Source organism: Hesperophylax consimilis, chromosome 13 (assembly GCF_061612785.1).
Source record: "Hesperophylax consimilis isolate HC1 chromosome 13, BYU_Hcon_1.0, whole genome shotgun sequence".
NCBI lineage: Eukaryota > Metazoa > Arthropoda > Insecta > Trichoptera > Limnephilidae > Hesperophylax > Hesperophylax consimilis.
The window spans coordinates 10,070,912-10,215,090 of NC_142848.1; the positions used below are offsets into that span (position 1 = coordinate 10,070,912).

The following is a 144,179-nucleotide window of genomic DNA, read 5'->3' on the forward strand; positions in this document are numbered from 1 at the left end:
TGTATTGCCTGAAATTATATATTTCCATCTCATTTGAATTTCGTAATCATGGTGAAACACAGTTTTGTAAGGAAAAAAATAATGATGTATCATAATTTATTTCTCGGTTGTGTGCAAGAAACTAAATTTAATGTTCATAAATAATTAATTCATGTATAAATGCTTTAAAAATAGTAAATCTATTTATTTCTGGTAGCTGCAGGGTTAATAATGTTATCCAAGGCCTCCAGTATCCTTTGTCGATTCAAATACGCTCCTAGCTATGACAGATCGTTCGAGCAAAATAGTATTAGAAACCTCATCGAAATGTTACCAGCATAACCAGCTCACAAACCAAACAGCAAGCCGAGAGTGAACGATTTCGACAAGGTTGCGAAAATTACTTGGCAGATTACTCCACAAACGTGCCAACCAAAAGTGCCAGGCTTCACTTTACCTCTTCTACAATCGCGTCATCACTTTGTACGTTAGACGTTTTCTTATCATTACCATTTGAACAGCGGGAAGGATTGACACTCCATTTTGCGCCAGATTAAGGAAGATTTTGCCCAGATAGCGAATAGGGTAGCAAGTATTGTGGAACCATGACCATACACTACCCCACACATGGACATGGGGTAGGCAGTAATCATATTGTGGCCTCCTTTGCTTTGTAAGCAGTGCTTTTGTAAGCCCAATGAATTCGTTTCTAGGAACGCGATGGATATCAAATGATTTGATGAACGATGATAGTAAAATAAGGACCTTCAAAAACATTTAGATGAAGTTATTATGTTAATCTTAAGTTTATATCTATATTATTTAAGTTAGAAGTAATCAACTGTTTGCCAGGACCTAAAAAATATGAAAATATTTTTTATTTTTTTTAATTTTATTTAGGAAGCAAACAGTCGTCCAGTAAAAAATTATAACAATAAACATTCATATGTTCTAGACCAATTAAGTTCCATTGAGTTAAATGTTGATTTAGAATTTTTTACCTACACAACATATTAAATGGCAAAAAAATAAACATTATAAAGAAATACATAAAATTAAAAACAAATAGAAAAAATACAACTTTTTGCATAGCTTTACTATTCACTACGGGTAAGGTAATGTTACAAATTGTCACCATTAGGAAAGGAATAGAACCAATTGAGCATTATTATGCAGAAATTAGCCTGTCACAAAAAGTACTTTTGTTTAAAGATTATATAATCAATTCTACACAACACATAGAATGTTTTCTACTTCAAAAGTTGTAAATAATATATACATTCCTATTTCTCACAACTTTTAAATCGATTTAAATGTAGATTTTTAGAGATATTGGTGTTTTTTTAGGCCTGGCTGTTTTCTGTAGAATACATTTTAGAGAATGTAAGCTCTGTAATCAACCGCATGACCTTACTATGTGGAATATACGTTCTACAGAAAATAGCCAGATCTACCAAAACACTAAAGATATATATATATATCAGAGATGTGCTTTATTTCAAATAAATCCATTTCAAATGGAAATGCAAAATGCAAAATGGGTATTTTCCATTTTGCATTTTAAATGCTTTTCTAAAAACCATTTTGCATTTTGCATTTTAAATGCTTTTCTCAATGCATTTTCCATTTTAAATGCTTTTTTGCAACATTCTTCCTACTTTCTCCACTCATCTTTTTTGCATAAGCCCCAAATATGAGTCGGTCCTTAACCTCGCTATGAGAGATAATTTACATTTGTCAAGTTGCTCCCTGGTAGAAGCCCTGACAATTGAGTGATACCATTACAAAAAATAGTGATTCAAAAACTGAACATGGGGCCATGACGCTGTAATATTAAATGTTAGATAGCAGTTTCTATGTTTTTACGTTGGCAACATTAGTCCCGCGCAAATTTTTTGTGGTTTCATAATCTGTAGTCGTGGTGTTTTTGGATTTACCATCTTGTAATATGTTTGTTCTACATTGATGTCCATTATTAAATGACAAAATTGTTTAAAAATTCTGAGAAACCTGAGAAACCATTTTGCATTTTCAATGCATTTTGAAAATAGGTATTTTGCATTTTGCATTTGAAATGCTTTTCTAAAAACCATTTTGCATTTTGCATTTTCAAATGGAAAAGTTTTGACCCATTTCCATTTTGCATTTCAAATGGTTTTGGGTACCCATTTTGCACATCTCTGATATATATATATATATATATATTTTTTTTTTAAAAGAAAGACAAACATTCCCGGGTTACGAATAACCTGACAATATTTGAAAATCTCCTACTACCACCACAGAAAGCTGAAAATGTTGCTTGTGTTGTGATGGAGGACTTAGCCGGCCGAGGAATTGAACACGCTACGCCTGAGTAGAACCCAATCGCGATGTCAACTCGGCCACCGACCGGTTATTACAATTGTCGCGAACTTTTTCTGCTGTCATTGTTTGAATATTTGGTATTTTTTTTTAAATTGACCAGTTGGCTGTTTACTCGTAAATATGTGAGAAATAGCCATATTCAAAGAATTTTGAGTGCCGTGGTCGCTTTCTGAACAGTTTTAAATGGGGTTTTTCGGGATCAAATAATATTTTGGATTAAAAAATGAAAGTGGTCTCGCTGCTTTTAGTGGATTAATTAACCTTATTCTGTTGATGGCAACAATATCATTTTCTTTTTAAAAATAAAGACTGGCTGCTTTATGCAAAGCAGCATTCAATTATTTAATCGAGTATTTTTCTTCCGCGTAAATAGCACAAGTGTCCTGCTACCAGGTGGCAATGAGCCTGAGCAAACAATAAAATATTACATATAAAAATAAAAAAAATAAATGTTCAAAGTTCTTCACCAATCGCTTTGAAATTTTGACACAATGTTGCATTCGAATACGCGTGTGTTTTATACATACATTATATAGATGTCACCTGTGACCTGGGCGTAAAAGCAACACGCGCTATTGTTTGTCTATCTGCACACACAGACTGAGCCACAGCAACGCGTGTCGGGGTACAGCTAGTGATAAATAAATAAGCATTGGCACAAAATGAGAACATGCAAAATGACATAGATAATTCAGATCTAGTCACTAAATGTAGAAAATGTCATTTATGGAACCGAATCATTCCGAACCGTTATTCTTAATCAAAAGTGAAATTGAGAGTGTGAACAAACATATTTTTAACAACATCATAGGAAGGAAAGCAAATTTTGAGCAGTGTGTCCAGGAATGAGTGATTTATGAATCTATCCTTCTGCTGCGGTGCAAGGCAATGTATTAAGAGATACCAGTTGGAGAGGTCAAAGGGTCTCCCAAAGCCAACCTTTCCCGATCTGGAACGCCACGTATATTGTCAGTAGGCGTACCCTGAACACTCTTCACCTGATGAACCCGGGCACCACTGCTAAATCACCAAACGTAGCGAACCATGGTTCCGGGTTTCCGGGCGGCGGTACCCAAAACAACTTGCAAAAATCGCATGCAAAATTGCTTGAATGTTTACATGTGCTCGCCGGATTTTGAAACTTTGATGTTAGGATTAATATTACAGTGAAGATTGTCTGTTACGAACCGACAAAAAATAAATACATTTCTGTAAGCGGAAGTTCTGAAGATATAAAAATGTTTGTACCAAAAATATCAGACAAAAAATGGTCATTAATATTTTTCATGTCCTTTAATCCTGATATAAGTGTCCTTTGGCGAGGATCGCAAGGAGCAACGTTTCCACTGCGTTAGTATGGCTGCTATCCGCTACCCTGCGCACCCGGCAATTCCGACGTCGCACACATCAATAAGTCGTCGTAGAGGCGCTTTTTCGGGTGTTTCCGCTGGCGCTCGGCTATCTCCGTCGATCCGCTAGAGACGGCACAATTCGGACGCCCAGTTCGTTCGTGGCTACAGCTCGTAGCGTTTCGCGTAGGGCGCCTACGACAAAACTAAGCCGCTACTATTTATGAGTGGCCATTAGTTTTATCAGTAAGTAGACGTCTAGAAACATTGACAGTGATGGCTTTCCAGTGAATCGTGATTATTTTGCGCAATTCACCAACATATTAAATCATTGCTGCAAATTATAAATCGAGGAAACATAACAATTTTCAAAGAGGTTATGTCGTCCTCAAAAATGATTAAGAACATTTTGCTTATAAATTAAGTATGATAATGTGACGGTCTTTAATTCTGAAAACGGTTTAATTGTTCTATAAAGCTTAAGATATGCCTAAGTTGTATAGATAGTGACATAAAGGTAATTTAATCGCTGTTTATCTAATAATCGCAGTGTTCTTCATAAGAGAAAAACAAAGAAAGTAATTTCATTACTTTAAAACTTGTAACATTATAAAATTCGTTGAAATAGCATAAATAATAGCTAAATCAGCGAAAATATAAAAATAAGTGACATGTTTATCGAGTGCCACTTTGTTGTTGAATCAAAATGTTTCACAATATAATAAGACCAATTGCAGGATACCCACAGCATACGAAATAAGGTAAGAAATATATGAAAAACTTAATTATTATTAAACCCCAAATGTGTAAAGTGAACCTCGGATCACCATTTTAAATGCCAAAATTTGTTTCTTAATTATGTTGTTAAGGTTGAAAATAACGCTCACTCGAAGATACTACAAATTTGACTAATCGACAAATAACACGCAGTAAGCCGTTAATTGCTTTTTAAATTTTGTTCTACTCGCAGTGGGACCTTTGGCTCCCCTCCAAAACATGACACAAGCATTTATTGAGATTTTGAGATGCTGAGGCGTGAGCTTGATTGAAATATATGATTACGGTTGCTAACTAATAGTTATAAATTTGAAAATAATATTAAAAATTAAAACATGTAGAAATTCCTTACCATTATTCGTCAATAATTGCACAAAATATATATACACTTTCCGTCTTAAATTCTTTAACATATAAGTTTCAAGCCAAAATAAGATTTACTGGTATAGCCACTTAGAGCATATCAGCCAAATATTAAAGCAATGTGTGCTCAGCGTCTACGCAAATTGGACGTCTTTATGCTGACTCTAATGATAAACCCTCGCTTCATTTCTCAGTATTTGAATAGTTCCTGGAAATGCGATGGTATTGTTGCGCTACAATACCGTGCTTACTGTTTTATTATTTATGAAATGCTCTCGGAAAACGGATGAAGGTTGTTACAAAGCTAAAGTAAATTCCTCCAACTCTTCAAAGAAAACATACTTATTGACAATTACAATGACAGTTACAGCCATCAAATTAATTTATAGAAAAGACAGATAATATTTTAACCGGTAGATAGAGATATTCCATCGGAGAAACGAATGAATAAAGAAGCAAATAAGGACTAAGACTTTTTTTATATTAGATTCATGTTTCTAAACGATTTCTAGTACCGTTATTGACCTTCAGGATCACTAAGAGTGGAGAAATTTATAATTCACCATGGAAAAGGGTGTCACGATTTCCAACAAATGAGGCAATGACTAAAGAAGAAAAATTTGAAAGAATTTTTGAGACCTCGAGACATATTCGGTACTTCAACCCGCCCTGGTATTGGGTACCGCCACCCCGGGAGCCAATTATTGGATAAAATAAATTAAGTGGTTCTCTACGTTTGGTGATTAATTAGGGGTGCCCGGGTTCATCGAGTGAGATGTGTTCGGGATCCACCTGCCCAGCAGCTGCGTGCATGATCGAGAAAGGCGTGTTTGAATAGACCCTTTGGGCTTTGACCTCTCCAACTGATCCCTCGAATCGTCACCTTGCGCCGCAGCGGGGGGATATATTCATTCGTCTGTCACTCCTGGACACACTGATCCCTAGATTCCTACCTACCCCTTACACTCTTTTTCTTCCCAAAACATCCTCTTCTTCCTTTCCTCAAAAAGACCCCCACCCAGCATCCCCAAAGATGATATGCCCGGAGGGAAATTATTTTCTCAGCCTCCGTGGTCAGGAGTAAGGCTCTCGAATCACAAGCCGGAGGACGCAGGTTTAAATCCCGGCGTGGCAAGTCAATTTTATTTGATTAAATTGGGTCATTTCCCAATTTACTCATATATATTATATTTGCAGCACGTTCCAGAGTGGAAGATACTCTGTATCGCCCTGGTGTAAGACCAAAATTCAAAATTGAATCGTTGATCTAAAGAGCCAGGTACTTCCCAACCTTCATATTACCTATCTTCTTCAAATTCCAATAACCTTCAACCTCACAACATAGCCCATTGCATTGGGGATGCAACAGTCTCACTAGCTCCTAAACGATTGGAAGCAGTTGGGACTAACTTGTGCGGTTAAATCAAATGAGGAAGATCCTTGCTTTTCAGACCTGATATCCGAATACGGCTAAAGCCATTTCAAGCAACGTTTTGATTTTGAATAATAGTGATAAACGTACTATTTTTAAGCCAATGTGTTGCACCATTATAATTTATAAATATAAGTTAATAGACTAGCTCCTCAAGTAGATCCGAGAATATTTCTCTAATAATTGTATAATTAAGGCCTCAACTCTCAGTGCTACTAGGCAATATTAGTTTGGTTTCCACAAAAGTTGGTTTTCTTGAAGGTGAATTGAATGCCTACAGGAACATTTCACCTAATCATTCCAAAAATGTATCAACTACCAACATCGAAACGGAACAACTAACAGGAATTTGCGAAACTTTGAATGAAATGGACGAGAGAAAATCGCGATCTAAAAATGTAATAATGTTCAATGTTCCTGAAAGCTCGGGTAATTCTCAAACTGCAACAATGAGTGAAGATCTGAATAATGTCAAGAATATTCTTAACAATGTTGATAATGTAGATACCTCGCTAATTAAAGTGTATCGATTGGGTAAGAAGGACACTAATAAAACACGCCCCATCAAGGTCGAACTGTCCGATAAATATCAAGCCAGAACTGTTCTACAGAAAAAAGGAATACCGTATGGAAATGTAATTATCAAGACCAAGAACGACTTAACAATGCTTCAACGGCAAGAAGTACAAAACTTGTGGAAGGAGCTGGAAGATCGAAAAAGCAAGGGAGAAAATAATTTAATTATCAAATATATCAACAATAGACCCAAAATTATAATAAATATACCAAAAAACTTATAACCGCGCCACGTTACATCTTCTACCAGAACGTCAGGGGACTTCGGACTAAACTCAGTGACTTTAGAAATAATGCACCCACCATCACACAGGACATCATCTTACTCTCTGAGACCTGGCTGGAACCATCGATATACTCAGCGGAGCTCGGTCTACCTAACCACAGTATCTACCGAGTTGACCGAAATCGGAACACCAGCTCCAAATCAAGAGGAGGAGGCGTCCTGATAGCAGTAAATAAAAAAATTTCATCGAAATTATTAAAAAACAAAAACAATGATGTTGAGCAAATTTTTGTAATGTTAAACGATAAATCCAAAAAAACTATCATCGGATGTGTATATATTCCACCAAATTCTAATATAATAATGTATAAAAATCACTGTGAAGATGTCGAGCTACTCAAATCTAACCACCCTAATCACAATATTATAATTTGCGGTGATTATAACCTACCTAATTGTAAATTTAATGATTTGGATTACTTACCATTAACGGCGTGCGAGAGAGAAATCTTAGACATGTCGAACTATTTAGGTCTATTTCAATGTAACAATGTGCTGAATTGTAGTAATCGGACACTTGATTTAATTTTTTCTACTGATGAGGGTATAAAAGTCTATGAGTCAGCCGAATCCTTTGACCCAATTGATAGTCACCACCCTCCACTTACAATACTAGTACCTATTACAATAGAGTGTGACCCTCTAATTAAAAATTGTAGTCGTAATTTCATTAATGCTAATTACCAGGACATTAATCATGCACTTAACAAAGTAAATTGGTCTGTTCTCAAGGAAGGTGATCTCAACTATAGCGTAGAACTATTTTACTCTCAACTGAATAGTATCATTTCCGACACAATTCCTCTAATTCATCATAAAGTACGAAAGTATCCGATATGGTTCAGCAAAGAATTAATTCAGTTAATTGTTATTAAAAAAGAAACACATAAAAAATATAAAGAACACAGAACAATTCCCAACTATACGGCATTCAACAATATTAGAAGAGATTGCAAAAAAATGACAAAAAGATGTTATAAAAATTACATTAATTCGGTTGAGAACACGATACTTCATGATGTAAAATACTTTTGGAAATACACAAAATCAATGAAAAACAATGATGCTGGTATTTCTGGTAATATACGTTACAGACAAAATAGCTCCAGTAAAATTTATGTAATTGTTAACATGTTTGCTGATTACTTTAAGGACGTGTATGAACCTGATATTCCAGATGACTTAATTCCTTACTTCAATTCGGATATAAATTTACACTTATCGCAAATACACATTGATATTGAAGACATTATAGTCTGTATTAAATCACTTGAACCCAAAACGAGCTCGGGACCTGATAAGATTCCTTCCATCTTACTTAAGAATTGTGTCCAAAGTTTATCTGTTCCGCTTAATATACTGTTCAACAAGTCACTCTCCACAGGACACTTTCCACAAATATGGAAACTTAGCTACCTAACTCCTGTATTTAAAAGTGGTGATAAATCCTTTGTTGAAAATTATCGACCTATCTGTATTCAATCGTTTATACCTAAACTTTTTGAGAAATTGATTCTTAAGAAAATCAGCTTCTTTGTAAACTCTTGTATCGCAACTTGTCAACACGGCTTTATCTCCGGCAGATCAACTTTGACTAACCTAACATTATATGAAAATTTTATTTCCAATGCACTTGCCAACAAACAACAAGTTGATTCTTTATATACCGACTTCAGTAAGGCGTTTGATAAGGTCTGTCATAAAATCCTCATTAATAAACTTTTGAAACTCGGCATTAATGGAAACCTTTTATCTTGGTTTAAGAGTTACCTACTTAGGCGTCAGTTAACTGTCTGTATTAATGATCACTTATCCTACATGTTCGAAGCTACCAGTGGCGTACCCCAGGGTTCGCATCTTGGTCCTTTACTTTTTAATTTATTCATTAACGACGTAACAAACATATTCACCCGTGTTCTCATTCTAATGTTCGCTGATGATATGAAGATATATAGAATTATTGACAATATCGAGGACTGTCTAACACTTCAATCTAATATTAATAGCTTTTACGATTGGTGTCTTAAAAACAAATTAACTCTTAATGTAAAAAAATGTCAACTTATGAGATTCCACAGAAAAAAAAACCCATTTTTGTTCACCTACTTTCTCAATAATCACACCTTATTATCTGTGGATGAAATAAGAGACCTTGGTATAACATTTGACACTAAATTAACATTCATTAAACACATTAATAATATAACCAGTAAAGCAATGCAAATGTTAGGATTTGTCTTACGGATTTCAAAGGATTTTAAAAATTTAAAAACTGTCAAATTACTTTACACTTCACTTGTTAGAAGCCAACTAGAATTTAACACCACCATTTGGAGTCCTTACTACAGTGTACATGAGAATTCCCTTGAGCGAGTCCAACATAAATTTTTACGTTATATTAATTTTAAATTGGGAATATTCGTCGAAAACATTAATTACCCCTCTCTGTTACAATTATTGGGACTCGATACATTAAAAGAAAGAAGAATTTGTTTTGACCTATTTTATTTATTTAAAATCGTTACCAACCTGTTGAACTCCCCTGAACTTCTTTCGTTAATATGTTTCCATGTACCTAGTCGATCAGTTCGTTTCAAATTACCCTATCATTGCAACAATACAGGATCTAACGCTGAACTCAATTCCATAATAAATCGCCTACATGTACTTGGTAATAAATATGTTTTGGATGAATCTATAAACATTACTAGCTTAACCTCATACAAACACTATTTAATTAAAACTGTATGTCAGCGCTTCTCAGATTGATTATAATCAAATATAGTTTTAAAGTATTAATTTATCCGGGATTTATTGTATATGAATTGTTTATATATTTATATATATATATATAAATATATAAACAATTGTTGTATTGTATTTATAATAACTATTTCTATTGTTCTCTTTTATGTATTTTATATTTATATTTTTTTATCTATGTATATTCTGTATTAATATGTAAAACAAATGTTATTTTTTTGTAAAAGCCGCTATAATCGGCGTTAATAAATAATAAATAAATAAATAATAAATAAATAAATAAATAATTAAATTATTTAATGTATAATGTTATGTAACACAATACTAATTGATATATTTTCTTTATAATTTCAATAAAAAAAGTATTTGATACCGAACCATAAGAAGTAGAGGCATCTTAAAGAGGCCTCATTTCAGCCTTAACCACTGGAGTGATCGGTGACTTATTTACACATATTATATTATTTAATTAATACCATTTCTCAAAATATAAATACCAAAACATATGCAACTACGTCCTTCGGTTTAAAGCCAATGGAGATTCTAGATTTCGAGAGCCTCCTAGATTTCGCCGCTTATTTTATATTTTTAGAATATACAAATATGGCACAACATGACGTTTTTGCAAAATGGTAAAATATGCCAAAAAATCAATCCAGTAATTTTAAATAGTCAGAATCAAATGCTAATAAAGAATTGAGGTGTGCTAAAGCAAAAAAAAAATTACCGCAAAGTTTTTCTCCGTCCAACAGACAAAGGGCAGCTTTATTTTTATAAAGTTGCGATATTCATTTCATTAGGACTTGAAAAAATATTGCGGAAAATCGAGGAAACCTTTATTCATTTGCTTGCTTTACCTAACATCGTAAATTAAAATTCCGCATTGTTCAATGAACAAAAAAAACATAATTAGTAATTCCTTAAAACTGTGCTACTCAAACTCCACGAACCCCCACGGCTCCAACACAGGAATGAGAATTATAAAAATAAACGCTTTAACTTTAAAAACGTTCAAAAAGGTTATTTCATCGGAACGCGAAAAGATTTGTTTAGTTTGATTAATTAATTTAGCAAATTAATTATTAAATAATAATTTTTTTTTGAATAATAGGAAGAAATGATTTGTTTTAGAAATGGAATTTGGTTTGAACTGAACGCAATAGTGAACATTTTTTAAAGTTACATTTCGTAATTTATTATTGTCTAACCAATCGCGTCTCCTTGCGATTACCTAAAAACGTAATCTTGGACAAATCCTGCAAATCGATATTTTTACTGTAAAGGGGTAAACTCTCTCCATCTTTTTTTATATAATCGTAAGCCTTCCTTATAGAGCAATAACAATTCTTTATAAAAAAGAACTTTTAATTTTAGTACGTATCTGCGAAGGTTAGCTAAAGCACAATAATAATTTTGCTTTTCGAATAAGCTGAGAAAATTGTATGATTTTTTTTCAATTGAATGTTGACCCTGAGTGCTAAATTTCCCACTAGATGGCGTCGAGACATATTATATCTACATTTGTTGGTGAAATATTTTGAATCCTTTATGCTATGCGTAAAAACCCTGTCTTGAAAAACGTTACTTTATCATTAAAAAAAGAATAATATTTGACAAGTCAAAATATTTCACCAACAAATGTAGATATAATATGTCTCGACGCCATCTAGTGGGAAATTTAGCACTAACAAAGCCTTTCCTACAAAAATAAAGTTGGTTGTTCAGATGAAAAAAATATAATAAGCGGTAATTGTTGATAGAGGTATTAATACATATTGAATTATTTGGCGTGTTGGAAATAAACCGACATAGCTCAGTGGTTCAGAACACCTGACCGGATATCAGAAGGTACTGTTCAATTCCCGTTGGCGGCATGTATTTTTACTCAGGAGATATTTTCAATTTGTATTGATATTTTCAGGCGACTAATTATTGCTCATAATTATTTTTATTTCAATTTGTATTTTATTTCATGCGATTAATTGTTTGCTTATAATTACTGTTTTTTGTAATTTTTTTACTTATATTGTTGTCTTTTACTGAATCGAGAAAATATCTCAGAAATTATAAAATTATTTTGTGCATAAAGCTCAGGAATAGGTTTTTTTACTGTTTACACAACTAACTACGACAATAAATAACGAAGACTATTTGTGTCAATTAAAACCTTCGAAAAATCAAAACGCCTAACAGAATAATTGTTTTACGATGGAAATGTATCCTATGTATTATTTTCTAATGTATACCGACAAATGCTAAGTAAGAATGTTTCGGATTGTGATTTAAATATGACGGGAACAGAAGCTTATCATTTTGTGTTGGATAACACATTTTACAAGTTTATAGCCCGATAATCTGGAAACAAGATGCTTTTAATTGTTTTGGGTAAAATGAGGCTTTGAAATGTAGTGGGTACCTTTTATATACAATTATTTTTATTCAATTTGTTATTGCTACTTATCGTTAATATCAATTTGGGAGGCGATTATGGGTTCTGTCGCTTTGTAAACAGTTTTTTGGATAACAAATATCTTTTCCGTAGGTCACTCCAAGTGGATTGCTACCTTTGGTGACTTTGGTAACAGAGGTGTCCGAGTTCATTAGGTGATGTTTGTCTAGGTTTTATCAGTGGATGCGGATACGTACGTCCACCTACTGCGTGGTCACCCGTATTGAACGGTGGTGACCCGGAGAAACTAGTTGCGAGAGACCTTTTGACCTCTTCAGCAGGACTCTCTCAAACCAACGCCTTTCACTACAGTGGGAGAGATGGATTCATATGTACGAAAAACAATGACCCCCAGACCCTACCCACCCCTCTTAGCTTTTTCGTGCCTAAAACCACATCTCATTTCTTTATTTCGGCAGACCCTCCTCACATCATCTCCAAAGATGACACAGGCAAATAATTTCTCCCCGGGCCACCTCTGTGGAGCTAAATTTAAAAAAAATAGATGTTTACATCGTTTACGCCTTTAAATCGCTTTTATTAATGGTATTCGGGATTTTACTGATGGCAATTAATTATTCCATGGTCCCTTCCCCCTCTCTCCACTTCCTCCCCCGGAGCGACAGTTCACAATCAGTCATCGTGGAGTACAGTTAATATATTATTCATCTGTAAACCGCATTTAATTACAAAGCATTAAATTATTAGATGTTAACATTTTTGACGCCTTTAAAGGCGAATCGCTTTTACTATCGGGATTCGGGATTTTTCTGATGGCAATGAATTATTCCATGGTTCCTTCCCTCTCTCTCTACTTCCTCCCCCGGAGCGACATGTGACAGTTCACAATCAGTCACCGTGGAGTACAGTTAATGTATTATTCATCTTTAAACCGTATTTGTTTACGTAACATTAAATTATTTCTGATTGGAATCAATTAAAAACATACTGACCGTAGGAGGAATCACACACCATTTCACCTTTACGCACTGTTAGTACTTCACCTCTCACAGATAATTTTTTGCCGATAGCGATCTCGATAAAACACAGAATACAACACTCATATAGATTTCAATCATTTTATCATTTACTGAACCTTCATATGTAATTAATGTGTAAAATTCTCTATAATCATATAATGTGTTGGTGTTTAACTTCTCCTTGGAAACTATGAATAATAAAATATTAAACTTTTTTTTTTGCAATATATTAGGATTTATTATAACTTACTTATTTTTTTATTTTTTTTATTTAAAGAAAGCAAGACAAAAATATATATTACAGTAAATAATAAAATAAAATACAGAAAAAAACAGAAAAGTTTCAATAAACTACTTTTCAGTAGTTTGTCGATGGCAACTTTTCACATAAAAAATATTTAAAAAAGATAAAACTTATTTTACTTAATGACAACAATGATAACAATAAAAAATAACAATTTTTTTTAAATATAAAAACAATCACACAACAGTGATAGTATCTACCTATAGTTTGTATTAGACTCTAATACAAACTATTTCTTTCAGCGAGCCAATTTTTCAACATAATATTTGTTTTTACATTTGTACATTTTTTTATTTCAGCAGGTAACATATTTTAGCAACTAGGTATCATGTAGTCCAGTGTTCTTTGTCCATATTTGTTTAAATGCTTAGGTACAATTAGTCCTTCATTTATCGTAAAACGAGTATTGTAAGTGTGGTCCAGTCTATTTATGTATATAGGGCTATTCATAGCTGAAATATAATTTTATACCACAGAATTGATCTTACTGAGAAAATTTTAAAATTCTGATAAAGGTATGGAACATTATGTCTTTGTTTGTATAAACTTTTATGAGCTAATAATTTAACTAGTGAATTTTGAACTAATTGAACATGGTTTATATTTGTTTTACATGAAAGTCCCCAAGCTGTGATTCCATACCTTATAATAGATTCAGCTAGTGATAAATAAAATATTCTAAGTGTACGTATTGGAACATAGAATTTTAATTGATATAATCTATTAACAATAGATCTCAGACGTTCACAGACTTTATTTATTTGTAAGTCCTATTTATCAAGAATATATATCGTTTGAAGAATAAGCTAGTACTAATAAATCCGAATAACACATTATACAGAACAAGACACAGAACATAAAAAAAGGTAACGGTCGCAACTGGGAATCGAACCCAGGATTTCTGTCGAGGCAACGAAGAAATTTATGTAAAGAAAAATATAAATGTTTGTTTATTCAAAATCTTAAATCTCCAAAAGTTCTTCATCAATTGCTTTGAAATTTTGACACAACATTTCATTGGAATACGCATGTATTTTAATATACCATTATTATATAGATGACACTTGTGTCAAGTAAAAACATGATTTTTCTTTATACAGCGCCATCTGTTGGACGTAAAAACAAACACGCGCTATTGTTTCTCTATCTGCACAGACAGACTTTTTTTATTTTTATATTAACTCTACACAGGAGGCCCTGAAGAAAATAATTTCCCTCAGGGCCTATGTCAACTTCGGGGATGCTGTGTGGAGGGTCTTTTTGTGGAGAGGAAGGAGTGAACATGGGTCTTGAAGAGTCCCATGTTGTAGGAGGGAGGAAACACAGAGGCCGGCAGTTCGTTCCAAAGCCGAGCTGTTGAACTTAAGAATGAATCGTAAAAGCGACCCGTTCTCATGTGACAAATGTCAAACGTGTACAAATGTTGGGCGCGCGTTTGTCGTGTATCCCGACTACGCACCGGTGCGGAAGGGATCAATGACGCTAGTTCCTCAGGGCATCTTCCATTGTAATACCGATAGAACAAGGACAGCATACCTACCTGACGCCTGTGCTCTAAAGATTGCAGTCCGTTTGTTAAGATTGGGGAATCTATCAGAGGACCGCCCGTTTCTGCACAGAGTCAAGGGTTTTTTTTCAGGTATTTTGGGGCTCCGGACCAGAGATGGCTGCCAAATTCGACAGTAGGGCGCACTTGCGATTTGTACAGGATCAGCAGTTGTGTATTATTAAAGTATCTGCGGGCCCTGTACAGTACGCCCAGCTTCTGAGAGGCCAACTTTACTCTGGCTTCGATGGAGGCCCCGTACCTGAGCTGGTCACTTATAGTTATACCAAGCATATCAATGGAAGGCCTGTTCGGAAGATTGCTTCCGTTGAAGGAGACTAGATTATCATTTGGATCCCTTTAAGACGTAATCAGACAGGATTGGGTCTTTGAAACATTAAATTCGACTAGATTATTTTTACCCCAGGAGGAAATACTCTCGAGATAACCGTCCATTCTCTGCTTCAAAGCTCTCCGAGCCGTTGGGGTTTGTGTGCCCTTTGGGGGCTTTGCAAACAAAAAGCTATCATGAACTGTACTGTCTAATGAATCGGTGCACATGTCAAAAGGTCATTGATGTGCAACAAAAACAAATTCGGAGACAGAACCGATCTCTGTTGGACGCCAGCATTTATAGAGTGCGAGGAAGAAGTGAAACCGTCAGCAACCGCCTGAATCGACCTATCGCTTAAAAAGTCAGCAATCCACGTACACAGGGATGCGGGAAGTCCGTAAGAAGGCAATTTGTTGACAAGTCCTCGGTGCCAGACCCGGTCAAAGGCCTTGGATATGTCTAGTGCCACCGTTTGGGTCTCACCGTGACGTTCCAGGCACCGCCCCCAAACATGCGTCACATACGCGAGAAGATCACCGCGCGAGTGGTTCCGCCGGAATCCGTATTGACAGTCGTTGATAATTTTGTTCTTCTCGAAGTATGTGAGCAGTTTGTCGTTGATCACATGTTCCATCACTTTGGACAGAATTGATGTTATCGTTAGTTGGCCGGGTTGGAGCGGTCACATTTCTTGGGAATAGGGTGAATGACCGCTTTTTTCCAACCAGAGGGCCCAGTGCCACACTTCAGGGACATTTTGAAGAGCTTTGTCAAAACTGGAACTATTTCCGCAGCACATCTCTGCAATACCAGGGCAGGTATTCCATCAGGTTCACTAGCTTTGTTAACATCGAGCCCCCGTATAACGTGGAGTACATCCCGATGCCGGATCCTCAGCTTTTTCATATAGAAGCCGCAGTGAGGAACCGACGGCGGAACAGCACCCCCGTCATCGAGGGTCGAGTTTTCCGCAAATATTTTCCCTAATAGGTTAGCCTTTTCGGTGGCGGTGTTTGCTAGTGAGCCGTCAGGTCTGGTAAGAGGTGGCAAACTGGGTTTGCAAAAATTCCAACCTATTGAGCCCGCAAGCGACCAGAATGCTCTTCTGCCATGCGGGCAGGCAGCCAGTTTTTTGTTGATCTGCAGGTCGTGTTCAAATTTTGACCTATTAATGATTTTCTTACATTCCTTTTCCGATTAGTGGTATGCTGATCTGCTTTCGGGCGTTCGAGATGTGTTGAAGGCTCGGTAAGCCGCGTTTTTTCGTCGAACTGTTTCGGAGCATTGTCGACTGAACCACGGCTTTGAGCCCACACCAGTTTATTTAGTTGTCGATTGTATGAAGCCATCCATCAGCAACATAAATAATAAGACACAGCAATATAAATAATAAATTACATCTCTCTGATTATATCAACCTTTATTAAAATACCTAGAAGAACAGGAAAACTTTCTATCTACGTGAGAGTGGTGACTGCATTCATGTTAGCAAAGCATTTTTATGATACGGATGTCGAAATAATTTAGAGAATTCAATTAATTGCATTCCTGAAATTAAATTATGAATTTTTAAATTATGAACAAGGTTTTTTTTAGCTTTCACATTTGCAAACATACTACCGGTGATGTATTTAGGCCTGTCAAAATAAAACTCCCATATTCTGTCGTTTATCATCTAGGGACAAAAACGACAAAAATATGACGTAATAGTTTGTAACTCAATTCAAAACGTGCTGGCGTGGTTTTAATATGTTTGCCTTGGAGACTAGTGAATATGTCCACAATAAATACACAGAGTTTGTTACAATTTTACAGCAGAAATCATATTACATAAACAGAAGCTGGCGCCTAAAAATCACTGGCAAAAAATGATAAAAAAAAACCTTGCAATCTGAGCTCAAGTAGGATTATTTCTATATTATAATAAAACAAATAAAAAACAAAAAAAAATAAAAACTCTTTTTCGCATCAAACAATTTCATTGCGGCTACACCTCAGGTAGGGTGTACGGTACATTGGCCTTTTAAAAAATTTCTAACAACCAACTAGGGGTAGGTACTCGGTTGTCATGTTGACGTTCCGGGACCATCTTAATACGTTCTCAGCTTTTTTCCGCCTGGAAATGGTTTTATTTTTTTCAGTTACTTTAAATAATTCCTTCGTAACCAAGCATATCACAAGAATTTTTTTTTGTAGTGTAGATCATACATAATTTAGATTTGATGAATAATTAAGCAACCATCTTAAGACATTTGAACGTTGCAACTGCATAAAAACAAAATGACGCTGAATGGCTATTTGATGACAAAGTTATATTTGAATTTCTGCTAAACAAAACTGGGCCTCAGTATTTTATTCGGGATTCAAACTTTGAACCTCAATCAAGCTTAGTTTCACACCAACGGTAGATATAATGTTGCTGTTCCGAGGGAACGTTCACATTGATGGAAAAATGATAGATGAATCTACGCAGTCGCCAAGTTTTATTTATAATTACACGATGATGCAGTTCATTTTCTTTTGACTATCACACTAGGCTAACACCCGTGTTGTGATTGTGATGTAAGCCAAAAGATAGTAGCTATAACTTTTATGACGACAAAAATTTCTCAATTATATTAGTTTCTCAGAGATTTGGCGTTTGAGCTACGCTTGTAATTATTACGTTTAGAAAAAGTGACTAAGTCACAGTACAGTAATAAAATAACAGTTTCATCGCTGTCCTTTTTTAATATCCCTTCCAATCGCTGGTTTTATTTAATGTTTTTTAAGTCTAAATGAAGTTCTAAAATTAATTAAGAACGTAAATTAAGGTTGCTTCTATTTCGACATGCCTATTTTAAATACGACCTTATTGTATAAACGGGGCTTTTCATCTCGCGTTCGAGTTTTAAAGCAATAACAATAATAAATAGGTCGCTATTTCGTGTTGCTCAAATATTCACACAAGCGTGGCACGAATGGCCGGACTAGAATTTATATCTTAATACCTCGCACCTTATTGCCATGCGTGACGGGGCGATACTTACTTTTGACCTTTAGGTATAATATGTGTTTGAATGTATTTATTATATCATAATATTATTCCTAACGACGAAACATTATTATTACGTAAATCATTCTAACGAGGGCTGCGTTAACATATAAACATCATGGTATCTTCACTGAAGAAATTGAATGGTATAGTGCGAAATGTGGTATTAGCATTTTACGAAAATTGTAGGAAATCAAAATAATATGCTAATATTATGTACGTTGACTGGTACTTGATGCGGAATATAGAATTACATATTTTAGAAGACATGTCTTTATTTTGTTCTCGTCAATCGCGGAGGTAGGATTCTAAAATTAATTTGATTAATTTATTAATCAATCATTGATCATTAATTCCTACGCCGATGTATTTTTCTTAATATATAATCTATAAAAACCAACTACGAAAACCGTGGGTTTCTATGCCTCATATCCAGTTTTCTCGGTAAGTGACTTCTTGGAACTATTATTTCCAAAATTTCGCCCACATTTCTACGAGGTGTTAGGTTTATTACAGAGTAAACTAAAACAAGTTTCATGTTACTTACATACATTAAATCACGTAAGTAAAAATAAACATTTTTGATTTGACATTTTTCCGACACATTGATTGAATCGAATAATGATTTGTTTTGAAATAAATGTTATGTGTGACATATGTCTGTCATGTTGACAAGTCTGTCGGCACTTTAAAAGACACAGATAATTGTTTCTTTCGCTTTCATAATATTATTTGTATTTCTTCGTGGTATTATATATTTTATGTTGCTTCGTTTCAATATGTTTTTATTTATTCATTGTAAAATATTTGAACCTTTAAAGAAATATAACTTTTTTCGAAAGCTTATTCAAAATACAATAACCATTAATTATTGTATAAAATATAATATGGATAAGCACCAGGGGTAAATGTATTATTCAAATTAAATAATGTGTACAATAAATTAATTTGGTTTAAGATATTAGGGTGATACTGTGAGCTACTACAGCTGGGCGCAATTAATAAAGTGTCTCCTATGTTTTATTTTTATAAAATAATGTATGTGTGATGTAACCAACATGAATTATTTTAAAATAAAATGTAATATTTTTATGATGGGAGCTTTTGTCTGACAACCCTAAATATATTTACCACAGACGTTCACTCAGCGCGCACATGTTTGTTATTGCGGTGGGTATAAAATTAAATACTGTAAACTAAATAGTTTAATAGTTTTGCAAAAAAGTAAGCGCAACTTTTTCGCAGAATTCTGAATTTCCAATAACGTTTACTAATGCAACTGGCGATTCGCGTGCCATTGTAAAATAGACTAGTTATTCGTAAACAGAATTTATTTTCGAAGTCTTAAGAGTGATAGTACAATGCGAGTTACCTGTAAGCTGTCGGATTCATTTATTGATCAGTTTTTCAAAGCGCGACGCCCTTGCCGCCTCTCCTCTCCTTGCAACTTAGTTTGTTACCCTCACCTTTATCGGCATGTCTACGGAAAGTATGAAATTATTGGTAGGTACTATTTTAAAATTACGAATTTAAAATTCAAAATAAAACCGAGTTCTATTCAGTTCAATGAACCTGAGCTACAGATACAACCAAAATTAGTATTTTTAACTAGACCCATGAAAAAAACACGAGATAGTCAGAATTCTTGAAAAAATAATTTTCTTTTAATATTATTAGTAGGTGCTTACATAATTACCTACTTCATTGCTAGTCTAAATATTACACAAAACCGATTCCAATTTTTAAAATTACACATAATCGAAGCAAATTTTAATTCATTTAACTATATTTCATGCTGTACTATTATTTAGGGATATTAGTACAACATGAAATATAGTTAAATGTAGTTAAATTAAATTTTAGTTCATTTAACTATATTTCATGCTGTACTAATATTTAGTATTTTGATGATAATAGTATAATAATAAGGTCATTATAATAATAGCTATTACAAAAACTAGTACCTGTTCAATATGTTAACTTTATTTTATCATTCTCTGAATTATTTATTAAAGAATTCTTACCTGCTCGTTAAAAATGAAGGAAAAGTAATTCAGTTTTCAATTTTACTCACGTTAAAAAACCAGACAGACGTAAAATAATCAAATTACGAATTTAAAATAAGTGTTATTTTTTTCTTTTAACCATCGTTATTCTACTTAAAATACAATATCCAACCACAAAAAATATTCTTTTGTACCTTTAAAAGTAATGAATATTCATCCACACGTATGGAGCAGAGTTTCTGCATCGAGGTCCATAAAAATTGAAAATAAATTGAATATCCGCGAGCGCAATATTTTTTCATAGCCAGTGAAATAGGGAAGCAAGCGGTAAAGTGAAACATTTACCAGAGGATTGATTTTGTCAGAAATTTGGTAAAATGCATAGCTTACAGTTTAAGGGGCATTTTTTACAAGAAGTGTAAAAGCATTAAACGTACGTTAGAAATGTATGGCTAGCGAACCACGATGAAGTTATGATTCGATATCTGACTGATAAATACCAACCCTAAAATAGTATTATAAAAGGAAATGAATTTTAAATTAGTCGTTCTTATAAAGAAACAGGTAACTATATGTATTTTTTATGTCAACTGTCTTGAGAAAGGAGAACTATGGCATCTCCAATAGCGGTATGTTGTGATGCTTAAAATTGAGGGGAGTGGGAGGAGATGGGAAAAGGGGAGGTGGAAGAGTACTTGGCTCTTCAGATCTTGTCACCAAATACGGTTAAAGCCATTTCAAGCAACGTTTCAATTCTGAATGGTGGTTTTACACCACGGCGATAAGTAAATTGTGAAACAGCACAAATTCATCTAATATAATTTAATGGCGCACGCCCAGATTTGTACCCGTGACCGTCAGCCTGCTAGTCGAGAGTCTTTTTCATCGACTAAGGAGACTGTCAATTTATCGAGTGCGAAGGATATTATGATTTTGAACTCAATAGTAAATGAACGAAGGTGATAGTAAATGAATATTATATGATGTGCAAATGAATATGGACAGATTTAAAAAAAGTTGGGGATGCTCACTATGCATTAGGGTGGATCGATTTTTTGTTTTTATGTTTTTCTTAGCAGCGGGGTGTGGAATGGATGCTCTATGGGGATACCTTTAAAAGTCATTATGACAGCATTAAGATATTTCGAGTGCAAGTACTGCCCCAAGTCGATTCAAATTTTTAAAAAATAGCGTGAAACTAGAAAAAGAAGGGTTTAATCTTTGCTCAATAAAAGTAGTTAAAATATAAAAAAAATTAACTTTTCATTTACTAATAATATTATCTACTAATCAAGAATCAATAAAAGTACCATTGCTACACAAAAAAATCACAAACACTGTTTAAAAATATAGTCAAAAATCATAAAAGTTATTGTATTTTATAGTCCTTCTTTGAATTCAATACTGGCATTATACGAAAAGATTCTATACTTATTTTGTATACACCCTTCACGTCTTTCAGGGCCGCAAACAGCAGAACATGATGCCGTTACCACTTTGATGCATCTTTCCGTGGCTTGCGTGTGACAGGGCATCAATCGGAACTTACACAAAATGTTGGATTCGATAATTTCGTGGTCTGCAATGGCATCAATTATTGTCTCGCTAGATATCATTTTTGTAAGAGGTGCTTCTGATGTTTTTTCCCAGTAGATCAAGTCAATATAGTCTTCTGCGTTGAAATTAAAAGTGGGTAGCTTAAATACTCTTATTGGAGAGAACCCCAACGTTCTTGGATACTTAGAATCCATCTGAGAGCCAACTTTCTAATGTCTGTCTTCGTTCGTCGTTTAACATACTAATAAATATATTTTCGATTGGCCAAAATACCCTTTGCGTTGAATTATGGGATCTACCACCTTTTTCAAATGCTCTGGAAGGTAACGAGACAATTTTATGGTTTCGTGGAGGTGTCTCGCCGGTTGAAGTCTGCTCTTGGTTGTCTTAAAGGCTGTGTTTTTATTTTAAACCACATCGGAGCATACACTCTTAGCACAAATTCAGTCAATATCACCTGATTTCTGTTGGATTCTTGGTTGATGTGTAAAGTCGGAGAATAGTATTGGCTGTTGTTAACCAACGCGAATGACAGATTTTACCCGGATTTCTTTTCGTTAAGTTTTCATTACATTGTCCTTCGGCGATTGCTCGGCACATTTCCAATAAATAAAGCTGGTCTGTGCTAAGGTCGTCACGGGATTTTGTAATTTCATAAGTAAGGTTCATAGGTAAGTTGCATTCTATTGCTTGAAATTCTATCACAGGAAGATGTTCACAGTTCTTGAGTAACTTTCCTAGTTGGCCGCTAAAGCTTCTAGGACCTGTTGTCGTTCCATCAAGGTATTCGAAAAGGTGCCTCAAACTTAACTCATTAGTATGTAACTGACAGACCAACCACTAAAGTGGACGATGGAGTTTTCCTTCAACAAGTCGAATAATGCCAGACTTAGTTCCATTATTAACTGCTGTTCCGTCACATCCGATAGCCACGATGCACGCTAAATCAATGGATTTTGCCACAAAATATGCAAACAATTTGTGAGCTATTGTTTTAGCATCACCGAACTTAACGCCCATGTGGCCAATGTATTGTGAGCTAGGTTCTTTCAAAGACTGATATGTTCTTCTATCACAACTTTTCTGCGTCCATCCTCCATGATTAATGTTTTATCTTTTGGCCGTCAAACGATATGCAAATGCACAAATCAAAATGGGGCTGGTTGATGGCAGTCAGTGTGGTCCTAGTTTTGGCACGAGCACTTCGAATCTTATTACGATCGATCACGTTTGTTAGATTATCTGTTCACTAATCACTAATCCAATATTTTGCAATGTAGCGCAGACGATGGCAGCACCTGCCTGATCAGAAATACTGTATCGATCCAATGTTCTGGATACAACAGATAGTCCACTGTCTGTGGGATTTATAACATAAGAAGAAGGAGTAGATGAAGCAAAGTAATGTTGGTCAGTTGGAAGATCAACGTTAGTAAAATTTGAAACTGTACTGCGAGATATGGAAGGTTGATCTAAAGATGCGCGGTGCGCGAGCGAGGCGCGAGAAAGTGGACTCGGCAATTTGTCAAATTTTCGCGGAAAACTAAATATTATCACATTTTTTTAATATTATTAAATAAGGCGCGGCAATTTTTATTCATTATGAAATGTAAAAGTAAAAATTAAAGTATTAATGTTGACACAAAACTGTTTTATAAAGGGACAATTTTTTACCAGATTTTAAATAATTCAACTGCTTTGGGGCAGTACTTGCTATCAAAATTTTAAATTGATATTTTGTATGCTTAATTGTATGTACCTAGAGCATCTATTCCGCACCCCGCGAAAACTAATTTATAAAAAATAAAAAATTCCATACAATGGCGATCCACCCTACTATGCATGCCAAGCCAAACAAATTGAACTATCGAATCGGGTTATGTTACAAATTTGAATGAAAAATGAATAAGTAGAAGAAGTGAGTACTAGGAGATAATTGTATGTATGATGTTTAAGCCGCTTTACAAGTTATAGGTTTTCCATACTCCTGCCGTGTTTGGTACGTGTTTAGAAACAACACGAACATTTACAGATTTGTTTAAAGCGGTAGGTAAGTTTTTAACACTTAACTTCGTACTCTAAACATGAAACAGCAATAAATTACACTGTCGTGTTTCATTTACGATATAAAGACGTATCAAATTTTGAAACTTCGGCAAGTGATTTCCCGGTTGAATAAACTACAATCAGATCTTTGATAGGCCGCTTAGATGTTAGAAAATCGTTCCGGTCGAAGTAGTAAAGTTCACGTCTTTCCTGCTGCCGAAGTTGTTATTTTTATTCCGTCGAACAAATAAGCGATTTCCACTTGAAATTCAATTACATTTAGACGCCCGAAGGCTGAGGCTTTACATCGCACGGTTGGCTTATAAGGCTTCGATTGTAAGACAGGGTGAAACACGCCGTGTCGGGATCATCTTAATCCCTTCTCTTCTACTGAACCAGGACCTACCCCCGATTGTAGCCTTAGAGTAAGCCAGCTTAATGCGGCAATAGCCCATGTGTGGAAGGCAGAACTAACTACTGAAGCAAATCTGCCTCTCTATGCTCAGTGCTCACCTTCTGATAATTATTTCAGGTGGGTTTGTTGTGTTAGGCAGAGCACTTTGTAGATTAGTCATTGCGTAACAAACTATTTCAAAGCCGTGAGGTGAGAGGTGAGAGTTTAAGGACAAATCTATGAGGCGAAGAACCTAAGAGTCAAACATCTAATAATTTATTGAAAGCTGAGGAATGTACGTTGTACAGACAGAAATGAGTACATCCCTTCCTACGAAAGACTAACAGCTTAGGAAGGAACACAAATAAGGATGTCTACGTACCTATTATTCCAATCGGTATATATGTCTTCTTCAAATAACTTATTACTTAGCGCTTCTGTTGATGAAGAATCCTGCGTTTTTTCTATATTATTTATATAGGAAATGAAGGAATGTTTTGAATCGGAAAGTTTTCACTTAATAACCGTCATTGATTTGTCCAATATCATTGTACGAGCTTATCATTTGAATAATACGGTGCGAAAGGGGGATGGGGATGGAGTGTTGTTTTTCGAAATCTAATGTAGGCAGTGATTTTCCTCTTGTTTTGAATGTCAACTGTGCGAAATCGTTAAATACAAAATAAATCTGTAGATTTATCCAGCAACAAAAAAAACACAGACAATATAAGGAAATATTTGTTAATTTCTTCTTAAAATGTGTATGAATGTGAATGAAACGAAGAGTGTGTTTCCAGGACAGAGTTGTGTGGCGGACTACCCTCTCAAATAAGGGAATCTATTTGAAAGGGTCTATTCTGACTATAATAAACCTTGATTTTCACTTCGTTCGCCAGGGTACATGTTTCCAATTATTTTCCGTATTATAAACTTTTACATAATATGAATGTTTCACAAAAATATAGGTATTACCTACGTATTTAATGAAGATTTTTACTTGGTTGGCTTCAAATATTGCAAATGTAAGAACTCAGGCGTAAATAAGTAAAAACACAATTTTATTTAATTTATTAATAGAATTTTATGGAGAAGAAAATATCATAAATCAGTTTGGTAAATCAGAAATCAGAGACATTTTCCCCTCCGACAGATTGTTCAAAATTGGTCGGTCCATATAAATTGGAAATTATTCTATTTTCTACCGAGACGTCTGTATTACATGTCTCTTCATGTATCGATTCCTTTGTGAAGTCTGTTGACTCGAGTTCACCTCCAGATGTATTTAGGTACCCACCGTTGCCCGGATAAAAAAAAAATCGTCGTAAACAAGTGAAGGGTCCTGACTGAACTCATCAGTGAAATATTCATGTCTGGGCGAATTTCAGGGCACAATTTATGGGCGCCACTCAACTTTTCCCAAAATGATATATTTTCCGTATCACGTGCCGTTATGTTTAGCGTATGCGCAACCATACAGGGTGATACAAAAAAGCCTTTGTGCCACCCTATACCGGGTAGACGTAAAATTCCGCACACTCCGTGGCCAGGCCGGGGGCGCAATGCGAAGCGGTGGATTTATCACTTTTATTTTACCCCGAAATGAACCAATGAAATTGTAAAAAAGCTCCGAGTGATGAAAATTTGTTTTGTGTAAATTTGTATTACATTAGTGGGAACAAATTATATCACATATTTTCTCATAAGGCAGTGTTGTTTGGTGTATATTCAAACAACAATGTGTAGGTAGTCTTGAAATAGTACAACTTTATTACGTAAATATTTTGTGACTCAGGAAAGAGGTTTCTATTGAATATAATATTTTTATTCACACAAGAATATTTTATCCTTAAGGCAAAGCACTACGTATTAATGCAAAATCGGGTATTTTTAATTTGAAAATTGGGTCACTTAGAAATATACTAGATAGTTTAATTAATTACTGCGAGTAGAACACATCTTGGTCTATGTATAAAATATAACTCGATTATTTATTAGCCTAAAAAACTAAGGTATCCGTCTTATAAAAAATGATTTGAAGTTTCTCCTAATTCAAACCCATTTGCTCTTATGGTTTTGTGGTATATTTTGGAAAATTAAATTGTTTAGAAAATGACTGTTCAACATTGAAATATTTGTGCATGAACTTCAAAATAAATAGAATAATTTTGGCCATTTTTTAAAATCAAAACAAGTTGCTAGTGTTTTAGTGTAATTAAAACCTTATAGCCATCTAGATAAGATGTGTTATTGGTAGCGGCTCTATTTCAATTGTTAAGCGACGTGGTGCATCGCCTAAACAAAAATATTTACGACGATGGAAACTTTATTTTTTTAATCTTAGTTATATATATTTTTAAATTTAAGCCTTTTTTCGGAAATCAATTAGTATCGCCTAAGGCATTTAATGGTGAGATGAAGACAAGAAAAAACATATATACAGACGTTTGCATAGCTCAAGGGATTTTTCTTATATTCTTCACGCCAAATTTAGAAGTCGTTAATCGAAAATCTGTTACGTTACAGTAATCGTACAGCACTACTATATAATAAGAAACTCCGCCGTGGAGATTAAACAAATAGTGGCCTCTTTTGAAAGAAGATATGCATTATTTTCTTAAGCTGTCATGAAACGTCTAAGGATTATTTGGAAAGCATTAGCCGCAAATAAACGATGCTATAATAGACGATTTTTTTTTTAAGAGTTAAGTATCGAGAATAATGTGGTAAATAATAGAGTAAGTACTCTCTATCCATCGCCTTGTAGCGCGGTGGGAGGAGTGAATTCATACGTTTTTCCTTCCCAGAACTTTCTCTCTCTGGAAAAACTCTCCGCACAGCATCTTCAAAGATGATACGGGCCCCACGGGAAATTATTTTTCTCTAGGACTCCTGTATGGAGATAGTGTAAAAAAATCGTTGGTTGAAGTTTTCTTGTGATAAAGTGATAGCACATAAAGTTAGTGTAAATCTTTTTCATCTAACAACAGTTAAAAAAAACCATTTGAAAATATGTGTTGTTATTTTCCACGACTTAAGTGTATCTTCATAGGTAGAAGGTATATACGACTGGGAGGGTTAATTTGTAAAAACTTACTCCTTTGAAAAGTTTCGGATGTGGACGTGAGCAAAGTGTAAATCGGTTTTTAAGTTTTTTTACCCCAATTTTTGTTACATTCGTAATGTTCCGCAAAAGTTTCAAACTTTCCTCATTCCGATGCCGAAATGGAAGCCTTTTGATGTAAGGAAGGGAAAGAAGGTATCTCTCAGTTCCTTTAAAAAATATTTTTTTGAGTTGACTTCATTCCGAAATAAAGTTAATTCTCAAATTATTTGAAGGTTCATGGTAGACGAGAATTTAATTTTTATATCAGATAAAACTTAATTGGTGTACTTACGTTATTTATCCTATTTTCTGTTGATAAAATTAAATAACAACCAAAATTTAATGTAATACAATATAATATTCCAAATTGTACGGAACGGAAGTAATTGCAATCAAGAATGTTTCAACATAAGGTCCAACTTTCAAAATTGAATATCTTGGTAACAGGGCGTCCGAGAGTAAAGTTAACTAACTTTGGGAAGAGATTCTATATGATGGTAGGAGAAAAAAACCTTTTTACAATACCTACTAAAATTCCTTAGTATAAGATACAAACTTACCCGATAAATTGCGGAAAACAAGAGTGGCAAGGTTGTAAATGGCCCGTATCCATTGAAACCGCAGGAAAACAATAACAGACCGAGAATTTGACGTTTAAAATATGTTACAATATCGTATGTTGAAAACCAAACCCAATAAAATAACTGCACTTTAATTAAAAAAAATTAGTTACACTTTTTGCGATAGTATTATTTAACTATTTATCCTTAACTAACGACATTGCTTTTGACTATTTAAAAAAAATTCAAAATAAATGATAATATTTTAAATACTAAAAAAGATTTTCGATTAAATTAAAATCATGAAAAAAGATCTACACTTTCTTTTTAAGCCCCATCTAGAATATTTATTTTTTTATTTTTTTTATTACCTTGTTTTTTCACTATTTTCCAAGAATCTGTTTTATTTCGGACTTTTACACGAGGACGCGTTGATTTGATGTCATCTGCAGTACGAAACCGTTCATTGTTAAAAAATATTATAATGAAAATAACTTTTTGCTAAATATATTTTTTTGATTATTTTCATGCATTTTACGCTCGTAATATGTATCTTCAAACAAACCCATCATTTATGGTAAGGCAAATACTACGATTTGACCCTAAGTGTGAATATAAAATATCGAATCATAAATTAGGAGATCTTCATTAGAATATTATTGAGAATTATTGAGAATTTAATATCTTCATTAATATCTAAATATTCCATAATATTTTAAATAACATTCGTACCTAGTTTAGTAGGGGTAGATTTTTAAAACTAAAAAAATACATGCATCATTTACAGACCATTCTGTGCAACAAACTAGTTACGCTGTAATCGCCAATCGTCAGTCAAGATTCAGAATCGAGGAGTTTTGCCCGTTATTGGCCCGAATTCCCTAATTTCTATTGAAAAAGTCGCATTATTGTCGAAATTTATTAGAAATCAATGACTTTATTTATGAAATTGTTTAGATTATGACTACTGAAACATGATGAATCCCCCCTGAATATTACTAAAACAAATTACATAAGATTATATCATACATACAAATATCCTTTAATAATCAAAACAAATTGGGGGACCCTACTGACCCCTTTCGGATCTTTCGTGATTTTTTTCTTTTCGGGACGAAAAGGTTAAAATAAAGATAAACATCCCCGGGTTACGATTAACCTGAAAATATTTTAAAATCTCCTACTATCTACAAGGTAAGCGGAAATATTGCTTGTGTTGTGATGGAAGACTTCGCCAGCCAAGGAATTGAACACACTATGTCTGAATGGGACCCAAACGCGATGCCAACTCAGCTACCGACCGGTGTGATTGAATGAATGTGATTACCTACATTTGTGCTATTGGAGATGATTAAAAATAGTAAAAGCAAACTTTGTTCCCTTGATATAACTCGTACAATCAAATAAAATTATTTTGCACGACATCATCGGAAATTTTATCAAATAAACTCACGCACGCTTTTCAGAACTTTACATTTCTTTGCAATATATTTCTGAAAATAGCTTAACTCAGCGAAAATAAGGAATAAAAAACGCATTTTCAGTACTAAATAAATAAATTATCTAAAGCGTCATGTAAAAAAAACTTCACATGTGTGTTTAGTTTATTCCGAGAACGGATTAAAATATCTTTTAAATGGAGTATGAGGTTGGCACGTTTATAAAATATTTCTAAATGTGTGCTTATATGTATTATAACGCAGAGAATTCATAGAATGCAAGATGTCAAAGTGGAAATTTTAGAATGGTGTGAGTTAAATATTAATTATTGTTGTAAAGAGTGTTAAGGTTCGTACTTGACTTACTACAACTAATGATTCCTGACATTATTTGAAGTAAAATATGCAAATGAAATTTTGGTCTCCTTTGATATTTTTGATATAAATGATTTTCTTAAACAAAAACATAGAAAATTATTAGGAATTGGACAGATAGGGTAAATGCAAAGGGTTTTGCGTTACTCGGCTGAGTGGCCAGCGACGACATGTGGAAGAATTTTTAAAAACTGCTTTTGAATTTATTTTTTTAAATATTTTGAAAATTATCAAAAAAGTCAACGGAGACCAAAATTTAATGAACATTGTTTACTCCATATAACGTCAGAAATCACTGGTTAAATTAAAGCAAGTAGATACGTCACTAACTTAATACCCAGTATATTACCATTATGATATTGTGATAATGATACAATATCAAAACATGGAAATGATCATGATATTTCTTATGGAAAATTTACAAAATTGTTTGGCATTGCAGTAATCACACGTTTGCTTTTATCACATCGGTGATGAAAATACTGTTTGTTTTAGCTGCGTTAAATTTCACGTAGAAAGTATTTAGTTTTTTCGTGGATAGCACTCAATTATCACATCCGTAGGTACCTAGCTAACTAAAGTCGGTGAGTCATATGGCATCTAAATTGTGGTACATAGTGATGATGAAAGGAGTAAGGTTGGGATGAATAAGATGCAGAGGAAGGTTGGGAAGTACTTGACTGTTCAGATGTAGTCACCAAATATGGCTAAAGTCATTTCAAGCAACTTTTCGATTCTGAATGGCGCTCTTTCAAAAGATTATATACCACTCAAACAAAGAGTGAATTTAATATACTTCAGATATGTTGATTAAAACAAAAATTCAAATGATTTTTTTTTAAATTAGTGTAAAACTTTTTTTATTAATTTTATTTTGGACGGTAGCTTACAAGAGCTAGCCGCACTTCTATGAGTTTATCAAATCAGAAAATTCAACTGCACTGAATTCCTTATGCTAAAAGGGTAATTATTCTACTGTACCTACACCTACATCGTTAGTCGTTTAAGCACACATTGTTCGCCGAATAATTACTGCCATTGTACTCACATTATAAATACATAGCGGTAGCTTACAGGTTTCACTCGAGTCGTACATCGTAAAGATATTTATAATTGAGTTTTAGCCAGGGTAGCAATGTGTAGACAAGTACCTCCTGTGATGAACTAAAAAAGGTTTTCACGGCGGCAACAAAAACAGTAAATTTCATTAAAATAAACTTTTCATTCGTACCTAATTGAAATCACTGGTGCCTCGTTAGTAAACTAAATATATTTTATCAGAAGAATAAGTTTCGGTATAATTACCATGTTCTGGAGATAAAGTTATTAATAAGTACCTAATTATAGTCGAGAGTTCGGCAGGTAGAATGCTAAACTATCAATCGGTTAAGTGGCGCTCGATTCGCACAACGGGTTAGGTTCAATTAAAATGCGAGTTAGGCTTAATTAAAAGTCCAGAACATAAAGATATTGAAAAGCAATCTGTAGCGAATTCAAAGAAAACTGTTGTTGTCGATTTATGTAACACTTTTCAACGGCTAGGCCTCAGATCGGCCAATGAGATTATCTGTTGAATAAAGAATTTCAAGAAAGAAAATAAATTTGACATTAAAACACACTAAGCTTTTCTGTGGTTTGTAGGTTATTTTTACGGTATCCTTTCAAAAATAAAAAAAGTATTTTAAACAGATTTAGCTACGCGCCACTTGAATATTACGAGCCATTTGCAGCGCAACCTAGAACATTAAAAAAATGCAGTACTGGTCACACGGAACTGGAAGCATCGCAACTTGCAAGCGGCTCTAACCACCCGATTGCTTTTGGTAATATAAATGCGCCAATTTAAATGCCTCCGATTGCTTTATTGAAAAAATTTTTAAATTATCTCGTGATCTCAAAGCCTGCAAACAAACGAAACAAACGGTAAAATACAGGTTAACCTATTGGCTATATAGCATCATAACAAGTTTGTATGACTCCATGTAAAAATTCTATGTTATGTTTTTTTAATGTCGGCGAAAAATTTAAAAAAATTATCGTCTGGATATCTCGAGCAATCGAGGCAAAATTATTTATCGCGTGGTCGCTCCGGTGGCTAAAAGGCACCGCTCTGCTGCCGAGATCCACTCGCAACTCAGGCCTTTGGTCCAGCCTCCACCTAAACTGTGTTGAGGACACGAAGAAACTACACTGTGTACATAATAACGACACGGTGATCCATCATAACCTCTTTCATTGTCAGTACCTGCAATTACCCACATAGGTATTCCACCATTACACAAAAGATGTAAATAAAAGAAATAACTCTTTGATTAAAATTGTTAAGCTTTAAATTCGATTGTTCTAAATTCTTGCAACCAAGCAATCTGTACCAACCTAAACAAACGAACATCTCTTTCCAATTATTTTGCATTTCTCAATACAATCTTTATACAGCCTTTGCGGAATTTTGACAATTATTTTAACTTGTCAAACTTCAAACCTCTGATGTGCGAACTAATTCCACCTTGTCGTTTATAAATTAATTTTTTTATTATTAACCTTGACTTGGTGGATATTGGCAGATCTATAATTTTCACTATAATTTCTCTAAAACATATGTTCTGCGTAGGATGTAAAAGTCCTTATGTGTTTAAATACGACAAATACATTTAGCAATTCAACTTATTGACGTTCTACCATTGCTTAAATGATATAACTCTTGCCGGGATGCCATACATACAAAACAAAGCTCCCCGTATGGTAATTATCTATTTGAAGCACTTTATTTACTTATACTTCAAAATCCAGCAACGTTCCCATATACAAACATACACATTAAATAAGAGGCATTGTTCTAATATACCAACATACAAATTAAACTCAGAACATTCATCGTCACGTTCTAACGGGGATGATTTCCTTTGGCTGATTACGCTGGATGTTTGGCTAAGATAAGTAGGGAGTAGGCAGTACGTACCTACCCACAATACCTACCACCCACAGCCGTAAACGGGATGTTTTAGCGACGACGGAAATATCATATCCAGGAAGCTAGTCTGGAAAAATCATGAATTTTAGCTTTGGGTTTATCTGCGAGATATGCCATGTTATAATTATATTACACTCTTATGATTGCGAAGTGAATGTTTCATCGAATATACAAAATCGTATATTTTATATGCTAAGATACTACTGTTCAAACCTTGACTTCAAAGACAACTATAGTATACATGGTATCTAGCAGGGTAGATCGAAAAAACCCAATATAAAAATGATATTGACGAAAATCGTCATTTATACAAAACATTTTGTCTTGCACAATACTTAACCAAAATACTATTATGTACAAAATTGTTGTGAACAAATCTCATGGGTGCTGCTTGCTGCTTGCTACTCAGGCAGCAAGTAAATTCCCGAAACTTGCAGCTCTTCCTCTCTAGCACCACTAGTACGTTTTGTATTAATCTAAGAAAGATGACGAAAGGTCCTATAGGTGCGTTATGAATATCAGCACCTATGGGACTTTCCGTCATGTTTGGGATTCATTTCGGACTCGCTCTTGGGCAGTACGAGTATAATCCGGACGGATGGATATTTTTAGCAAGGAATTTAAATAGCACATTGTTAATTTAGTAAAATTTGTCTTATGTTCATATTTTTCATGGGAGATTACTGCACAAACGCACTTTAGAAAAAAAAACGCTACTGTTCCGAGGTCAGAAACTGCGTAATCTTAAAGCGTCAATTAAAACACTTTTTTTAATTTACACTATTTTATATCGATGCAAATAGAATAGGCGCTTCATATTTTCGATATATTATATGGAGTAGTTTGGGCGATGACAGTTTGATGGCGCCCCACCCCCTTTTTATGGAAATACCGCACAAAAGTCCCAACTGATCCCAACTATCTGTAGCCAATGAGATATAACATCCCCAATTATGGTGTATTGTGAGGATGAAGGTAGCGGGGAGGGGAATGAGATGGGGTAGTACTTGGATATTCAGATGTGATCACCATACACAAGTCTTACACTAGGGCAATACTGAGAGTATCTTCTACTCTGGAACGTGTCGAAAGTATACTAAATATTATTTTTAATGGATAGTGTGTGAAATAAAGAAAATTCTCAAATAATTTTTTTTTCGCACAACGGGATTGGAACCCGCGACCTTCGAATTGCAAGTTGAGGGCCTTACCCTTTGACCACAGAAGCCGTCATGTTAACAATCTACTGATACCAGCTAATGTTTAGATATTTAAATATCTTATGGTAAGGAACATCCTGTATCCGAGCCCACGCCATATTCAAAGTCAAAGAGACAGGCTGTCATCGTTTCCCCTTTCGAAATCATATACGCTTGCGTGACTCATTAGGCGGAGATGAGATTGATGACAATGCAAGATCATGCTAAACAGCCTCATTCCATTCTGTCCTCCGCACCCCTGGAGATGACAGGTGAGATGGGGCACTCTCACCTCTCTGCCCTCTATATCTACTCTCTACTTGGCTCTTTCTGCTCTACTTGTCATTTTAACCTTCTCCAGGGGAGCAAAACTTATTGAACGTTCACAAATAAGAGAAATCTTGTTGCTTACTTGTGAAATTAAACCCTGGGTTACAAACCTTCGTCGATTTGACTCGTTAAAAAATGTTGACAAATACAAACGACGCAACAGTTATTACAGAAAAAACTTTTATATTCTAATTTGTTTTTTAATCAAAATAATTACAAAATAATAAAACTGTTCAACAGTAAGTACCCTACAGGAAAAATAATAATTATTGTTACCAAATATAACGGTCGTCCGAAATAAACATTAAGAAGGAATAAAAATAAAATAATTGATAAAAAATACATTTGTTATAATATCGGTATATAAATAAATGTAAGATTTTCTGCAGTTCATGTTTTGCATTATTGCTCCGAATTTGTCAATCTGCCACTGCGTGAAAAAGTGCGCCAAACTATAATTCAAGGACGTCCGGGTAGTGGCAATATGTTGTATATCCAAAACGTTAGTTTTGAAACTTAAAACTTTTGCTAAACATTCGGTTGCTTACCTCGTAAACTAAGAGTATTAACAATTTCAATTTTGATGAAAGGTTAAACTGACCTTTCATATTAAATGCTGTTAAGAATGTACAAAGATGTTATATTTAACGTCATTATTCATGATGTATTTGTTTACATTTTTTATCATTAAAAATTAGTTCTAAAACAAATCTTTAAACAAATTTTACATTGCTTGCGAAGAAAATAACAAAATTTCCAAAAAGCTTCTAGTTCATTTATCTCACAACTAGTTTTTATACTTCTCGACACATCACGTGACGCGCGCTTGGCGCAGATAGTTCCCGATATGAGAGGTCAAATAATACGTGGTAGGCCAAATACATTGCGTTGTAATGGCAAAATGGCTTATTTGTGGGGATATCCTGGCAGAATGCTATTTTTTAAGTAGCAAAGTTCTGTCATTACAGAATTGTTCTTTTTTTGTAGTATTATTTTGAATTTAATTTTTGGAATAAATTAATGATAATTAATGTTGTAAAGATAGCAGCCAAAAAAATATGCGTTTAGAAAAAAAGATAATATTCGTAGTTCTTATTCGAAGTATAATATAGTCAAATATGACCATAAGAAATAGGGTCGGATTAGCTCAGCTGGTAGAGCAGCGCCCCGGAAAGGCGAAGGTCCTAGGCTCAAGTCCTATAAGCGACGGTATCTTTTTCAATTTTTTCTGTTTCAAATGTTCGTTTGAGAATCGCTTATATTGTCTACATAAATTAAATAAAAGTTTGTAAGATGTAACATGACAAATGGAATTGATTGAGCGCTGTGCTGTCAAAATGATGTATCTAAAAAAACGGCATTGTCATAACCCGGACGAGATGCCAAAACACAGAAAAACAAAAATTTAAAAAAAAAATCTGTAATAAACATAAAAATGGAAATACATAATTACAATAATAAGAAAAAATAACTTTGTTTTTAATAACACTTTATACACCTAATCAGGAAAAGAAAAAGATCACTCTCTAAAAAAATCCTCGGGTAAACTCGTAGTTGTGCTGCACATAAATAGGATAGGTTTACGTTTGAACAATCTAGAAGCTCTGGAAATAAATAAATCCCTAAAAATAAATAAAACTAAAAAAAAATATTTTTTAAATACCCCAATTTTAAACATATTTCCCTTCCCTCCACCTACTTTTACCCCTTTCTCCCCTTCGCCAACCCCAATTAATTATAAATTAGGAATTCGAAAATCTTAATTATACCTTTTTAATGGACTTACTAAACTTGACCGACTTATCATCAAGGCGCAAAATGCCTGATTTACTTTGTCGTTTCAAAATAGCAAATGGCAGATTAGATGACATGGATTTAACGAACCTTATTACTTTTCGCTTACCCACGCGTAAGACAAGACAGAATGCTGTCTACAATGTTTCAAAGTCTGCTTATAATTATTTGGAAAATTCGCCCATTCAGAGGCAACACAGACTAGACAATAATTATAGATCAATCGATGTTTACCGGAACCACTCACTGACCTAACTAAAAAAACAATATATTAAAACATTTGTAACTGATCCATAAAAATTCTTTGTTCTTACACGCCCACTTTCTCTTTATATAGTTTTTTTATGATGCATAAAACCCCCAATCGGGCGTAATAGATTACAATTTTGCTTTACAACAAACTGTTATTGTTTATTCCTGTTCTTAATGTTAAGCTGTTCTTAATGTTCTATATTATACCCAATCTGGCATTATAAAGGTTTGCTAAATACTTAAATACTTGACAATTAATATTTTAAATTTATTTGGCTGGTATCAAAATTGTTAATAAATACGGTTCCGCTACTACGGTCATAGTACCTTAAGTAACTATCTCGTACTCTAAGGATAGGTCGTTTCGCAAAAATTGAACAATTCATCAAATATCAACATTCATTTACTGGTTTTGTGATAGTCCTATTCAAGTTCTGTTATTACAGTATTATAGGCTAATTGCTTGATAGAACTAAAATATAACTAGTATTTTACCTGCTTATATTATCAGTACTCGGCCTATTATGTTATGTAATATAAACAAATTATTGTACTCCCGATCAACTCACCTTAAACATTGTATACCTACCTGTAAAAGCCTTCAAGGCGTAAGTAAATAAATAAACACTAAATTCTCATTAACTCACCAGCAGTAAGCTCGTAAATAAATAAATAAAAAATAATTCATCATTCGTGATTCGGCGTTGTTGATTCGACGTAGTTTTGTACTTGATGCTTTTTTTTCAAGAACAACGTAGTATTTTTATTGATCAGGTTTATTTATAGATAAACCAACTTGGTAAACCAACCAAGTTATTTGTATGGTAAAACCACGAATTACTAAAATTACAAATGAAGAGATCCGAATGGAATGCAGATCCAGTACAAGCGTAGTTAATAAGGAATCCCAATTTATTGACGGGATGCTGCTTGCACAGTTTTGGCACGTACGTTGGATGGATGTTGAAAGAAGTATAAGAAGAATATATAAGTAGATAAAATAAGAAGTTCCGTACATCCGATGTAGATATGGTACGATCAGGTCAGTCAACTTCTTATAGTTCAATTAATATAGAGGAAGGTTTGATCTATTTAAAAAAATAGCTGACTCCAAAAGAAGTATTAACATAATATGGATTATGGACAAGGAATAATATAGATACAATACGTAAAGGGTGTCCGAAACTTTTTTCGAAATTCCAACTTTTTAAAGTTATTTTTAAATAAATATTATCTATGGAAATTTTGGGAATATTTTGCAAATACAGTGAATAACGCTTATGTTATATTTTCTTCTAGATACTGCTTTATAATTTTCGCTTGTCATATTTTAAAAACATGACTTAATTTATATTTCTTCGACCTTCTAAATATAGACCTTATCCATAGACCTTAAATCGGGGTACCCATTAAGGTCACATTCTTTATGATTATTTATAAAATATATAAATACGTATGTAGATATAAAGAAAGTGTCTGCGGGTTTATTTTTTATAAAAATCTACAGTTTTAGGCAGACATTGATGAAATTTTGCACAAATGATCTTCAAAACAAGAGGGTCAATTTTAGATTTCGAAAAACCAATCTCATACTCTTTTCCCAGCCCTTGAAGCAAAATTTGATGCTTCTCGGAAAATTCAGTTGGTTATTTTGTAATATTATTATGTCAAATGTAAGCTTCTGAGACAACGTATCACCGTGGAGAACCTTTGTGTAAGTCAGTCAAATGTTTAAATATAACCAAACCTAAACTAACTCAACTAAAGTAATTAGAATAATGATCATTAAAAATTTTCATGGCCAAGAATTGTACCCCGATCAAATACTAACGCAAATAATCTGACCATTACACCATCATCTGTTTTAAAAAGTTGGCAGCATAAATTCATTGACTGATCGGTGGCTGAGTTAACATCGCGTTTGGGTCCCTCCACGGCATCGTGTGTTAAATTCCTCGGCTCGATAAGTCCTCCATCAAGATACAAGCAACAACTTCAGCTAACTGCGGTAGTGGTAGGAGATTTTCAAATATTGTCAGGTTATTTATAACCCGAGAATGTTTGTCTTTCTCAAAAAAAAATTAAATCGTTTACTGAAAATATAAGAATTTTAATTTTGTGTTCATACAAGGTAGATTCTTTGTTTTATGACACTATTTAAAAAAAAAACGTAACTTAGTAAACATCACTTTAAGTTTTAAAAAATAGTGTTTTCTAAGTTATTGTTTTATTTAAAATTATTATTTCTTTTAATTTTAGACTCTTACATAAGCACTATTCATATATATTTTTTTAATAATGCCTCGTTTTGTATTGTACATATTTTGGTCTCCTTTAAATATCTGTTCACGGCTCGTTTCAGTTTTTGATCAAATTATGATCAGGTTACAGCATAAATCAAAACCGTTGTAATATGTATGACTGCTGATCCCCATTATATCAAAAATTGAAACCGGACGAGAATTCACTTTAGATTTGTCATCTTAAGGGATGATGTGTATATTGTAAAGGGTTTTTAAAGGAAAAGAAGGAGAAAAAGTTCTGGGAAAGAAAAGGCATGAGGGATGAGTAGGAATGTGGGGTCAGTGTGTCCAGGAGTAACGGACGTATAAATCTATCCCTCCAAGACGTGTCGAGAGATTCCGGCTGGAGAGGTCAAAAAACCTCTATCAACCAGTCTCATCACGCAGATGGTGACAAACATCACCCCCATGAACCCAGGTACCCCTGTAAAGTCACTGAACGTAGCGAACCACTTGGAGTGATCTACAGTAAAGGTGTTGGTAATCCAATAAATAGTTTCCGAGACAGTGGTTTCCATTCCCGCTGCTTAAATTGTTTATGCTGAAATCGTTATTCGTGTGGTTTAAAATAAAGAAACTTGTAAAATAATATGGTAGTAATAGTCTGACGAGGGGTTTATAATCCCACATAAACATTTAACAAGGGTTACTGATCGTCTTCAAAGCAAAAACCTGAAGAAAATGACTACCGCAAAATACTACCCTTATTCAAGTAATGTTCAATTTTACAAATAATCGTTTTTTTGTTGACGTTATTGACATAAAAAAATAAATTTTACGAATACATAAATTATAATGCGAACACGCAACCAACCAAAGAACAACACAGTTTATTTACCTTGGGCTCTGTTCGCTGGAATCGAAAAGTTATTTTTAACGTTTTGAAGTCGTTGGGAATTATACAATAATTTGTAAAGAAATTTGAGGAAAATGTTTTAAAAAAAAACATGACAAATTTACCTACGTAATATTATTATTAAAAAATGGTTTTGAGTAAAGGAATTGTTTTCAAAAATGCCGATAAAGCAATAAGCCCATTTTAAGAGAATTTGAACAAAATTTTAATTAAATTGCTCAAGACGTGTACGTTTTATCCCGATAAAGAAATCTTCGGCTTTGAAACTTGTTGATCGTCTTTATTAAATAGATTTTTTTTATAAATTAATCAAAAAAAAATCTTTCAAATCAGTTAAGTTCACTTCCAAAAAATTGTTTAAGCACTGTGCGTCTACACCGTTTTAAAAATAAAGAATTTCACATTAAAAACAACAACAAAAATGTAATTTTTATAACCTGACATTAAATCTAAATTTATTATCAAATTTATTCATTTGTGTGTTATGTATTTATAATTTGTATCTGTTTTAGGCGCAAACGTAATATAATTCGTACGATGAACATGTATCGTTCGTACGGTTGAAGGTATTTTACTATCAATATTTAAAATTATTTATATCCAAATATTAACTGTTATAAATGAGTTCAGTTTCCTGGGTGTTAAAGGATTTCGTGAAAATATTATTTATCCATGAATAGGTTCACTAGTAGCAATTCTTTATGAGGATCAGAAGGCACGCATCGCGTCTTAGTACGGCTTAATCCAAATGGAAAAATAACAAAAATGAATCATAATATACCCGACTTATCAGGCCAATAATCAGAAGGTAGTCAAATTTTATTACCGCCGGATTTTTTTGCCGCTGTGGTTGCTTACTCATTGGCCTTGTGCTTTGGTGGATTTAAATATCACGCTTGAAAAAATAAAAAATACTCATTTCTCCGTTTTAATTATTTACATAAAACGACCTTCATACAATCTGGTGACAGCGAGATACCAATCGTGGAAATAATTTTGATTGACGTTCTGTGAAGTATCATTATTTTACAAATTTTCGAAAAAATTTTATTCAAGTTTGTTTAATTTAAGTTAAATTTTTGAAAGAGTTGTATACCATGATATTATAGAGAGAAATTCATAAAATGGGTAGTTATTTACGTATAAAATTATGTTGACCGGTGGCAAGATAATGTACCAAAACCACTGGATACAAAATGTGTAATGTAAAATATTTTTTTAAATGTGTACAAAATAGTATACAAAAACCACTGGATACCTACAGAATAATATAATATGTACAAAATAGTGTGGAAAAATCACTGGATACTACTTATTAATATAATGTTTACAGTGAGTATTGATTTTTTGATTGATTGAATGAAGTTTTAGTCATTTCCAACGAATTAAATATTAGAAATCTTTTGTTTAAAAAAAACTGTTTGAAACTTTTGGCGTACTACGCATCTTTTATTCGTGTGACTAACCCCTGAGGATCTGGAGTCCTGCAATCGCAGTGTTGAACAATTGTACCCATGTACTCGTACATCACAAAGCTCTGCAATTGCAGTGTCGACCTTATGCATTCATTTTGCCTTTGGATATTACTTCTACGGGGTTTGTTAAACACAAATATTACAATGTCACTTTATCAAGAATGGGATAGTTTTTATGGTGGCCTTATCAATTTTGTATATATTGAATATTCTTGCCGGTTCCTCCGGGCTAAATTGGTAGATACTTCTATATTTTTGTTAGATGTCGAAGAGACTAGTGACTTCCATCTATATCTTATACAAAATGTCTCATATTATTTGAAGTCTTATTGTTTATTTTTATAGTCTTAACTTTTATTTTTAAAACTTTGCCTCTGGACATTTGGAAATCGGGTCATTTTCTCGATTTTCTTTAGAAGGAAAGAAAAATAAAGTTTTGTAACAAAAGTGAAACATGATTTTACAAAATTTTGTACTAATTTTTATAAATAATAAGAGAAACACATTATTTGCATTCAAGCAAATTCCGAAAAAGAGGCAATCAATATTCAATTCGAACAGTAATTATCACTGCATTATGTTAGTTTTACACGAGCGCTAGGCTCTTATATTATATTAATGCTCAGCCTGTTTCACGATATTCCCCCATACATAAGTGTGCCTGGTCTTTAAGGGAATCATTTCGTCTCACTTTTCAGAACAGATAGGTGTACATTCACGACCCCATTCTAAATACAAAATAAAACCTTTTCAAAACCGTTCAAGGTGAAAGGACTTAGAGCTAGGCTCCGTCCTTATTATCAAAAAGTGGTCATCCCGAGATAGGCTCGAGGCGGGACTAAACGGTTCCTCCTCCTTCCCACCTCCCCAACTTCCCCTATTTACATTCCAAGCGAAGGGGAAACCGATTAACCTTAGGGCGCTAAGGCTACTTCTTTGCTAAATAATGGGTGTTGTAGTCCCAAGCCCAGAGGGCTTTAGTTTATCAAAATAGCGTGAAGATATTGCGATGATGTGAAGATAGATTTACGGCACGTGGCAAATGATTAAGCTTGACTCACATCGGAATTAAGGAACATTAATCATTTAGATAAGTGATACGAAAACCAATCTTTTTTACAACCAGACTAGAATAATACGACTCAAATATAACCAATCTAGGTCCGTAATTCGTAATGTTTTTGAATTTTCGATTTTTGGTAGTAAGTAGCTAGATATTGTATTCCATTATTTTCTGTTTGGACTGCCAGCGGTCCCTACATTTTAAATCCAGTATCTTCTCCAGCAGTAAGAAAGAAATCAGCGGCGATGCAATTACGATTTGTTTGCTGGACGGACATGTTCAATTGTCTGGCCACCTCTCCTACTACAGTTCAGGGGTACGTGTCAGAACATAGACACGATTCCGTTCTTATCTAATACAATGAAAATGTTGGACCCATCATTTAAAGCTCGCGTTTCATGTTTTGACAGTGTTCTTTCCGTTACTTTTCGGCGAATTATCTTTAACAAAATGTAAGCGTACGTTATATTGTTAATACTGCAATCTGTCTTTAGAAATGTCATTCGTTCTACTCGGTCAATGCATTTTTAGGCCCGATGGAAACTTTCGATGACTTCAGGCTCCATAAATGTATTCACGACATTTATGTACGTTATTTTCTAATCAGTTAATATACTCATATAACAGCAAAAATATGTAGTTCCAACAGTATTTGGTAATAATATAAAATTTTCACGGACCGAACCATTTTTTGTGATTAATTTTTGGGATATTATGTCGTGTTGCGCTACTTCATTCTTTAGCCAACTTTTGGATTGCATTACAGAGTACATCATTATTTCTTACAATCAAACTGATTGATCAGTTTTGTAGGATGTGTAAGATATAATATTGTAAGATATAATATTGTAAGATATTATATTGTAAGATATAATATTGTAAGATATAATATTGTACAAATAAAAAAAACTGAATAATAACATTAAAAAAAAAAATCAGGACAGATGTGTAATCGAAGATTGTGTTGAAGTATGTGCCTATGTATGTAGATGCGTGTTGCTAACTCTAATCCTCTACGACCTGGTATTACAGAATAATTTTAAAATGTTCTCTGCGTTTAGTTTTAGTATAGCTGTCAATTATCGAATACCAAAAACTATTGAGCTTAGCCCCGTCGTTTTTACTGATATGAGAGGGATTTATATGAATTTCAGTTGACTCTGTAATAATTAAGCGTGCTTTATGTGTTTTGGATTTTCCAAGGACTTCAGGAACAAATCCAAAGTAATCACAGGTTTCAGTTTAGTACATTTTTTTCAAATGTAAGTCTTAGAATAAATTAACCAATAGAAATTGCCACGCGTAAGTTTTGAAATTCTACATTCGACAACATCTTAACAAGGTACAACTAGTTATAAATAAATTAAAGTTTTCCATGAAATATTTTCATAAGTATACGTCTACTTACGAGAATGTTTGAAAGAAAGCTCGAAATAAATACTAAAACAAGTTTTAGAACTATGCCTTCAGAATATTTTCACAAATTCGCAGGTTCAAGTGCTCCACGAAAAGATTGACATTTTGAAAGGTCATGTCGCTAACGCATGTTAGTTTTTATTTTTAGCGAAAACCGTAAAAAAAATATTTTTCTCGTCCTAAATATTTGAAATTCAGAAAGCTGAAATGTTATGCTGTGCTAAAGCAGTAAATCTCTTGAATGGTGACCTCAAGCGTTATGAAATTCGTACAGTTTTTGTTCACTGAAAATTTTAAACCATCGCGACTTCACAACATACATATCCAATTGTTTATTTTGTGTTCAATAGAATATATTTTTATGTGAACCACACTAGAGTTGCAACTGCTCCCAACCATCTGAAGCCAGTGAGATGATGGCATCTCCAATTGGGGTATGTTGTGAGGCTTAAAGCAGAGGGGAGGGGAAGGAAATGTGGAAAAGGATGGTGGAGAAGTATCTGGCTATTCAGATCTGGTCACCCATGACCTCCAGCTATCTAATCAAGAGCTTTACTCCTCATCCACGTAGGCCGTCTAATGCATCTGATGGAACTCACGGAAGTGGAAAGTGGATTTAAACTGAACCTTTGTTATTATCACGTTAGTATGGAACTCAAATAATAACATAATCCTTTTATTATTTCGATTTGACAGCTGGTAATGCTCATGCGAAAAATGGCGGAGTATAAATGTATTGGGTTTTCCAATAAGAAGTGTTATTTTGAATAGCCCGCTATTTCGGTAGATGTTACTTTTAAAGCTGTCATTTTTTTACATTTGACAATTAAAACCATTTTATTAATAAAAATGGAACGATAGACGCTTAAACAACGCATTAAAATTATTAAAATTCACTTGAGTGAATCGAATGCAAATCATCTTGAGTGATGTGGCCCATTTTCACCTCGGTGGCTTCGTCAACAAGCAAAATTGTCGCATCTAGGGCTCGGAAAACCCAAGATTTATTGTTAAAAAACCTCTTTATTCTCAATGTGTGACTGTTTGGTGCGGTTTATGGTCCGGCGGAGTCATTGGACCTTACTTTTTCGATAATGAGGCTGGAGCAACAGTTACGGTGAATGGATTGCGCTATCGAGAGATGATTAATGATTTTTTATGGCCGAAATTGTATTGATCTGGAGAACATTTAATTTTAACAAAACGGCGCTACGTGCCACACAAGCAACGAAACCATTGATCTTTTACAATTGAATATCAAAATAACACTTCTTATTGGAAAATCCTGTACAATTTAATACGGCTACCCTCACTGGACACGGAAGACGCAAATAAATTTACGAGCAGACGAAATGCAAATCGCTCGCGTTTGAACAGGACTTCACATTGCTCAGTAAATAAACATACACTAAATAAAATCTGATTAAAAACGGGATTGCAGGCCATTTCCTATGAAACTTTTAGTACGCTCCTAGTATATCGAAAGCGGTGTTTATGCACCTGCATTTATCCAATATCATATACAATGTCGAAATGCGAAAGTAATATAATTTTGATGAAAACGTTTTTCGACATCGCGATAACACGTTTGTATTTTACTAAAAGTTTATTAGGAAACCTATCAATTCAATCGTCCTTATTCATTTCCTGTCCAAGTCCTGCAATCCCGTTTTTAACCAGATTACATATAATTGGAGAGATTCTTAATATATTAGAAAAAAATTTAGTTCGTGTAGAAAAAAGAAAAAAATAAGTGCCAACTTGTAATGATCTGCCCTTTCTACTTCAAACTTTTCCTTCTCTTCTTTCTACGATACATTTTCCTTAAGTCCCGTAGGTAACTTTTCCATAAGGCTTTGGTTATATATATATCCGGGGTAGGAAGGTCCTCCCTGCCGTCTTTTCTTTATTACACACCCCGTCAAGTGTGTACATCCTAGTTTGTCTACGTGACGTACGACCTTGAACGTACTCATTTCACGTGACGGTTCAGTATAAAAAGGCTTCACCGAACGTTGTGTTGGGTTTTTGTTTCTCGGTTTAGAAACCTAGTTATTTATGTTTTGTGTGGTATCCCTTGGTTCTTTTGAGATAGAGTGAGTTGAATCCATTACCGCTGTTTTTCAAAACCATTTTATAAACCTTATCTTCTAAGTCGCCTGCTCACCCCCCCCTAGCTACTCGATTCTACCTATCGTAGGGTAATGTGAATATAATAAAGTGTTAGATTTTATATATGTGATATACATACGATAAATTTATGGTGTTAGTTGTCGGCGCCATCCATGTTTATATTTTGGGAGGGGAAGGAGAGGAAAGGAAATGAATTTTTTTCAAGTTAAGATTGGCTCCTCCGCTTACCAAACAAAACTGATGGATGATAATTTGAGCAAGACGATCGATATCTGCGTGTCTGGATATCACAACCGGCCGGGTCTCCCCTTGTTCCAAATCGGCAACCTTCACGCCAGAATAAAGAGAACCAGGTCTCTTCACCAATTTCAGAATTGCCCCAATCTCAAACACCTCCAGGATAAACTACTTTACTGAGTGTAGAAGGGGAAAACCATAACATCCCTTTATCACGAATCTAGTCGCGAAAATGTGACACGTAAGGTCCTAAGTTACGTGCCACCTCTAGAAAACGTTGTAACTCCCACGTCGTCGGGGATTTACATCCCTTTCTAGGTCAATACACATATAACACACGACGATCTTGTCGACATTCTGCCTGCTTATTAACGATAGGTTGTGTGCCTACCCATTCAGCCAATTATCATGTGAGATATATGTAAGGTCTACTCGATATGCCAAATTTGGGATGAGGACTGTCTGTATTTTAATATTTGGTTCCAGTATTTATTTTATGAGGTCACTAGCATCCTCGTGTATTAGGTATGGGTAACTTCTACTGAATACCTATCCTCTCAGGTAAGGTATAAACGGATAATTGGTTTGATTTTTTGCATTTAATTTAAAGAGGCTGCCTACCTCTCGAAAGATACCTGTTGAGAAAAGTTGTTCGGTTGGTAGTTTTATTTCGGAGATTACCATCTCCCTCTTTCGACTTTAGATTTGTTTTTGTGCATCCCAATTCGTAACTTAGAAAGTCAAACAATAGATGAAAAGTATTAAATTAGAAGGTCAAATAACAGAAGAAAAGTTTTCATTTTGTTCCGTCTGGTTGTATCCGATCGCTTTCAATTTGGGACGGCATACGCTAGCAAAACTTCCCCTTTGACTGACTGTACTCCGCGCCTCTCGGCCTATATATGAAAAGGTCGTTGACTCGTCTCTCGCTCACAGCTGATTGACAATGCGTCTAGCGTATCCCTTCTTATGGGAAGATTATTTGGGTTGCAGGCGTTGCAAACTCGGTTCCTGTACCTCGGTTGTATCCTATTATTAAAAGGGTCCTCTGAAATTTAATAAATAATATAAAAAAACTCACCCTGTTAGTCACCTCCAAATCCTCGTGTGAAACTTACCTGGTTACACTATATAGCTAAATCACTTTAATTTTCGACCTCCTCCCTACGCTTATAAAAGGGTAATTTAATATTCCTGTAAATAAAATTGTACCTCCCTAATCTGTTAGGATTCGAACCCACAGTTAATAATCCATTTGATTCTCTGGTTTTCGGTCTCCGTGGATAGAATGCCATCTCGCCAAATCAATAACTTAGCCCGATTAAACACTTCCTGCCTTTAAGTACATTCACTCTATTTTAAAACGCAATCAATATTTTTATTATTTTCATGTTTTTAAGACAAGCAATCTAGTTCGAACTGTATACGAAATCACGTTTAAATCAACACAACTTTATAACACAATCGCGATTGCACAACACCTGGCGCCCCTGAGGTGGGTTTTTACAAAACGGCGCTCTACAAATTATCCAATTATTATTATTGTCATTATTATTAATTGTTTTCCCACTGAGTCGAATCACTTTCACTTCACACAAACACCGGATCAATAATCTTTCACTTTAATTCAATATTCCGCAATATTCTCTAATACCATTTGAATTCAATAATTAACTGCAATTTCAAACAACACTTCTGATTTGTATCCCTTTCTCGGGGCTGTCAATCCACCCAAGTTCAAAACTCGACTGTCCTCCGGTCTCTCCTTTCCCGTGGGAATCTGTTTACTCAAGGCCTGTCTGTCAATAAATCTTCCGTCGTTGTTTAAACAAAAAATTTTTAGAGCACGTTATTTATTATTTATCGTTTATTTTTGTGGATGTCCAAAACATCACAAACTGAACATGAATTTATGGAACCCGTTATGATATAGTCAATGAACCAAACCATAATAGTTTATGAACATATTTGTATTTACCTTTTACCCATTCTTATTTGTTATTTACTTGCATATTTAGCTTACATATTATTATAATAGATTAATATTAATATTACTTACATTTTCCTTTTGTTACTATTTTTGTTATTATCATTTTGTTATTATTATGTATTTAAACATCCATGTTTATAAATTTTTGGGCACCATGCCTGTTTTATGTACTTAAATAAAAATAAATAAATAAAATAATAAAATAAACCTCATTGCAATGAACATAAATACAAAAAAATAAAAAACGTTTAATTTAATTTATTTATTTATGTCTATTCTTGAATACACATTTTACAAATGATTACAGTGGTTTTTATTGTTGTACAGAGAAAAAAAGTACAGAAAAATGGTATAAAAATAAAGAACATAGTTTGATATAGGTAAAACTGTGTGTGGGTGATATTGTATGTTACGTGAACACCTCACTAGGAGAACCTGTGTTATGAGGTGTTGTAATGTTTTCACCCTCCCTCAACGTTTTCGTTACGTTTGATTTGCAACTCTCGCGGTTTATCAACCCTTCAATCTTAACGAATTAATATGTCACGTTGTGTCAATTTTTTGTTTCGACAGGGATTAATTCATTGAAGGATCCTTTTAATTGGTTGTGGTAACTTTGGTTCTTTTTAGATGAGGCGTGTTACATTCTGTATGGTTTGAAAATAAGACAATGACCGACTACCCTGATTTTAACTACCTTTTCCTACCTTGTTTGCTCGTCCAAACGTTTCCGGATGCTGCAGTCGATAAAGTGCTAATATAATGAGACAATTAATTACAAGTACATGAAATTCGCTATAGACAATTCAATTCAAGATGCACAAAATTCTAAGTTAATGATTTGACTAGGGATTGTTAGTTTGTGAGTTATTTCTATGAGTAGGTATTTTCGGGAATAGCTAGAGACAAAACATGTGTTGCTTTCGATTGGTCTCCGTCCAAATCCCATCCATCAACGTGACCAGCTCGAGAGCAGCCAAGTTGATGGTCCAATCCCAACACCTCCAGAAATGAATTGAATATCGCTCAGCGACAGATGAAATAATGACATGTTTTGCCTCCTGCCGGAGGGTGATGAAGGTGGAATGTGGGTCCTTGGTGGTAACTGTTGATGTTGATGCTGATGATGAATGATGAAGATTCATCTTATACCGTTAGGTACAAGGAGCTGCTCCGGTCCGGTGGCATGATAGCCTGGTGTCAGGAACCATTTGGGTCACGTGGGTAGCGCGAGGTTTAGGTCGCGTCAACCTCCCCCAAATCGATGATGAGTTGAGCTTCGCCAGTATGCCGAAAATTAGGAGTCCACTCTACTAACCTCAAACATAAACGTATACTGAAGTGGTTTGCATCAGCAACGTCAGGAGTTCGGGAGTCCCGTGAACACCCCTCTGGTTTACGCTCGTAAGAATAATGATGAATTCAGCTTCAGTTTGTTCGACTTCGCCTCTGCAGTCACGCTACTCCAAATAGCTTCCGGCTCCAGTCTATACAGCTTCTCGTTCCAGTAGAGGTAGTGACACATATTTATCATATGTACAATACAGAACATACTTCAAGTCTTTCGTCCACACTCAAAATAGTCATGTCAATATTTAATTTGGATGAGGGCGTCCATCCGACATAACGAATGTTTCCTAGACGGGAGATTTTACCCCACTTCAAAGTCATGGTCATTCGCTCTATCGTTTGTTACCCTCCGTTCGCTTCAAATATCAAAGAATGGTAGAAATTGATATCCTCGACTTCCGGCGCTAAGGATCAGGGATACTGGAATCATCAGGTCGTGAATCTGAAATCATCCGATCTCCGTCAGCTCAAACGGTTTCAGTCGGAGTCAATTTCCAACCTAATTCTGGATGACTTCTCCTCCTATAGTGGGGTAAGTACTTATTGAATTTAACAGGAAGGACGTCAGAAATCGCCGAAACAACTTCATATTCGTCACGATCCCTTCGTTCTGTCAGCGAGAAAATCCTCTCCATACGCCAGACAAGAATAGCATAGCCCTTATCCGCTTTGTTCCTTCGTCTACCAGCTAACTCAAGTAGGAAAGCCCATTAGCAATTTTCGTTCCCTTCGATTTGAACTCCGTGAAAGCGTCCTCTCACCAGCTGAAAATACTCGAAACAGGGGTCCATTCAGGGTGACTATCTAAAGCTGGTCCGCCAACACCTTCGACAGAAACCGGTGCTTTTTACGGGAATAACTCAACCACACCAATAGCAGGGGAAAAATCCGGCGCTGCTATACTAAAATAGACGTTATCTCGGTATCCAGGGTTATCGACTTTGCTTACACAAAAGTCCCTATTAGGCAAGCCAAATTACAAATTTCGTTCCCTTCGCTTTTGTCGCTTTGGTAAGATAGGACAGCCTACGGAAAATTCGTATACTTCGTCCCCGTCAAACCTATGAAAAATTAAAATCTCGCTTGATAGAATAGGAATGCCAGACAGATGCACTCTCTCGGCGACTAGCCTCGATCCGCTGCGTTATTCCGATTCAAAAATGAATTAAAAGAGTGATGTTTGAATAAGTTATATTTAATTAAATATATTTTATAAAATCCGTATAACCTAATCGTTAAATATTATTACTGGAGAATTTTTAAATCATTTTAAATTGCAGAAAAAAAATTGTCTAACTCATAAACAATGTCTATTGTCGAATGATCTAAAGCGGCTTCAGGGTAACCGCTCTTCGTCCCTTTTTTAATAGCCAAGACCCGGTCACTTCAGTGCAATAGGTGATTTATGGCCTCCCTTGCTAACAGGTCCGGACCATTGTCCCAAGTTCTTCCGTTCAAGACTTCAACATAATTACCTATAGTACTCAAGTTAAATACCCCTACTTCAAAATACAATTGGATTATTTGGTTTACATTAGGGAAATAAGTGTTAATAATTAGATTATAATAGACTTACCGATACATCTTAGTGTCAACAATCCAAATAATTATAAAAAAACAAACACAGTCACATGCAGTAAGATACTCATGCTGTTAGAAAACCGCACCTTCTACACTAAATGATTTTAGCCGTGTTCGCGTCCCGACGATTAATTCTTGTTGACGCGCTTCCTAGTTTTTACTAACTCGACTATCTTAAAACGCTGACCGATCCTGATTATTCCTGACCGTCTCCCAGACCTTGAAACTCTGACCCCCTTGACTGTATTTCCCGCCTCCCAACGTTTTCAAACTGACTATCTTGAACCGCTTTTTCTAACCACCGACTATCGACTTCCTTCTTCCGTTCTTCAACGCTGACTGTCCCGACCGTCTCCCCGCGCTTTCAAATCCAGACTCCCCCTCCCCAAACCAACCCCCCCCAAATCACCATATTATGCGATTTCTAATTTATGTTCTTTTGAATTCTGAATGCTTTTTGTTTTCAAAAGACAGAAATGCACTAAAGGAACACATCAATTATGAGCCCTTAGAACCCGTCACATTAATTTAAATCGTTTGAAAACCAATAAATTGTTACTTCTCGAGTAAAATGTCTAATTCTTTGTTCAAAGGATGAAACTTGACTACCCCCAGTCCAGTGGCGTGTTGGCCCACCAGTTTTTAGCCTCTTTTCAAATTACCAACCTAATTCTAGAATGTAGTAAATAATTATGATGTGATAGTTTTATTTTTTTTTAATCTTCTTGCGAGATTTTAATTTAATTAGGCAAATTCCAAACTCGTCCTGTTAAAATGTTATTTACCTCGCTATTCATAATTATAATTCGTCTGAATCCTTAGAAAATTACGTAACTATATTTAACGGCGTATTTCATACTTAGAAAGCCACTTAGTAGCATTGCTCAACCTAGTTGAATTGTTTCTTATCGATCTCGCTAGGTTTTTTTTTCCTATCCACCCTACTCTGGCAAATCCATTACTACCCCACTGAATAAAATCTAAGAATTCAAACGACCATCACGGAGGTCTGCGACGATACAGTGCATGTTCCTATTTTTTTTTTCTCTACCCTAATAAATCTAAGCACTTGTTTCTAAAGCAGCTTTAAGGCCAACATCTGGTAAACTCCTACTTCGTGAAATCAACTGAAAAATTCTTTCTAACCATAATAAATCAACAATAAAAAAAATTTATCCCAGGGCGAGTCCATCACAGTGTTAACGTGTTTGTGATTAAGTGTGACAGGTATTTATGTGTTGTAGTAGAAAGTTAATTTTTTTTTTCACAGACATAATTTATTGAAACATGAAAACTCACATTTATATGAGAGTGTATGTATTTTTGGATAATTTTTGAAGAACGTGTAAAATATTTAATTTTACTTATTATATTTTGGTTATGTTTGGTTTGGATTTATATATCTTTTGAATAAAGTGAATATCTAGATAAATATGCATTATATACATGGGTAGATACTTAAAATCGAAACAATTTACTGTGACTGAGCTTATCACCTTGTGGAAATCCTGACTTGTGAAAATATTATCTTAATGTAATAAATTATCCTCACTTTTTAAACTACGCGGTATTTATTTCAAAAAATGATAAAAGAGTTTCAACAACAAAGAAGTCCGATATCGTTTTAGTGGTTTTGAAAGATGTTATCGGAAGGAAACTAAATTTGAAGGAGAATAATTGGATGTTCTATAAATTCTATAAAGTATCGTTGTGTTTAGTGGGTTGAAAATACTGAAGATAATATGATTTATTGCAGCGCTTTCAAGTCGACTAAGGGGAAGTATTCCAAAGAAACAAAGAATTAATTTTGTCAGAAACTTCTAGAGCTTTTACATTCCCCTGAGAAACTGATAAGATTTAAGCGTTGATTATACACATACAGTGTGGCAAGTGCCTACAAACACATTTATTTTTTAAAAGACACAAAAAATAAAAATATAGCTCATAACTAGGAATCAAACCCATGATCTCTTGTATTACCGGGACGGGCGTCCTAACCAAGTTGAACACTGTGACTTATTTATTGAACGTCATATTTGTCGATCTCATATTTTGCAATTCAGAATTAACAATATTATCATCTTGTGAAGTTCAAAAGAAAAATTTGTTCCTGAATATTCATTTAGAATTTTTAAAAGTCAAGGAATCCCATAAAAATATTCTCGGATATGTTTATTCGAGACACTATTTAGGTTACACACCATTTTCATCAGAAACTTTGTTTCCATTTAAAAAGATAGATGTTAAAATTTTTTTTTAAATTAGTTGCAATATAATATTGTTAATTTAGACTTTGAAGTATGAGATCGATAAATATGACAAAAAATAATTATGAGCAATAATTAGTCGACTGAAAATATAAATACAAATTGAAAATATCTCCCGAGTAAAAATACATGCCGCCAACGAGAATTGAACCGTGCCTTCTGATATCCGGTCAGGTGCTCTGAACCACTGAGCTATGCCGGCTTATTTCCAACCCGCCAAATATTTCAATATGTACGAGTACCAGTACATCAATCAACAATTACTGCTTAATATATTTTTCTCTTCTAAACAACCATTTTTTTTGTAGTAAAGGCTTTGTTAGTGATAAATTTCCCACTAAATGGCATCGAGACATATTATATCTACATTTGTTGGTGAAATATTTTGACTTGTCAAATATTTTTTTTTTTTTTATGATAAACTAATGTTTACAATTATTTGTTATCCTTTATGCTGTGCATAAAACCTAGTGCTAAATATGACGTTTAATAAATGGTCCCAATGGTCATGTTGGTTAAGACGCCTAACCCGGTAAGACAAGAGATCTTGGGTTCGATTCCTAGTTGTGACCGTTATCTTTTTATTCTTCTGTGTCTTGTACTGTTTCATGATTCTTTTAGATTAAAAGTATTATCTTCTTCTTCAATGATGTATTAAAATGATGGGTATAACCTTCAAATTAAGTATAAAATAAAAAAAATTGGTTCCTTAATATAAATTTCATTCCATTTTGAACAATATTACACTTGACAGAGTCTAGCGGAAGTTCGGTTTTTGGCATTCCATCTGCCTGAAAATTTGTTTATGTGTTCATTTTCCAGCTTCGAAAAACTACAGCATCCGCCTCATTATAAAAAGCAAACATTACTCTGACCAGATGACTAACTTTGACTAGATGGTTAACTTTAACCGAGCCTTTCAATATAACGGAACATAACTGTATGAAGGAAGTTTGATAAAAGGACTGTCATTGAAATAATTCGTTGCTTTATCACTTAATATTAAATATACTTATTAGGGGAGTTTTCAACACTTCTTTGATTCTTTCAAGATTTCAATAAGTTTGCTATCGTAGATAATTACAATTAAATGCTTAATGGACACAGCTTCATTCTGTTTCAGTCTATGAGTTATTTTGTCGATTTATTGATATACAGATGAGTTCTCGACCTATGATCGGCAACCCTCGGGCAACAATCGGAACCGTTCGGGACCCAACAGTGAAAGCACCGCCATCTTTGACTAACTCTCAAAACTATCCTAACTAGATATTAATAACTGTGCCAAATAAAAAACATTACAATTCGGTATTTGATATTTAAAAACAATGTTACTTAACATGATTGTTTATAATTAAGCAAGTAGGTATTTAAGCACCTACTTATAATATCGTAATTATTTTTTGTTTCGACGTAAGAGAAAATTTAAAGAAATATTTTTTTGGACGCTAGGAATCACAGAAATACAAGTTTTATCACAATTTTTAAGTACGCCAGAAATAGGTCGCTAAGGGATTCTTTTCAAAATATTTCAAATATTGTGTTTTAAGTTCAATGTGCCCGACAAAAATAAATAATTATCGATACAACTTGAAAGTATTGTATTATTTAATTAAAACTTCACAGAGAGTATAATATTAATTTAGTTTTATGCAGTAGGTAGTAATGATGGTGAACTTACCGTGTACTATTTCCGTGATGAGGCTCTCTCATTTTACGGACCAGGGGTTACGATTAGTGTGTTTGTGGGTGAGGTTGAGTAATGGGTACACGGAGAAAAAATATTATCGATAATTTATTAACCTGTTTGGGTCCCGGGTATCACATATGAATCACGCCGTTTTATGCTCAAAAATATTTCCTACTCATTATTGACAGTAAAGACTCCCATATTATTTACCATTAGCATCCATACTAATTCGAAATTAGTTTGAGTGAACTATTATAGTTTAAACCTAGAGGTGAGAATAGTTGAAAAAAGTTATCAAAATGTTTAGAAAAATGTTTCTGGGTTCATTCATTCTTCACATTATTGGTAATCCGATTAAAAACGGGATTACAGACCTTAACAAATGAATTCATAGGTTTCCTGATAAACTTTTTGTAAATAACGAATATATTATCACGATTTCAAAACACGTAGGTATTCACGAAAATCCGAATATTGTCGCATTTCCTCTCGGTAAAGGCAAATGCAAGTGCATTATGAAATTATTAAGGGCGAGTTGTTTCGGAAAAAATCACGTGTGAGAAAGTCATCACAACGTCAATCCACTCAATTTTCCATAAATTGGGTTGTTTCATCGTCCGTCAAGAGAAAATTCAACGAAATATTCATGAAAATGTGATCAGCCGAAATCGGCCGGTTAACGCGATCCGCCATTTTGAAAAAGATTGACGCATGCGCGAACGTCACAATTGCGGTCTGACATATCGTATGTGCCAATTACTGGTGATAACGACCCTCACTATTTTGGCAAATAACGCAAAGAAAACCCAACGATTAAAATTTATGAAGTTAAAGGTTTTGTGGGAAGAAGTTTAGATACCTTTTCTACATAAAATATTGTCGAAATTCGTTTTTATATCGTTGGTTTCCGTGATTTAAAATGACGAAAAAACTGGTAAAAATATTGAAAAACTACAAGTTTGTTTCTTTTGTCGACCAATATATCACAAATTATGACCAACATAGTAGCCAGGTGGCCTGGAGATACCCATCTTTTTAATAGTAGCAGCATCAAAGTAAGGTTGGAATGCGGTGAGTTTGGAGATGAAGTGATTGTTGGAGATGGTGGTTATGGAATAAAGCCATATTTACTAACACCCTTAAGGAATTCCGTTTCTCGAGAACAACATTTATATAAAGAAAGTCAGATCAGGACCAGAAATGTTGTTGAAAGAACTTTTGGAGTTGTTAAAAGATGGCTTCCAGTCCTTTCTTCATAAATTAAAATGCAGGTAGGTACAAGGGATCATTGTAACAAGATCAACCACCTGTATTCATAGACCCCTTGGACGAGGTTAACGATGTACTGGTGCAAGCACCAATCTTTAACAGGGGAGATGACCACGTTCGTCAAACCCTCATTAACTCATATTTTGCCAGATTGATGGACTAATAAATAGTAAAATACTACCCAGCACAAAAAGCCCTATCTTACCTCCTTCTGTACCATTAAGTCTGTCGTCCCACGTGTCGGTAAGGAATCCACATAAGCCGAGTGCTGTAAAACCCTGCATTGCAAGAGAGGTTCCACAGTAGACCGCCTTATAAACTGTTTTCTTACTTTACTTCTCTGTGCAGAACTCGGTTTATATTGATTCTTTACCAACCCATGGGGCAACACTTTCTGCAACATCTTCCGCCTGGAGACTCGAACACATGTGTACAATCTCTTGGTACATGAGCGAAGATAATAAAAGTCTTTTGAATTTCAAAACAATAATGTCTTTATTCAAAAATAGCTGTACCCCGCCACGTGTTGCTGTGGCTCAGTCTGTTTTACCTGTAACAGGTGTCATCTAAATAATGTAGGTATATAAAAACACACGCATATTTGAATGCAACATTGTGTCTAAATTTCAAAGCAATCAATGAAGAACTTTCAGAGATTTTCAACAAACGACCATTTACATATATTCAGAGATAGATAGTTAACATGTACTAAATAATTAATGTAATGATAAATCTTCTATTTATTTTATACTTTAATGTTTATAAACTTAGTAAATTACTTTGTTTATTAATAGAGAATACATACCTACTATTAGAAATGTTTTGAACAACTATCTCACATATATTATGTAATATGCATTGGATCGTTATTGAATGTGAATAGCTTAAGTGTAACTGCATACTCCTACAAAATTTCATAAAATAAATAGAGTACCAAGATGTAGTATATTCTTTTATTTGTATTTTACATAAGTGAGGAACAAAATATATCAAAATAATATAACAAATTAAAATAAAAGAGAAAATAAGTAAGGCACCTACCTACACTGTAGAAATTGAAAAAAAATTAATAAATCGGAAGGTTGCAGGTTCAATTTCCATCAGCGGCATTTATTTTTTCTCAGAGTTTATTTATTTTTAAATATGTATGGGTGTTTCAGACTAATATTTACTGATTATAATAATTTGTTAATATAAATTCAGTAAAAAATAAGAAAATAAAGGTTTAAAATAATATTTATGGTATTTTCCAATTATGTTCTAAATCCTGTATTAACAATTAGTTAATGTTAATTAAGTATTAATCTTAAGTGTACCGTACCATACCGTCTACAGTACCATACTTATCTACCAGGTAACTATGGTACTGTATATTATCTCCATATATAGTTAGTAATAACATAGATCATTCTAGAAATGTATTACATAGTAAATCACATCAAGGTCGCTGTAGCGACTTGATTAGCGATTGTGATTATTTATTTTTTATTAATGCCCTGAAAAAAGTAAAATTATACCAGAATACTCTCTCGGAAGAAAGAATAATTTACAGCAAAAATACATACTTATACAATGGGAAAGAAACATTTAAGAACATAATATAATGGACTAGTTAATTGTGTGCGAATGCATTCATTCATCTTTTTCTAACAATAATTGACAATAATTGAAAAACATTAGAAAGAACACAAAAGATTATACGGCCCATAAAGTAAAGGTCACACAGCATTAAAAATATGCATAATATAAAAACCTGGACATGCCGTGCATAATATTGCATAAAATGCATTTTTTTAAATTTACAGTTTTAAAAGGAAAGAAAAGAAAAATGCGGTCTTACTGGAGTACCCCGTCGTAAGTACACAATGTACATTTGTTAGTATTATCATGTAATATAATGTAGGTAATTGTGAAGCCAGAAAATACTTCATAAGAATTGTGTACATAAAAAAGAGAAAAATTATTAAAATTAATATTAGTACATTAAAGAATTCACCCAGTAGATAGTGAACAGAGGGGAATAAACTGCTTTCATCTCAGTTTAGTTTTAGCATGACTCCGATATTACTCGTTCTTGTCTCAATAATCCAATTTTTTTTAAAACCGGAAATCGGTATGTATAATAGGGGGCGCTTCTGTCAAAAGGGTTGGATTTGGATGCTTCAACAACATGAGAATACATTAACTAATCAGATTATTATCTTAAATAAAGCAACGATAGTGAAATACAAATATTTTGTACTAAAATCTACTAATAGTTTGTTTGAAAACTTGTATTAAGTCAGTCAACAAATTCGTTTACATTTAAAGGAGATGAAATTGCCCTTAGGATTGAGGTTTCTGGGGCGCTGCTATCAAAACGGTTGGATTTGGATGCATTAACAACATAAGAATACATTAATTAATCAGATTAATTTCTTAAATAAAGCAACGATAATGTAAAATAATTGCTTTACACTACACTCTACTAACATCTTATATAAAATCATTCGACAAATTCGCTTACATTTAAAAGGAGAGGAAATAGGTTTTTAGATCGTTGGTTCTGGGGCGCTGCTGTCAAAGGGGTAGGAGTTGGAAGCTTAAAAAAATGTGAAAATGCATTAATTAACCAGATTATCTTAAATGAAGAACTAATATAAAACTAGGAAACATTGTAGTAATTTTTTTATAAATTTAATTTAGATTAAATTTGATAATATTATTATTAAGTTCTGCAAGTGTTTTAGTTTTTTATTATTGTGACAGCTGTTTCGGCTTACAAGGCCATTTTGTAGTAATAGTTAGTAAACTGCAGTCAACACCATAATAAACCTCAGCTATGGCGCTAACCAAACTCCCACCTTCTTCCACCACCAGCTAGCTCCTGCAGCACCAAAGTGCTGATGTCATCGTCAAACACGCTAGGGAGTCCGTCAATCGAAGTAGCCACTATGCTCCGCATAAAATTTGTGTCCACCGCTAGTCCTCTCCTGAATTTCTCTGCTACCGTCCTTGAAGCATTATTAAAAGTCAATTAATAAACATATATACCTGCATGAATTAAACAAAGCATCAGGGCAACGAATTACTAAATATAACAGTTCATTTAACAGCATTATGGCGTTAAGATTAATACCAATTAAGAAATATATTCCAACCTGCCTTGCCCGACGCTTCATATTTTCAAACCGAGCTCGGAGCTGTTTGACAGAATCCATCGCCATTGAAATCGGATATAAGAGTAAGCCATGTCGCCTCTCGTTGTTTGAAGATGACTGCGTCGGTCTTTTTATTGGTGAGAATATGGCTATTCTTCCTCACCAACATTGCATTGTTTCCTGAAAACACATTTCATATTTATAAGTAACAAGATCGTACAAGGAATTGCTGATCTCCTGTAATTGCTGAAACCTGTCTCATTGCACAGAAACACCGGGTAATATTACAAGCGATAATTATATAGAGGTATCGCAAATGTTTTCATTATGATCGTTTATGTTGTTTAGAAGACGAAACTCTACATAATATTATCAAGCTTTACATGGGGATTTAGGAAAACAAAATGCCTCACGTACCTATACGGTTACAAACATGTGTATTATTTATTCATAAAGTTCATATTTATTATGGAAAAAGGGTATAATTTACAATACTTACAGTAAGTTTGGATCCATTTTAAGTTTTCAACATTTGAGACAATAAACAATCACAAAATACAGGCAGTCTAACAACGCGACGGCGGGAAAAAGTTTTGACAGATTGATAAAAATACGAGGTGTTGCCAGCGTAAAAATAATTCCTGTCTCGCAAAAAAATTATTCTCTGCAATAATTGCCCGATTCGGCGGGGAACACTGGAACGGATTATTCAAATATAACGGAAGCTTTTTCGGAGTTGAAACAACCCAATTTGTATTTGAATAAAATCGACGTGAAGATTTTATTACATTTGAATAGAACTCGGGAATCTGAATAATTGTTCAGCTTTTCCGAAACAACTCGCCCTAAGTAAGCAAGATAATGAAATTTATTGTAGATTTATTGTTTTTTTTTAGCAGGAATAAGAGAATGGATTGAATAATTAAATAATAATATCTATTTTTAATGAAAGGTGTTACTTTATTTAGTGTCTTTACATGAGCTTAATTTAATGCTGTTCGCGAGCGCGCGATTCGATCCAGAATGACTCACATCAATGCACAAGCATTGCCGAGGATTACCGAATCGCGCTCGACCCACACACCTGCACAGTTTCTACCTAAGCGTGCATCCACACATTCGCCTACAGAAACATGCAGAACTCAGTTCACCTTAATAATTTTTAGAGGTAGGTCAATTTTATATGTGTTATCTTTTTTGATGAAAAAATGTTTAAAATATTAGTTTTGCTGATTGGGTTTTTGCGCTGTCATGTGTTACAAATACGTTTGTTATGTTAATTCTGAAATGCCGGTTTGTTATAATTGATTTGATTCACTGAATTTATACGTTAAAATCATAATTTTAATTTGCATAGTTTCCGTGTTTTATCAGGTGGGTAATACAAAACATAGTTTCTTTGATAAGGAATAATTATCCTGCAAAAATTGTATAGTATTTATTGGTTTAATTTTCGATACAATTGGATAATAAATGTTTGATTCTGGAACAAAATATCGTGTTCTTTATTAAAACATATTTTTGTTCGTGCTTTAGATTTACTTTACATTCTCGAATAAAATATTATTATTAGTATTTAGAATTCAATTTATATATAAAGCTCATTTACTTTATGTCTATTTAATAAAGCTGGCGATTGTGGAATAGATTCAAATTTCACACTAAATTCAAAACAAAAAAATTCTTTTTTCAGAACTTTAATTTAAAAATTATTTAGTTACCTTAACGAGTGACAATCCCTCAACATGAAACAACCATTAAATTACTTGCGCAAAAGCTGTTAAACTGATTTCTATGTAAAAATTGACTATAAACAACGTAAAGTCACAAAGTGAAAAACTATACTGGGTTGAACACTCGTAAAATTTTTATCACTCTAAATTACGTCAAGGAATTTGGTTGTTTGAAAATGGTGTTGAGTTTTTTACGAGCAATTATGGGCGAACAAAATTTCAATAATCTCATAAAACGCGGGCACAACCACATACACGTATACGCACCCTCTCATAAAACGCGGGCACAACCACACATACGTACACACACCCTCTCCTGAAACGCACACACTCACAGACTTACACCTACTGAGTTAGGTCCGAATTTACCCTAGAAATCGCCGATAACCAATGCAAACATATTTTGTTAAAATTTTAAAATTAATACATTTTTATTCTTACATTTGCAAAATGGTTAGGTTAAAACAATTTCAAATTTAATCATCATCATCAAAATTTTTTAATTCATTTGTATGTGCTTCGTGCGTAACAATGTGTTTCAATGAACTCTATTTTGCTATGAATTTAATGTTATTTTTTAAAATTGGAACAGATTTGTCAAGAAATAAGAATATTCTTTGATTTTTCATATTTGTGCGTGGACTAATAAATATTACAAATTATTGATTTTGTATAGTAATTATCACCATTTAAATGTCTTCAAAGACACGTTTCTTACGTTGGGAATTATACTAATTGAATTTATTGGAAACATTATGGATTTTCAAAAAATTAATACATTTGTGAAATTTCGTTTATAATTTTTTAGCAATCTAATATCTAACTAACTAACTAACCATCACGCCGTTTCACCGAAGGGGTAGGCAGAGGCGACGGACCGCCAAACAACTCAGTCTTGGCACACACTTCTTACCTCATTCACATTCATACATCGTCTCAAACATACTCTTCTATTATTCTGACTCTTGACATGGCCCGACTCGAGTACCTATTCACTTGATCGTGCCGTGTCTTCCTCGGGCGTCCCCGACTTATGCTACCATTCGCATTTGCATCATATATGCTCCTTACACCCATATCTTCGCTCATTCGCTCCACATGTCCAAACCATTTAAGCGTTCCTTTCTTAATCTTACTCATTACGCTTACATCAGCCTTGCACTCTTTGCGGATTTCCAAATTCTTCACACGATCAAACATGGGTTTACCACACATACGCCTCAGGGATCTCATTTACTTTTCTACTTTCATCCTTTCTTTGCCAGTTCCATGCCTCACTTCCATACATCAAGGTAGGTACCAGCCAAAGATATTAGAAGAACGAGATGTGCTATGAGCAGTTCATACTGTGTGGAATTTTTTGGCCCAGTGTCGCCGGTTTTGTTCACCAATACTACTGCACACCTTCGCTTACACTAAGGTATCCGCACTAATACATAGAACAGATTTCTGTGCGTGCACGTCCCGATAGTATTCAAAGTACCCTAATTAGGTAGTACTCCGCCTACGGTCCGGCGGCCAACATAGCATATCTCGTTCTTCTAATATCTTTGGTACCAACACTCCGTTGTGGACTGCTAACTTCGCTTCTTTGGACAATTGTTAGCGCCAACTGCGTTCAGTCCTTCATTAACGGAATTACCTGCATTTATCCTTCTTTCAATATCTCTGTCAGCCTTCCCATCTCTCGTAAACATACTTACTAATCTATATTCTTTAACCTTACAGCCTAATTCGTAAAACCCATAATGTATGTTCTTCAAAATCATTTTATTACATATTTAAATACCCAACACTTACATAACAATCTAATGTCTTTGTATCACAAGATCTCTGTATTTTAAGAGAATTTCTTGAACTTCACATAAAATGAAAATATTTAATTTCATCGATGCATCAATAAGATTTTAATACTTCGTAAAGCCCAAGATATTTATTAAAATGGAAATTATGCAACTCTTAGTTAGACAGGCGTACAAAAAAACACGAAAACTCAGACTGTAAACACAAGCTTTAGGAAAATACACCACAAAAATATCATGCAATAAAACATTCAATAATCTTTCACAAGGCTCACAAAATGAGGGCAACTAAAAGCATTTCGCTTACAAAATTTAAAGATTAAAGAACAAAAAAGGTAATGTATATACAACCGTACTTCATAATATATACATTATATATGTACAACCGTACCTCAAAATATATACAAAAAAGGCAATGTATATATAACCGTACCTCATAATATTTACGTAATACATGAGTATAACCACAATACAACCTTCATTATATACACAACCGTACCTCATAATCCATAATATGATTTTTTTATTAAATTTTAAAATGAGGGCCACAGCACGGGTAAAGCACCCAATGAGGCCCACATGATCAAAAAATGTTGTATTACAGTTTTTTCTAAAATAAAATAATAAATAGTTTTATCATCGATTTTCCTAAAGCATCCTTTTGAAAAATCCCTTTTAACCTTCTTTAAAATCCGGGTCTGCACGTTACCTACATAGGTTACTGGTACCTATATTCAATGATTTAACTTCAGTAATGTTAGCGTTGTACGGCCGGGTATTAAGTACTAGGTAGGATACTGCTTTTAGCTTAAATAAAGTGGCGTTTTTGGCTAACGTTAGGCTATTAACGCATATTAGGGGAGGTCAAGGCTGTTTGGCGTTGGGTTTAATGACTAGGTAATGGGACTGGTTGATGTTTAGTCGACGGGTAAAGGAGGTCCTTTCTCATACGGTGGGAAGTTATCGAAGCAGGGTTATTAATTAATTAGTGGTAATTAATCGCATTTAACCTATAATGCGTAAGCGCACGCACACGTTGAGTGCCGATATTTTGATATTCATAACAATCATAACAAATAACTTAAGATGTTTCAGATATGATTTGAGATTTCCACTACCAAAAGTATTAAAAAAATATATTTTTGGGATATTAAGCCATGTAGCTCAATACGACATGATACATTAAAAATAAAATACTATGAAGAAAAAAATTTAAAATAAAATAGGTATATTGGTTACTTTTTGGTTTTTCGTTAAAATTTTCTGACGGAAAGTTTACCAAGGACTCGATATGAAATTCAAAATTATGCATTTTATAGTCCAGAATTGCTTGCATTGATAAGCTTTAAAATTCCACTACGTAATCTTAGAAGTCAGTATTCATTTCGGTACAGAAGTTCTGGTAATAACTACCATTTGTTTTCCTCATTGCCCAGAATACAGATAGAGGGAAATAATTATACCAAGTCGGTAGATATGTTGATTTTATCACTTAACTAATACGAAATATTATTATTGAAGCAGTTTTGTAATGTGTAGTTAGTATGTCCTTCATTAATATATTACTTTTATTATTCTTTTGTAAAATCCCCTAAAAAGAGAATAATAAATTTATAAAAAAATAAATTGGGTAGCTTACAAATTTCGCAAAATTTACGTAGTAAAGAAAACTGCCCCGTTGTCTGGTTTTGCTATAATTTTCCTTGATGCACCATTAGGTACTAATAGGTTTATTCGTTACCTATACTGCTAGAGCAAACGTACTATCCATTCAAACCTCGTTCTTAACAGAAATGATCGTTTTCAACGCCTTAGAAAAAATACTTCTAGGCAAAAATCAACTTCTAGACCATCCACTTATATTGAATGAGGTTAATTTGTACGTACCTAAGAAGTAAACTCGGGTAAGATCCCATGCGTTTATTTAAACACCGAAAGTGAAAACTTCTGCCTATCGACAAAGCAACGTAACTGTTTAACGTTTCTGCCTTGACCATTGACACTTTTAACATAACATAAAGACAGCTTGGCAACTATCTTTTAACGTATGTTGCAAAATGACCCTTTATACTCAATATTTTGATCTTCTCAGTAATATATTGGTGTAATACCCATTTTATTGAGACCAAATATAAATAAATAAATAAATAGAAAAAAAACAATCTTCTTATGTTTATCAGTTGATTCCATAATATTTAATAAAAACTTGAGGAAACTTTGAAACGTTGAAAATGCGATGTGATGTTTTACCTATGTTTAAAAGAAATATATTTTAAACAACTATTGGATTGTGAATTTACCTTGTGAATTTATTTAATTTTATTTTTGTAAGTCACTGCACGGGAATAGAATTTTTTTATTATGCACGTTATTTTTCAATATATTTTGAGCTGAGGACAATATTCTACGTCACTAGTCAACAGTCGTTTTAATCTTTATTAAAAGAGAGAAAAAAACTTCTTTACTAACAATAATGTACTGTACACTACTGTACAGGGCCCGCAGATACTTTAATAGTACACAACTGCTGACCCTGTACAAATCGCAAGTGCGCCCTACTGTCGAATTTGGCAGCCATCTCTGGACCGGAGCACATAAATACCTGAAAAAAACCCTTGACTCTGTGCAAAAACGGGCGGTCCGTTTGATAGATTCCCCAATCTTAACAAACGGACTGCAATCTTTAGAGCACAGGCGTCAGGTAGGTATGCTGTCCTTGTTCTATCGGTATTACAGTGGAAGATGCTCTGAGGAACTAGCGTCATTGATCCCTTCCGCACCGGTGCGTAGTCGGCATACACGCCAAACACGCGCCCAACATTTGTACACGGTTCACATTTGTCACATGAGAACGGGTCGCTTCTACCATTCGTTCTTAAGTTCAACAGCTCGGCTGTGGAACGAACTGCCGGCCTCTGTGTTTCCTCCCTCCTACAACGTGGGACTCTTCAAGACCCATGTTCACTCCTTCCTCTCCACAAATAGACCCTCCACACAGCATCCCCAAAGATGACATAGGCCCTGAGGGAAATTATTTTCTACAGGACCTCCTGTGTGGAGTTAATATAAAAATAAATAAAAAAACATGATAGTATAAAGTTTGCTGAGAATCGAAATCTAGACGACTGGATGTGATTTCAACCTTTTGAACCAAACGTTACTTAAAAGTTGACGTCCTCTGTGTTCAATGGATAAGACCAAAGATATTAGAAGAACGAGATATGCTATGTTGGCCGCCGGACCGTAGCCGGAGTACTACCTAATTAGGGTACTTTGAACGGTATCGGGACGTGTACGCACAAAAATCTGTTCTATGTATTAGTGCGGATACCTTAGCGCAAGCGAAGGTGTGCAGTAGTATTGGTGAACAAAACCGGCGACACTCGGCAAAACAATTCCACTCAGTACGAACTGCTCATAGCACATCTCGTTCTTCTAATATCTTTGGATAAGACTCTCCAATCGCAGAGTTTGCGGGCTCAAATTCCTATGTTTGCAAATAAACTTTACTAACCTTACTCTTTCTCATCTTCTTCCCCTCCCTCCCCATACCTTAAATTTAACAACACAGACCATAATTGATATGGGATGCCATAGTCTCTCTGGCTCTATACGGATGGAAACAGTTGGTACTCTTGTTCGGTATTTAAATATAAAACAATAATAAACTCCTCTTCTGTTATTCTCGATTGTGGAGAGATAAATAATATATTATATTAGCCAGAAAGACCAGACTATGTTTCCGCTTCCGCTCAGTCCGCTCGGTTCCGCTGTAAAATACATAAAACAACATGCGTGTAGCAAAAAAAAAAGAACGCCGCAGCGGACTGGCGCACGTCGGAACAGTCGGCAATTCGATGTTATTTTTGCAAACGTTTTGCGATTTATTTTGGAAACCTTACGGGACGGAACGGAAATATACACACAAAACGGCGAAGGGTGGTTGGCGGAATTTCCCCGAAGTTCTCCAGCTATTTCAGTATTTCCACAATAACAAAAAGCATGCCAAACATTGAATTATCAGAATTTGATTACAAATTTAAATATTTGTCGAAGAAGGAAATTAAGCTTTTTTCACTTCCTTCTAAGAACCCTCTACGTGTCTTTTGATTTGTTATAAATATGTTAATTATTTTCAGAAAAACTTGTTGACATTGCTTGGTTTGTGAAGCTTAGAAGACATGGCTTATAAATACTTTACTACATAGAAGGAACAAAATATAATTTCGTCATCAAGAGTGGCACAAATACACTGTGGCATCATTTTAATTATATGAAAATTAAATACTTTAAATACACCTCTTTTAATTAATATTATAATAAATTATTATTTTAGAAAGCAATCAATTTGTGATTTGTCATAAATAATGAAAAAAACATTTATTTTGTGTAAAACGACGAGTTTTAAATTAATTTTCTTACCGATTGATTTCGCTTTGCTCAAACATTATTAGGGTAATGCAAAATATTAAATTGGATAGTTAATTTTATTTACGTAAATTAGTTAAATTAATTAAATGTATTAATGTGTACCCTTATGAGCAAAGCGAAACCTGTCGGTAAATAAATTAATTTAGGACTAGTGGTTTTAAAAAAAAGAATTGTTTTATTTTTTTAATTAACAGTGGTGTATACAAAAGTCTTCCATTTACATATGAATAAAATATTTTTTTACTAATTTACACTATCCTTCAAAAACATACAGAAAAAATTAAATAGTTAAAGCTTATAAAAATAATCAAATGAAGTAAAATTTACAAAGAGAAAACAAAATTAAAACTAATAACTATTTTAAAAATGTTAATTCCTTTTTGTTAGTTTTTTCGGTGCTTTCAATAAAATCTACTACCTATATACCAACATCAATATACATGTAACCTACAGTAAATACTATGATGAATTAATCCAAAACCGGACACTGCCCGCACCACTAATTTTTAGTTGCAGATACTTAGGCAATATAGGCAACTATATGGCTGCCACGTAATTAGGAAATAAAGCATCTATAAAGTGAACTTCTATCACGTAAAAAAACATGTTTGCATGGATGCCATTTTGGACAAGCCTATAGTATATTACTGAGATATGTGGTTATAGACATAAGTTGTTCCAAGAAATCTAATACCTAATCTATGTAGAGGGAAAAAGTTGATAGTATGTATAATTGCAACTTAACAGCAAATGTCAAATTATGAGGTTTTATCGAATAAAGAATCCAATATTTTTTGATTTCCATTAACAATATGTCGTTAGTATCTGTCTCGGAAATTAATGACTTGGGTATTTGGTTTGACACGAAACTTCTATCAAGCATATTGATATAATAACCAATAAAGCTTTGAACATTTTGGGATATACTTTAAGGGTATCTAGTGATTTCAATAATGTCATTACTGTAAAAACATTATATATGTCACTAGTAAGGAGTCATGTAGAATACAATTCCACGGTTTGGTCACCAAATTATGAGGTTCATTCGATGCGATTGAAAGAATCCAAAATAAATTTTTAAGATATATAAATTTTAAAACGGGCATTCTTAGAGAAAACCTAAACGTACTTTGTTCATTAAATTTAATAAAATTATCTGATCGTAGAATTATTTCCGATTTAACCTGTTTGTATAAAATCATTAATTCAATATTTGATACCCTTGATTTATTATATGTAATCTCTTTTCATACTCCAAGCAGGTCGGTTACAAGACAGCACCTACCATATTATTGTAGCAATTCTATATTAACGTCCCAATTTCACACTCCTATGCGACGGATTCAACACTTCAACAGCTAGGAAACAAATACTACGATGTTGTTGATATATTTAGTACATCAATTTCAATATATAAGCATACCCTTATAACATAAAAAAATAAAACATATACACGCAACACAAAAAAAGATATAAAACACGCAACACGCACAAACACATATATCATTATAAATACCGATTTACATTCTCTTTTGATATTTTTCTTTTATTTTTAATCTTTATTTATATTTTAAATTTATCTTTATTTTAATGTTGTTTTTCTTTTATTTTTAAATGTATAAATTCTTAAATTATAAAATGGGGGCCTCAGCACGGGTAAACAACCCTATTGAAGTTTTTTTCATCAAGTAGTGGAATATTTTAATAAAGGTATTTTATTTGATTTCACTAACATATAATAATTTTGTCAACTGAAACAGAAAAAAGTATTTTGGATTTTTTATGTTTTGTGCCTGCATGCTGTGTACCTAGATCAAGTTCAGTGATATTTGGACTTAATATTTATTTTTCTGCCATTGTTTTAAATAGTCGTTTCCTGCACTATTTTCGTGTATAATTTCGTAAATATTTTTTTATATAATATTTGTATGTAAAAGCCTTAATAGGCTTGAAATAAATAAATAAATAATGTTACTGAAAATGATCACTTAAAACATAATACTTTGTATCAGTAATGAGAGTTAGTCAAACTGTTATTATCGCATTTAATATATATAAATATATCTTTTTTATTTTATTCGTAATGTATATATATTTTTTTAATATTTAAAATAAATGTTGTGTTTTGTAGGTCAGCATTGGACGGGGGCGGGCTCGGCCCCAGGAGCGCTATGGGCCCCGCCGCCGTGCTGCTATCCGTGTGCTCGGCTCTGCTCTCGCTGGGCCTCGCCTCGAGACTAGGTGAGCAAACAAACAACAAACCTTTTTCACGTTTTAATTCCTAATGTCATTAGCAAGTAACAATATCTTGACATTATCAAAGCTATTGATAATGTCGTCAATGAACATACCGAATAGAAACGGGCCCAGGTGACGATCTTGCGGTATTCCTTTAATTAAATTTTAGCATTAATATGGTTTTTGTTTTCTAACTGTAACATAATCCCTATGCGCAGTTTAATTTTCTAATTCTCACAATAATATTTGTTTAAAATAATGTTATAATATATTTTTTCTTTAATATTGATGGGACATCTAAATCTCATCTCTGGCATTATCATATATCTGAGTCTACTTGAATATAAACGTTTATTGGAAATTTTCTGTATTTTTTTCGTTCTTACATTATTGACGCTAAAAAATCGAAGAAACTTTGTTTTTTAAAAGGATGAAAAAATATGACAATACTTCAAATAAGCTGACAGTATTCGAACTCCTCCTGTTTCCATCATTATAAGTGGAAAGTTATACTCGTGCAATGATGCAACTCAGACGTCTGTGTGATATCCAGACTCCTAGACACTAACTGGTTGCTATGAATCACATTTCCTCTTTTCCGGCATTTATAAAATGTCAATACATGAATTTAATTTAATGAGTTACAGCTAGATACCTATAATAATATTTTGAAGTACCCTTTGAGATCATTAGCAGAAGTCAGATAAAAAAGAGAAATAACAACAGCAGTCACCTACAAATCGAGCTTTTCAAAAGCGATTTTAGGACAATGCTCGCATTCAGACTAATAACTAAAAGCCATTCTAAATTTAACCACTTTGGCAATGATCGATTATACAAACTCCTCGTTTTTACATATCAAATAACCCTGATCCCATTTACCACAAAAAAATTATTAATAAATGATGTCTATTACCTTCTTGTCAAGTTCAGACATGGTTTGTGTTATGATTTATTAATACCCATCAAATTTAAACAAACGGGTATTAAAATAATATCTTATTACAGATATTGTACGACTAATTACATTTCAAACTGTTAGTGAATAATTATTACCTCTCTACAGTGAGGAATATTGAATGTCGATAATGATAATACTAGTTGCATTCGTGGTAGCCGGACTATTGTTTGTCTATATTCCGATTAGGTCAATCATTACTTGTCAATTATCCACATGACATGTCTCTCTTGATTGGATCACGAGTACCAAGTCATTTCAATCCGTATCAATGTTATATACTTGTACCCATTTAAATAATATACATAGACGAGGTATACTCCATTAAAAGGCCACTATCCCGGACACTTATTTCAATAAATATTATACGGAAGGTTTTATTTACATATTTGAATGATAAAAGTTAATAAATTAACTTAAATAGCTGACAAAGAATCTTTAAGTAGATACTTTATTATTACTTTTCTCTTGGCCTGGTTAAAAGCGTTACTGTAAACTCATAATATCAATTATAGCTAAATCGTGGATTAGATAACAGTGTTTTATTCGTTTTTGTTTTATTATTTTATTTAAGTTTTTCATCTAGCAGGACAATACAGATTACAAAGTTTCAGTCTGCTATATTGCAGGATAGCTATTGGTAGCGCCAATACGCAATACACATTATACATCAATTTACACATACATCTCATACACATATATACAAACATGTTACCACTGTACTGAGGGAGTATTGTTGTCGTTTGGTCCTACCTTACTATATATTCCTGCACATTTATGTGCCCTTTGCATTGTGTTACAATAACTCGTGAAGTGTGTTACAATAACTCGAGAAGTCTGTTTCAATAACCCTAACCGCTCACAATAAAACCGCATCCGCGCGAGATCTCATCTCGCTGACCTTATGACATTATCATCCGCGCCAATATCGTGCAAGCCGCTTCGTGTTCAGTGACATTGTTGTGAGGAGAAAAGACTGGAAGAAGCGAGTGTCCTTTCCTAATGGTGAGTCCTTCCTTTATGCGTACAACAAATATTGTCTTATATGCAGTGGTCGTTGCTCAAACATCCAAGGTCCTTCGACAAACATTTCTTACACTATTAAAAACATACCATAACATCTTACACACCAGCCATATATACCTACAGTTGAAGAGAAAAAAATCAAAAATAAAAATGAAAAAAACATGTTAGGTAAGTAACTAATGATAACATAAAATAAAAAAAGAAGTATAAAAGAATTTAAAATTAAATAAAAGAATTGCACAGCAAATTAATGTCGTTTTTTGACTTCTTTGTCCTGTCAGTCGTTGGCTAGTCGGTAACGAAGTAAAGCGGCAAATGAGTGCACCCTTCCTTCAGCGAAGAAAGGGTGCACTCATCGGAGAACTGCAGAACTTTGGTAGTTGCATAATTTGCCTGTATTAATGCACACCCTCAACTTGTCCCATTAGACACTTATTATGCCTACCCTCAGATGTATACAGGGCAGTCTAGTATATCTTAAAGAGTAATTTTCTTACATCGTCACTACATTGGCAGAACGGTATTGAGAGCACTCCGGCCGGCATATAAATTGCTTTTGTCATTCCATATCTTCTATATCCTTCATGTCTTCTGTAAGGATTGATTATGCAAATATTACAATAGCGTTCCGCATTGAACTAGTTAGACGTAATGATTTATTATTTATTATTCCTAAATCTATTATGAAATTTGTATACGAGGGTTAGTATGTAAACAGTTTTGGGGGGGGAATGTATTTCCCCATCTAACTTACACCTCTCCTTATCGCGAATGCTATTGTGTTACTGCGTGGTTTTATGGACGATTAGGATATTTAATTATTTTGAATTCTAATATCTGTCCGTCGTAATTATGCATGGTGATTTTGAAGAACATTTACAATATCTGATGGAGTTGAAAAATAACCTTCCCGTACAACACCATCAGAAATTTTTGCTTGGAAAAAAATAGCAAGGTAAAAAAACATAGGAAAGTTGATACTGAGTGAACGTGGCGAATTCTTGATCTTTACATATTGTTACGGTTTATAGATACCTACCCTTATTTAAATTCATACCCATTCAAGCAAACCTACATATTATTAAAAAAAATAGGCCTTGGTAGACTGAATATAGTAGAAATTAAATTTTGAAGAAAATAAGCAATTGTAAATCTTATAAAAAGTCGGAGATGCTGGTAGAAAACATGACCAATCAATTGAATTAATACTCGAGCCTGGTAAATAATCTGTGAAGAAATATACGTGAGACATTACTCATGTTAATCTTAAATTTTGGAATTGAATGATGATCTATAATCAGGAAATGATACTTATGCTTCGTCTGCCCAATATGTACTCAAATCTTGTGTTTTCAGAGAAACGAGACTTGGAGCACGGCGGGCCCGACTGGCGCCAGCTGTGGTACAACGGAATGCCGGACGCACAGCGCTCCGAGCCGCCGCCTTCAAACAACACGCTGCTGAATATCACAGCACAGCTGGGCGCCACAGCCTTCCTGCACTGTCCTGTCACGGGAGTCGGGGAGAGAGGGGTGAGTCACTCATATATGTTGTTCAAATGATCCTAGAACACGGTAGGCCAAAACAGCACTAGCCGTGGTACAGGGTGATTGGTCAATAACTACTGTCAAAGTCTTGCACTGTTTAGTCAAGAGGGTTATAGAGAGAGGATTAAGTCATCCGAATTTGTTGTTCATGTTATTGTTGCTAAAATATGGCCGGTTTGACAGGCCCTAGTGGTAAAAGAGTGGGCTTAGGAACAGCGCTGTCACATAGCAAGATGCTGCTCAAAGTTAAAAGCACAGCTGGATGTAGTGGCCGTACAAACATGTCTATAGCATGGTTGAATTGGTGGAACCGGTAATAAGCACCAATTTGAGCTTTTGGTCAAATTAAAATGCTCTAATTTCCATGCTATTTCAATGGATAAAATTCCTACTGCCAATTAATGGTTTGTACATATATAATGGGCGAGAGAATATTATTACGATTTAATAATATGCGAGTAATGGTGATGTGGCTTTGTATGAAGTTACATGCACCGCTCTGACCGCAGCAACTCTCCCACAGCGTACAACTTCCATTTCCTCCGAGCTAAACCTTACAACTTGCTCAATTTACTGCATTAAGTTTTTAACATTTTCCTTTATGGGTTACTCAGAACCTGAACCTCAAAACACCTGCTCATTAAAAAAATTGTCTTTTATTATTATGATCGTGTATGTATAAATTTATTTTTTGTTTCATCGTACAATTTTATTTTATATTACATGCCTTGTTTGGTAAAATTTCTGAACACATGTAAATATTTGACTAACTCAACACAGTATTTAAACCTAAATAAGAATTTTAGGTCCATTTGGATCCAACAAAAAAATAAAAGCATAATTTTTCCCAAGCTTCTGACTTTAGGTTATCACGTTCCTGGATATCGATTCTCTAATCCAGACCGCTCGCAATCGTCGTCGAAAGTACATACATTGGTCGACATTCTTATTCTTGAGTCTCGTGAAAGGTACATAATTACACACGCCAGGTACTAATTACATATCACACCACTCGTTGTTCTAGTAGAATGACTTCATCGAGAATTGAGGCCCTAGATGACGTTTACTGCGGCGGGTCCCGGAAGTTTGACACTTGCGTTTCTCCAATAAAAATGTGGTGAAAATTTCATTCAATTGCAATATCAATTGATATTGAATATTGACCTTGTGTGTGAAAATATTACTAATTGAAATTTAAAATAGAAACTGACATAAAATAGTTCATGGATAGATACATAAGATTTCGCCAATAAACAATTAGATAATGTTAATTAAGTGTTGATCTCAAGTGACATACCTTTTTAAATTTATTAATCATTTAAATTTGTACAGCGCCCTTGAGGTTATTTTGCACAAAAACGGCGCTATACAAGTTATCCAATTGTTATTATTATTATACATTGCTTAGCCAGTTAAAGCGGGTTGTTTATCTGTATTTGTGTATAAATTTGAAATATTTATTTATTTTAATATCAACGGTATAAAATATACCATATACTGTAAATTATGAATAGTGACATCAGAAAATATACGATTAACAGAAACTCTAGATGCATATAAAAAGTTCGAGATACAAGTACATGCAAAACTTATAGGTAGACTAGGTTAGATTAGTATTGATTGAAATATATGATAGTATAGATACACGATATAATATATTACAATAGCTAAAATGTATGCATTTATTTTCAGGTTTTGGTTGAAAGTAGGTAAGTGCCAATCAAGCTGTTGGTTCACCGTATTGAATATTATTACTGACCCAAGTTTCCTCAGTTCCCCCAGGCAGTTCATTTTATATACATATTTATTTGACTTTTTACGTAAGTATGAGTAGACTTACATTTTATTGGTCATGATTTAAAAGATATGATATTAAAGCCTTTTTGTACCTAGCTTCTGTGCAGTTAAGCAGATCCGCTACATCTGCGTACCTATTACTAATTAATTTCTCAGCGAATTTCTGAATTTTTCCAAGTTATTTTAAATTTTCCATATATTTCTTCATTTTAAAGATGTCATCATAACAAATACTGTTTTAAAAAGCAGATATAATAATCTCTTAGATTTTTGATAAATACTTTTTTTAATTTCAAACGTGAAAAAAATTGTTAGTCAAAACATAAAAAAAAACAGGGAATTAAAAACTCAAAGAACAGTGTTTTTATGGATTTTGAAAAAAACACTGTCACTTTACTTTTTATTTCGCTTATATAATCAAAAATTATAATAATAATACTAACAGAATATAATAATTAATAATAATATAATATAATAATAATTATCAGACATTTTGGATTAATCTGTCATTAATATAAACGTTGTATTTATCGCCACATATACATGATAATTGTGTTCTTAAACGACATTGACGAAGAAACTATATGATTCACAATATGACTTTTTAATGGATTAAAACTGGTAAAAATAACACAAATAATCTGTATAAAAAAAAATTATAATGTTAGATTGCTTAAAGTCTCCGAAAGTTCTATCACCGTTTGCTTTGAAATTGTGAAACAATGTTGTATTCGAATACGCGTTATTTTTATATGTATATTTTCCATTGATGTCACATAGGTGACAGGTAATTGAAAAACAGCGACATCTGCTGGACAAAAAAGCAAAACGCACTATTCTTTCTCTATCTGCACAGACAGATTGAGCTACAGCAACGCATGGTGGGGTACAGCTAGTCCATATATTTAAAACAAAAATGTAAATGTTTGTTTGTTTAAAATCTTATATCTCCGAAAGTTCTTAATGGTTGCTTTGACATTGTGACAAAATTTTGCATTCGAATTCGCGCGTGTTTTTTATGTCTATTTTATATAGATGTCACCTGTGACAGGTAAACAACACGTTCTTTTGAAAAACAGCGCAATTTTTTGGACGTAAAAGCAACACGCGCTATTGTTTCGCTATCTGCATAGATATACTGAGCCACAGCAACGAGTTGCAGGTTACAGCTATTAGTATTTATATTGAATTATACTAATATAATAGTGAATTGGTCATTAGAAGAGAAATTATTGATAACAACATGATTTTAATCACTTACGACAAACCAACACAGTCATTCGCGGGGAAACTGAGGTGCATGGTGCTAATGCATAAAAGTAGCGCATGCGCTTATGTCTGAAAATACAATACTTTATTAGTAATAATTCTAAATAAACAGTGAAATATATTTGTACAATGTGTAACTAAAACACCGTTTAGTGAGTTTTATTAGTAAGATCGTTAAAGTTTAATTGATGTTAAGATACGCTTGGCTGTCGGGTCCAAATGAACCCACGATACCAGTTACGTTAGTTTTTGTGTTTTGTTTATCTTCGTCTATTTTATATTTTTAGGACTTTTCAGGAAAAATATACAGTATACACCAATGACAAGATACTGTTGTTTGGTCAAAATGCAAATATTGAGCTCGTAGTTGATTGAATGTTTCCTCGGATTTATTTTAGGGGAGGCTTCAAACAGTAAAAAACGTATAAAAAGGGGAAACATCGAGACAAATATATTCAAATTAAATATTTTTCCAATTTTTACGACTTAAGTTTAGGCTGTAATTTTTCAACACACATGTTATAAATAAATTCTCATTTTTGTTTAAGGGAAAAACGTGGAACCCAGTAGATTTGAACATACTTTGTTGTTTCTTATTTTTGTAACATAAATAAAATGTGTTTCAAAAGATATTGTTAATTAAGGATGTTGATAAATAAAAGTTTATTTATCTTATAAAAGAAGCAAATTTTATTACTTTACCAAAAAGTACTAGAATAACATTGATTAAAATAATATAATAAACGGTTTAAAAAATTTTTCCTCTTTGTTTTATATCTGACCGTAACCGGTTTCAACCTGTTAAGGCTATCATCAGACTGGTACAAATATTTCTTAACCTACGACTTACATAATACATTACAGTTGGGGGAGGGGGTAACAGGGGACGTCATACAGTGGGTTAATTAAAAAGTACAATGTATTTTGATGTTTGGTCTATTTGGACCCATGATTCCACATATTATGTTTGTCAGAATGATGTAAGATTCCGGTAAAGGGTTAAAAACATCTACCCCAGGTTAATCAATGGTGAACATTGTTGCTGTACAAGGTCAACAAATTAAATACGGTTGACCTGTCATTAGTAAATATTTTTACAGGTTTTTTCCAAAAAATTGGAAATAATACGATAAAATGGCTTATATAAATATATTTTCTCATTTCATAAATAGTGGAAGAGAGCGAAATCTAAGAAAATAATGTTTTTTTCTCTATTAATTGTTTCTCATTTTGAGGAAAATGGCATCATCCACTTTAAAAACTCAACTAAAGATGTTCCCAAGGAGAAGACAATGTGTTGTTCTGTTCGATTTATATAGAATCGTATTTTGACCGTAACTCATCCACATTATAATTATTATTAGTGTTGGTATGTTTATTTTTTGGAAATATTGTTGGTTCTTATTTTTTCAGGTTTTTTTAATATTTCGAACTTGAAATACGATGACAGATGATACCTACATACAAAGAAAAGATTTCTAAAAACTGTTAAAAACTGACTGTAATTTCTCTTTTTTACAGCAAATATCATGGGTCAGGAGACGAGACTGGCACATCCTCTCGTCAGGAATGTTTACATACACGAACGATGAGCGGTTTCAGGTAAGAAAATATAAATTTCATATTTATTCCGGTAGCAAATAAGAAACTAATTTTTTGTAAGATCGGTCCAGCGGATCCAGATGATTCTGCAATAGTGGGAGAATTTTGTGTATAATTGTATGCAATATTAATGATGTCACATCGGTGCAGATAACAACGACATAAAAAAAAACAAATTAAACTATCAATTATTTTATAAGCAATAATTATTAGCCTGAAACACTCATCCACATTGAAAAATCTACTGATAAAAGATACATGACGCCAACGAGACTTGAACCCGTGTCTTTTCGATTTCCGGTCGATAGCTCTGACCACTGAGCTATGGCGGCTTATCTCTTATCCGCGAAATAATTCAATATATACTAGTGTTTCATTCAACAATTACTGCTTGTTACATTTTTAACAAATTAAACTGCTTTTATGTTTCACTAACATTAGGCGTCGCGTCGGTTAGTAATATGTTCACTGATTAAGTAAATCTATTTCAATTTTGATTTTGTTTTTTAATTGAATGAATAAATAAATGAATTTTAAAAATGGAATATATAAAGTGGAAATTAACCCACTTCCCGACTACCGATCGATCAAAAACTCAGCAGATAGATTTGTTGTCGATGACAATGCATTCTATCAACTTTTGGTGGCACTCACGCGTATTTCTCTGAAATTATCTAACATTATAAAAACATACAGTTGGTGACGAAATAAATCTCGGACCATCCAATTAGGATTTGTCTTAAGTGATAGCGCAGTTCACTCGTTTTAGTCAGTCCACAGCAGTTAATAACCTGTCCCTGGAAAGGAAGGTTCAATACTCAATCAAACCAAAAAAAGTATTATATATCTATTAGCAAAAATTGATGTAGGTACCGTAGTAAAAACCTTTTTTTGTATTGCTTTAAAAATTATTTAAATTCAATAAAATATTCTTTGGTGAATCTTTTGTAAAGTTTGTACTGAACATCAAACAAGTGTGGAAGACAAAAACTAATAAAATAATTGAAATTAGATTCTTTTTCTACGTTACCAAAATACTTATTTTTTATTTTTTTTATACTTTATTTATTTTCATTTCTTTACATATATTATTCATAATAATAGACAGTAAAAAATAACATAATATATATTACCAAAATTGTATACACAAGTAATGAAAACACACTAAGGCACTGCCTGAGTGTGGGTAATATAAAACCATTACTATATTTCAAGTACCTAAGTATAATATATATAAGTAGAAAAAGTTTTTTTTTGTTTATAGTTATTATAAAAGGAAAGAGAAAACATTATGTACAATAGTTTATAAAGTTTCAGCAAGTGAGCTGTAGAAAGGATCAATAAATTTATATAAAAAGCGTTTCAATATCTGCGTCATTCAGCCATAATTTTACCTCCTTAACATATTCTATTGTTTTATTTATCATTTGAGTTTGTAGTGGTAGAAGGTTAAATGTACGAGGACCAATGAAACTGCTATGTGTCTGCATTAATTTAGTATTTGTTTGGGGGTTGTAAAATGTATTATTTGTTCTTTTGCTTATTCTGTTTTCATTTATTTTGAAATTATTTTTGTTTTACAATAAATATTTCATTGTTTGTAATATAAATAATTTACGAATGCTAAATAATTTAGATTTTTTGTATAATAGGTCAGTCGAGAATGTTTTATTTTTGTTATATATGACTTTAATTATGTGTTTTTGAATTATTTGTAGGGGCTTAATAAATGTATCAGGTGCACCACCCCATCCTATTATGCCATAAGTGATTGCAGATTGCACCAGAGAGAAGTAGATCATTTACAATTTTTCAGCGTTTAAAATTTCATTGAGTCTATAAGGTACATCTTTACTTTAAGGTACCTCTTTACGTTAAAAAATATGGTCAATTAGATTTTGAGATATCTTAATTCTACTATCCGCTCAAAGCCAGTGAGAGCAAACAAGACTAACGGCGCGTTCAATACTGTAAAGGTAGCTAAATACTGTCTGCATTATATTATTTTGAAGTAGAACTCAAAATAAATATCGTTGACAAAAGCACAACAAAGACTTCACAAACTTGTAATTGAATAATTTAACACTTGAATTAATGTCAAAGAAACTTATTGTAGAGATCACATTTTCAACGAGTTTTATTTTTGTTCTCATTCATCTTCCTTTATCTTTTGATGTGAATTTGAAATCGAAAAACTTTAAATGGAGAAAAGTTATAAAATGAATCATTATATCAAATAAGCGTTGCGAAAACATGAAATTTTATGAGAACTCGAATTTCTCAGCCATCGTTTAATTATCATTTCCGGGGCAGACTTCTCGTGCATAGAAATACTTCCCTAGAAATACCATAACTATTTACACTTGCCAAATATCGTTCAATTTTCTACAGTGGAGACCGGATGCCTTAGGTCAATTTATAGCTTCTGTATTTTAACTTCAATTGATAGTCACCATTTAAAATAATAATACAAGCTTTTTACGTAGCGGGACTATGCGCCGATGTACACTTTTTATCTGGCTATTCCAATAAGGGTTATTGCCATTTGACAATACGGTCATTAAGAAAAGTTACCAAACAGTTTGACAATGTCTTCAGAGGGCGAAACAACTGTCACGCGTAATGATAGTTACACAGAAGAAATTTTTGAAAAATAAACTTTTTTTTTGTAAATTTAGTAATAATAGTATTAACGATATAAAAGTAAGCTTAAAAATAAAATGAAGTTCTTCAAATTAAACTTGATAACAATAAATAAAAAAAATCACTATTTACTGAAGGAAATATTATCGGCTAATATGTTTTTCAGTGGAAGTAAGTCATTAACGGACTGATCAAACTGTTTTCATAAACATTGAATAAATAAATGTGGATAGCGCATAGGTTGTGTTCCGAGACACAAGTGTGAGGCGGTTTATCCTAGCCCTCGAAAAAGCGCGATGATTAGTTAGTTAGTTACACTGATTTATTTTTGGGGTATTATGCCGTATCGTACACACTTCTGATACAAGAGCCTTATCCACTGGATCGACTGTATATATATATATATATATATTGTAGCAGTTCACTTTTGCCCCGCTACCGTTTAAAAAAACTATCCAAAGGCCGCCTTCATTTATGGTACTCGTACTTTATGGGTTTTCTAGAAGAAAGCACAAGAGATAATTCCCAAAAGCCAGTACCAATCGGACAGCTTTACAGTGAGGTCGCGCCGACAGGAAGAGATACGGGCAACTGCTCCAGTCGACATATTTTACGGGAGACGCTGATGGCGGACATAGCTAGTTGTATGTAATCGCTGGTCATCATGTCCATCTGATAAATTTGTACAGTTCTTTCCTAAGAGCTGTATGACGCCCATTTCATTTGAATAAGGTCAGACATCAATCTTATACACAATGTCACACTTTTTTCTATTATTGCTACTTTAAAATTCCTCCCGTGCGATCATTTTTTCGATTTGCCGCTCACCCCTTGAGATCATGCTAATCATGTTATTTGAGAGTCTCTAGCTCTATTTGTTTTGAATAAATGTAAATTAATCATCGTACCTCTTTTATTCAATAACAAAACAATCCTCCTTGTCTTAAACTAATCATGATACAATGGCCCTAGAGTGGTTGAATTTTACGTGAGTTTATTGCATTACACTGGCGACCAAACGAGTCTATATTATTATTAACCAAATTGTGCAGTTACAATATATATTATTTAATACCATAAATTTAATACTGTATTATTTAATTAGTACCATTCCTCAAAATATTAAATTACAATGAATCTACCTCGATTTCGTCGTAGATCCCATATTTATATGTTCTATAATTTTGGCACATTATGACAAGCGGTCTCTCAAAACGTTTGTTTAATACGGCAAATTATGCCAAAAAATCACTCTGGTGAAAGTTTATAATAATCTAAAAAATACAAAAATTGGTAAAGTGGTTAGTGAATTGACAAAAAATACGAGTAGCAATTTTTTACTTGAAAAAAATGTTAGAATTTGTTTTTTGAAGATTCGTCGATCTCAGCACCATTGACACTTTCGTATATAATACATAATCATAATAATAATAATAAAAAAATTGTAGTGCGGCTTAGTTTCATTTCACTTCAAGTGCGATTCACTACTCGTATAACAAACATAAAAACGGTAATTTAGTAATAGTGGTCGTGTTCTTAAAATTATTCTTACATCTGTATACCCAATACAGATCTAATATTATAACACTAAATAAACTGTTTATACAAAGTGATAAGAAAACTAAGAATAACAATAATAGGAGGACAGGGCAGAACAAGAATATTAAAACTAAAAACATAATATACAACAGGAGGAAGTTTGTGGTCAGAAATGAGAATCTTCTGAGCAGACATTTTAAAGGGTAAAATTAGGCAACCGAAATCAAACAATTACCGGAAGTTTTAGAATATGGTTTATTATAAAATATCGAAAAGATGTTAAGATTTGTGAATGGTAAGATTTTTTAAATAATGTTGTTTTTAAATCCCGTTTAAATTCAGCCAAATTCTGGAGATTAGTAAGAGCTGAGGGAAGTCTATTTCAGATGAGCGGTCCAGTTACACGAAAAGAACGATCAAAGTATACGGCTAGATTTGACCTGGAAAGTTCAATTAGACGATTACTAACATCTAAATCTGCTGACCTTAGAGTAAACTGCCTATTATAATGATTACTTATGAAGCTTAGTTAAATTTGTTAAAAGTACTTAATTTAAAGCGAAGTGCGGGAGACATAAACTTCGCATTGGAGTATTTTTAAAGATACCTTGGTTTCACGAACTAATGTTTTTTTTAGTATACTGTTTAGTTAGACACTTTTACAAAAGATTTCACCTTACATCAATTTCAGCATTGCTCTGCTAGGTTATTATTCTAAAAACGAACATTCAAATTCTGTCCAGAAAAGTCTTACAATGGAGAGCGCTGCAAATCATTTTAACGAACTTTAGTTTGGTTATTTTAATGTCCGCTCTTCAGTGGTGAATATGCAATTGATGTCATAGTTTATTCAAGGCATTCTCGATCCCACTTAGTGCCAAAAATATGGTAATGTGGTTTGCGTTCAGCTCGTCAAAATGACACTCAGATTTCATGTTGGGGCAAGTCTATTCATTTGAAAGTCTGTGGTATTATAGTGATTTATTTCTGGAGTATTTGTTGCGCTACCTACTTTTTGAGACAATGTTTCGCACCGCATTAAAGGCTAAAGAAGAAGGGGGCGCAACACGGCATAATACCTGTTAGGAACCATGTAGGGCGTCAGTGTTAGACTTGAAGCTCTCCACGCTATGCGCTGATGCTAAGCATCACGTAGGGCTCCAGTGCCGGTTTTGGCAGGTCAGAGGTAGAATTCAAGAGAATCCATTTACTAAGCTCAGGGTAGGTCGGCAAATAATGTCTTTACACGGGGGACTTTCAACAATCTAGACTCCACTTCCCTCGTCAAATGAAACTCCTATAGGAATGATAAATGGGTATATTTACAGTCAACAGGTACATTGTATAACACACATGGGGACACAGTATACATCCTAAATTATTTCCTGGCTGATTGAATTGAACAATCTCTCTCGTATTTGCTGTGAATGGCAGGCATGTTTAACAGACATTAAAAGAAGGCACATAATGGGGCAAAGGTTAAGTAACACGCTTGCATGAGCCGTCCCGGGAGATGCAGGAGTTGGGAGACCATGGAGGTGTTATTCACAGTCATGGTGGAGAAGTAACCAAGGTGGTGCTCGTTCACACGCGCAAAACGTGCGCGTGCAATGCTTTAATAATGTTGCGGGCACTCCGCGTCCGAGACCGGTTTGTAGCAAACCTCACACACATGTTGTTGAGACCAAAGCTAGATTCAGAATGCTGGTCGCCGGCGGCTATAGAAAGCCGTTGGTGTTTGGCGTTGCTTGCGCAGTGGAATGTGCGCGTCATTCTGTGTTGCTAGGAACTACGTTTTTGGGGTTTTTAAAATGCGTTTGAGAGATCTGCTTCGTGACATACCTTTAACCATGAAAAACTCAAAACTTGTTCATGGTATTAGTTATGTTAATTTCTACACCACTGAAGCACTATGTTACTTTTTCAAACTGAAACAAAGTTCAGATATGTATCTCGAACCACATACATCCACGCAAATACTAGATTCAAATTGAGATTTAAGACGTAAAGCTTAAATATTTGTTTGACATATAATAGTGTAATGTGGTACCAAGCCTTTGAACCCTACATTGACATGGACGCTGTCGTTTATTTTAGCGTGGCAGGAATAACAATCCGACACTTATGGGGTTAATGAAGAAGTTTTCCAAGTTAAACTTTCTAATGGATATCAAGTCAACCTAACTCGAGTACACTGTCAAGTACAGACCTGAATTGGGGGGCGAAATTTCTGTCACCCTCGGAGCTATAATAATGTATGTTTCGTTCGCCAAAAGCACAAAACTTATTTCTAGCCATAAAAATAAATTGGTTTCACAGTTTGAAAAATCGGGCTATCGTTAGAAATGCTAGGAAGAAATTACAGCGATATATTTGGATTTTATCCTTAGGCGTAAATAAGTTCAAAGCTGGGCTTAACAAGAGGATACCGAAGCCACAAAAAGCTTTTGGTTTTAAAAGATTTCAATAAGTTTTCTGAATACTTGGAGGAACTGAAAAAAATGGATAAAGGTTAGGTACCTAATGTAGAACCCTAAAATAATTTAAATTTTATGGTAATAAACCTTTATGTAAAATTAGCGTTGTTTCTTGTGATATTCTTTGAATAATGATTATTTTGTAGATGTTTCTATTACGGACAAATTATTAGCATTCAATTATTTGGAAGATGCCAAATTTTACTTAAATTTGTATTTCTAGGATAATATATATATTCATTTGTTACATAATGCCTACAAAGAGGGAAATCCTTATAGCGAGAAAAAATCTACTGGAACTCTATACTATAGGTATATATATATAAACATATATTATACATCGGCCTAGACTAAACTATAATACACGAGTGACATTTTAACGAAATTAGCTGCGGTATTGTCGGACACTGCTCATCTTCACTTCACTCTTAACATACTCTGGTATCTCAGGTTAAAAAGGTCGGGTACTTCGTTAAACTCCCTGTACTTATAAGTAAAATAACAAATCCTTCGTTTAGTTTAAGAGCGATATCTGAGATGTGATATTTCCACCCTGCTCCATCAGCTTGAAGCGCGGTGTATAATATTACATCCCCCTGAAGATCGGAAGTCCCTATATCACAAGTTGGTTGGTCGGTCCTTAGGGAGGACGCTCATCTAACAGCGGACTGAGTGCTGAGTGTAGTACGTGGGCTCGTTAGCGGGTAATGGATCATAACACACTACCCTCACTGTAGGAATACACGGCATTATCAGCTCACAGCCGGGAGATGAGCGGCAAGATGTCACACGGTTCAGTGACGCAACACCATCTTAAATGCAAGGAAAAATAATTAATTTTACACTAAACTAAAACTAAATCAAGTGTGTTTAAAATGGTTTAAAAATTAATCTTTATTTAAATTAAATGAACGACGTTAAAACAATGACATCAATTTTTTAAAAATTTGACGTGTTCAACATTATAAAACTGTACTCAAAAAATGCAGTGCTCAATTTTAAAGAAAAATATGAATACCTTGCTGAATAACACACCTACACTACAAGGAGGAAATCCTCAAATCTACTAAACATTCCAAAATTAAGTACATCTTTCGGCCAGATGAACCACTATTTCCATGCTATAAAATTATACAATGCCCTTCCTATTGAAATGAAAAACACCATGGAAATAGAAAAGTATAAAAAAGACATCAAATTATGGCTAACCAAACATGAAGATGAGGAAATCATTAAATTTATGAAGTAACCCTAACGCAACCTACAGACAACAAACATAAATACTTTCTGCTCAATTTATTTTATATTTTGTGGGAACCAACAAATTAGAAGATGAGAAAATCATGATCAACAACATACAACAACCTACAGTCCGCCTCGGAACAGGAATACCTAGTGAAGAAGACTGAGAACAAACTACATCACTTTATATCTTTATGTTACTTAATATTGTATCTTTTTTACATTAATTTATATTGCCATTGAATAAAAAAAAATAAAAAAAATTATATGTAACATTTAATTTTCCTTTAAAAGAATCCTTCTCCCAATCTCTCGTTCAAATTTTTCGACTGTATAATATTATTTCTCCATGATCACTGGGGTAGCAATCTAACGGAAGTATTTAGCGATAACCCCCCGATCTTTACAAAACTTCTAAAATCTATTGTTTTCACTCGACTTCACTTTTCACATTCACATTGTTTCTTGTTATTTTTTATGTGTGGTTTGGTTTTACGTATTAATTATTGTCTTATTGTAACGTTCATTACCGTATTTGAATGTTAATACTTACTCTTTATTATTTATTTTTTAACGTTAACACCTCTCTGCTGTGTAAAAAAGTCTTACTCACCTACATACATATTTTTTAACATTCTGTATTTTGATCACAATTTTAGAGCTTGACTCAATCTTACCTCTATTTTATCGAAACAGTAATAATAATATTCAGGCAATATGATTCAGAAAAAATACAGAAAAGAAAAATTTAAAGGAACTGATATTGGGTTTATCCTTTTTCCGGACGGGTGCGTTAATCAACTCCCCCAGCTCAACGTTTTTTTTTTTTAACTGCTCCCAACGGTCTGAAGCCAGTGAGACTATGGAATCTCCAAATGTATATTATGAGGTTGAAGGGAAGTGTGGAGAGGAAGGATATGGGGAAGAGGAAGGTGGGGGAATAACTGGCTATTCAAATCTGATCACCAAACACAGCTGAATCCATTTCAAGCCACGTTTCAATTATGTATGATGGTCTTACACCAGGGCAATACTGAGAGTATCTTTCACTCTTGATCGTGCCGCAAGTATACTATATATTATTTTAAGCAAATGAATTGTGAAATAACACAAATTAATCAAATAAAATTTACTGTGCGCACGTCAGGATTTGAACCCGCGACCTTCGGATTTAAAGTCAAGAGCAGCCCCACCACGGGAGCCATGTTCTTATAATGAGGATTTTAAAAATTAACAAAATATTTCCTGACAATCATTGATAATGATTCAAGAATTTTTCATGAAAGGCCCATTTTCCTAAGTTTTCTAAGCGAATAAAAAATATTAAATTTTTATTGGAACAACTTTTCATTCACTTTTGAAGTATATAGCAATCAATTTAATAGAATTCGAAGATAATAAAACAAATCTTAAAGCAACACGAAACAGAACAAGACACAGAAAATGAAAAGATAACGGTCACAACTTGGAATCTAACCCAGGATCTTCTGTCTTACCAAGACAGCGTCTTAATATTATATTTTTAATTATTTTTATATCTTGTTCTGTTTCATGTTTTGTTTAGATTTTTAGTATTATCTTCTTTTTCAACAAAATATAGGTATTATTTTAATTTTTAAGATTTTTCGATAAAGGGTGATTAGTCGAAAACTAATTAAAAATTTTACGATCGAGTCACTAGTTTTATATCCCTGACTTAACATAATATTTTTATCCCCTCTAAGGTTATTATCCATCAATTACTGACACTGTATCATTAAATTATTATCATGTTCTCATGTTATGCCGTGGAGCCAATTCCAAAGTGAAAATTGTGCTTGATATTTTGTCAGTTGTCTAAATAACGGTTCCTGATAACGTAACGTTATTTCAGCGATACATTTTGAAACATAGAAAAATTATTAAAAACCAAACAAAATGCTATTTTTTTTTGTCTTACAATATAAAATATACAACTTCCTGAAGCCCAACGGAATCCAACAAATAGGTTAATTACAGAAAATTAATATATGTACATCATAGACATATGAATTAATTCCTATGTCTGTGATGTACATGTATTTTTTTACATTTCTATTTTACATAGTGTCTTACAAAACTGAGTAGTATTAAGTTTGATTGTAAGAAATCTCTCATATTTCCAATTTTTCAATATACAAAGGTAATATCATTATTTTTTTTCTAACAATTAACTTTTATTTATTCATTGATACGTTTTGTATTTTGATAATTAGATTAAGGTTTTTTTTATTTTTAATATTTCTTTTTATTTAGGAAGCAAACAGTCGTACAGTAAAAAATTACAACAATAAATATTCATATGTTCTAGACCAATTAAGTTCCATTGAGTTAAATGTTGATTTAGTATTTTTTACCTACACAACATATTAAATGGCAAAAAAATAAACATAATATAGAAATACATAAAATTAAAAACAAAAAGAAAAAATACAACTTTTCGCATAGCTATACTATACACTACGGGTGATAATAATGTAATTTTCACAACAACAAAAAAATCGAATAAAATAAAAGTATTTTAATTTATTAATTTATTAAGCTGATTTTTATATGATATCAAGTTATGGTTGAAAATGTCTACATCTCTAGAGGCATTGTGAGTTTCACAGATACGTACTATTACAGAGTTTTGCGCGTATTTGGATTTACAATGTGGTATTCTAAATAAATCGTTCGATCTGGTGTTTTGCTTGGGTTTTTGTTTTAATTACATAAATGTTTTTTTTCCGTGATGCACTATACTAAATTTTTCCATAATAAAAATATATACACTAAACAAAACTTATTACATGTATCGCCATCATTTCAATTCTTATTAAATAATAAAAAAAAATTCAGAGTGAATGAGTTTACCACACAAACTATAATTCGTGCCTGAATGGTCGTTCTGAAGTTTAGTCAACTATAAAAATGCCATCAAACGAAATGAAGTATTTCTATAATTATTATCTGTTTCTAAAATATAAATTTGAGCCTTTGAACCTTAAAATAAACCTTCTGAAAAAGCTCGCAAAAAGATATTATATCCGTAAAATGTCGAAGGTTAAAAAAACTCGGTCCGCTCCACATGTCCATTGACATGGAAAGACAAGCTTGGAAAACAGTTCGGACTAAATAAACCATCAACATTTGCATGCCTTCGACCGTTAGAATTAAATTTGTGTATAAAGCTGAATACATTTTGAAAAACGATCGATTACTTTCTGGCGAGGAAAGGGGTGGGGAACAGCCGGAAATGAATCAAATATTTCCGCGCTAATGTGTCGGGCGAGGAGGGGAATCTTCGCATGTTGGGCGGTGAGGGTGGGAGGGGGTGGAGGCACTTGACCACCGGAAATAATGGCTCAAACAGCCGGCGACGGTAGAAGGAAAACGACGAATTGAGTGCTAAATGATTCATTTAGTATATTTTGTCAACAGCTCTTGATTACTCGCCGATATTTACTTTATATTAACCTTTTTGCTTGTACTAAAGATGGCAATTGACTTTATCTAACTGCTTTAATCGACTACGTTTACCATAACTAGCCTAAATTTTTTTTATAAAATACTAGAGCATACCCGTGATAAATCACTACATTAAATTAAGTTAAAAATAAAAGTTTTTTTTATTTTAAAATAAATAAAATAAAAAAAACCGCGAATGAGAATCGAACAGAAAACATTTATTTGAAGGCATATGGTTTGATAATGCCTTCAGAGGGCAAAACAGTTGTCACGTGTAACAATAATTACACAGCAAAACTGTTTGTAAATTTTACAATAATATTGTTGAATATATAAAAGGAAAATTAAAATAGATTTCTACAAATCAAACTTGATTACAAAAAAAGTAACACAAAATAATTATTTTCAAATGGAACCATAAAAAAACTTCTTATAGACCAAAAAGAAATGTAAAAGGCGGTATGCAGTTCATGCACGTGTAACCATTTCAAAGATTAAATTTTTTTTAACCATTCAAAGAAATAGGTATATTAACGAAATAATGTAAAACATTGACAAGATATTTTCACCGCTGATAAGATACTTATAGATAACCCTATCTATAAGTATCTTATCATATCTTATCATATCAAGTATCTTATCAATGTACCCACATTGTATATCCCATTGTTTTAAAATATTAAACACGATTGTTAAAAATCTCTTAAAATCTTTTTGAAAAAGATAACCACAATCTTCCTTCAGAGAGTAAAGTCAAAGTTCTGTCTGGTAAATTAATTAAAGTGATCGTATCAGACAGAAACGCAAACGAACACGTATACATTTTACAAATTTCAATAGAGTTCGGCGAGAACCGTTCAAAAATGGCCTATTGTGGTTATTCACCTTCACGTACCTGACCACAGACACAAGCAGACTTAATACCACAACATTTATCACCTTTCAAGGGAACTGCGATTAATTAATTAAGCACCCCTCAAGTGCAAACCGCTAAGCTACAAAACATTTCATTCGATTTGAAAGAACAGAAATTAATAATGGACATCGCAGTGCATCAATAAATCATTGTTGGTCATAATATGCATGGCAGCCTCGGGGGTCAGGGCTCTGACTATATGCATTCTTCATGAAACGGGGCCTGCAATTTGGCTCAAACGCGAAATATGGCCACGGGGGAAATAATGGAATTATTTGCTGTGGCCGTCTCTACTGGAACGCTTCGGGGAAATTTCACAATTTTCCCACACGAGTCGAAACGATCCGGGAAAATGCTGCAATAGCAGCATTCTCATTTTGCACGTGATGGGCCAGATATACCTAATATTATTGATAAGATTATCAACCTAATTCTAACAGAAAAATTCAAGCATTGAATAAAGGTTCATAATCTTCTGCTCTATACTCTTATATGTCCATTCCACATATATTTCTTAACGTTGCCCTATAATAATAATAATAATAACGAGTCTATTCCGGAATGTGGATATTACAGTCATCATTTCAGAAAAAAAACTAATTAATATATTTATGATAACTTTATACTATCCATACTATTAAATATAATCATATTTAAATGAAATCCTCAGCAAGGGAGATCCCAGTGAGAATAGCATTGAATCTAATTGTTACAAAAAAATAAAATAATAATATAAGTTATTATTATTATTAAAATAATAAGAAGAAAGAGCCGACAAGATTTATATGGACCGCAAAGATGGGGAGAACAACTTTCTCTCTGTGCTGCGATGCACACTTGAGTCTGGACTGTGGTTGAATTCCATGATAAGGACGTTTTTGGAGTTGTTTGTCTTCTCTGTTAAGCCTGCGACCCGGGCTCTTATGAGAGCTGCAAAACCAGGTACTCTCCCTTACGTGAGCATGTTTGAAGCGCTTCAGTATCTGGGAGGGCCAAACATCATGCAGTAGGCGTTGTTATACTGCGCGCGCAGCCATTTCATGCTGCTCTTCTTAAAGTTGGCCTAAAGCTCGCATGTATAATATATAGTACACAATGAGAGGACTAGCATTATTTTTACACGTGGCCTGCAAAGCCGGAACCTTCTACTGAAGATATTAGACTTTATGCTGATCTCTCATATTTTCCGGTCGGTATCATCGTTGTCCGTCAGCTTATTGTTGATGATGTGCCCTAGATACTTTGTATCTTCTACTAATTTTAGAAGCATGCCCTTCAAGAGAGATGCTTTTCGGATCCTGTCTGTATTTGATGACCAACAGTGCTGTTTTTCTTTGGGTTATACAGAATGTCTGTTTTTAGTGAAAATTCTTCAAATATCTTTACCTTGTTCCTCCGATACCTTACTACCTAATATTGCAGTGTTTATCTTCACACCATCCAGCTACCTAAGCTTGTTTTCTTCTAATACGTCATACATTGTTCAACTTCTGCAAAGAATCTTGTTTGGCAGAACCATATCAATTTAAAAAAAAATCATTTTTACTAACGATTCTTCAAAAGATTGGCACGTAATGTAGATTCTACTGGTCGGTAGCTTAAAGCGATAAATTAAATGTAATGTGTAAAATATATATCTATTTTAAATTATTATAATGCTTTGGTAATATTCTACTTCTGGGAATAATTTTATTCGAACTCATTTGGAATACAATATCTTGATGTGCATTAGGTGAGTAGGTACGTTATAAATTTACATGTAAATTTCTACTAACATGAAAATTATTTTATCATTAACATATTTATCTATATTTTTTGTGAGTTTGTGGAGTTGTCTGAAACTAAACAAGTTTTTATTGACTATGTACCTACCCACACAATTATTTAATGAGTGGTTAATGTATTATATTTCATACCCAACAGAGTATCATTAGTTTCCTTAGATTATACCTCGTTCAGTAAATTATAGTGTCGCAGATAGGGGAATCATTCAGTGAGTTGATTTGCTAAAGTAATACGTGTTTTTTTTAACCAATGTTTCATCGTGTTGATATACCTATTTAGAACTGTGGTGATTTTACCAACTCTAGAATTAATTTACATATGAGAAGTAGGCACAATTCTTGGAAACAAAAAAACAATTAATTATTTATTTTGATAATCATTTGTCAACTCACTCATCAGGCATAATCTGTACAGCGAAATCATTTAATTTATTAGTAGGTACACAATTGTTAACTATGTACAGAAATCTCAAGTGCATGCCATGGTTCTACCGATATTACAGTGGAAGATGCTCCGTAGATTTTTTTTGTGAATACCTCAAAATAGTCCCGACTCTCCCAACCGTGAGTGGCCTTTGGCATCCCCAATTAGGGTATGTTATGAGGCTGAAGGTAGTGGGAAGGGAAGGGGGTGGGTAAGAAGAAGATGTAGAATTTCTTATCTATTCAGATCTGGTCACCAAACACGGCTAAAGCCATTTCAAGCAACGTTTCAATACTGAATGATGGTCTTACACCAGGGCGATACTGAGAGTATCTTCAACTGGATATCTTTATCTGGAACGTGCCCCAAGTATACTTTATATTATTTTGAGTAATTGTGAAATAAGACAAATTAATAAATAAAAATACTTGCGCGCGCTGGAATTCGAACCCGCGAACCAGCTTGCTAGTCGAGAGCCTCACCCCTCGAACTTGGAGGCTGTCGAACTAGCATCATTGATCGCTTTGACACCAGTGCAAAATCTCTACACAGTTAACATTTGTCACATGAGAACAGGGGGTTTATGCATCTCGTTCTTAAATTCAACAGCTCGGCTGTAGAATGATTTGCTGGCCTCTGTGTTTCCTCTTTTCTCGAGTCCCTGAGTCTCCTCTCATGACCACATAGCTTGCAATAAAAACCTCTCTACCACCATAGCCGCATAGCATCCCTAAAGATGACATAAGCCTCGAGGTAAAAATTACTTTCCCCAAGGGCCTCCTGCATTAAGTTAATGTAAAAAATGAGTCCTCAATATTCAGTTTTTAATAAAATTAATCATAAAAAACCTAACGCTTGCCTAAAGCCTTATCGTAAATGTATGTAGCTATTTTAATATGATTTTTTATGTATTGGATCCGTGAAATAACGTTTATATTCATAACCATGTTACTATTGATGGATATTGGAAAACATAGCGAATCAACCATCTATATAACAATGTTGGTCGATATCGATGGCATTGAAAAATTATGAAAATTTAATAATATGTAGATAATAACAGGGTGTTAAGGAACGTACTTGACTTACTTAAGCCAGTGATTACTGACATTATTTTGAGTAAAAAATGGAAATAAAATTTTGGTTTCCGGTGACTTTTGGTGTTTTTTTTTTCAAAATTTACAAAAATAATTAGTAAAAATCTTCAACATGTCTTCACTGGTCACTCAGACGAATGACCGCTCAACCCATCACATCGACCCTAGCCGTTGAATACCTTCTGATTTTCTATTTTTTTAAGGAAAAAAAGAAAAATTAATAAGTCACCGGAGACCAATATTTAATTTAAATTTTTTACTCCAAATAATGTGTGAATCACCGATTAAAGTGAGTGACGTACGCCCTTTAATACCCTGTTTATTAACATTTTTGGTTATATCAGATATGAGAAGCAAAGTTCTCCGACTTGCTTGCTTATTTTATCTATTAATATTTTCACCACGCTCCCAATATTGTGGGGGTAACATAATCTCATTGGCTTTGGCATGTGCAGTTCACAGGTTTGAACAAAGTATTTCTAAAAAAAACTGCGAAAACAAAAGCTCACAGTTAAACAGAGGATGAACGTGATGTTGTTTCCATTCACCCCCGATCTCTGTGTGTGCAGTGAACAATGCATCCAAAAATATTCTCGCTGTACTGCAATGGAGTTTACATGTTTGAAATCACAATGAAAACGATATCAATATGCTTTTCATGTCAGCAGCGAATTGAAATGGGATTGGAATTTATTGGATTTAAAAAAAAAGCATAGTAACATTTTACAAAATAAATATCGGATTAAATATTCAGATTTTTGATTGTTTATCATCCTGGAAAGCAACATTCAGAAGTGAAACGTTGCCTTTGAATAGCCAAATAATCTCAAAACTTCCACTCCTCCATGTCCTTCTCTTCCCAATGCATCCAGTCTTACAACCCATAGTTTAAGGATGCAATAGTCCCTCTGGCTCCAGTTTCTTTTAAATAAAGCGACACACAAATACACGTGTCACTAGACAATCCATGGATATACGTTTGAGGTCTATAATACCAGTTCATATAAAACTACTAATAAAAGTTTTCGTATTAATAATGTAAGCAGCGCAGACCCGTTAAAAATCACGAGAAACTGTCATTGGAGGATTTGTGAAACTGAAAGTATTTATAAAATATTTTCCTTTCAAAAAATAAACATTTTTTTAATTTTAGAAACGATCAGAAATTTTATTTTCTAATGAATAAAAAATGAATTTCTGATTGAAGATAGGTAGGTACCTATGTATGTACTTTATCGCATGTCTGAAAAATAAGTTTCAATTTTGAAAATGACACTTTAATTCAAAGTAAAGAGTTGAAGTTTCACCCGGGAATAATTCACGCAGGAATAACTAACACAAATAGCCGAAATGGTTATTTTTTATAATTAGATAGTTCACGAATTAATTCAGCAGAAACTCATTCAAATTAATCACTAAATAAATTGCATGCACTCTTTCTTTTATACATATATCTATACAGTTGCAAGTCCGCTAGAGATGTACGTTGTTTTATGTACTAATTAAAGTAATTATCCTCCAAGTTGTACTAAATGTTTAAACATAAATTACTACGAAAAAGCAAACAACTGTAGGGAATACTGCAAACTGTTTCAGCTGAAAAAAGATTAAGCTACGATGGAAAAATGAAAACAAGATCTGGGTGCATCCAGTATGCTGTGTGCAATATGCAGCACGGTCACTATTTACAGCGAGCGATGTTTGCAACTCTATTCATTATGTTGTTGGCAGATTATTCACCGTGCAATATATAAATAAGTATGTAGTTTTAATGCGGACTGTAATCAATATATGACACAGCTATTAGAGTAGCTGTCGTTAACAGTTAGAATTATAATAGAATTCTGATCAATATTATGAACTTGATTGACACAGCTTGGTTATTACTACACAAACTTCCGTAATAGACTCCAATTAATTTTTTTTCTTTATTTATTACATAACGTTTAGTTTGTTTTATTTTTAATACATTACAGTACATCGTGATACAATTGGGTGGAGGAATGCAGGAACATGTGTTAAAAGGAGATGCATACAGTTGTGTCAACAATACATATTTAGATAAATACACAATATTTTATATTTGTTATTATTCTTAGTTAGATTAAATAAGGATTTTTTAAAGAAGATACCATTTAGAAAATGTTTTTTCTGTCTTTTAAACAAAGACTGATAATGTACTAGAAAAACCGCGCGAGGATTTCAATAAGGATAAAAGATAGATTTGAACTTGACTTGTACAATATGATTTTTTAAATTTTCATCCAATTTTTCCACTGTTCTAAATAATATTTGTTAGTGGTGATCATTGTTACCATAAACTAGCAAAATTATATTGTTTTTATACTTGTAAAATAGATTGGAGAGCCAAGGCCTGTTTTCATGTTTCTCTTGAAAATACTGCTCTTTGTGTAAAGTTCAAGTTATCCTCTAATGGTCCCGGTATCTAAACCCAACGCTATTTTCCAAAAGATTCAAAAATAAATAAATTATGCGTTAATTTTTTTTTTCGTGCTGATAACATAAAGCCTTAATAAACTGATTGATATAATTGAAAACTGTTTTTAAGTTAAATTTATTGAATCTGCTTAATTGAATTGAAAATATTTTTTATTTTTTTTTGAAACCGCACTAGAATTTCAACTGCTCCCAACCGTCTGGAGCCAGTGATACTACGGCATCCCTAATCGGGGTATGTTGTAAGGATGAAGTTAGTGGGGAGGGAAATGAGATGGGGTAGAGGAAGGTGGAGAATCACTAAACTATTTGACAGTTTGATAATGCCTTCGGAGGGTTAAACAGCTGTCAAACGTAGTAATAATTATGCAGTAGAACTTGTTTTATGATAAACTGTTTTTTTGTTAATTAAAAAATAACACTATCGAATATATAAAAGAAAAACCAAAAAATAAAATGGAGTTTTACAAATGAATTTTGATAACAATAAATAAAGTACCTGACTATCCAGATCTGGTCACCAAACACGGCTAAAACAATTTTAAGCAGCGTTTAATTTCTGGGTGGTCTTACACCATGGCGATTCTGAGAGTATCACTTTGGAATGTGCCGCAAATATGTTATATAATATTATTTTAAATGAGTAAATCTCATAAAAACATAATTAATTCTAATCAAATTTATTTGCACACGCAGGGATTTGAACCCATAACCTCCGGCTTGCTAGTCGAGAGCCTTAACCCTCTCCACGGAGGCCGCCATATAGTCCATCTAATTACAGAGTTGTGCAATAGCTTTTATTTCTCACGCTGAGCCTACTTCAACTCCACGCAAAATCATTTTTTTATGAAATTATATTCTATCGCACAGGCTGAAAGTGATTTTATGGTGTATTCTATCGCCCAGGCTGAAAGTGATTTTATGGTGTATTCTATCGCACAGGCTGAAAGTGATTTTCTGATGTTGTACTCTATCGCACAGGCTGAAAGTGATTTTCTGATGTTGTATTCTATCGCACAGGCTGAAAGTGATTCTATGATGTATTCTATCGCACAGGCTGAAAGTGATTTTCCGATGTTGTATTCTATCGCACAGGCTGAAATTGATTTTTTGATGTATTCTATCGCACAGGCTGAAAATTATTTTCTGATTTTGTATTCTATCGCACAAGCTGAAAGTGATTCTCTGATATTGTATTCTATCGCACAAGCTGTAAGTGATGTTTTATTGTTGTGACCTGCAACCGGTAACAGTGGCAGTTAGGTTTTATCTACTTAATACAAGAACGGTATTAATTAAACATAGACACTGTCAATTTGCTAAAGGAAAATAATTACTTTGTTAGACTTAAAGTTTTTTGTGTGAAAGTGCTGAAATAAAATCGGTGATACACAAACATAATATTTTTTTCCACGTAAATATACTTTTATTTATTTTATGCACACACGAAAAATAATAAGTATTGCTAATTGATGAAGAATCTCTTCAAATTATTGGTAATCCAGTTTAAATCGAGACTAGGCCTTCCGAATGAATTAACAGGTTTCCTAAATAACTTTTGGTAAATTACGAATATATTATCTCGGCGTTCTTGAAAATCCGAACGTATTCGCATTTAGAGATGATATTACATAGGAGTTTATTATCAAATGCACCTTTTATAATATATTATGACAAAATTCTAAAATATTCAGAAAAAAGTAAAAGTTTTATAGTCAAACATACGATCAGCATACCGCCCACGAATGCATAAAAATCGATTTAATAATAATAATAGTAAAAATACAATTTATTCCAGAATGTATGCAGGGGTAGTGCAATGCAATACATTCCACATTTGAAATAATATATATAATTAGCTTAAGAAAAAAATAATTATAAAAAAAATGGGTAATTCCGACAGGCACGAAAAAGCGGAATTTAAGATAAAATATAAACACAAAAACGAATGTAAGTAGCCGTTTATCGAGGATATTTCGACATTCCCGTCTCCAGAGGGCCATCAGAGGGGACTCCATCCAAGCAACCATGGCAGTGATGATTTTGTTACTTGATTGGCGTAGTCTGCACCATAAGCTTCCCATGTGTTGGCGGAGAAACGCTCTTAAAGAGTGTACTTGTCCCTCCAGGAACATTTCCGTGGCGCTGCAGTATATCGGTAGGGGGAATAGTTGACGATAAGCATTATTGTAAGCGATTTTTAGCTTATGCCATTGGGATGCAGTGAATGATTTATTAAAAACGTTACGACTCACTGACTGGTTCTCTTTTTGCCTGTTAGGTTGTAGTACACGTCACTATGAAAAGTATAAAATAATTTTGTTGAATATAAATATTTTGAGAAAAGTAGCAAAATTAAAAACAACTTCTAGGTACAATAATTTTACCTTTTCTTTTCTAAGAACTCAAATTTAATAAATTTCAGTTTACTGTGAGCAGCGCGGTAAAAATATTAAGTAGTTGAAGTGATTTTGAGATATCGGTAGTATATCCGTAAATTAGATCAAATATAATTATACGTATAACTGTACCAGAGTCTGCGGATATCAGTAGATATTTCTATAAAAGTAGAAAGAAAGTGTAAATGATATTATTGCGTATTTGAATAATTTAAACTGATGCTTGAAATGCCTATTAGAGACTTCTTTATCCACATCGAACTACCGTTATTGGTGGCATCAACAGTACCTATACATTTTGCTTAACAATAATTCACTGATTGAAATCTTTATCGCAGTTCTCCGCCATCGCTTTGTGTGTCCCGCGACAAATTGCCTTAGCTAAATTGCTACCCGCGACAGACGACAGACTTGAATACAGCTGCAAGTATAATACTGTCTGTGGATACAACAGCTGCAGTAAGAATGAATTTCTTGACTTCCAATTCCAACTGTTTCCTAAGCGACATTCCTTCAGCTTAGTACCACTTAAGGGGATTGTTCGATTAGCCTAGAAAGTCGAGTACTCTCCGAGCTATTTCCTTTGTCGTTCACTGGGGCATGTGGCTGAAAACATAAACAAACTTCCAGGTTAAAAAAACTGCTTTAAACGTTGGGACATTTTTCAAAAGAAAGAAATACCGCGGTACAAATAATTAATTAGTTTTATTTTTTCATTGATGAACAAACAACCATATTATTATTTAGGAACAACATTTTTCTTAACTTATTTTGAAGGTTATATACATCAATGTAAAATATCATTGAAGAAGGAGATGATACTAATAAATCAAAACGAAACATAGAACAGAACAAGACACAAAAAAAATACGGTCGCAACTAGGAATCCGACTTAGGATATCTTGTCTTAATCACTCGACCATTGGGACATATTTACTAAACGTCAAAATATCCTGGTTGTGACCATTATCTTTTTTCATGTGTCTTGTTATGTTTTATGTTTCGTTTTGATTTATAAGTATCATCTTCTTCAATGATATTTTAAATTGATGGGTATAACCTTTGTAATAAGTTAATGAAAATGTTGTTCCTAAAATAACAATATTGTTGTTAGTTCATTTATGAAAAAAGAGAAACCAATTATTTATAGATTTAGATTTTTTAACTTGTCTTCAATAATATATTATTATTTGATATGCCTTTTCGGTCCTTAGAGATTTTTTAACGAAAGTAATATGATAAGTCTACCTATTTGCGCCCGTAATATATTTTACAGACACACACGTGTTTTATAATTTTTTTTTGCACATTTTCAGTAAAATTATAATGTTTGACTTTGTTGGAGACTTTATAAACTTACATAGTTACATTAAAAAGTGTTTACTATGCGCTTGTTTAATCAATGTTTTCATATAATGGTTGGGGTTTTCGTCACAAAACTGCCCTTGAGCCTTTAAATGTTGCACAAAAATTAATTTAAAAAATAATGTATATTAAAGGTTTTTTTTTCATTCGTCACAGTTATTATATAATGAAAGTAAAATTACATCAACTTCAATTCAAATTTACTGTAAAAAATAATGCTTGTCTAGTCATATTTCTACGTTGGGAAAAGTATATCCAAGCATATGCCAAGTTTGCAAAACGATTGAAAGAAGATAAAAATGAAAAATTACCAGAATTATATATAATTATATACAAGCCAAAAGAAAAAAAGAACAAAGATGAAGTAAATTAAGAAGAAACAAAAACCTAAAATAAATAAAAACCTGATAAGCAGTGATCTCGTTAAAAATCAGTAATAACTGTTAAAATGTTTAGTTAATACAGCTTTATACTACAATGGAAGCATTTTACAAAGATCAGCTAACATGGCATTTGATTTATTATTATTTTTGTAATTATTATTTTGTTACAGATCCTTCACGGTGAGAGTTCAGAGGACTGGACCTTGCAGATAAAGTACGTCCAGAAGAGAGACAACGGGACCTACGAATGCCAGGTAAGCAAAAACGGAAGTTTGTTGAAGGATAACACTTCTCAGTTAACTGTTAGTTATTTCCAGAAGCATTCCTCAAACCAATCTCTGTTTTGTTGTTTGCTCGCCATCGCTTGTTATCCGCAGGGGATAAATCATCCCGCGTCGGCCGAAGGTGGTGTCGAATGATATCACAAACAAGCGAGATAGGTCAGATTTCACCGTGGTATTTGATTTTGTTCTGAAAATAAACATTGTGGAGATCGGCAACAAAAATAGAACATTGAAAGATTTTTTCAATCAGTTTTAATATGGTTCCATGATAAGTTTATTTAAAAAGTGATATAAAGTTCTACCCAACGGCTCCCTGGAGCCAATGAGACTACGGCATCCCCAATTGGGATGTGTTGTGATGCTGAAGTAATGTTATATATTATTCCTCGTGCCGCAAAAATATTATAAAATATTTTGAATGAGTGAATTGTGATATAAGATATAACAAAATTAACTTGCGCACGCCGGTATTTGTACCCGTGACCTCCGTCTTATAGGTCGAGAGCCTTATCCCTCGCAACGGGGGCCGTCATTAAAAGCGAAGAAAAAACTAACCTTACCTAAAAAACCTTTAAATAATTTTTTGTTTCACTATTTTTTATGACTTTTTAAAGGTTTTTTAAATTGTAAGTGTGTTGAGTTGTCTTGTTCGCGATTGATTGAGGTGCAATGAAGATGGGAAAATCGAATATAAAGGTCGGGAAATACACGACTATTTTGGTACGTTTATTTTATGTTGTAATATATGTCGTGTTAGGTAAAAGTTCATGTTAACCTTCGTGTTACAATTCTAGGTAAAGATCGATACTCATTTACATACCTACCACAAAGAAAAATAAAGCATAAATTTATTTCAATGGCCGTATGGTTTATATGTTTTAATTAATAGCTAAATTATTAATTAGCGTTTTTCAACAAAGTACGAACGATATTAATTTTATGTTTTCTGCTGTACGTCGAAGCGTTGTGAATTATAGCGACGGCGACGCTAGCGAAATGTTTTCTTTTATGCTTAGGTAATTGCGGAGGGTGCATTTTTGTGCTGGTAATTAACCAACTTCAAGTTAATTATCCCCGGTGGCGTCACGCAAGGGTCGCGAAGTCACGAAATAAAAATCACATTAAAAAGTGGCTCAGCTTTCCTGAAACACGTCCTCCTAATGGGCGCTGCTGCAACCACTCCGCTTTTACTAGGGTAGGTACTGCGCCAGGGCAGGGCTTTTTCATTTGTGCATATCAACTCCGCACGGAAAGCTTTCTTGTTTCGCACTAGTCTTTAAGAGTTTCTTTTTAAGGAAAGGGGGAAATTTATTTGGGTCTTGAAGTGACGTTGCAGAAGGGAATAAACTATTATTATGGAGTCATTGCTGAGGATAATGCCCTTTGCTCTAACTGCTCTGATGAACCAAGATCCTCAAGTCATTACGATCTTGGTGAGGGAGTAACCTCAGAAACCGTAAAATCAATTGATAGCCGAGCGGTTGAGTACAATGATATATAATAAACCGTAAAAAAGATCTCGTTCTCACTCAAATACCAACCGTTTATAAATATTGGACACGTGTTTGATATGTCTACTAAGCTATATAGTGAATACCTCACAAGAGTTCCAACTGCTCCCGTCTGGAGCCAGTGAGACTATGGCATCCCCAATTGGGGGATGTTGTGAGTCTGAAGTTAAGTGGGGAAGGGAAAGAGGAAGGTGGAGAAGTACCTGGCTATTCAGATCTAGTCACTAAACACGGCTAAAGCCATTTGGAGCAACGTTTCAATTCTGAATGGTGGTCTTACACCAGGGCGATACTGGTAGTATCTTCCACTCTGGAACGTGCCGCAAATATACTATATATTATTTTAATTAATTAATTGTGAAATAACATAATTAATTAATTGTGAAATAGCTAGTTACCCATATGCTAGTTATTTTGAACACCTTCCAAAAATATTACTCACATACATGAAATCCGATCGTTTGATGATTTCAGTCTCGTATTAAAGTCAGTTGCCTAAAATATAATATTACACACGGTGTCCGGAAACTCGCAGTATAAGTAGGAATCTAGTGAATCTACATCACGTAGACAACTTTAAAAAACTTTGAAAATTTCGTTTTCACTTTTTTTCATTTTTACGACATATAAAAGATTAAAAAACCCACAAAAGGTAACAAATTTTCAAAAGCCATAATTATTTGCCCGAAAAACTTCTTTAAATTGAAAATATCTCTCGAGTAAAAATACATGCTGCCAACGGCAATTGAACCTGCAGCCTGATTGCCTGTCAGCTGCTCTGAGCCATAAGTTACCTCGGTTTATTCCAAACCCGCCAAATAATTCAATATTTACTAGTATTTCATTCAAAAAATATTATTTATTAAATTTTTTCATCTGCAAACCATCAACTTTATTTTTGTAGGAAAGGCTTTGTTAGTGCTAAATTTCTCACTAGATTGCACCGAAACATATTATATCTAGATTTATTCTTGACATATTTTGACTTGTCAAGGAATTGAATCCGCAGCCTTCTGATTACCGGTGAGCTGCTCTGAACCACTAAGCTGCGTCGGCTTATGTCAAACCTCGAAAGATACCTTTAATTCGTATCGCTGCTTCAGACAAATAATTATTGCTTATAATAATCTGTTATCCTTTCTGTTATGGATAAAAATAAATAGTCTTAACTGGTTTGTCATTAAAAGTAAAAAAAAAAATATTTCACCAGTTTTTCGCTTGTACTAGGAGTTTCCGGATACCGTAGGAAACCACACCAAAGTTCCTACTCCTGTTCTTCATATGAAGTTTTATCTCTAACTAAACGTGTGCATAGTGTGACCATACGACATAGATACGCCGGCATAACAAGTTGGTGATGCATGTTTTATATATCTAGTACGTATTACGTTGTACGTGTAACGTGTAGAAACAATATGAACACGGTCCCATTGTGCTGAGCCCATCGGTGCGAGACGTGAAAAGTGTACAGTGTAATGCAACGCGTTCTGTTTACCGTAAACAAAAGTCCGCTACTAGCGCCACGAGCGACACAAACTGGAACCATCACCAACACTATTCAGCCATTATTTATTTTCATAATCACCCACATTAATGGCCATGAATTCACGAAGGTTGTTGAACCAATCAACACTACGTAGTACTGTAAATTTTAATGCCTGCGTAATTACTTTGTAATTAGGGGCCATTTATGAACCAACCTTGAGGAACATTATCATATTATATCGTGAACTAACCTACTAAGTTTGTGTACTGGGAAAGGTGAGCGTATTATTATCATATTACTTAGATATTTGTATGCTAATGCCAAAGTTGGTAGGTCACACCTGTAAACAATTTGACTAATTATTGTTTACCCACCTACAAAAATTTACGCGTAAAAATATTGGAATTTATTAAAATTTGTATTTCGGCCTTATTTAATTTTTTAAGTATTTGTTTTTTACACGGAAAAAAATAGGTATTGCTAATTTACTAAAAATCTCTTAAAATAATTGGTAACCCAGTTATAAACGGGATTGCAGGCTGTTTCCTCATCCTTAAAAGTTCATCCAAACCTTTGTTCTAACAAAAAATTCCAATTCGAAAAAACGACCTTAAAATTTGTAAAACATCCTTATTTCACCACACTTTGCCAATTTTAACATTTTAAAACGAGATGGAAAGTGAGGTGCTAGTTTTCTTGAGTTTTTTCAACTATGATTTTTCTGAAATTTGGTGACGTCTTGATCAAAAATGTTTGTGTTATGTTTTGTTTTCAACTTTTATCAGGTTTGACATTAAAATATTTCACTTTTTAAGTATTAAAAAATTTTGGAATTCAAAATTTAATAGATAATTTTATATTGTTTCTAAAATGGTTTCTAATAACTTGAAATTATACTAATTGAAGTTTACACAGCAAATATACTAACCCTTTTGACTAGATAAGCAATGTATATATCACGTATCTTTTCAATAACTATTTCATTTCAGTTTCTATTTAACGTTTTAACTAGTAAGGTAAAATAAACAAAAAAATACCACGTTTTTTCAGTAAGACCGTAGTAACTTTCGGCACGTTCTAGAGTGCAAGATACTCTCGGTACCACCCTGGTGTAAGACCACCATTCAGAATTGAAAAGTTGCTTGAAATAGCTTTTGCCGTGTTTGGTGAACAGATCTGAATAGCCAGGTACCTCTCCACCTTACTCTTCCCTATCTCTTTCTCATCCCCACTACTGTAAGCCTCACAACTTACCCCAATTTAGGATGTAAGTCTTACTTAACATAGTCTCACAGGCTCCAAACGGTTGGGAGCAGTTGGGAAAATTAAAAAAAAATATTGTATTGGGTGAATAATTGCTAACCCGAAACAAAATGTGAGAAACATAATTATCTTTTTTGATTACCCTTAAGCGTTTGCATGTTTCCGTATTTACTCGATTTGCACTGGAGCTATGTATTTAGTTACCTCAAATAGCAATTACTATGAAAATACATAAAGTGAAATGGCTCCGTTTTAACGATAACAATGGTGATATACAATGAAGCAGGTAGATATTGTGTCCAATGTCACAGAACAATTATTTTAATGACAAATGGCCGTTTTGAGTGACGCGTTTCGTCAAATTTTAATTAAACAATGTTTTTTTCGTTTTGAAACTATGCTTGACCTATTTTCTACAAACTGGTACGATGAACGTCAAATGAAAATAATATTTATCCCCATTAAAATGTGTTAAAAGACAATTTGAAATATTTTATAAACTATATAAATACTGCTAATTTTTATTATCAGAATTCTACTTAAAATACACAATATAGGATTTTGAAATAATAGCCTCAGGGCACATAAAAATAATTCCTATTTTAACTTTTTTTTAAATAATGTGATAAACTCAGGGATTGCACCTCGAGATTCCGAATAAATAATAATAAGAAAAACAAATCTTAATTATTGTATTTACGGGGATCAGTGGGTGAAGTTCACATCCGCTGTGGGTCTCGAACTCGATCACACTAAATTCTACCAGAATTTCCAACATCTCTTCATTCGACTACCATAATACCGGCACGTGTCTAGTGTGGTAGTCGAAAAGCATATAAAAAACTGTATACAAATATATTTAACGAAAACAGAAAGAAAAAAAAAATTTGATTCTTAAAAGCCATAAAATAATTTTATGTCTACGGACGTTTTTCTTGGTAAACTTTTAGTCTTCTTTAGTGTGTTTGACGTGTTGTTCATAATGTTTATTAAATACTGACAAATAATCTTGTATTTTTAACCGCATTTACACAAGCGCAAATGGGCAAAATGTTAGAACGAAATGGTACGATGAACATATGTTATAGTATCCCTAGATTATGTATAGAGGTTCATAAAGCTAACCATAAAATTCTAAAAAAAGTATTGGACGTAAGACAAGCTCTTTGAGTATTCCCCAAGACAGAACTGAAAATAATTTATTATCATCGATTTAAGATTTTTGCCCTGAGCAAAACAATTACCCACGCCTCACAAAGAAAGGAGAGTAGGTTCTGATACAGTAAAGGTATGAAAATTAAGTACTGTAGGTAGTTATGAAATTATGAATCCACCCCTTCAAGCGCCTTGCAAGGTCGAGACAGTTTAGCTGGAGAGGTCAAAGGTTCTCCCTCTCACCTCCCGATTCGGCCATTGGCCCAGTTGGTCCTAGAACTTGGAAATAACATAATGTTTAAAGCTTATTTTTTTAGACTAGCTTTTATCTCGTTGAAATTGTTTAATATTTTCACAGGTCTCAACTGGGACTGGGCTCTTGTCACACTACGTCAACCTGAACATCGTCATCCCCGAGGCGTTCATCCTGGGCTCCGGAGAGCATCACGTGGACACAGGCAGCGTCATCAGTCTCGTCTGCATCATCGAAAAGGTTAACCATCATCTTTTTCATATAGTTGTAATAGAAATATAATCTCTAGCTAAATTCCACATTTTCTTAGACTTAAATATTAGGACACAGTTAAAGCTAAAATTGTTTTAATCAATTACTTAATCTAATTAATAATCTAACTAATTAATTAATCTTAATAAAAATAGAACCCGGTCTATATCTGTCTTGGGTGAGTTACTGTTACATTAATCCACATGCCATTAAGCCTCTACTACACTGGGTCCAACCAAACCCGACCAAAAATAAACTATTCTCTCCAGCTTACCGTTATGGGTGCAAAACCACACTCCTTACTTGAGCAAGTGGCTACTTGTTTTTTTTATTTTTATTTTTAACGAACTGATCCGTATGAACCCAATTTAGTTTTAGTGTGGTACGAATAACAAGGCTTAATTATTATCTTAGAAACTGCTGTTGATTTTATATTCGCAATGTAGTGTTATCTAAAAAAACAAAAGTTTTTAGTTCATTGCCAAATCTGCTACAGAGCTTAAAGTGAGGTGTAATTGAAACGCTAACGTAAATTTAATGGCCAAAATATATATTTTTTTATTTCTATTCAGCATTATTGATAACGAATGACTTAAAATATTGTGATGTGTACTTAATTACAATCAAACTCACGGGTCCGTATGGACCCATTGGAGGGGAACCTACCACTTTCCCAACGGCGTTATAAGGAAAAATATGGTTTCCGCCTTCACCGCATGGTCCCAGTGTAGTTTTGACAATTGACAAAATGAATTATGAAATGTATTAACTGGCTAATTTTCAAAAAATTATAGACTAAAGTTTGTTGAAAGTATTGTGTAGGTGATTTTCCACTCCAACTTTAATATATAACAAGTAATATAAATAAATAAATAAAATATCATTTTTTTATTTTTGATACATTATTTTACAATATTTCATATTCTAATTCAGTTATGTTGGCCTCATTGGGTTGTTTACCCGTGCTGAGGCCCCCATTTTATAATATAAGAATTTATACATTTAAAAAAAAAAAAACAAAAGAAAAAACAAAAAAAAACACGTAATAATGTTTAATGTTAAATGTAATATTTGGTATTCGAGTATATTCACCAGTGACAAATGAGTTTAATTTGATCACTTATTTGGCGATACAAAAGCTTCAATCTTTTTATTAGACTCTTAACTAGTGAAAAATAATTTTAATTTGATAAATTATTTGGTGATAGATATGCGTATTTTTTTTATTTGACTCTTCACTAGTAACAAGTTAACTATTAACAATAAGTTTAATTTGCTCATTTATTTCTAGATAATAGATCACCATTTTGATGGACTATTAAATAAACTCGTAAAATTATCTTAGGGACGATCTGTATAAAAAATTCACCCAGATCCCACTAGACGAGTGTAGAAGTGATTGATGAAGGATAAGTAGTAGTCAAGGCTTTACATAAGCAATGTGACGTGGAAAATAATACTCCCCGGCGCTCCGCACAAAGGTAGTCCGCTCTATTGTATTATCGTCAGAAATTTAAACCAATTTTGAAAAGTCGAAACAAAAAGCGTTGTCTTGTTATACTTAGAAAATGGAAAATAATTTCAGTAAATCTATAAATCCTCGTATAAAGTTAGTTTGAAACGAGGCCTCGGAGCTCTCAAGTTAAAAGTTCGGTCAAAATATGGGCCCGAATATTTCCTTCGGCATTAAGGATAAAGTGTCCTGAATGTTATAAAAGATGCGAAGATAGTAAAATGTACCATTTAACAAATGTACAGGCGCTTTAACGGCGCCCCAAACGCCGGATTCGGGATTTAGTACCACCGAGAGCTTTTAGAATTCATCCGCCGAACAAAGAGGCAGCCTACGTGTTTTAATATCTTCCTCCGCCTTAACTTCTCTGCGGGGTTCCATCAATAGCGGGTTTTAAAAATTATGAAGACATAAAAATCAGGGTGGCATCGGGTGAGTGTCATTCGACGGTTCCCCCGAACTTGCTAGTAATACAGTCATCCATCTGCCCAGCCCGGCCCCGGCGAGACGTGATGTGGTTCCCGAGTGGTGCCGCCCTTTCGCCTCCCAGCCGCCCTTCAAAACCGCCCAGGGTCGAGGTTGGGCGGCACTTCTTTGCATACAAAACACTGCGGGCGGAGTAACTATCCATCAATCGACCTTTAGGGTTACGTCTCTAGAGATACAAAATGGCAATGAAGAGGAAGGGTTGATTTGTTGGATTGTTTTATTTGATTAATTACTTTCTTATTAACCGCGCCGTATTGTTATTAAATTCTTTATACTATCCCTGACATTATCAACAAACAATTAATCAAAAATTCTATTACCTATCTTGAATGATGTCGTTATATTTAAGAGTACTTACCAACTGGAATTTGTTGTGTTAAAAAAAATAAGATAGCAAAATCAAGACAGGTTTTTCAAAATAATGCCCATATGCCTGTAATATGTTTTTTTTTACTGCGGCAGTAAAACTAAGTAGTTGACTATGTTTGTTTTGTTCCCAGAGTCCAACTCCCCCACAGTACGTGTTCTGGTACCACAACGAGCGAATGATCAACTACGACACGGCGCGTGGTGGCATCACCGTGGAGACGGAGCCAGGGCCCAAGAGCCAATCGCGCCTGACCATCCGGGGGGCGCGGGACACGGACTCTGGCAACTACACCTGCAGCGCTAGCAACACCGAGCCGGCCAGCATCTACGTCTTCGTTACTGAAGGTAGCAAGCAAACAAACAAACACTTACCCTCATTCTAGCTAGCACTTGCTAGAGTAGAGCTAGTGGCGCTTGACAATCCGGAGAGCGCGGGACACGGACTCTGGCAACTACACCTGCAGCGCTAGCAACACCGAGCCGGCCAGCATCTACGTCTTCGTCACTGAAGGTAGCCAGCAACCAAACAAACACTTACCCTCATTCTAGCTAGCACTTTATACAGTAGAGCTAGTGGCACCTGACAATCCGGAGAGCGCGGGACACGGACTCTGGCAACTACACCTGCAGCGCTAGCAACACCGAGCCGGCCAGCATCTACGTCTTCGTTACTGAAGGTAGCAAGCAAACAATCAAACACTTACCCTCATTCCAGCTAGCACGTGCTAGAGTAGAGCTAGTGGCGCTTGACAATCCGGAGAGCGCGGGACACGGACTCTGGCAACTACACCTGCAGCGCTAGCAACACCGAGCCGGCCAGCATCTACGTCTTCGTCACTGAAGGTAGCCAGCAACCAAACAAACACTTACCCTCATTCTAGCTAGCACTTTATACAGTAGAGCTAGTGGCACCTGACAATCCGGAGAGCGCGGGACACGGACTCTGGCAACTACACCTGCAGCGCTAGCAACACCGAGCCGGCCAGCATCTACGTCTTCGTTACTGAAGGTAGCAAGCAAACAATCAAACACTTACCCTCATTCCAGCTAGCACGTGCTAGAGTAGAGCTAGTGGCGCTTGACAATCCGGAGAGCGCGGGACACGGACTCTGGCAACTACACCTGCAGCGCTAGCAACACCGAGCCGGCCAGCATCTACGTCTTCGTCACTGAAGGTAGCCAGCAACCAAACAAACACTTACCCTCATTCTAGCTAGCACTTTATACAGTAGAGCTAGTGGCACCTGACAATCCGGAGAGCGCGGGACACGGACTCTGGCAACTACACCTGCAGCGCTAGCAACACCGAGCCGGCCAGCATTTACATCTTCGTTTTTGAAGGTAGTAATGTCCTTTAGTTAGTACTTGCTATACAGTCGAGCTAGTCGCCTATGTGCTGTGTCACTTACCTACGAGTCGTTTTAATAGATACCTACTAGTTCTATGTATTCCTATGAAGATAAAATAATATTTGCGAGTATTGAGATGACGCATGGATTTCATCATCTCTGTCGTGTATTATTTATTGCCGTACATCATAATTTGTACAACAGTTAATCAACGAATGTACAACGTTTTTATTTGTTAACAGGCGACAAGATGGCTGCCATACTGAGAAGGAAGAACTCCTCCAGCAGGTGTGGTGTACTCTCGGGCCTGGCGAGCCTCGTTGTGATTGTTGTGATGTTTATGTTGCGGTAAAACTCTCAAGTGTCGAGATCAAATTAATTTATGACATTTAAATAAAATTATTAAGATTATCCGTTAGTAATAAAAAAATCATCAAATGTTTAATATATGAAAGATAGTTTAAGAAATAATACTTCCACTGCAAATAAAATTTGTTGAAAGTATTGTTAAAATTTTAAAATATTTGTGAAATTCGTGAAAGCGATTTTTTTCAATAATTACTATTGTATTCAAATAGTTTTTTTTCTTTATGTTAGTGTAAATATGTATAAAAAATAAAAAAATAAGGTAGATATCTAATTTAGTTATTAATTTGCTTTTGCAAAGGTTCAATGTTTATCAAAGGTAATGTGATTTTTCAGGCGCAGCTTGAAAATACGCTACAAATTTATTTTTTAGAATTTTCTTTTATCGTTTGAAACGAAATCAAATAAGAATAAATTGTGCTGCAATTTTTTTGAAAAACCGATACGAAAAAAATAACCAGCAGATTTACCATCCATTATAATAAACGTTCATCAATTAATTTAATGAATCGTAAAACGAATTTCCATCATTGAAAAGAAAATTATATTGAACCAAGGAAAAAATGTATTATCAAATATTCGTTTGTACATAAGTTTATAAAGCACTCTGTAATATTGAATTTTGTCGCAAAATAAATTAATAAAATCTATCACTCAAGCATTTGGATTTATTTAAATTCTCTTATTTTACAGATTTTAGCCAAAAAATATAGATACATCATATTTAATACCTACATAAATACATGGTTTTATTAAAAGAACAGAGAATTTTATGAAGTAGGTATCAGGAAGTATCGTTGATATCTTCAGGAGGCGCGGTTAACCTTCAATATATATATTTTTTTAAATACATGAATCTCAAAATCACTCCCGCAAATCGATTTCTTGATGATACACGTAATTGCTGAAAATGCCAAACACAAGAAAAGATTTTATGTGTCCTGTGTTTGGTGAACCAAACCAGTTTAAATACAGCATGTTCCCAATTTATTGTTTCGTTATAAAGTACCATTTGTGGATGAAAAACGATTTATTTTTCGTAAAAAAGGTAAAAGTGTTTCCGATTCCGAAGTTTATGAAATTTTTTTTATTGTTGATACATTTTTTTTACAATATTTCATATTTCAATTTAGTAATGTTGGCCTCACTGGGTTGTTTACCCGTGCTGAGGCCCAGTAAAGTCTATAGAAAAGTGTGGTAAAAAACTTCTACACTTGTCGTAAGCCAATACAACGATAAGCATAAAAAATCGAAACTTAGTAAAGAAGTGGAGTTTTAGCCGAATTTTCTTTCCAAAAACAGAGTTGTTTTGGGATTAACTCAGGACCAATAAACATAATGCAAACTTATTTTAGGTCTTTTGGGATTCCTCGGTCTGTAATTGATACTTTTAAATATTAAGGTAGTTCGGCAATTATACAAACACACAGCGATCTCAGTTTCTTAACGGCTTTTTCACAAAAATCGTCTTTTTGCTTTTATTTCGATATTTTTTATGGTATTATGTTTATTGCAAGATTTGTGTATTATTTGCTGATGGCTTACGATAGGAATTTAAGTTTTTTAACAGATTTTTTTCTGTATATTTTGCTAAAATTTCACAAATTTTTCTAACGAAAACATTTTTCCGTTATTCAAGAATAATAAATCGTTTCTTACCCTAAATAGTACAATATCATGAATAAGTTGTAAGTAGTAGTAGTTGCAACAGAACATGATGTGTTAAAACTGTTTTGGTTCACCAAATACAGGACACGAAAAATCTTTTCTCGTATTGTTTTTTTTTAATAAATACGTGTGGAATTAAAAAATCAATTCATGGGAGTTTTTTTTCGTTTTAAAGAGTCACTAGAAAGAGTTAAGATGTGAGGAGCTCTAGTAATATGTAAAAAGGTATTTTTCTGTAAATTTAAGAGTAACCGGTCCACCTGAAGATGTCATTGCAAGTCAATAAAATTTTGTGACGTTCTTATATTGTGGGACAGAGTCATTCATTAAATATTTAGGAATTGAGAAATCCTAAAAATATATAAAATATATACTGTGTTAAAAATTTAGAAGTTCTTCGTTGAACTTTCAAATATTATAAAATGTACCTTATACTTAGCTGTAAAATGAAAATATATTTCTTAGTCATTTCAAGAATAAAAATACAAAGAATAAGATTCCCCAATTGAAATTTCATGGCAAGATTGATGAAAAACGTAATAAAGTTAACATTATCTACGTGACTCATATGATTGCAGTTCCTGAGAAATTTTCCGAGCTGATGAAAGTTCTATATTATTTATTCAAAATATCAGCTCCTACGCGGTGTTGCTAGGTAATCATCGCTACGTATAAAATTATGGCCAACCTTTGGTAAAAAAGGGTTCTTGAGGTGATTTTTTCGGCGTTTAAGAAATCATTCAACTATTTTCAATTATTATTTTTTTAATGGGTGCCAGAAGATGAAGCCTCTGGCGGTACTCAGACAAATTTTTCGTTTTCCTAAATCACTAAAGATTTCATAAATAAGAAAAAAAATAGTATCCAGAAACCTGACGACTAACAAATTAAAAATTTAGAGACTTTCAAAAAGTGCCGTTCTAGGAAAGTTTTAAGAATTATTTAATTACGCTTTCCACGTAGTATTTCGTTTTTGGACCTACAGACCCAGTATTTTTAGACTGTTCCAATAAGCTATAAATCAGGTTGTTTTTCCGATTCACCACAATATGTAATGTATAACATAACAATGCATACAACTTGAAACGAAAATAACTGTAGTCCATATAATATTGATAATGGTATAGTTAGAGATAAATTCCCAACTCTTTTTTGTGATAGTTCCTGAGAATCCCGCCGTGTCATGTGGCGCTAGGGCCACGTGGTGGAGGGGTATGAAATTTAGTATGAACAGAGCATTTACATAAATATACAGATTACAGTGCGCGAAACCGGATGCTGGTTTTGTTCATGACATATTCCAGGTCTCACCTCCTGTGTTTATAAACAAAGAAGCTTTTGCGTATGAACAAAAGAGCATTTGAATTTATGAGTTTCAAAATTAATTCCGGCAGACTAATAATGGCACGTCAGATGGTGTTGTTATTTCCCCTGTTTTCATTTTATTTGCCCTGTGCTTCTACTGTGTAAAGTACAATTCACACAATGAAAACTTGGCAAAGTTATTACTAAATAAGAAATATTATCATCACCCATGTTGAAACTGCTTATTTTTTTTTTAATCAACCACTAAAAAACGAATATTTATACAGTGATACTAACATCACATCTTTTAATTTATTTTTTTTGGTTTGATTGCGGATCGAACCTTCCTTTTCAGGGACTGAAGTCAACAGCGCTCACCACCTCACCAAATGCCGATCAGCTTGGACCGACATTTATTTGGTATATTAACTGCTATTAACACGTGTGCCGTTATTTAAAGATCCTGTCCAAAGTAACTCCAAGATAGCGGAGGTGGCGGTCATGGTAAATATTGTTTCCATCAAACTGGACACAGAGTTTGGCATTCGATTGTGAATTGCTAAGATGGAAAGCTGTCGCAACTGTTTTCGACCCATTTGGCTTTAGTCGCCAATCGAGGAAATATTCTTTCATAGCCTTAAGATCATAATTGAGGATATTTTCTGCTGCTTTAAGGGTTTTGGCTTGAGCTGTGACGGCGATGTCATCTGTCGTGTCGTGTCGATGAGTGTTGTAGTGGTTGAACCCAAATCTAAATTAGTCCTAGAGAGAGGTCATACGTTCATCATTGGCGATCATCCTTTTCCTTCTCAGAAGAAAACAACAGAGACAGAAGTTACAAGAACGATTGTGTCATGAGCGACCTCTCTCTATGACTACTACAGACCATTACAGAAATACAGATATCACAAAATAATTTGATCGTGAAAGAGAACCTGAACTCCCCAAAGATGCGATGGGCTGACGATGTTAAGAGAAAAACGTATTTCGAATGGGTGATAGCCGCCAAAACTGGACGCAAGAAGGCTAAAGCTTCTAGTTTTTTAAATATTTTATTTTTTTCATATTGTAGAAAAAAAACTGTACATTGGTTACATTGCTGAAACAAATTACAGAAAATTTTACATAGTGGGTACCTATGATATGGTATACCTTTGTTTTTGTTTTATATGTGATATATATATTAAGTCATTATCGAGTGACGTGTGCAATAGGGTGGGGAATATTGTTCCCAGAATTAATTTTTGTAATTGTGATAAAAAGGATGTTAAATGGAGATACAAAATCACAATCAATTTTTGTAATATTTGGTGTTCATCTTTTACTCTGGATTGGCATTAAAATTTCACAAATGAGAGAAAAACCCACACTGGTCAAACCTTAAAACAGAGTTTGATAAGCCATTCAAGATACCCATTTTTTGAATAAATCAACATAAAGAATATGATGATTTATTAATAATAAAAAACTGGGTGTGTCAAGCCTACGCAAGACAGAAGTGAAACTTCTAGTATTCCTCTCTCTCTATTTTCATTTCATCATCTCTATTTTCTCTCTTAGGTTAGTTTGAAAATTAGAGGTTAAATAATTCAACGACGAAGCATGGATTTGCTTTTTCTAATATTTTCTTATAGATGAATGACGTTCGATTAATGTATAGTTCCAAAAATTTTCAAAATAAAATATAATATATTTTTAAAAATAATGTACAATGTACAGAAATAGAATCCCACACAAGATCGCGTAGTGCGCTCTAGCGAACGGATATTTTATCAGAGGGAGATAGTTTTAATTTTTTTTTCTGTAAATTATTACATATTATCAAAATAAATAAATTAATTAAATAAATGTAATACAATTATCATAATATACGGATTAGATAATAATTTTAATCCAACACAATAACGCAAAGCGCGCTCTAGCGGAGTAATGTTTTATCACAGTGAGATAAGTGTTTTTATTATTTTGCAATATTATTTTCTTTTAAAAAATGTTCTGACCTACTAAAAAATAAGATATTGAATGAAAAAGGCGTTAAAAACAAAAAAATAATGTGCGATGGCCGAGAATCGAACTCGGATCAACTGCTTGGAAGGCAACTATGCTGACCATTACACCACCAACGCCAGTTGTCGGGATGAGCTAAGAAGCATTTATATGTTACTTCAAAACTTTGAAAATTATTACATATTATCAAAATAAATAAATTAATTAAATAAATGTAATACAATTATCATAATATACGGATTAGATAATAATTTTAATCCAACACAATAACGCAAAGCGCGCTCTAGCGGAGTAATGTTTTATCACAGTGAGATAAGTGTTTTTATTATTTTGCAATATTATTTTCTTTTAAAAAATGTTCTGACCTACTAAAAAATAAGATATTGAATGAAAAAGGCGTTAAAAACAAAAAAATAATGTGCGATGGCCGAGAATCGAACTCGGATCAACTGCTTGGAAGGCAACTATGCTGACCATTACACCACCAACGCCAGTTGTCGGGATGAGCTAAGAAGCATTTATATGTTACTTCAAAACTTTGACTAGATCAAATGAACTTTAATCGGTGGTGGGGGTACCCGCATTTTCGTTTCGATCGTGACTCGGTTTTACTCCGTCCCCGAAAATTCATTACGCGCCTAAAGAAGTTTCACTTCAATAATAAAAATATGATTTTAACCCAAATACTCTCAAGGTATTGTATTTAAATAGCAGCAAAATCTTTCTTACAATAAAATTTCGACATTATTTCACGAAATTCCGAAATGAGGCGTTCTCTTGCAGACTTTGTATCTGAGGTACTTGAGGCTTCAGCCAGTCTTCACAGCTCCTTCAACTGCTGAATATGACATTACAGACGTAGGAGAGGAAATTTATATATGCTACAAGTATAATTGAAAATCTTGATCGGATACATTCTTCAGTATTGTGAGTTTGGTTACATTTTGCTGCACATTAATAAGATGGTAGTAACATGATTGTGATTTATGTTTTGAAGTTGGAACAGCCTCACTTTACTTGATATCTTTGTTTGTTAATTGACCCTCTATAGTAACAAATTATCGAGGTATGCGAAGTTGCTATTGCTTTCTATAACAGAATCAAATATTATATATTTTTTTAGTATCTACGGTTATCTACGCTTAGATTAACTAATTTTTAATTCTGAACAAAGTCGGAGCTTAAATTTTAACAACATACGTTGCTAAAATAATAAGGGAATTCCAATGAAACGTATATGATTCTGTTAGCTCACATAGCCAGAGATTTGCTACCGGGAAAGTATTTAGGAAACACACCGTAACTAAATTTAACATTTTATACAAATATAACTTTACTGATTCGTACTCAATCAACTCGTTCTCGAGTTGATCATTTAAATATCTCTCCATCAATTTTCTGAAAAAGAACATTTGGCCTTTTTCACAGTTTTCTAAAGTTTGTCATAATTCGTTGTACCTGATGTGACTGATACTCAATATGCCGAAAAAGTTACTCGTTCATGTGAAGCAAGCAAATTATCCATTGTCAAGGTTTATTCAAATGTTTTTCAAGCAATAGTATTTTACCCCAATTTTTCCCAACGATCACGTTCGATCCATTTCTTCCAATTGCCAGCAAAGGAAAAAATGGTATTTCTTCCTTAATCGGAAATAATTATTTATTTTTCCATATTAAGTGTCAGATTTTGGTACAATATAACCCAAATACGTCGAGTCTGGCTCATTTATCAACGAAATTTACACTTATAAGATTAATTTTCTGTAATGTCTCCCCCTTCCTTAGTGATTTATCTTTCCGGCCATCAAAATATGTAGGGAGTATTTGAAAAATTTTGTCAATATCTTGTTTTTTATTTTCTTTTGTTCTCTGCAAAGCTCACTTTCGCCAAAAGCTGGAACAGTGCGTCTTACTCTCCATATTTATCACTAACACGGTTTTAGACAGTAACCAATAGTGACCGCAGCGTGCTTTGGATGAGTCGGAAGTTCAACAGTAGAGACGTTGGAATATTGCGCACCCGTTTATAAAAAATATATTTATTTATGTATGTTTTATTTTATTTAGTTATAAAAAATTATTTTTATCTAGTATTAATGTGCATTCAGTGCAATTGGTGCACCTCTCACCCGCACCATACGCCTCCTTTAATAAAAAATATCGAAAACTGAGACTTTTGGTAAATGAGTTCATAAATACATACTATATTTGCTATCTCTACGACCAAAAAATTTTACAGAAATTATATATAAGAAGTATCCCCAGAAAATGAAAATTGACAAAAGTCATTCCGGAAGCACTTAGTTGCATTAGAATTTTGAAATATTTTAAACACGTCGTTTTGTCCCATTGAGCATTCAAAAATAAAACTTTTTTATGACTTACCTTAGTGCATAATTTATATATGTGTGTATGTCTAAGTGTATGTGTATGCATGCGCATTTCTTTATGAATGGATCTGGAAAATATTTTATTGATTTAAAATCTATTTCGGTAAAAAAAAGATCTATGAATACCTAAAAGAAAAAGTAATAACTATAATTAAATTAACTTTACTCATCACATTCTTGCATTGCCTGGACAAGGACGTCAAAAACCAATGACTTCATTTCATACCGATTTAACTTTGGATTCTGTTTTAAAACACACTTTCAGAATATCAGTTAAATTATAATTATTTGAATTCAACGGCACTAGAGTACCCATTGGGCAGAACAGATTTTTTGCTCTAAAAAACAGAGAGAGGAGCCTGCCAAAAACTGGCAGATCTGCCCGTTCCAACCCAGTACCTCAAAACTCTCCACTAATGAAAATACTCCATTTTTTGACGAACAAACATTAAATATTAATTACTTGATATGAACAATCTTACTGGATTAAATTTTAAGCTTTCAGGAAATCATATCATGGCACTCTCAAAAGTATGTTAAAATTAATTAGGGACAGATGTTCGGTCAATGTTTGAAATACGATGCATAAAAAATGTTAAATCGGCTACTGCTCGCCTTTTTGCAAAGATTCAAATGTGAATTCAAAGTTATTATTGAATTTGGTGGTTAGATATTTTATTTGAATTTAATTTAATTTAAATTTTCTTAAGTGATAATTGAAGGGAGGATATTGAAAACGTGATGAAGGAAGCAGCTACAAGCAGAAGAAGAGACTTGTGCATTAGATAGACAATTAGACAATATCGTGAAATTAAATTGAACTATATCTACAAACAGAATGATTGTATTTTGTATATTAAATTAACGAAAATGGTAGAACCTGCAGACAACCCGCCTTCTGGCAGCAGAGCGTGACTACTTTTTTGTGGTATTATTAAAATTTGTTTCGAATACGCTCTATGCTATCGACGTATAGTTTATATTGCGGATTCCAAATTGGCGATTTATTGAATAATGACTAGGCACGAATAGACAGTGATTTATTTAAAACACGCGGAAATGAGTTTTTTGAAATTAAATATAGAGAGTAAATACTTTCCTCTTATTTTGAACGTCAAAAGTGGATTTTTTATTACAAAAATTACCAAAATTCAAAAGTATACTTTGAGGGATGGGGAGTGCTTTTTCGAAAAGCTTTCTATTGTTTTAAAGATCAAGTATGCAAATATTCATTCATATTTGAATAAAATTATAGTTGTTTACAAAAAACAAAGCCCGCTACACACACTAGTATTTATATATTTAATCGGCGTGATTAGACTTCTCCCAGGCTTTATAGTTTTCTGAAAACAATAATTAACGGACACAAACATTTTCAAAAGTTTACTTGTTTTTGCGCTTTTTTGCTTATTTTTATGTAAATACGGCGTAGAAGTCCGAACTGCTCATAAGAAAATGAACATTTCTCGGACTACTAACAACTGCAATAATGGTTATAGTGAAAAATGTTAAAAACAAATCTAGATTTTTTTTCTGAAAAAATACAACAACAAATCATGAATAAAACACGAGAAACGGAATAAAATGAGTTTTGAATCAATGTTTCGTTAAAGCGAGTTGGGATTATTTTTAATTTTCCCGGAGCCTGGAGCATGAAGAGACGGTGGGGTGGGGGGGGGGGGTAAAACTGTGCACTAAACAAAAAGAACATCGCACATTCAGTCTGTTACCGAAGTAAATCCTGCAATTTCACTCTAGCATTTATTTCCTCGTTCATTAGGAATGGAAAAATAATCCTCAACGTACTGCTTCATTGTTAATTGTTTGAACGAAAAAGAAAGTGTTATTAAAAAAAAGGTAATTAAAAAATATGATCAACATTACGTAGTTTTGGTAAATCATATTTTTACCATGAAGAAAATAATTTCCCCCCGTTGCTTATGTCATCTTTGGGTATGATGTGCAGAGGGTCTTTTTTAGGAGAAACATAGCCCGATAGACCGAAATTCTGTCTTACTTACACTCGCCTGACATCGAAGATCCCCATCCATTTTAAAACACAGTTTTGTACTGGATATTTAGGCCTCGATTAGGAAAATATTTGGGTCACGAAACACGCCCACAAGGCACTTCTTGTGTTATTATTTATTCTATTGTAAAGCATAATCTTTTGTTATACCTACCTACAAAACAAGTCCCTGAGAGCCAGTCAATGCGACCATAGCATCCCCAATTGGGACACGTTGTGGGCTGAAAGGGGTGGGAAAGAGAAGAAAATGGAGAAGAGGAATTCTGATCTGAATCTAAATGGTGGTCTTTCGCCAAATGATACTGAGAGTATCTACAATTCATTCACAGAGGCCAAGGCTGGAAATAGTGCCACGCGTACGTGCGTCATTCGCTTGCCGTAATTTGAAGGAAAATGAATGAATAGCTGACGTGCTACGCGATTCGCTACGCAGAGCACGAGGACCATCGGTCCAGCTTTTCAGCGCTACGCATCGGTTGACCTACGGTAGGCGTATTTCCAGGCTTAAACTACAGTAATGATAAATCACAAGTTGATTTTCATAAGCCAAAGTACATTTTGAAGAAAAAGTACAAAAAATCAACCCGTAAAAAACAAAGGATTTTTACTACAAAATATGTTTTTTATAGATGTATTTATTTTTTTATTGGTTTGACTGAGCATTAAACCTTTTTCCCCAGGGACTAGCTCTTAACTGTTGTGAACTTTTAAAATATATTTTAGCGGAAAAAGTTGGTTTGACTGAGGATTGAACCTTTCTCCCCAGGGACTGACTAAAATGAATGGACCGCGCTATCACTTCCGCCAAATCCCAATTGTTGATATCATATTTCAAATTCAGAATTAACAATTTCACCGTGCAAATGATTAAAAAGTTTCTAATGAAATTGGTCTGTAACCTAGATAGTGTCTCGGATAAACAAATCTAATTTATATTTATATGGTACGCCTATTGATTTTGTTTTTAAAAGTCTAAATGAATACATTTTTATTATATCGACAAATTTAACGTCGTCTTCAAACATAAGACGCTTGTCCCGGTAAAACAAGAGATCCTGGGTTCGTTTTCTAGTTTTGACCGTTTTCTTTTTATTTTTCTGTGTCTTGTTCTATTTCATGTTTCTTAAAGATTTATTAGTATTATCTTATTCTTCAATGAAATACTACAATAATGGGTATTAACTAAAAAATAAGTTAATAGAAAAAGTTATTACTCAAACAGATGTATTGAAAAAATTACTATTTCCTTTTATTTACGAGTAGAACTAAAAATGAACGCCGTAGTAGATGGTGCCAACTAGAAAACTAAATTAAAGCGTTATTTAATGGGCGTAAAACGGTTAAATTTACGTCTGTAAATTTATTAGACAATAAATAATTATTTACAAACAATACGAAACAATTCTCCACCGCAATAATTCATTTACTCTATAACTTTAGCCATTAATATAAGCGATTTACATTCCTCTGGGAACTTGACGTTCAGTTTTTCCTCGAGCACTGAATATTTTAGTTCCATTAGCGGCTCGAAGCCACTTTTCCTGGCTAATATCTGTGAGGCCTTCGACGTGAAAATAGTTTCCGTGACCTTGATGTCCAGCGCCTTACAGAGTGGGGTTCTGAAAGGAATTAATATATTATGTAACAAAACCAGTTTCTGTAGATTTGATTATAGTGGTTCCATAACTGAATCTTTGTCTAAGTTAGTTTATTGTTTTCAATTAGGGGTATCCAACCCTCCTAACAGCTCACAAAGCGGCGCGTAATAATTTTTACAACGCAAAAATGTCTTCTGAATTCTTGCCTTTTTGTGATCATTGCAATCAATTTTTGTGAAAACACAGAACTCCAATGAACAACACAATGAAGTTATATTTTTTTCAAAAGCAAATTTTTTTAGCTTAATGTGTCAAAAAATGAGGTAGTCGACATATTAGATAAACTGACGATTTGAACAGAATTGCAGGTTTCATTGAGTGAGAGCTGCTAATTATGGACCAATCTGGACAATTATATGTCCTATATCCTATGACCTTATAAAAAATAATTCATATTTTTTTAATTAATTAATTAACTAATAATTAATGTTGAATACAGAAAATTAAATGAGTGGAGGACTGAAGACACTGAAGTCACTTATAAAAAGTTGCCTGAAGATGCAAGGCTAGCGATTCACAGTGTAGGGTTCCCAATGGAGTGTTAATACCAACAAAGGTAAAATGCAGTGAGGGGAGGAGCTGGCAATCGAGTTGTAAAAACTCAGTTAAGGTGACAATTTTTTTTTGTTTGCTTGACGCTCAATTTTTAATTATTTCTCGTGAATATATTACTAAAATCTCAAATGTTTCTAGAGGGATCCTCTTGGATGCAAGTTATTTATATTTACAATTAATAAAACCATGACCTTACCACTAAAATATTTAATGTAAAACCGTTTTTTTAAACTAAAAAATTGGCTGTTAGCACAAGATTTTATTTTTCTATACAATGAATTAGTAACTTCCCGAGGGATCCCTCGTGAAACATTTGAGATTTAGATAATACGTTCATCGTAAGTAATTAAAATAATTCCCACGAAAAGGTAGATTTTCTAGGCCTGCCAGGGCAAAGTAGATCGTAGGTCCGTCCATTTTGTCGGCCCGCTCACTAAATACTATCTCATCACTTATGTCGTTAAGATTCTGACTTTATTTTAGAGATTTGATAGGTAAAATTCAACCGCAGTTGTCCAATTCACAAGGGCCGCACGTCGGAAATTTGTGTGCACGGCTGCTAACTTACGTCGTTAAGATTCTAGCTTTGTTTTAGGGTATTGTCTCGTTTTGATACACAAATAAGTACATACAATTATAACAAATTCTTAGATACAGGATACAATTAAATAATGATTATAAAACAAGAAAAAGCAAATAGAAATACAAAATTACATAACACCTCACTTAAATGACAAATAGTCTAAAGAGAGTCAAGAGATTAAAATACACAAATCGAGACAAGAGACATAAGAGATACAAGAGACACAAGATACACGAGGATACTATCAAGATTTGGTAATGTCACGAGTCACAAGTCAGTATACAAGAAGAATATATTATTCGACAATGTCCGTATGTTAATGAAGCAGCTTGAAGGAGCTTGTGTCAATACAAAGTTGTATGGCCGATGATAAGTTAGTTAGTTGTTGTATTTAATTACCTAGCCATTAGCATCTCAGCTGCAATACCTAGTCCTCTATACGCAATTCCTACAGCTAGCCCAGCAGCTCCCAAATATTCGTTGACTCCAAAATGCTCGTAGACGTTGAATCGATTCGTTACATCGTCTAATATTCTAAGAAGTGACACAGGTTCTTTGGCGTAATCCTAAAAAAATAATTTTAATCATAACAATAATGAGGGTACATAAGGTAATGCAGTACATTCATATTCCGAAATAATAAAATACCAAAACATAAAATGAAAACAGAAAATTTGTGAAAAAAACTATAAAATTTTATACATTATGAAAATTAATAAACAATTTTTAATAAAAAATAGTATGACCACGAAATTATTTGTATTTTTCCGTTCATCTTTGTTTTGGTCGCAATATATTTGCAAGTTGTTACATATAAACTCATAAGAAATATTTTTATGTAATCAATCAATTAATGCTATCAGACAATGCATGATCTGGGCAACAAGTTTGGTGGTATTATTGATATATTTATTGACTTCATTTATAGAACAATAGTTTTCATGTACCAAATGTAAATCAAATATATGCTAAGAATATATTATTGAAACTATTCAAAATTACTAAATTCTACAATACCGCTTATTCACCAAACAAGGTCAAATCATAATGACATAAAAAATATTTCAGGTCATAAAACCACATTCGGGCAAAGAAATTGTGTTTATTTTGCGACGAAACTCCACAACATCCTTCGCCATGATATGAAGTGAATAGAAAATTTGAATGATTACAAATCAAGAATAAAAATCTGGCTGAAAGAGATTAATGAAAAAAACTCTGAACAAAACATTAAGAACGACATAGAAAACTAATAAAACACAGAAATACAACTAACTATACATAAATTTAACATCATATTTTGTATGAACAATGTTTAAATAGTAGCTATAATAAAAAAAATAAAATTAAAAAAAAAACTAACTTTTACCTATTCCACCACCTTGTCTAATCCTACAAAGTGTAGTAGCGTTGCACAGTGGGCTGAACATCGCCTTTCATAGACATAGAGAGTTGAATTTTCAAGGGTATTTTTTTGGCTAGAAATGGATTCTGCTGATCATTACTATGCTATAAAATTCCGTACGAAGCAATTGCGTGTACAAATGAAGGAGTTATCAATTTTTTAAGAAAAAATTGTATGGCACTGACATAAAAAATGAGGCAATCTCTGGAATCATAAGGTTGGCCATTCTATCCTAACACACAGATATACTACTATTTATAGGTATTTTTTGACATACTTCGTATTGTGGCGCAACTTGCGATTTTTTTTTTTAAATCCTCAAGTTGAAAAAAAAACTTTTTTATGTTGATGATTCATTTAAATGCTTCAAAAAATCACAAGTTGTGCCATAATACGAAGTATGTCAAAAAAATACAAATAAATAGTAGTATTCGTACGAAATTTTATAGCATAGTAATGATCAGCAGAATCCATTTCTAGCCAAAAAAATACCCCTAAAAATTCAAGTCTCTATGTCTATGAACGTCGATTTTCAGCCCACTGTGCGTTGGTAGTGTTGTTTTAGTGATTTTTCTTATATAATGTAGTATTGTTCTGGTTTATATATTAACTTATGTTGCTGTTACATGTTTTACTGATATTTTTTCATCGTCAGTTTATCAGCTTACTGTTATTATGTATATGTAAATTGAACTGTTATTATGTAAATTGTATATAATTTTCGATAACTCTCTAGGTATATTCTGTATCTAAAATCCATGTTTAAGTCTGGCTAGGCGTATAACCAAATAACATAAAATATAATGCTGTTATTTATTAACTGCTCTCCATACTAGTGACCGAATTGTATAAACACATTTTAAAGGAATGTTATATTTACCGGAACTCCATCATTATCTTTTACGAATCGCAGTAAAACATTAAAGGCAACTATTTTAGGCTGTTGGTTTTCCTCCACCTCATCTTCTGAACAAACCATGCAAGTGTTCAGTGTAAGCGCCCACTTCCAAAAACGTTTAGTTATTTCAAATCCATCCGGTTCATAGCAAACACCTTAAAAAACACAATTCTGAAATATCACTAAAAACTTATTAACAAAAGATTTAATTACCTCCGTGGTCAAAGGTTAAGGCTCTTGACTAGCAAACTGGAGGTCACTGGTTCAAATCCCCTAAAATTATTTGACAATACGTGTGATTTTAGGATACAGTCATTAAAAATAAATTATAGTTTATTTGTGAGTGGATGATACTCTCAGAATATCTCTGGTGTAAGATGACCAAACAAAATTGAAACGTTGTTTGAAATGGATTTGGCCGTGTTTGGTGACCAAATCTTAAAAGCCAGGTACATCACAACTTCCTCTTCCCATCTCTTTCCCCTCTCAACAACATCCAGCCTCACAATGCCATAGTCTCACAGGCTCCAGATGGTTGCGAGCAATTGGGACTATTGTGTTGTTTCTCACCAAAGAAATGTGAAAAATCAGCACAAAAATTAAAAATATTAAAATAAATATTCAACACATCATAGTCTCATTAAGGTAGATTATAACATGTCAATTTGTCCCACTGTTCCTTGTTCTTATCAATATTAGATATTACTAATCAGTTGTTTACTTGTTGCTATGCAGATACATTTTATGCCAATTAGTTTGTGTCGGAAGGAATGCTGGTTAGTAGTAAGTGCAAGGTAGTGCATTATGTTTCATAAATCACAGTTAATGAAATAATGATATAATTAAATAAAAATTATATTATCAAAAAAATTACCATTCAATATATAAATAACTCAATATCCATTTGAATACCAAAAAATGTGCCGCACCAACAAACATCTATTTGGATACCAAAATCATGTGCTTCAACCACAAATATCTATTTGGATACCAAAATATGTGCCGCATCCACAAAAAAATATTTGGATACCGAAAAAATGTGCAGCATCCACAAACATCTATATTTGGATACAAAAAAATGTGCCGCATCCATAAACATCATGGTAATAATCTTAAAATTAGTACAAAACCGGTTGTTACAAAAATCTTTTCATACAAATCAAAGTTCTTCTTTAGTTCTGTCTGCAGATTGATTTGAAAGCTAAAAATGATGAGTGGATTGGGAACTGCCTTGAATATTACGAGCGCGATGTGATACAAACTTTTTTCCAACATAAATAATAAAGTATAATCATTTGTACACAACGATAATATTTTGTCTATCATCCGTCTTTCTTATGAAATAGCTGTCTATATGTCTGTGAGTCTATCGCTATGATATATTATGTACAATATTATGTTTATTTAGTCAGAAATATCTACCTGAGGCAACGGAGAACGGTTCTTCGTACATGTAGTTGTCAATCATAAACTGATAAATATTTTCGTTCCATCCTTCTGGAACTTCGTGTATTTTAAATTTTTTCACCGATCCATCTTTCATTGTTCGTTCGAACCTCGTCCATATCTTCACCATTGCGGGCGAATTAAATTAGGTAATCACGTTGTTTTGAATGAACAAACATGTAATTGACATAAAACGCTATAACAGACTCGTTACAGTGTTATATTTCGTGGCTAATACATTTAATCGTGGTCTCTTATCAGAGATACACTTCGTCATACTTTTTATCTATTATTTCGCCTTAGTCAGAGAAGATTCCTGTTCTACCAACTTGGACGATTGAAATTTCACGAATAACAATTTTCTTGCACAACTGGAATAATAATATGATAATTACGAAGATTTTTTTCGGAATTGTAATAAGTGTGTTATAAAAGCAGACCATTTTTTAAAGTAAAAATGTATCTAATATTATGTTTACCAAATAAAATTTCTTCGAAGATAAATTTATAGTTCTCTTTGTTAAAATGACCTTACTTCACTCACTCGTGAATTTGGTGAATTTATATTACGATTTTCTTAGAACATGAAATTTATTTTTTACCTACCTTAAAAACAAACGATTTAACCTTTCCAATAAAGAAAACAAAACAACTCTTTTCCTGCTACAATTCCCACTTAGAAATGATCTTAGAGTTTGCCAACTGAATAGATGATTTGTTTGAATTCCCTTCAAGATCTATTGGCTTATATTTCAAGAAATAACTTGTGATCCCATTGAGACGAATATAGCGTTTGTTTGTAGCTTAGATTTGGTAATTTTACATAATGTAATATTAAAAACAAACGTGAAAACAATTTATTATTTATAATTTATAGTTATAAAAAAACTTTTATATAAAAGTACGTTTCGACTATCAATCTGTTTCGATTACCACATTCTTCCACAGTCAAATAATTATTTGCTTTAACCCAATTTCCACAAATATGTGCTATCCAAAAGTAATCTAGTTCGTAATTTAACTGATTATTCGTGGCACATCAAATTTTCCTCGTAATTAGTAGTAGAACGATAAACGTATATAAAATGATAACCGATCATTTTTTAACTGAGCGGGCAGGTTACATACAATCACGTCCGTCGTCAAACTGGTACATTTTTTTAACCGTAAATTTCAATATAAATTTGATAAAAACATAAACTTTGTTCTTTTTTGACATTTTTTTCTAATTTTTTAAAAATATTTTGTGAATACCACACAATAGTACTAACTGCGTTAAACTGTTAGTATCCAGTGGACTATGGCATCGCCAATTGGGAGCGAGTTTTGGTGATTAATATTGTTCAATCTTGAAAGCTTGGGTACAAAGTGACTTTGTTGATGTATAAAATACACATTTTTAATACTTATATTAAACCATATGTTTCTTATTACTAGCATTATTTTTTAAATTTAATTATACAATTTTTTTCGCCGAGTTTTACGATCTTATCCAAGTATTGATGGTTCACAAATGTAAAATATCGCACACATTATATTCGTGTTTTACCATTTATTTACAGATAATACATTTATGAACTGATAAAATAGTGAGAAAAACAACTTATCGGTAATAATATTAACCACATTGAAAACCTAAAATTCTCTAAGATCGGAAAATAATTTCCCTCGAGGCCTACGCCATCTTTGAAAATGCTGTGTGGAGGGACTTTTTGTGAAGGACTTTTTGTGGAGGCATTCAACATCTTTTTAATACCACAGCCAAACTGTTGAACTCAAGAAAGAGTACGAGAAATGCTCAGCATATTGCTAAAGTTTTTTTTCACTTGGTATTGTTTCAACCAATTGCACATGAAGTTCATTTTTCTGAAATTTTTGAGTCTGAAGTTTAAACTTCACGAAGCTTCATTTAATTTATTTTCTGATTCAATCTCATTAAAATAATTTTATCACAAAACTAAATATTAATCCCGCGTATGACGAATTTAATATGAAGAAAAAAAAAGTTTTTACTGGACCTCTCCACCCTAATATTTTATTTCGTCTTACGCCCAGACGGGCTTTACTTGGATTTTAATACACTAAGTGAGCTATCGAAAATTGTGCAAAAAAATAAAAGCATGATATAACAGTTAACTGATAAATGAATATGAGACAGTATTAGTGAAACATGTAACGGTAACATAAAATAATATAGAAACTAGAACAATACTACATATAAGACATACTAATATTAGATTTAATGCCATTATTGGTCATGTACACCTTATCAGAAAAGGAGAACTGTTGTGCCTGATATGGGATAAGTTACTGGTTATTTTATTATAACATACATAATCGTTAAAATGTACATCCTATGTTTTATAATATACGTATGTAAGCTACACAAGCATTTCTCAAAAGGTGGTTATGCAATTGAATTTTGTATGTATGTGTTCAATTTCATTAAAAAACACAGAAGGTACAGACCAATATTTAATTGAAAAAGAAGATAACACTTAAAAATCTAAATGAAACATGAAACAGAACAAGACACAGAAAATACAAATAGAACGGCCACAACTAGGAATCAAACATAAGGTCACATTTTAACACAACCTCAAATAACACATCTGCCCTGATGATGGACACTGCAATGCTGTCCAAAACGTTGGCTAAAGAAGGAGTTAACGCAACACGGCATAATACCCCAAAAACAAATAACAAAAATACTTTTGGCCGTGAAAATCTTAAATCATATTTGAATATAATTTTGTTAATTATTCATAATTTATATTTTATTTTTCAAATATACGAGTATGTACACTTTGTACGTATATGTACGGTGTGGAAACATAAATGAATTTCAAAAAAATATCGCGGTTTTTTTAACAATACAAAGAAATTTATTTATTTATTTATTTATTAATCTTAAGTTAGCTCACATCTTCGTGTGTGCTAATAGTTTTATAAACATATAAACATGTACATTGTTTGGCAAACATAATCTTTCCTTAAATATTTCAATAAAGTCACAAAAAAGAAACATTAATAATTGAGAAAGAAATATTTTCTTAATTCATTTTTGAACTTATTAATATTTTCTATCACAGCAATTTCCTTTTTGTTATAGAGTTGAACGGCATGGTACATCAGAGATTTTTGGGTGCTTGTTTTTTTTCTTGTTGGCAATCTAATTTGCTTAGAATTTCTCGTCCCGTGTCCGTGTATCTCGTTATTGTAATTTATTTTTCTTTTCAGTTCCTTAGACATCATCCCTATGTTAATTTTATGTATACAAATAAGTACATTCAAATACACAGTTTGCTTCACCGTCAAAATATTCAGCTCCTTTAACATGTCTCTTATCCGTGTGTATATGTTGCGCTTAAGTATTATTCGCATTGCTTTATTTTGCAGTATTTGCATTTTTTTCATTTTCTCTTTATTGCAGAGAAAAAGAATACTTGAACAGTAATTAAAGTGTGGTGATATAATTGTATTGTATATTATCTGGCATGTTTCTTTATTTAATTTGTCTGCTCTAGTCTTACGCAAAAGTAAAATCTCGTTCAATGAACTCAATAGACTTTGAATTAAAGTGTCATTTTCAAAATTGGAACTTATAATATAATATTTAGCATTTACTTTTACCTACTGAAAACTAAATTCGTAGTCAACAAATTATTATAAGCAATAATTAGTCGCCTGAAATATCAATACAAATTCAAAATATCTCCCGAGAAAATAAATGCCGCCGACGGGAATTGAACCCGCACCTTCTGATGTCCGATCAGATGCTCTGAACCCCTGAGCCGCGTCGGCTTATTTCCAACCCGCCAAATAATTCAAAATGTACTAGTACTTCAATCTGATAGTATTAATACTCCAGCGTCTGGACGATGTAGGCCCTCTGATTGGTCAAATTTAAATTGTCTGTTTCGGTTAAATTCCGCTAACTTGAAAATTAAGACATGATTTCATACTAAAATAGGATCGCCTCATAATAATACGAGATTTCTTCAAAAGCATCGTTTCTCCTCATATAATTTTTGGATAATATCAAAGAAAATATGTTATAGAAAGTTCATAATCCATTGGATTAATTACATTACAGTGAAAATTATCCACGGTTACGTGATTATGTTTGACGTTTATAAAAAAATCACGCGTTCCTTCAATGGCCGATACGCACGGCTATAGATCAGATCGCCGACAGAGCGCACCTCTGGCGGTCTAAAAACGAACCAAATGAATGGCGCGAATATTTAAATATGCAGCTCACAATATTTGAGTACTTACGATTAACAAGCAGATTTCTTCTGGAAGCTTATCACTTTGTAATGGCATTTTTCATTATTATTTATATATTTTTTTGTTTATTAATTATATCTGATTTTATATTGACATGTTTTCTAATTTCTTAAATTTCAAAATTATTTATTTGCGATGCTTTATATCCTGAGTGAAGTATTTTAAGACCTGAATTTTTTATCGAAAGTGTGATCATTATTCAAAAGATGATTTGCAAACTCAGATTCACTATTTCCATTTAGAGCCGTGCGATATTCTTTAGTTCTGACTTCAAAATTTCTATTGGTTCTACCTTTGTAAAAGAAATTACAATCATCCCAGTTGAGTTTTTAAACTCCTGATTTTTTTGTTCGAATTTTGCTATCTTTATTATTAAGAATATATTTCTTCATTGTTATTAGTGTAAAACGCCAGTTGAATAGTACCAGGATTGTTTTTATATATAATTTTAGAAGTATCGTTATCCACAAACAGAATTCTACGCCATTGTTTATTTCTATCTTTAGAAAGACCGTTTGAAGAGAATGTGTTTAATTTTTTTTATTTAGTATTTCAACTATCAATTTATTAGAATAACCGTTATTAAATGCTATTTGTCTTATGGATATATTGTTTTATGGTTGTATGCTATTTTTTTTTCAGGTCTTAAAATACTTCACTATAAATAATATATAAATTTTGGAAACGAGGAAACATGTTAATATAAAAGCAGATATAATTAACAAGAATTTTTTTATAAACTCTCTTTAAAATATTTTCTCACTCAACTGGTCTTTCCCGTCTAACGATATTGTAATTCATAATTATTATAAACCCAGCCTACTCTTACCCCCCCCCCCTCCTTCCACTTCTTCTTTCCCAATTGCAATCTATATTTAATTTTTGACTTGGGTGTATACACAATAAAATGTAAACATTATATTTATTTATTTATTGGACAATTTGCATAGCGCCGCTTTTGTGAGATATCACCTCAGGGGCGCTATATTGTAATAATCTACCTTTATATATAGATTTTTACTCTCCTGATGATGTTGTATATATAATCTAACTTTAAACTTTATTAGATACAGTAACAGTTGTAGGTAAAGAATTACCACCAGTTGGAGTAAAATTAACACCTTTTAATTAAACCGACTGCTAATCTCATCGCACAATTACCCTCCTTTTATTCATAAACACGGGTACAATTAATCATTATGTAATAATCTATTATTTAAGTCAACTTTGTTATAACTATCTTTAATTGTAACAAACTAAACGATATTGATTCAATTTATAGACATTGACGGTTGTAACACAAATTTAAGCACTGCAAGTCTCCTATGAGCTAATTATATTAGGTACCTAAGATAACAGTGAATATCAGTTGTAGACATGTAGTCAATAAAAGTGTTTCATTTGAAATAATCCATCACAAATACGTAAAATTTCATTTATTCAAACAACTGTCATTCTTATTATGTGAAATTTAGCATGTTATTATTAATTAACTCCTTTCTGTTCCGTGTTTTAACAATATATATAAACTCACCCTCTCTCTGTGAATGTTCTTATATCTATCTATTAAATGTAACTGTTGTTAATATCACTTAAAATGGGCGAAGCCCAAAGAAGAGCCGCCCGCAGGGCCTAGCAGAAAAAAACCCGCGGAGCGGGTTTTTAACTGCAAGTCAACAATTAACCCTTTAAATATCATTAACCCAAATTCGTATGATGTTTGGGGACAAATTTGGTCTCCTAATAATTAAGGGGTTGCTCAAAAGTTGTTTGTTTTATTTTCACAGTATTTGTACAACCGAAAATTTTTTAATTTCTCGAATAAGTCAATAATTATTATCCTACATAACTGCGAAGGCAAACTAGTTCTGGGAACCGCAAACCGACTATCCGAGGTTAGTTCAAGCGTTTCATTCAAAACGATTTATTGAGCGTGTGCATTTTGAGGGAATCGATTATCGTGAAAAACATTCCCTAATCGTTATCAATGAAATATTATTACTATACGAAAACTATTTTCAATTATAAATTATCACAGCGTAATTTTACTCGTATGTAGGTACTTTCTTACTTGTTTTCTGGAGATTTTACTTTCAGGCGACTGACTTCAATATTTACGGATATTTCAATATTTAAGACAGTAGCATTTTCAAATGAGGGCAAATTATTTAGGACGGGTTGTTTCGGAGAATTTGAAAAATTCATCAAATTTCAACGTTCTTTTTCGGGTTCTGTGAAAGTCCTATTCAAGTTCTGTTACTATATCATTGTAGACTAGTTGCTTGATAAAACTGAAATAAAAACAGAACTTGAAAAAATCTTTCACAGAGCTTGAAAATGAACGTTGAAATTTGATGAATTGTTCGAATTCTCCGAAACAACCCGTCCTAAGTTTTTGATGCGAAACATCTTTTGGCGCGCCAAGGGGGTAAAATCGAATTTTGCGTAGAAATCATGGCAAAACGGAATGACGGGACGACGCTCTTTCACGTAACGAATAAACCCTGTGTTGAGACTAAATTTTTCGGGATGTTTTGTTGTTCTGGAGATAAGCTCAAATGTTTTGTTGTTCTGGAGATAAGCTCAAATATTTTGTTATCCTGGAGATAATCTCAAATGTTTTGTTGTCCTGGAGATAATCTCAAATGTTTTGTTGTCCTGGAGATAATCTCAAATGTTTTGTTGTCCTGGAGATAATCTCAAATGTTTTGTTGTCCTGGAGATAATCTCAAATGTTTTGTTGTCCTGGAGATAATCTCAAATGTTTTGTTGTCCTGGAGATAATCTCAAATGTTTTATTGTCCTGGAGATAATCTCAAATGTTTTGTTGTCCTGGAGATAATCTCAAATGTTTTGTTGTCCCGGAGATAATTTCAAATGTTTTGTTGTCCTGGAGATAAACTCAAATGTTTTGTTGTCTCGGAGATAATTTCAAATGATTTGTTGTTCTAGAGATAAGTTCAAATGTTTTATTGTCTTGGAGATAATTTCAAAAGATTTGTTGTCCTGGAAATAATATGAATTTTTTGTTGTCCTGGAGATAATCTTAAATGGTTTGTTGTCCTAGAGATAATCTCAAATGTTTTGTTGTCCTGGAGATAATCTCAAATGTTTTGTTGTCCTGGAGATAATCTCAAATGTTTTGTTGTCCTGGAGATAATCTCAAATGTTTTGTTGTCCTGGAGATAATCTCAAATGTTTTGTTGTCCCGGAGATAAACTCAAATGTTTTGTTGTCTCGGAGATAATTTCAAATGATTTGTTGTTCTAGAGATAAGTTCAAATGTTTTATTGTCTTGGAGATAATTTCAAAAGATTTGTTGTCCTGGAAATAATATGAATTTTTTGTTGTCCTGGAGATAATCTTAAATGGTTTGTTGTCCTGGAGATAATCTCAAATATTTTTCTTAATTTCGAAATGTTTTTATTTGTTGTTCCGAAGTGCGCTTTCTTCAATATCCGTATTTTCACTAAAATCATTAATATTTTCTTGAATAATCTTTGGTATTTCTTTAATCAAAAATGATACACTATATAAATGTTTATATTTTTAATTTGTAATGTATGTGTTTGTGTAGTTATACATTAATGATGGTAAAATAATGGTTTTGTCATGAAAAATGTAAAGACTTGCTTACATTAGTTTTCACTTCCTTTACAGTTAAATAACGTAATTACAACAATAACATAGTGTAAATTTAAAAAATATGTATTAAGGTAATTCGAAAACACCTAACCACTTGAACCTATGCCACCTCAGTGTTCGTCTTTGAGGCTCTACTTGTTGATTTGCCCTTCTCACGAGGTACCACGCGCACGGTGCATGTTTTAAATACTTAGAAATATGGTGTTGAAATATAAATGAAGTTCAGAAGAATAAAAAAATTGTCTGCTCTAGTTCTACGCGAAAGTGAAATCTGGTTCAATGAACTCAAATTGACTTTGAATTTAACAATGATTTTCAAAATTGGGAATCATTGTGGGAACAATTTAGATAAGCGATAATGTAGGTACATATCCATTTTATAACATTTTTAGTAGAAACATAAACTTCATTAACATTTTCATTTTTTTATTTAATAGGAAATTTTTTTGTTGTTTTTTTTTGTCTTTAAGTTGGGTTGCAAAACATAAAACTTATTTTGTTATCAAACATAGTTTACTGAGTCTTGGTATAAGTTAACAGACGGAATAATGGATTTCAAATAAAAATAAAAATCGGGGTAATTTAGCGGTACTGTGAGGGGCAAAATCTCAATTTGTAAACCGTGTCGGTACATTTTTCACGGAAACCAGCTGTGAAAGCAAAATCTCAATTTCAAAATCAAATTTCCGGGAAAGCATAAAAAACTTACTCAATTACTCCGTGGCTCTAATAATAAAAATACGAATAACAAACATCAAATATGGCGTGATAAATTAGGGATTTCGCCGGTTTCAGCGCGGGAACGTCGCCATTGTTACTTCTCGTGTTCCCGGAACACCTGACATCCTGACAGATGTGTTCCGTCCAATTAGGGGAAAGGGATATGACGTCACGGGAGACAGGGTGGGACTGAGGTTGAGTTGGAACCCCTGGGGGCGGGAAATAATGACACTAACAAGTTACCAATGACCGATGCAGTAGGCACTGGGTACCCAGTTAGAATTACAGATTTTAGCAGTAGCGGAATTCGTCCAGAAAGTTTTTGTTTCTACCAAAAAGTTTTTTTTTACATCAACTCCACAACCCTGATGTATGGCAGTGAGTCATGGAAGTAGCAGAGGATGTATGATAGTAAACTGAATGCTGTAGAAATGAGATCCATGAGGCGAATGTGTGATAAAACTATTGATGATCTTGTGAGAAATGCGGAGATCCGCAAAGAATGCACTTCTGATGAAAGCGAAATGAGATGGTTTAGGCTTGTAGATCGAATAAACGAAGAAAGGAGTTTAAGGAGAATGTATAACGCAAATTTGAATAGTCAAATAAGTCGAGGCCTCCCGAGAAAGACCTGGAACGACCAAGTGAATCAGATGTGTGAGTCTGACAATGTCAAGGAGTCGAGAAAATAATGGAAGAGCATGCATGGAAGTGAATGAGGCATGGGGTGGGTGCAAGACCGAGTTGTTTGGCAATCCGTCCTCTCTGCTTACCCCTGCGGAGACACGGTGTGATGGTTAGTTAGTTAACTTCACATAGGAGGACATGCGGAAAAAATATTTCACGCAGTTGTCGTTCTTGGGTTATTTTAGAAAAGAAAATGGCTTGTGGAATGGAGGACATAGATGGCAGATTGAACCCACGACCTGCAGAGCCAGAAACACTCACCAACTTAGCAACTAACCGGTCAAAACCGGGCGCCAAAACCTTTTTTTCTATGCCTTGTAAATACTTTTGCATATTCTTCATTTAACTGCGATATGCATTCTTGGGTAGGGACAGTAAAATGTGTTGACGTAGGTATCACTGTGTTTATTATGCAGCTCGTATATTATTTATAAACATAATTTTTAACGTACATAAAACCTATTAATCAACATCATACCTTCAAGACTTCGTACGAGTCATATCAACAAATTAATTGTAAAATGATTTTTACCAGCATCCGTTTTGTGTCCCAATGTACTGTTCCGTGTAAAAACCTTCATAAGAACAAGTCCAAATTCATTTTGAATTTTTATCATAAATGAATGAATTTAAAAATAAAACCATAAATTTATAAACACCACATTTTTAAGGCTGTATAATGCCCTAAAAGGTTGTATAAAAACCCGGTCAGTATTAAGCATAATAAATAAAAGTGATGTTTACTAAGTTATTGGTTTATTTTAAATTATAATGTCACACCACATTGTATTTGCTTTATATGAACAAATACATAAACCTCATCAAAATCCAAAATGATTTTTCAATCTGACAATCTTCAATCAATCTGAGTCTACCCATGGCTACATTAAAACCTATTATATGTTGTACTTTTGATTGCGACCGATGATTTATTATTTTGAGTATAGCCGTGAATGCATTGAAAATCTTTGTTTTCATACTCAAATTTATTACGTAATTCGTATATTAATTTTTTTTAAATTATAAATGTTTCGCCGTATCCTAGTGCAGCCCTCTAGTCGTCCATTCCGACCACCCGCAACTCCCTTCCCCAAGTTATCCACAACACCCCCACCCTCAGTCGTCCTCCACCCACCCTCCCCTGCCCGCACCCATCACTACCACCTTGTTCCGGAGATCCAGATCATAAAGAGCATCCGCCTTTTTGCAGCAGCGCAGCGGTCCGCACTAATGAGGCGGACGGAGACGGCTGTAGCGACTAGCGACATGAAGCTCAAAACATTAAATAAAAACACCATGTACTTACTTACACCTAAACCAGCGCAGCGGTAGCCGAATTATTTCACAAAACTCATCAAACCTTGTACTTTATACGAATGGGTGAATACATACATGCACTCAAAGCTACATTTTTTACACGGCAAAAATTGAAATATTTGACATAGATACGTTAAGGCAACCAAAAAACTAGCTTTCTATCACGTTTCTCTGAACGGATAGGCAGAGAAGATACCGCCACTCTGTATCTATACATCGTCTCATACACCATACTCTTCTGTTATTGTCCATGACTCTTGACATGGCAGGACAGAAATACTAAAAATAAAAGCCCATATCTCCAAAATTACATCGTTGTCTTACTTACAGCTTGTCAGGAGGGGTATTTCACATCTAACTTCTAAACCCAGCTCAAGTCAATTAGTATAAAAAACATAATAATTAATTATTAAAAGTTTCATAACAATTTTCAGCTTCATTAAAGTGTTTATAAAAGCGATGTCGAAATATTAATTGAATGTTTTTTTTTAATTATTCATTTAACAATGGAATAAAAAATAACAACATTGCATTTTAATTGGAAAACTATGGAAAAATTTGACTGCTATGAAAGGTATGAAAGGTCCAACCCTATGAGCGCAAATGATTCGAGTTTTTAGTACGTGCTTACAACTAAGTTACGTTTCGTGATGTGGCCTAATTCACAAATATTCATGTAAAAAAAGTGTTTTCAGCATTTTGGCAAACCGAATTTGAATTTTAAATCTTTATGATATATAATATGTTTGAAAAAACCTTACTTTGAAAATATGTTGAGATGTTTACAAAGCAAAAACACGAGTTATCTAATAAGCGGCTAAAATAAAGTGTTTTGATTTTTGCTGAGTAGTTAATAAAATAATCCATGTTATTTTCAAAGGAGTGATTAACGATATATTTTTATTTCTTTTTATATAATGTGAAATAACTTTGGAACGAAAATTGGAAAGAATTCTAACTACTGCTTAAAGGTTACATTTTGTGTTCTTGAGATCTTGTATTCCTTGTGTACTTTTAAAAAGATTGTTAAATTATTTGTGCAAGCCGAGGATTTCCAACTGTACGGGACGTGTTAAACTGCACAAGAAAATACTGTAAATAATAAGCACTGCCACACATCAGTTCTCAACCTGGGTAATGATTTAAGTAAAACACCGTTAGGTGTTCTATCGAAACCATCCTAAAAGAAAGATGATTCAAATCAAAATTCACATTTTAACTAAGGTGTAGCTTATAGGTACTTCCTATTTCTTACAGCCAACCCAATTCACAAGAAATAGTTATATGTATTTCAATACAACTGGGTTTTAATACAAATATAGAAACTGAGACAATCGGAATTCTTTCAGCGATAATTTCAGATTGGAGCACATTATGCATCATTGCGCCATACGATACAGCAAATGGCGTAGGCGAATATTGCAGCAGTGGCCAGTTCAGTTGGTAGCCAGCAAAAATTGGCCAGCCTTTAGGTGATCAGAATCGTTGGCTAATTCAGTCGGTAGCCAACAGGAATTGACCAGCCTCTATGTTGTCAGCATCCGTGGTTAATTCATTCGATAGCCGGGAAGAATTGGCCAGCCTCTAGGTTTTAAGCATCAATGGCTAATTCAGTTGGTAGTCAGAAAGAATTGGCCGGCCTCTAGGTTGTCAGCATCAGTAACTAATTCAGTTGGTAGCCAGGAAGAATTGGCCGGCTTCTAGGTTTTCAGCATCAATGGCTAATTCAGTTGGTAGCCAGGAAGAATTGGCCGGCCTCTAGGTTGTCAACATCAATGGCTTATTCAGTTGGTAGCCAGGAATAATTTGCCAGCCTCTAGGTTGTCAGCATCAGTGGCTTATTCAGTTGGTAGCCAGGAAGAATTGGCCGGCCTATAGGTTTTCAGCATCAATGGCTAATTCAGTTGGTAGCATCAATGCAATGGAGCAGGGATTGGCCAGCCTCTAGGTGATTTCTCGAGGAACACAATGGTGAATATATTAATTTAATATTTTAGATTAATTTATTTGTTTATAAATTCACGCCCAGCAGGGCTTTTAGATGTTATTTTTTTATTTTTTTACAAAGAACAAAACAAAATCAAAAAGAAAATAAAGTCAAAGTAAAATCAAAAAACAAAATCAAAAAGAAAACACAACCTCTTAAACAAAAACAATGACAAAACGAAATAAAGTGGAGCTACTTAGTTTCTATAGTTAAATAATATTATATTTGATATTCTTTTTTCTGAAATAAATTGGGTAATGACTTGTTTATTTTTGGTGAATAATATGTTGAATATATCAACAACACCTTTATAGTCATTACCCAAATTTTGTATAAGGCGAACGGGGGTATAGAATTGAGATGAGATAATTTAGAATTTGGAATTTCGAATTGAGAATTGAGATAATTATTGGATTAATTTTAGATTATTAGATTTATATTATTATTAGATTAATTAGATTAATTTCAAAATTGGTATTCCTATTATTGAAATCAATTATGTCAATTTACGCAGTAAACTTAACTTATCGAAATTATCTGAAAGGCGAAAAATATTTGATCTTCTTTTATTATATAAAATTGTTCATTCAAGGTTAGACTGCCCTGACATTAAAAACTTGCTATCTTTACATATACCTCCAAAATATACTAGACGGAATATTTTATTCTACAACAATAACTTCGCTACGAATTCTGTGTTAGAAAGAATACATAGGTTGGGCAATGAACTAAGTGATGTCGCTGACATATTTAATTTAAACTTCAATACATTTAAAGCCAAATTAGTCCACCACTTTTTAAATGTAAATAATGTATGAGAAGTCATTATATTTTATTTCGATTTTGTATTGTTTGTTTTATACTGTTGCTAAAAATGAAATTTGTAATTTTTATGTACTTAAAAGCCCAATAGGGCGTCAATAAATAAATAAATAAGTGATCAGCGACACTGGCTAATTCAGTTGGTCGCCAGTAGGTATTCGTCAGCCTTTAGGTTTTCAACATCTGTGGCTAGTTCAATCGCAGGAATTCAGCGGTGGCATGGTCATTTGATTATAAGGGCTGGCACACGGAGACGCCCCATTAATGTAATCACGACAGATGCGTCTGGCTCAGCTGATAGAGTGCCGGCAGTAAACAGCTCGTTGCAAATAGTTGTAATATTTTAATCGATTGTGCCGTGATGGAGAAACAGATTTGAATACAGATTTCAGTTGACACTCAGGAATTTACAATTTAAAATTATAACAGATCGCGTTGTAACTGGAGGTGTTCCGTCCACTCATAGTTTTAAAACTTGAATCCGCGAATATTTTGTTTTAATGGCCAATTTATAATGTTTCCTACAAGCGTTTGTGTGACGTCAGCTTGCAAAAACATGTATACGTTTTCAAAAGGCAGGTATTGTGGTGCGAATAATATTTCGCCCAGCGACTGGCTTTGTCAATATTTTGATTTCGTTTTAGAAAATAGGGTTATCGAACTGTTTCCTGTTTGATCCAGTCTTTTTGGCGCCTGGTAACAGATTGATGCATTTTTCAACTGGTAAATATTATGATTTGGAAAAAGGGGTCATTAAACTTGCAGGTGTGCAACTTTAACCGCAATTGATATTAAGTGAAAAAAAATAATTTTTCATGTTCGATACACCAACATTATTTTTCATCTCTGTTCTTTTAAATTATGGCGTAATATGTTGTACATGTATATTTTTTCATCCTTTTCCTTTTATTATGTAATTTTTTTCTTTGTTTCTTCTCTACTTTAAAAAAATAATAGTTTCAATGTATATATTTATATATTTTTGCTATTAAATATCAATTTATATCATGGTCAACCTACGTGGTAACTTCTTTATACTGTAATAGATTGGCGGGAATTAGATTGATAGGTACCATGTAGGTACCCAATTCGTAGAAACGTTAATGTAACAATATTGTTCTCCTAATTTATAATTATGTTTGTGTTATTTCTATTTTTATTTTTTTGTAAATTATTAACCTCAACACAAGCTTGTCATAGTGAGGTAAAAAATTCTAACATAAAAAAGATACAATGTAAAGAAACAAGAAAATAATTGGAAAATTCTTCAATACATTGATGCTGACATATAACGTGGCTATACATAAAATAATAAACAACTTGTCAACAAATATGATTTAAGATTTTCACGGCCAAAAGTATTTTTGCTATTTGTTTTTGGGGTGTTATGCCGTGTTGCTTATAATTATATCATATCATATCATATCATATCATATCATATCATATCATATCATATCATATCATATCATATCATATCATATCATATCATATCATATCATATCATATCATATCATATCATATCATATCATATCATATCATATCATATCATATCATATCATATCATATCATATCATATCATATCATATCATATCATATCATATCATATCATATCATATCATATCATATCATATCATATCATATCATATCATATCATATCATATCATATCATATCATATCATATCATATCATATCATATCATATCATATCATATCATATCATATCATATCATATCATATCATATCATATCATATCATATCATATCATATCATATCATATCATATCATATCATATCATATCATACCAAAAAACTACACTTATTAAATTAATGAAACCATAAAAATTACACTTATTAAATTCAAAATAAATTAAAATAACCAAACTAAGCCTTATAATGTTAAATAGTGTTACGTTATAATAATTAATTTGTAAAAATTAATGTACAAAAATCTAAAAATTAAAAAAAAAAACTTAGTTTAAATATCTGTTCAGGAAGTGGTCAAACTGTGAAAAGAAGTTATTATTATTATTATTACACGCCCTAATGGGCTTTTACACACCACAAAGTTTAATAGTAGAGTATCACAGTTATTATAGATTCTACAAAATTAAAACAATAAAGGAAACATAATACAACGAAAAAAGAAAAAAATATTAAATTTTACAACAAAAGCATATAATAAAATAAGATACATTAGTAAAAATGATAAGAAGTCTCACATAAATAGATATTCAAAATAAAAATAAAAATATATATATTGCGGAAATTATAGATGTCTATTTGTGTCTCGATCTATAAAAGAATTGAAATAAAAAATATTTATATTGATTATTTTTAAGATGAAATATATCTCCCAGAACAGAGTATTTATTTCCGAGACTGTGAAGTCTTGGAATTGGGGAATTTTGATAAGACAGTGTCCTTGTGTTGTAAAAATAAAAGGGTAGTAAATTTCGGCAAGATCTTTTGGGTATGTGGATGCTGATTAATTGGAGTAACTCAGGACAGTCAATTTTGTAATGAAGTATTTTATGTAGTACTATTAAATCTGTGTTTATTCTTCTTTCAGAAAGTTTTAATAAGGACAATTTATCTAGTAAGTAGTTATAATCAATGTTTTCTACAGGAATATGCAATTTATAGTTTATATACCTCAAGAACTTATGTTGAATCTTTTCAATATTATCGGAATGAATATTGTAAAAGGGAGACCATAATGTAGAGTTATACTCTAGTTGGCATCTAACAAGGGTTTTGTACAACATGATAAATGTGCCTAAATTATTGAAGTCTTTTGAAATTCTCAAAACAAATCCAAGAGTCTTAAGAGCCTTATTGATAATGTTATTAATATGATACACAAAAGTTAGTTTGCTATCGAACAATATACCTAGGTCAATAATTTCACTGACGCAATTTAAGTTTTTATCATTTAATGTATATTGAAAAAATATTGGATTATTTATTCTGTAAAAATTAATGAACTGACATTTCTTTATGTTCAATGCAAGTTTGTTGATAGAGCACCATTCAGAAAGATTTCTCAAATTAGTTTGTAATATAATGCAATCATTTATGTTTTTTTTTTTTTTTTTTTTTTTATTATTGTACGACAGACAGGTAAGTCCAATTATGGTACAATTTTATTAAAACTAACAATACATGTACATATATTTTTTAAAACATGGTATAGTGATATTAAACACATCTATATCCGCTGGTAGGGCATTTAGTAAGGTCATACCTCTTGTCATGCTATGTCGGGCAATGACATCTGTCCGACCCTGCGGTATACAGAATAGGTCGTGGCTACGATTTCGACAGTATTTATCAGGAACGAATAATCCACAGCATGACAGGAGATATGGGCAATCGATAAGGTTTTTTAGTAACTTTAATTCAAATACCATGAGTCCGGCATTACGCCTAGTCTCCAGGCTTTGGTAATTTGTCTCCTTTAGCAGTTCCACGTGATGCATGAATTTCGGATATATTCCGTATGATCGCATGTAAACATACCTTAGGAATTTTTTTTGAATTTGTTCAATCATATTTATGTATTTAAGTTGATAAGGTATCCAGACAGTACTGGCGTACTCCAGCTTGCTTCTGACCACTCCGTTGAACATGATTAATCTCTTTATAAAGTTTCAAATCATCAGCAAAAAGTAATACTTTTATGTTAGTAAATATATCAACAATGTCATTTATGAATATAATAAACAAAATGGGCCCTAAATGAGAGCCTTGTGGCACTCCACTTGTGGCTATAAATGTGTATGAATTTGTGCCATTTATTTTCACACTAAGACTTCTATTGGACAAATAACTAATAAACCAATTTAATAAACTACCATAAACTCCAAGTGTGGCTAATTTATTAATTAATATTTTGTGACACACCTTATCAAAGGCCTTGCTAAAATCAGTGTATATTGAGTCAACCTGGCATCTGTTTGCTAAAGAATTGGATATGAAGTTTTCGTATATTAGTAAATTAGTTAAAGTAGATTTATTTGAACAAAAGCCATGTTGGTAGGAAGTTATAATTTTTTGTATGTTGGAAGTTATCTTAGAGAGTACAATTTTTTCAAAAAGTTTGGGTATCGCTGATTGGATACATATCGGTCTATAATTTGTAATGTCCGTTTTGTCCCCTTTTTTAAAAATAGGGGTAAGAAAACTGTGTTTCCATGTATCAGGGAAACAACCTGTTTCTAGAGACTGATTAAAAATTAGGAAAAGAGGAACAGTTAGGCCGTTTAAACATTCCTTAATTAACACCGGTGGAATATTATCAGGTCCAGCATTTTTTCTAACATCTAACAAATTTACATGCTTTTTGATATCATTAATTTCTATGCGTATTTCAGATATATCCAGACTAAGATTTGATGAGAATTGGGGAATTTCGTTGCTAGATATATCCTCTTCATATACAGACTTAAAATAATCGGCGAATAAGTTTACAATGTTTTCATCATTACAACCAATTTTCCCATTGAAGTTCATACAAGGAGGAATACCCAAGTTATTATTTTTTT

At 33.4% G+C, this 144,179-nt stretch overlaps 2 protein-coding genes and 1 long non-coding RNA gene across 3 annotated transcripts; 1 reads left to right on the forward strand and 2 right to left on the reverse strand.

The window, feature by feature from the left end:
* Positions 1-3,868: 3,868 nt before the first annotated feature.
* LOC149418404 (limbic system-associated membrane protein-like) lies at positions 3,869-108,890 on the forward strand. The gene is made up of 7 exons (XM_089639107.1): positions 3,869-4,456; positions 69,433-69,542; positions 72,880-73,055; positions 77,658-77,738; positions 100,103-100,186; positions 105,990-106,124; positions 108,639-108,890. Exons 2-7 carry the CDS (start codon positions 69,473-69,475, stop codon positions 108,888-108,890), a joined length of 798 nt encoding a protein of 265 aa, XP_089495233.1. The 5' UTR covers positions 3,869-4,456; positions 69,433-69,472.
* Positions 57,235-59,455, reverse strand: LOC149418405 (uncharacterized). The gene is made up of 3 exons (XR_016302980.1): positions 59,336-59,455; positions 59,039-59,188; positions 57,235-58,776 (listed from the first exon to the last, which is right to left on the reverse strand). It is a non-coding gene; the product is annotated as an uncharacterized LOC149418405 (long non-coding RNA).
* Positions 108,891-120,885: 11,995 nt separating the features above from the next.
* LOC149418406 (uncharacterized) lies at positions 120,886-126,385 on the reverse strand. Its single transcript, XM_089638477.1, has 4 exons — positions 126,143-126,385; positions 124,703-124,875; positions 122,817-122,983; positions 120,886-121,240 (listed from the first exon to the last, which is right to left on the reverse strand). Exons 1-4 carry the CDS (start codon positions 126,294-126,296, stop codon positions 121,045-121,047), a joined length of 690 nt encoding a protein of 229 aa, XP_089494603.1. The 5' UTR covers positions 126,297-126,385; the 3' UTR covers positions 120,886-121,044.
* Between the last annotated feature and the right edge of the window lie 17,794 nt (positions 126,386-144,179).

Excerpts from the sequence above, each read along its gene's own strand:
- LOC149418404 (XM_089639107.1), top strand. The coding sequence starts at position 69,473 with ATGGGCCCCGCCGCCGTGCTGCTATCCGTGTGCTCGGCTCTGCTCTCG. Across the intron at positions 77,739-100,102 it reads CGAACGATGAGCGGTTTCAG|ATCCTTCACGGTGAGAGTTC; the intron begins GTAAGAAAATAT and ends ATTTTGTTACAG. Across the intron at positions 100,187-105,989 it reads ACGGGACCTACGAATGCCAG|GTCTCAACTGGGACTGGGCT; the intron begins GTAAGCAAAAAC and ends ATATTTTCACAG.
- LOC149418406 (XM_089638477.1), bottom strand. The coding sequence starts at position 126,296 with ATGGTGAAGATATGGACGAGGTTCGAACGAACAATGAAAGATGGATCG. Across the intron at positions 124,876-126,142 it reads ACCGTTCTCCGTTGCCTCAG|GTGTTTGCTATGAACCGGAT; the intron begins GTAGATATTTCT and ends GTGTTTTTTAAG. Across the intron at positions 122,984-124,702 it reads AAGATAATGATGGAGTTCCG|GATTACGCCAAAGAACCTGT; the intron begins GTAAATATAACA and ends TTATTTTTTTAG.